The following is a 142,276-nucleotide window of genomic DNA, read 5'->3' on the forward strand; positions in this document are numbered from 1 at the left end:
ATTTAATTACAGTGTGTCTTTGGCTTAGCAATTCGCAACATTCACATGGTCATTACAATGAACACACTGTAGGGACACACGCCAACACTGAGATGTGACCAGGTTGAGCCCAAGGTGGTAGTGGTGCGTGGGGCATCAGGGAAGAGGGAGTGTAAGTGAATGGAAGGCTCATCTTCCACGTCAGAAAAATCAATGCATAACGTCTAAAACTGATTAATCAGGAGCTAGCAATGTAAACATACAATTTGGAATATGAAGGCAAATACCATCTAAGAGTTAAAATTTCTGCCTCTAGGAATTAGAACAAGTTAATTAAATTAAAAAGATAAGGCAAAGTGGGGGCTGTGCCCTGTCTAACTTTAAAATATACTGTAAAGCTATAGTAACCTGAACAGTTTGGTACTGTGCAAATAGACAAATGATCAATGATACATAATAGAGAGACAAGAAGTAGGCATGTGTATGATATGGAAATTTAACACGGGATACAGATAGCACTGCAAAACAATGAGAAATGGGTGAATTATACAATAATTGGTGTTAGGACAACTAGCTATTCACTAAGGAAAAAAATAAAGTTAGATCCCTATGTTACACTCTGCACCAAAATAAATTCCAGGTGGATCAAATATTTTTTTCAAAATATTAAACAAAAAAAGAATCTAAGAGCATGTTTTTATAATTATCTGAAGGAGAGGGTCTTTCTAACTCTGCCCACAAAACCATAAAGGAAAAACAAAATATTTAAATTTCCATATAGCAAAAAAAATCATAAATAGATTTATGAAAAATTTATGAATTGAGAAAATAAATTGTGTTATAGATTTCAAAGACTTGTTAACCTTCATATGTAAACTACATTTATGAGTCAATAAAAAGATACAAGATCCCAAATTTAAAGTGGACAAAGGATGTGATAAGCAATTCACAAAAGAAGCACAAAGATTAATAAACACATGAAACTATGCTGATGTTGCTAACAATATCAGTTTAAATATTGATCTGAAACAGCAATGAGATAGCTCACTTGCACATCAAATTACGGAAGATCGAGCAGATGGATGATGTTCAGCGTAAGGGTTTAGAGAAACAAACAGGCTCACACAAAGCCAATGAGAACTGATATTGGTACAACCTTTCTGGAGGGCGATTTGGCAAAACATTTCAGGATGTGAAGCTGGGCATACATTTTGACCCTGAAACTTCTGGAACTTATTCCAAAGGAATAATGAGAGAAGCACACAAAATATACATCTAAGGGTGTCTACTTCAGTATTTTTATGATAGAAAAATATGAACTACAGATGTCCATTTGTTTACATGTCTTTATGTTGGTCTCCCCAGGGACCCTCTTAGCTCCATGTGGGCAGTGGCTCTTTCTGGTATGTGAGAGGCCTTCAATAAATGTTTTAGGATTGGGTGGACAGATGGGTGAGTTGATGAAAGAAGGGAGGGAAAGAGGGGGAAACAATGTTGGAGGTTGTTTGGAATCATCTAGTCTATTGATTCCCATATTTCTTAATTTCATGCACTAATATCCATTCCAAAATAATTGAGGGAACTATTATACGTTTGTCAACTCTTTATTTTGCCCAGTAAGGTCACTGGGGAAAAATCCCCCACAAAATTACCTCCAACTTGGGCTTCCCTGGTGGCGCAGTGGTTGAGAGTCCGCCTGCCGATGCAGGGGATGCAGGTGCGTGGCCTGGTCCGGGAAGATTCCATATGCCGCAGAGTGGCTGGGCCCGTGAGCCATGGCTGCTGAGCCTGTGCATCCGGAGCCTGTGCTCCGCAATGAGAGAGGCCACAACAGTGAGAGGCCCGCGTACCGCAAAAAAAAAAAAAAAGTTACCTCCAACTTTCATATATGCTATTAACATCCATTCATAGAAGAACATTTAAACACCAAAATAAGAGAGACCACATCAACACTCTGACTAAAAGATAATCCTTCACGTTGAATGGATTTAGCTTTATAAAAACAATCTCTATTACTTTATGGTTTTCATCTTCTCGAGGACCAGGGAAAAGTTCTCTGACAGAGGTGGTTCCATGAACCAGCATGTGGAAATTGGTCCCTCATTTTACAGGTTGCGAGACTGAGGCTCTGAGCCGAGGTAGGACCTGACTGGAGTCCCCCAGAGACCAAATAGTAGGGGGAGCACCAGAACCCACATCTCTTGATTCCTGGCCCAGAGCTCCATCTTCAAGACAGTGCCCACCACCTAACAACATGGCCACACCCTTCCTAGAATCAAGAATACTCCCCTGTGGTAGGGACTTCGGAGCTCACCAAAGCTAACATCTGATCTGGGCATAAATTATCTCGAAAACCCCCCTCCGCCCCACCCCCCTGGCTTACAGACCTCCACTAAAGCAAGCTCACCATTTGCAGCTACAGCCCCTTTTGTTGTCGGCTGGCGGGGGAGGGCTCCATTTCTTAGGCAGTTCTCTTTTTCCCTGGAGCTGAAATGTGTTTTAATGCGGTTCCACCCCACATCCCTGAACCTGCTCCCCTATCTGCATGAGGTCCTGCAGGTTTAGGAATGTGTGGCATTCAGGGGTCTTATCCTAGAGTTTCCTGGAAGTTGAAAACACCCTCTGTAACGCCTCAATCTTCATCCCTCCCTCCTTTCCAATCACTAACGCACAAGAAGAAAAGAACAACGCGTTGAATGCTGATTGAATGAATCCAACATTCCCAACCCAATTTACAGATAACGAGAATGAGACGTAGAGCAGAGATCTGGGGCTAACTGAGGTCCCCTGAAATGGAGGGAGTTGCCCAGACTCTCATGTTTGGAAGCAGAGCTCCAACAACTAGCACTCAGACCAATGTTTCCAACTTTGATTTTACCAGTCTACCAAGGAAGGCCCTGTCTAGGATGCAGAGAAGTTTGCAAGGCAAGCTCTACAGTTGGCACTCACCTGAGAGCTGGGGGTGTCTTTGATCTACTGTCCTGGCTATATATGTGGTTAAGAATTGTGGAGAATAGCTTTGTGATTGTCTACAAGTTACATCATTTCTTAGGTCGTAAATGTTGCAAAGCAATAGAAATTGCTCTGATGATTCTGGTCATTAGCCTCCAAGGTGACCCCCAACAAGCCTTCCTCCTGGTATTCACACCCTTGTGTAGTCCCCCCAACACTGTACCAGGGTTGGTCTGTGTAGCCAATAGAATGTGGCAGAAGGGATAGTATGCCACTCTGAGATTAGGTTATAAAAGACTATGGTTTTCTTCTCCTCTCTCTGTCTCTCTCTGTCTCTCTCTCTGATCATTCACTCCACGGGAGACCAGCTGCCATATCACGAACAGTCCTGCTGACGTGCCCACTTCAAGGTCTAAGCCCTCTTTCCAACAACCACAGGAATAGGGTGACCAACCCACCCTGGTTTGCCTGGAGCCAACCTGGCTTCAAAGCTGAAATTCCCATATCCTGGGAATCCCCCCTCAGTCCCAGGCAAATGGATCATTGGTTGTCCGACATGTGAGGGAGTTTGGAAGTGGATTCACCAGCCCCTGGCAAGCCTTCAGATGACTGTAGCCCCAGCTGACAGCTTGACTGTAACCTCATGAGAGATTCTGATCCAGAACCACCCAGGTAAGCTGCTCCCAGGATTCTTGATTCTCAGAAACTGGGAGAGAATAGATGTTTATTGTCTTTAGCTGCTAAGTTTTGGGGTCATTTGTTATATAGCAATTGATAACTCGTACATTGATTTAAGCAGAAGAGGAACATAGTGAAAGGAGTTCAGGTAGCTCATGACCCTCTGGAAGGTTGGAGAAGCAAGTGTGGGGTGCGCAGGAGCAGAGCCATGGCCAAGACCACACCACAGAACCAGTGCAGTGAGGACACTGCCCGATACTGCCCAGCAGGTACTATAGCTTGCACCACAAGCCCTGCAGCTCTGCTGGACGCAGCTACAGGCACTCCTGCCCCTGAGAACTGACTGTACTGCACCCCTACTCTCACCAGAAAGGACTGTCCATGGTTCATGCCTCTACGTGTCACTAGCTTCCAACTCAAAGGTGGGGGAACTCATCCAATGGGCTGAGTCTCCATCATGTATCTGTGCCTTACCTTTGAGCTACTATATAACAGAGTACCACCGACTGGCAGCTTATAAAAAACAGAAAATTATTTCTCATGGTTCTGGAGGCTGGAAGTCCAAGATCAAGATGCCAGCAGATTGTGTCTGGAGGTAACCAATTCTCTGGTTCATGGACAGCTGTCTTCTCTCTGTGTCCTTCTATGGTGGGAAGGTTGAGTGAGCTCTCTGGAGTCTCTTTGGTAAGGGCACTAATCTCATTCATGAGGGCCCCACTTTCATGACCATTACACCTCCCTAAGTCCTCATCCAAATATTATCATGCTGGGGATTAGGTTTCAACACATGAATTTGGGGGGGGGCGGTGCAGGGGCGGACACAAACATTCAGTCTATAGCACTGGGAAAGGGAATTTATGAGGTTTTCAGATTCTCTAGTGGGGATGGGGGAGGGCACACCCTGCTTCTCCCCAAGGCTTGGAAGGTGGGAATTTCTCCAGTCACTGGAAGGGAAGTCAGTTGCTGGGCAGCCAGAAAAAAGACAAGTCCACATCAACCTCATAATGGGGTGGGGGGTGGGGGGTGTGATAGTTAAATAAGATGGTTTGTGAACATACCTACCCACTTACCTGCCACTAGGTCAATGTTAGTAGCCACATGGCAGCCAAGGTGATTGTGTTGAAACATAAGTCAGGCCCTGAGTCTCCCCAGCTATAAATCATCAGTGGCTTCCACTGATGTTCAAATAAAACCAAACCAAGGAAAAACATGGCCAAGATTCAACCCCTTCTCCTTCTCCTTCTCGTCTCCTTCCCTGTCTCCCTTCCATACTATACTCTGCACACTGGCCATGGGCCACCCCATACAACAAGCCTGGCTAGCTCCTGCTTCAGGGCCTTTGCATGGGCTGTGTCCCCTGCTGAGGGGACTCGACTACTCCACTGTAGGAGAGGGTGACTCCTTTCCATTGATCAAGACTCCCATGAAATGCCATCTCCTCAGAGAGGCCTTCCCTGTCCTAGGTTCTGAAGTTGCTCCTTTACTCCCAACCTCCATCCTAATCACCTCACCTTGCTGGGCACGTGGTAAGCAGCCCATAAGTGGCAGTGGCTTCTTTAGAAAAGAGGAGGCTGTTCCCTGCCAAACCTCAACAGGAGGGACAAATGGGGGATATCTTGGGGGGGGATGGGTAGGGGATAGTGGTCTATGCTTCCTGGGGAGTTGCCAGGAGAGAGGCACGCTATTTGTCAGTAGAACCAAAAAATAGCCATGATGATCTGATGCAGGGCATTTGATCTTAGCCGTCGTCAGCAGCTGAGTGAGGAATCCCTTGGTCTTAAGCCAGTCCCTCCTTCCTTCCAAGAGAGGAATCCCTCAGCTGTTGGGCGAGTGGACAAGACCAGAACAGAACGGTGCCTGGCTTAACACAAGGCCCATGGAATCCAGCTCCCTTCAGCAACTCTTCCAAATGTGGATTTATTTTAAATATTTATTTCTTGCCATTAAAAAGGGGGGGCATCTTTAATAAATGGCAGAGAAAACAAAGCTGAGTCAGTAGGATTAGAAGTGGGAAAGGAGGAATGAGGAGGAAGCAACTGCCAAAGTTGTTGGGAATGGGGGTAGAATTTGGCTCTGAGCTTCCTGGCAGCCTGTGTAAAAAGGGAAACCTGATCAGTTACGGAGCTCTTCTTATTAGCAAGGGAGATGCTTGCCAGTTCCTTGGGGGAAATGCAGTTGGTTTTTAGTTTGTTTTTTCCAGGCACTAAATCCTGAATGAAATTTCTCCCTCAAGGCCTTTGGAAGGGTCATTAATTGATGCAATAAACACTTGTCCTTGTTTTACAGCAAATGTGGAAGTGATCTGGGGGGCATTTAACTTGCAGCTCGTTGTATGTATGTTTTACCTGGGTGTCATTATTATTAGTAGGTGAGAAAGGCCTCAGGTTGACTTTTCCTTCCAAAGAGCTGACCTTCATTCACCTAGAGCATCTAAATATCCTCCCAGGGACCTGCAAGTGACTGGGATTGTTGACACATGTTGTGTAGGGCAGGTCATGAAGTACCTGACCTCACATCACAAAGTTCTGGTCAGCTTCTATTGTGTGATATGCCCAAGGGAGAAACCAGGGAGATATATTTTACAAACCTTTAGGCTGAAAAGTTGCATTATGGAGAAGGACGATAAACCAGAAACCACCAAGAGTGGAAGGCATTGAACGATGGAGTCAGGCAGATGTAGATTTGAACCTTATCCTACCTCTAACTAGCTGTGTGGCCTCGGGCAAGTTTCTTAATCTCTCTGAGCATGGTTTCCCTGTCTGTAAAAATAATGATGATGAGGTCTGCCTTGGATTACTGAGAGAGTCAAATGGTAAGGTCCCTGAAAGTGTGTGTCATGTGCTCTATTCACTTCAATCCCCTTTGTACCACCCCTCCCCGCAACCAACTTGCTCTCAGAGAATCTGTGTGGAGCTCCCACTCCCATCCCTACTTCTGTGTTTCAGGCCCAACTCAGCCCACAGAGGGCAGCTGAGGCACAGCCTCACAAGACCTGCCTTGTCCAGACCACTTGTCTATGGTGATTACCTTCAGGCCCTGGGGCCAGTTGCTGCCCACTGACCCAGAGCACCTGTGCCAGCCCTTGGCTGCCTTGGGCTCCCAGCAACCCTCCCAGCCTTGTTCCAGATTCCTTCCTGAGCTCTGGTCTTGATTATGTGGTTACAGGGCAGCTTCTTGAGGGCAGAATGTAGGACCCCTGGTCCAAACTCTTTGTGTCACACAGGAAGAAGCTGGAGCCCAGACAGGCAGAGTCACGTGCCCCAGGTTTCACGGCATGGAGTGGCAGGCTGGAACTCAGACCTGGGTCTCTGAACCATGCAGTGTCTCTGTGCTCCCCAAGTGTGACGCCAGAAGATTCCCGGCCTGCAATGCCTGAGGACCAGCCCCACTCCAGAGTTGCTGCCTGAAGGCCGATTGTCCCTGGCAAAGAGAAGCTAGACCAGGCCAAATGGATGGGGAGATTTAAATAGAAAACCAGCACCACATGGAAAAATTCCCTCTTTGCCTCACTCACCACCTCCTACTCTTAAAGATCTTTTTGCATTTTGGAGGCTGTGACCATGTTCTCTCTTTATCCACTTGGCTTTCTGGCCTCACCTCTGGTTCCTCTGCCCCACCCACTCTCTATTCCATTCACACCTGGCCACATGTCACACACCCTGGCCACTTTGAGACCTCCATGTCTTTGCCAGTGCTGTTTGCCTTCCTGGAATGCCATCCTAGCACTGGTGGAAATTGCAAACCCCCTCTTAGGGCCCACCTCTGACATCATTTCCTTGGTGAATCCTACTCCTCAAAAGGAACAAATGGCTCCCTCCTCAGTGTCCTTTCCCCTCCCTGCCCAAGCACCTGGCCTCCAGTATAAAGCTTAGCACAGTCGGGTGTGCATTAATTATTGAATCAATTTGAGTTAGCCATGAGTTCCTTCATCTCCTGGCCAGAACAAGACCTCCTGGAAGGACCAGATCTAACTAATCTTGGTACTCCCCAGTACCCAATACTCTGCCTGGCATGGAACAGACAGACACTAGGAAACTTTGATAGTTATATTGAGTCATATAATTATGGTGTTAATTACCATTACTTGAGCATCTACTGTGAGCAATCTGGTGCTACGCTCCTGAAGTACTCTCACGGCTCCTCACGCAGAGCCAGCAGCGTGGGTTACTGGTGTGCCCCACTTTGCAGATAAGGAAACTGAGACTCAGTTACTTACTCAGGATCACACAGCAAGTAAGAGATGGGGGATTCCAAGAAGCTGTGTTTGTGATGCCAAAGTCAAGGGAAACAAACGAAGTGGTGCATGAAGTGCTTCCCCCCACAAGCCCCAACATCCAAACTACGGGAGCACGTCCTGGGGTCTGACCATGGACGCCATCTGGGGTCGAGGCTCCCTGCCGGCCAAGAAATTGACAGGGAACTCCATCCCCGAGAGGAGGTCATCACAGGGAGGTCCCCACCGGAGGCCTCCTGTGCCAGGCCTTTCAGGGCTTCCACGGATGTCTGGGGGGCGCCCCACCGCGGTCCTGGGGATAATTTCTACTGGAGGTTACGCCCCGGTTTTAGAGCCAGAGCAGCGCAGCCTCCCCTGACAGGAGACATCTCGCACTTCGGCCACTCGCAGACACCGCCACCAGAATAAAACGGTTATTTGGGGAATGGTTGTCTCGGTTACGCCATCCCGCGGTGTCCTCTGCTCCATCCTAACCCGTCGGTTTTCTAAGCGCAGGAGAAAGACTTTCAAGCCTTTGAACACTTTGTCTTTATGAAAATTCTGCCCCATCTTTTCCTTGCTACCTTGTTACTCTGTGATGTTAAATCCCATTTCACAGATGGAGAAACTGAGGAACCGAGCAGGCGAGCGCAGTTTAAACATCTTTTCCAAGGCAGCCGGGGACCAGCCCGTCGGGTTCTCAGAATCTCAATCCCGGTGATAAATTTCGATTTGAAGAACACGCTCGGTTCGCGACTTTAAATCCGCAGCCCCACGTAAATAACATTTTAAACGAACTCCCCCCCCCCCCCCACACACACAAAGACCCTTTCCCTCAGCTTTCAGCGGGATGCCCCTGTTTTACAACTTTAGTTTGAATCTCCAAACAGCTGGGCATTCAAAGGGTTAAACTGGATCAGCAGGGGGCCAGCTGCGGGCGGCGAAGCCAAGAAAGGGTTAAAAATATCAACGCATTTATTCCCCAGACTGGTTCAAAAGGGGCAGCAATAGGATCGGGGAGCCAGGGAGCACCCCCCAAGGAATGACTTTTTAAAATTCTAGAACTTTTAATTCCGACCAAAAAAAAAAAAGTGTCCCAGCTCGAAAGTTCTTTTAACCTTTTCATTTTTCATTTATTATTTTTTTTTCTAGATTTCTCCGCGGGCTGGTTTATAAAAGTCGCCCTCTCCTTTTGGGTTCGAGAAGCCAGGTTCCCCCCTCCGGGCAGGGCGCGGGGCGGGGGCCGAGGGGCCCCCGGGAGTTTTCTCCGGGGCCGGGTTGGGACGCGGCTGGTGAGTCCCGGCTCCGGCCCCTGAATTGGGGGGTCCGCGTCTGCCCCAAACGCCGCTTTCTTCCGTTTTCCATGTCATTTCCTGTACTAATAAGATGGTGGTCAAAGCAGGGGAGGAGAGCAGCAGCGAGTCGCCGCCGCCGCCGCCGCGCCGAGGCTGGCGCTGAAACTTTGCCTCGTCGGGGACCAGCGCGCCCGCAGCGCGGCCGCTCCCGCCGCGGGGGCCGCCAGCCCGGGCCGCGCCGCCTCCGCCGAGCCGCCCGCCGGGCCGCCCGCGCCGCCCGGGCCCCGCGGCTGCCGCAGCATTCCCGGGAAGGTGAGTCAGCCCCGGTAGCCAATGTGGCCATTGAAAATGGCTTCGGAAAGCGCTCGGCAGTTTGCCAACGCGCGCGGGGGCCGCCGGTGCAGGGGCTGCGAGCGGCCTCGGGGGTGGCGGGCGGCCGGGGGAGTCATCGCGAGCAGTGCGGGGGGCCCGGGCGGCGCGGGCGCGGACCGGGGGGGCGCCTCGCCCCGGCCCCGAGGTGGGTTAACCCTCGGCAGGTAGGTGCTGCCGCCGCCGCCGCTGCCGCCGCCGCCACCGCCGCCGCCGTGGGATTCGGGGGCCGCCCCTCCGCCTCCTTCCGCCCCGCTAGCTCCTAGCTCGCTCGCCTTGTTACAATGTAGCCTTTTCTCTGCGCCGACGTGCCGCCCGCTGACGGACGTGGCCGCCGACCAATGGGAGCGGCCTCCCGGGCCGAGCTTTCGGAATGAGAACGCGGTGACACGGGCGGGGCGGGGCGGCGAAGGCTGGAGGGCTCGCCGCCGCTGCTGGCCTAGTTCTCGGGGGCACTTTGGGCTCGGCGCCCGGGGGCCGATTTGGGGGGCACGGGTCCTGCCGGGGTGCAGTGGGGCCTCTTCCCACGCGCCGCACGATTTCCCGCTAAACGTGGCCGCGCCGGGGGCTGTTTCTTTAATACATTTTCCATCTTAGTTGCGGTGTAGACTCTTAGGGAAATGTCCGGAGTGTAGCCTCCATCCCCCACTCGCAATCCCCAAGGTGCTCTGCTCTGCAGGCACTTAGCGGCCGATGACCTTTCTCCGGTCAAGGCCAGCACGCCCTAGGCAAGTGACTGCAAGGAGAACACAAATGTCTCGAGCGCTGAGCAGTGCTGGCGGAAAAGTTGCTTGTGTCTTGTATGGGGTTGGGCGATAGGGGCTTAAGATCCCAGGGGTGGGCTGGGACTTCGGGGAGAAGAATGTTAAACCTCTCTTCTTAGACGTTTGCTTCATGTGGAGAAAGGCTGTGGTATATAATTTAGAGTGGTTGAAGGAAACACACCCAGTTCTTTGTCCGTGGGGACAGGAGGCAATAATGAGAGATTGCTCTCCATGCCTGGAAACCCTATAAAATGGGGGTTTTATCTGTGCTGGAGCAAAAGAATTTTCCATGGAGCATGATGCCTCTGGCACCCAAGCTGGCTTTGCCCACATTTCCCCTTGAGAGGAAGGAAGGGGTTAGGGTTGTGAGGTCCATGGGGCAAAAGTAACAGGCTGTGTTTCCTTCCAGGGGGAGCGGGGCATGATTTTCACCCACCAACGCTCCGAGAGGTGGGCAAGCAGATTTCTGTGTGGGCATGTGTCTGGGAATAGAGCCCAGGGCTGTTGCTTTAGTTTAATGAAAAGGGGCTTCTCCATTGGAGTCCTTCCTCCCCTTCATACTAATATGCGACTTTGGACTTGGCACGGTTACTTTTGACCTCTCTGGGCCTTGCTTCTCCATCCCTAAAGTGGGGCTAACATAGCCTGCCTGGCCAGTCAGCTGTGAGATTATATGAGATAGCACAGAGAAAATGCCTAGCCCGGGGGCCACACATGATGTAAGAAGTGTTGTTCTCTCTGCCTGGGATTATTGCAGAGCACTCTCTTGGGAATATCAGGATTGCCCAACAAGCCCCACCTCGGTCCATTCAGTCCCAAACTGACGGGGCCTCCAAGGAGCAGCTGGGGCAGGGTCTACTCTCCCTTCCCTAGTGACATATTCAAAGAGGAGGGGCTCCCCTCACTGGTCCCAGGAGCCCTGATCAGCCATCACAACCATCACTTATATACTACTCTGACCTGAGTTACAGTTCTGTCCTCCAGACCCTTTGGATTGATGTGTTTCATAAATTTGTTCTCCTTGGTGTCAAGTTAAGACTACAATCATCTGAATCTTTCCTCACCTGGACTTAAATTGGGTGGGGGAGGGGAGGGGAGGTTTCCCTGGTTCTAAGTTATTGGCAAGTATGAAGGAAGTAGAGACCACTGAATGAGGAGTCAGGAGTCATTCCTGTTTATTCAGCTGCCTCCTCGGTCTGTTCTCTTGACCATCTCACAGTTATGACCAACACACGGATTCCAAGGCTGTCCCATCATCTTCCTCCCTAAACCTCCTACAGGGCTCTCGTCTTGGCCACGGCTACCACCATTCTGCTAGTCCTTAAGGCAGAAACCTTTGTGTCTCCGTTCCCTCACCGCAATCCACTATGTCTCCAGATCTAGGTAACTTTAACCTATAAATTGAATCCGTACACTCCTCTCCGTCTTCTCTTCCCCAGTGTCTTGGTCAAGCCACCACTGTCTATCCCCAGGACAACAGCACTAGCCTCCCAACTGTCCACCTGTGACCTCCCCTCCACGCCAGTCTTTGGATGGCAGTAAGGGTGATCTGTTCCAAAGAAGATCACAGCAAGCTCCCCATTTTTGTGTAAAGCACTGAGAAGTCTTCCCAGTGCTTTTGGGATAAAGAACCAAATTGTTACCATAACCTAGAAGCCTCTGAGTAATCTGGCCCCTACCCTTTCCTTGGCCTCATCTCCCACCTACTCTAGATCTCTCTGTACTCCGTATTCTCGCCTGCACATGCTGGTCCCTCCTTCTGGAATACTGAAACACTTGTGATCTAATGAATGAGTTAAGGCTGGGGAAGGGCAAGATGGAGTGGGAGAGTGTCTGGTGGTCCTTAATGCTACCCCCTAAATATTTCCAGTTCATCCAAGCACATGTAGGATTGGATCTAGGTCCCCTTGTGTTGGGTGGGGCTGTGTGACTGGCCAGTGAGTTGTGAACTATGGTGACACATGCCACTTCTGGGCCAAAGCATCTAGTTGCTGGTGTGAGACCCTCATGAGTGCTCTTTTCCTGTGGTGTGGAAACTGGCAGAAGGTGGGGTGGTGGCTGCTTCTGCTAGCCTGGGTCCCCGTGTTGCTCCCTGAGTGGAGTCCCTTAGTACCCCATGATGGACATGCAGCATGAGTGATAATTAAGCCTTTGTTGTTTCAAACCACTTAGATTTGGGGGTTGTTTGTTACTGCAGCATAACCTAGCCTGTCCTGACTGATACAGAGAGTAGGGGAGCATTCCAGGCAGAGACAAGTATACACACGCAGGAAAAGCTCATCCTCAGCAGCCAGGGTGAGCTTTTCTGACAAATAAATCTGAGTCTATCAACCTCTGCCTGAAAAACCTTCAGGGACTCCCACTGTATTTAGGAGAAACACAGAAATCCTTAAGTTGCCCTCTAGATGCTATGGGGACACCATCTTGCCTCCCCCTATTTACCATGTTTAGCCTAACATGGTGCTATCCTCATGTTGCCCCTGTGCCCTGACCATGCGTTCCACTCCTCTCGTAGGCCTCCTCCTCATCTTTTAGCTTTAGCATCACCTCTTCAGGGAAGCCCTCCCAGATTAGGTTGAACTCCCTATTACGGCCTTTCATGGCCCCATGTACCTCGTATTTGTAGCACTCGTCTTAGTAGCAGTTTTACATTTATTGTTGTAATGATTGCTTGCAGTCTCACTCTTTCATCAGACCGTAAGCTCTGCGAGGGCAGGGCCTGGGTTGGTGTGTGTGTGTCGCTGCACCTCCAGTGTCTGTGCGTGAGAGCTGCTCACGGAATGCCTTCTGATAAATCCCCGAGCATTGGCTGGGGGCTCACAATGTGCTGGGGGCTAAGGACAGGATTAATAAACGCTGCTTCCTTGGAGTATGGGCAGGTGGGTCCAGCTGCACGGAGGCGTGGGAGGAAAACTGGCCCGTAGAGTTCAGATCCTAAGCTCCCCATACTTACAGGTGTCCATGCCCTAGAAGGACCATGTTTCTAGAGTGTACGAGGGAAAATTCCAGAAAGGCCAAGAGGGTGAGATTTAACAGATCCTTGAGGTCTCTGATCTGTGGAGTATATGATTCAGTGAAGGGACCACACAGTAGGAGATCCAGGGCTGATGAAGATGAAGAGAATGATGATGAAGGCGGCTAATATTTACTGAGGGCTTCTTTTTTTTTTTTTTTTTCGCGGTACGCGGGCCTCTCACTGCCACGGGCGGAGCACAGGCTCCAGACGCGCAAGCCCGGCGGCCACGGCCCACGGGCCCAGCCGCCCCGCGGCATACGGGATCCCCCCAGACCGGGGCACGAACCCGCGCCCCCCGCATCGGCAGGCGGACCCCCAACCACTGCGCCACCAGGGAAGCCCTACTGAGGGCTTCTTGTGTGCCAGGTGTGGTCCTAAGCATGTCACATACCCTACACAGAAAACAAGGTAGGTATTATTATTTCCATTTCACAGATGGGGAAACTGAGGCCCCAAGAGGTGATGGAAGGGAGCCATGGTTACACAGCAGTGTGGCCAGGATTGGAACGCTGGCAGTCCGATGCCATCTCCCTCGGGATGCCCTCTTGGAGTGAGGGCAGGGAACCCCAGACCCACCAAGGAGAAGCCCCTTTGGAAATGTCACATGGCATTATAAAGTTTCCAGGAGGTAACATCCACCTAACATTGAGGTTTGGGAAAAGGGGTTCCTGGCTCAGAGGTGCCTGGTGGTCGGTGCCAGGGCATCTGGTGCCTTTCCACCCCTGTTCTGGCCCAGGAGTCCTTAGAGGCCCCAGAGCTCCATGTTCTTAGAGTGGGGCCTGGGAGGGACTTCCCTGCAGCTGGCCCCGGGGCTGCGCCGGAAAAATAAGCCGTGCAGAAAGAAAAAAAAAACAATGAAGAAAAAAGAAAAATGTGCTGTTATTTTTAAAAAGCCTGTTTCCTATTGCAGATTTGTATCTGCGTTGGAAAGGCCAGTGTTCACAGGGGCAGTCACACGCGTGGCGGTGTCGCTGGGGCTAAGGCTCTTTAAGAGGGAAGGCCTGGGGCATCCTTCAATTCTTCCTTCATTCATCAGGTGGTCAGTGCACACAGCGAGGCACTGTGCTGGGCTTAGGGGTACAGTGTGGAACCCAGTCCTTGCCCCTCCAGAACTCACAGACCAGTGGGAGGAGGTGGGCAGTTAACCAGGCAGTCACAGTTTATAGCAGAAGGATGCAAGGGAGACAGCCATCGACTCTAAGTCAAGGAAAGCATCCCTGAGGAGGAGGCCTTTTAGCTGGGTTTTGAAGGATGAGTAGGAGTTGGAAAGAAAGGGGAGAGGCGTTCCAGCGTGGGACGAAGTTTGTACAAAGGCATGAGCACACGGAATGGCTTGGAGAGGCTTGGGTGGTTCATTTGGCTGGAGAGTGTGGGTAAGGGAGGAGGTGGAGGGAGATGAGGCTAGAAAGAGAATAACAGTGATGATAATAGTAATATGACTAACACACCAGTCCTGATCCTGCCTCAGGACCTTTGCAGTGGTTGTTCCTGCTGCTAGAACACTCTTACCCATTATCTCCATGGCAGGCTCCCTCCTCTCCATCAGGATTTGCTCAAATGTCGCCTTCTTGTGGGCACTTTCTTATTTAAAATGGCAACCCCTGCCCCCTTATCCTCCTCTGCTTGCCTGCTTTTTCTTCTCCTTAGTGCATAGCACATGTAACATGCCCTGTGTTTTACTTATTTATCAATATGTCGTCTTTGGCTGCCTCCTTTAATTATGCTGTGAGTTCCCGGAGAGCGGGGAGTTTTGTCAGCTTTGTTCAGTGCTGCGTGAACAGTGCAGAGCACATAGTAAGGCCTCACATTTGTGGAATGAATGAATGAATTAAGCACTTACTATGTGCAAAGTGCTTCAGAACACATTTTCTATTTCATCTTCCCAGCAGTACCCTGATATTGGTACTATTATTTCCCCATTCTACTGACACTATTATTTCCCTTTGGGAAACCAAAGCTCAGAGAGGTGGAGTAACTTGCCCAGGTCTTCTGGCTCCTGAGCCCTCCCACCTAACCCCGATGCTCTATCCCAGCCAGACTGTGAAAGGTTATGACTGCTATGCTGAGGCGTTTTCACTCTGTCTGTGGGGCCTCTGGGAACCGCAGAGGGTTTTATGACGAGAAAGCTGACACGGAGAGCAGGTTTAGGTCCCAGAAATCAGCAGCAGCAGCAGTTTGGGTGTGAGGCTGGAGGCAGGGAGGCCGATTAGGAGGCTGTTACAGTAGTCAAGGTAGGAGAGGATGAGCATGGGCTTGGTGATGGCCATTCCAAAAGCGAAGGTGGAGGAAAGAGGTGAGGACTTGGTCCTCCACACTGAGGCTCAGTGCAGATGGTTTGGGGCACAGTTCTGGGGGCTGCAGGCTTCCTAGAGTGCGTCTGGCTTCATTTCTGAGTAGCCATGGCACCCCCAGAGAAGACGCAGCAAAGTGCCTTGGGCTGGCCTCTAGGTGGGGGCCACTGAGAGGGAGCGTGTGGGCGGGGACAGCGCTCTGCCCTTGAGGCGGGTGTGGCCTCAGGTTCATTCCTGCCCCTGCGCCTGGCAGCTGGGAGATGTGGGTAAGAGGCTGCCTGTCTGGGGGTTGCCTGTCTCCGCGTCTGCACAGCAGGAGTGATAATGGTGCTGGCCTCGCAGAGCCTCCTGAGGAAGCAGCACCCGAGCACCAGTGTGGCGTGGGGACGGCTCTGGGGCCACCTCCTCGTGTGTGAGGTCATGACCACAGGGGAGGCATGCCCTAGGGCACGGAAATAACCTTGTGCCCCTTTCTGGGGACAGCAGTGCCTGAATGTGAGAGAGTGGATGAGTCATGGGGGGTCTCTACTTGAAGGTGACTGGAACGCACCTTCAGACACTTACCCACCCCCACAGGCTTGTGTTCAAGGCCAACCGTGCTTGGGCCTCAGTCTCCCTTTCTGTACGTGGAGACGGTAATGTCAGCCCTGCATTACCTTCTGTGGAAGAAAACTTTTTCCTCCCTGTTTTCAGGACCACGTGTTAAGAGGAACACGTATTGAGCGTCAGGGCACTTGACGTTGGCCCCGTGAGGTCTCTTCTACATCCATGTCTGGTTGAGGAAACTTGGGTTCAGAGAGGATACGTGACTAGCTTCAGATCCCACAGTCATAATCTAAGCTTTCCAATCACCTGGAGAAGCCCACGTCGACAAAGCAGGCTTTAGGGGTTGCCTCCTTGTGTTACGTAACAATTCCCAGCAGGGCCCCTGGGTGCTTTCAAACCAGGATTTGATTTATAAGCTCTTGGTTTACACAGCCGGCTTCAGGACCCTCTCCCCACCCAGGACCCTCTCCCCACCCAGGGACCTCTCCCCACCCAGGACCCTCTCCCCACCCAGAACCCTCTCCCCACCCAGGGACCTCCCCACCCAGGACCCTCTCCCCACCCAGGACCCTCTCCCCACCCAGGACCCTCTCCCCACCCAGGGACCTCCCCACCCAGGACCCTCTCCCCACCCAGGGACCTCTCCCCACCCAGGGACCTCATGGATCAGGTCTTGCTGGTGCATCCGGACAAACTAAGAGCCTCCTGTGAACTGGCTCTGGGCTGTGAGAGCAGAGGTGGAGAAGGACAGAGGGCTGCTGGCCACCCTGCACCCCAGCATCAGCCTCAGATCAGGGGTGGGTGCTGAGGGTGAGGACCCTGTTTGCAAAGTGAGGCGAACCTGGGCTTCTGGAGCCTTCAGTGCCTTCTAGGGCTTTCCCTTCCACCCCTATTTCTTCCCCACCCCACCTGATCCATAAGGGCAACCCAGGACTCTCTTCTTGACTTCAAACTCCTCCCAAATCCTTTATCATTAGTCTCTGAGGCAAGCAGAACAGCTCTCATGACCCCCATTTTATAGCTGAAAAAACTGAGGTCAGAGATGGGAAGTGACTTGCTGGAGGTCATACAATTTAGGGAGTGACCGAGCTAAAATTCTAACCCCACATCTAGCACTTCTTCTTCCGCACCCCAGGCCTCCACTTCCTGGAATTAGAGCAGGATGGGGACCTCTGAGAGCGTTGGCCTAGTCTTCGTGCCCAGCCCTCCAAAAGGACAGGCTGCCCGGCCACTGCTTGAATACCTGTAGCGGCAGGAGCTCACCCCGTCCTGAGGGGACAGAGGCAGCAACCCTGGGTGATGTGCAGGAAGGAGCTCGGGGTAGGAGGGGCTGGTGACCAGTGGGCTCCTTCTCCTGGGCAGGGCTGGGGGCGAGAGAGATCAGCAGGCAGGATATCAACTTGTCTCGGGCTGGGCTGCAGTGGACGTCACTGAGCAAGTAAATATGGAACCACGCCCACGATGTCAGCTTTCCCAGAGTGGCTTCTCCCACTATCTTGTACTTTCCCCAAGGAAAATTGCTGAGGACCAGGAAGGGATCCTGCTGCCCGATGCCCAGGGGTTGGAGATAGCCAGCTTGAGAGGCTCCAGGATGGCTGAGGGGCGTGGAGAGCAGCCCACCGGACCCTCAGCCCCAGCAGGGAGTGAGCCTCTTGTAGGGACAGCCGACCGGGACCCAGCCGGGGTGGACTCAGCGTTGTCGTGGCCCAAGGTACAGGGCAGGTGGGCTCTGGGTGGGTGAGGGTGGAGTTGCAGGCTGGGGCCCGACCCCACCTCACAGCCTGGCTCTTCACTGCTCTAACCCAACCCAACAGGGGGCATTTCCCGGGATGGTGCAGGGCCCCTCCTCAGACCAGCTGTTCCAGAGGGGGCTGGTATTTGGAGAGGAGGTGAAGAGGATCAGAGGCTAAGGTGTCCCAGGGAGGGGGGCAGGGTGAGAAGGGAGAAGCCCCTTAGCCTGGGGGGGTGGCAGGGCGGTGAGATCACCAAAGGAGATCAGCAAACTCAGCAGCCAGGAAGAATTTACTCCCAAGAGAAGACGTTGGGTCTTTCAGGGAGGGTGAGCAGAAAGGGAAGACCCGGGTCAAGAGTTTCAGGCTGGGTAATCCCAGGTCTTTCATACACGTCAGTAACAGCCAGACCTGAATGGCGCTTATAGGTGTGTGTGGGCTCTGCCTGAAGCAGGGTGCTGCCTGACTCGTGCTATTAGCCTCAGTTTACAGAGGAAAGATGGAGGCCCAGAGAAGTGAAGTGACGTACCCAAGGCCACACAGCTGTGAAAGGCTGAGCCAGGATGTGAACCCAGGTCTGGTCTGATTCCGGAGGCTGAGCTCTTCACCACTGCATGGGGCTCACTGTTACTGCAGTGGGAAATGCTGTCAGGAGCCTGTGCTGGGGGTGGGATGGTGGACTGGAGGGCGTGCAGGTTCCGAAAGTCTGCCCCTGTGATGCTGGGCAGTACAGAGAGGGTACAGTGTGGGCCAGCTTTATTCTGTTGCATGGCAGTGAATTCCACCATTCTGTCTTCCAGCTCACTTATTGGTTCTTCGCCCTCAGTCATTCTGCTATTGATTCCTTCTAGTGTAGTTTTCATTCCAGTTATTGTGTTGTTCATCTCTGTTTGTTCTTCAGTTCTTCTAGGTCTTTGTTAGACATTTCTTGTATCTTCTAGATCTGTCCCTCCATTTTTTTTCTGAGATCTTGGATCATCTTTACTGTCATTACTCTGAATTCTTTTTTGGGTAGATCCAGTGTGGGCCAGCTGTGACATCAGGCCCGTCACCCTCTGTGTGTTTCTACGTGCTCACCTGAGAAATGGGGATGCCTAGCACAGGTAATGCACCTGTTACAGGGTTGCTGGGACCTTGCCATGCAATATTTGAGACAGTAGATGTTCATGGAGCACCCCTTTGGGCTCTGGAGGTCCGAACATAGACATAATTTGATGGGTCCTGCACCAGGAGCCCAGAGCCCTGCCTGTGCCATGGAGAGGGTGGTCTGCAGACTACCGCCCGTCCATGAGCTCTGTGTTACTGGTCTGCAGTGAGACAGGTACAGGCATTAGAGTAAGTGTTGAGAAACTCATATTGCAACTTGACACTGCCACGCCATTTTTTATTGTAATTTACAAAAGCATCAGTGGGCAGCAGATTGGAAAACTTAAAAAAAAAAAAGTTTCTTTACCATAAATAGTTTGAGCAGCTCTGGCCCAGATCCTAACTGTGGTTGAAGGTAGGAAGTGCCCTGCTGCTCAGAGACAGGGTGGGGAAGGGAGCAAGTATTCCGCCTTGGCAGTAGGGGAGGGAGAGCATGGGTAGGCTTCCCAGAAGTGATGTCAAGCTGGACCTTGAAGGAGGAGTAAGAGTTTGCCAGGTGGAGGAAGAGGGAAGGACATTGTCAGCACTGGGAACAGTATGTGCAAAGGCAGGCAACGTGAGGATCCCAGGGTTTAGGGAACGGCAGGTGAGCAGGGTGTTTGGACAAGAGGTGGCTGAATGGCGCTGGAGAGGCAGGTTAGGGCCAGCCCACGAAGGCCCTGAAGGCCAGGCTAAGGAGTTGAGACCTAAAGACTCAGGTGGGAGGTAAGGTCACGCTGAGTAGGTGCTTTAATGGACTGACGGGGCCGTCAGGTGGAGTTTCCTTTTGGTCTTCACCCTTGAGGAAGGCTGCTTCTTGGTACCCAGTGGGGTAGGTTACTAGTAAGCAGACCCCATAGCTCTGCTGGTCCCTGGCTGCCCTGGGAGTCAGCCGTGGCTGGACAGGCAGGCTGTTCTCTGGCGTGAGCAGCGGGCCTTCCCAGGCTGTCCTGGCCAGTGGGGTGGCATCTGGTGGTTGGGTGGCCATGGCTGAACCGTCTTGTCCCCACTGCCCTAAGCTCCCAGCGCTGCGAGCTCACAGGGGCTGTGGCAGCCACCCCCTAGGAGTCAGTGTGGGCCAGAGGAGCGAGGCCTGAGGTCTGCAGCTGAGTTTGGGGGTTGGCCAGGTGCCAGGAGCCTGGTGTGTGATGGCTTGGGTCCGTTTAGGAGGTGAGCAGTGGATGGCAGCCTGAAGTGGCTTCCTGCATGAACACTCTGATGGGCCAGAGCTGAGCTGAGGCCTGCCTTTGAGACCTGAGGGGGTGAACACTTGGTTGAGGTGACGAGGGAGAGTTGATGTCCCCACCTGGGCCAGCTGGCGGCAGCAGACGGCACAGTGTCGGGGCAGCGGAGTTGCTGCTATGGTCCTGAGCTCCGGCCCAGACTCCTGTTCCGAGAGGAGGCCACCTGCCCTGTCCCGGGGCCCCTGGGAACAGACCAACGTGCACCTGGGCCTGCGTGTGGCCACAGGTCCACGGAGAGCGTGGTGGCCTGCCTAGGAGGGAGCTGTGCGGAGCGCCCCTCCCACCAGCCCCACCCACGCCCTCCTCCCTGGGGCCCTGTTCAAGGTGGCCCAGCCTCTGGCTCCCTCCCTGCAGCTCCCGCGGGCTGGCTGCCGTTCAGCGGGGAGTCCAGCTGCCTGGGATCCTGCCCGATGGGGCTGGGGAGGCGTTCGCAGGAGTCATTGGGGTGCTTTGGGGTTTTTTTTTTTGTAGATACTAATCCAACTATATATATATATATATACATATATTTTTTTAACATGTTTATTAGAGTATAATTGCTTTACAATGCTGGGTCAGTTTCTGCTTTATAACAAAGTGAATCAGTTGTACATACACATATGTCCCCATATCCCCTCCCTCGTGTCTCCCTCCCTCCCACCCTCCCTATCCCGCCCCTCCAGGCGGTCACAGAGCACAGAGCTGATCTCCCTGTGCTATGCGGCTGCTTCCCACTAGCTCTCTCTTTTACGTTTGGTGCTTTGGTTTTGACAGTGGCCTTGGTCATGCTTGGAGGCTTCTGTCCTCAGACCTCCCTGGCCCTCTGTGCCGCGGGCTGGGCCCACGCTGGACTCAGTATTGCCACAGCCCTGGGTCTCCCTGAGGCAGGAGGGGACAGCTCTGGGGCAGCTGCACCACCTCAGGCTTCGTCCTGCTGCCCCACCCTCCCCCAGAGCTGGTACTTTTCACTGTGAGTGCGAGGTGGCACCTTCTTGCCTCTCAGCAGCCCCTCTCCTCCCAGGACCCCGAGCCAGTTCTGCGTGGCCCGTACTGCGTTGCCTCCCAGGTGGAATCCTCCAAGGCCGGCCCTTTGCTCGCCCCTTCTGGCAGTGACGGAGCTTTGCTCTTCCTGCCCTTGATTCCCATTGTGGGTCTGTCGCCCGCCCCTGCCCCGGCTCCCTGGGCTAGCGGTGAGGCGAGGACTCGCTGGCCTGGCTCCCAGGAGCCCCTTCCCCCAGTTTCAGGTAGAAACCAGACTCCTCCCTGGCACCTGTCGGTGGCTCCCTGCCCTCCCCGCAAGCACCCTGGCCCTCGGCCCAGGACGGTAGCCAAGAAAGGCTCCCCTGCCCTTTTGGACTCACTGCTGTCTTGCAGCAAGCGTGGCTGCCTTTGGCGATGAGGTGCTGCCACCTCCTTTTCTGTCCGCGGCACGGATGAGGCCGTGTGCTTTGTGGGGGTCCGTATGGTTCACAGAGGGGCTGCACGGATGATATTTCATCTGCACAGCAGGCTTGGGAGGTGGATACTGTGAGCCCATTTTGCGGATGAGGGAGTTGAGGCTCCACAGGTTCAGTGACTGTTAAGGTCTTGTAGGAAGTCAGGGGCCGAGCTGGGACTCAGAGCTGTATCGCCTGACTCTTTTCTTGACGCTGTAGCTGTCTTGAAGGTAAGAGCTTCACTGCTCCTGGCTTGTTATCGTGCCTGACTAGGGCTAGGGGTCTGGCTGGCGCTAGGGATCAGCCTGTTGGGGACTAGGGCTCCTCTTGTGACCTGGGCTGTTGCCTGGGCTCAGTGTCACAGTCAGGGGCGCTCAGCCCTGTAAGCATTTCACATCCACTTCCCCCTTCCTTCCTGAACTCTTGTCCCCAAATGTGAGGTCTTCCCAAAGACATGGCCCCTGCCCTGGGAGTCTGAGGCTGACGCCAGACATGCTGGCCAAGGGCTGGGGGCTGCTGGGACAGAGGGGCCAGGGCTGGATGTTACTGGGAGAAGGGGAGGGGTGGAGCTGGACAGCTGGAGGTGGACTTGGTAGCTGGCCTGTGTGCCTCTGACTGTGTCGCAGTGAGCGTCCACAACTCCTGGCCTCTCCCTCCTCCAAGATCTGGTTCTCTGTGCTTCCTTAAAGGCACTCATGATGCGGGGACAGTAAGGGCTTTGCTCTACTCCCCTGATGAGGCTGTGAGGCCCAGAAGGACTGGACCCACCTATCCTTGTGGTAAATCCCTCCACCCCAATGCACAGGCTTGCTCGCTTCCAGGGACCAGTAGCTCACTGTTTCCAAGACAGCTCGTTGAGTCTTTTTTATGTTGTTTTACTACGTTTTCATTATATTAGGGATATACGGATACATTTTTGCTATAAAAAAATCAAATAATATTTAAAAAGCGAAATATAGTCTCCTTGATAACCGTAGCATTCCAGCCTCCTCTGCAAGGTTAATCATCACTGTTATTACTTTGCTATATATCCATCTAGATCTTTGTCTATGCACTGCACACAGAACCTATAGGAATATGTACCATTATAGCATGTGCGTGTGTGTGTGCATGCATGTGTGTGTTTAAACAAATGGTTTCATTCCTCAAATTGCTTTTCTCACTTAACATTGGATCTAGGAAATCTAGTCATAGTTTTACACAGTGAACTTACCGTATTGTTTTTCTTCTTTTTTTTTTAAACTAATATACAGTAGTATATCAATGGCGAGGATCGTCATTTATTTATCCATTCTCTTACTGCTGGACACTTAGGTTGATTCTGATTTTATTCTTGTGCCTCTTTGGTCATATCTGTAGCAGCTACTGCTGGGTTATAGGAGCCAGTTGCATTTTTTTTTGTTTTTGTTTTTTGCCGTACGCGGGCCTCTCACTGTTGTGGCCTCTCCCGTTGCGGAGCACAGGCTCCGGACGCGCAGGCTCAGCGGCCATGGCTCACGGGCTCAGCTGCTCTGCGGCATGTGGGATCTTCCCAGACTGGGGCACGAACCCGCGTCCCCTGCATCGGCAGGCGGACTCTCAACCACTGTGCCACCAGGGAAGCCTGCCAGTTGCATTTTTAACAAATTATTGTGCAGTATCTAAAAATCTGTCCCCTGAGGCTTTGCACAGAACCAAATGTCTCCCTGTGGGTCTCCCACTATTCCTGAATCCCTTCTTTAGCCAGAGAGAAAATCTGCTCCTGTGCCCTCTGCCAGTCCCCAGAGAGCTGGAAACAATGGCCGTGGCCCCTGGAGTCTTTTCTCTTTCACACTTGGGTTTTTCTACCGTTACTCAAAAGGTGTGTTTTTGAATGACTCCTCTCTCAGGTGGCTGTTGTGATAAGTGAACTTTGGAATCCAGATGCCTTGGTTCAAATCCTGGTGTTTCTGGGAAATTGACTTAACCTCTCGGTGCCTAGTTTCGTCCTTTGTAAAATAGAGCTGACAATAGCGTGCATACCATGGTGCTTCTGTGAGGACCAAGTAAACTAACGTGTATAAGGTGCAAAATGCTCACAAAATCATAATAATATTATTATCCTGGGGTCTCTTGTCTGCGTTAGGTCCAGGCCCACCTTGGTGGGCAGAGGGCCTGTGTTCCCGTGGGCAGCCTGGGATGGCTCCGGTCTTTGCGACAGCTTCATCCCACTGTCCACTGATTTCCCAGAGGAGGCTGCTGCCTGGGAATGCAGTGGGTGATCCGATTTCTGCCTGGCTTGGTCCTGTAGGTTCTGGATCAGGGCCTACTGGGAGGGAAGGAGGTCAGCCTGACCCTTTGCTTAGTGGTGGTGGCCAGGAACCTGGTAACATAACCCCACACCTCGGGCAGATTTACCGACTCTCAATGGGGCCTGTTGTGGCCGGGGATTTGATCTCCCTTGGCCTGCAGGGTGGGCAGGAGAAGAAAGCAGCTTGGGGCCAAGCTCTCCCCTGAGAGCCCCGGGGCCCCTCTGGGCCACACTGGCCGGTCCAGGCCTGGGTTTACCTTTCAGCCCATGGGGCAAATCTCTGCAGGTGACTGTATATTTAGTGCTGGAAAGGATGGCCCCTTTGCTTTTTTCTCACACCTCCATCCCCCCGACCCCCTTTCAGGTTCAAAACCACCTTTATGCCACCAACTAACCAGCTCTGCACAGCCACCCTCTGAACTAGGCAGCCTGGTCAAGGCCATTTCACACATGTGGAATCAGAGGCCCAGAGACGTCAAGTGACTTTCCCAAAGCCACACAGCCGCTGGCAGGGTTGGGAATGTACCCAGGCCGTCTGGCTCCTTGTTCGGTTCTTTTTCACGAGGCCACCCAACGTGAGATCTTGGCGGAAGGTGCCCAGCAGGGCAGCCCTTCTTGACCTCTTGCCCTCTGGTCTGTGGCATGTGTGGTCAATGAGCACAGAGGCTTGGGATTATTTCCTGAGAGGTGAGAAGCACCGTCGGTGGCCCGGGGCCCAGCCCTTCCCCGGCACCAGCCACAAACCCTCTCAGTAGCCAGAGGTGGCAGGGGACAGTGCGGCTGTTTCAGCTGAGGCCACGTGCCCTGCTGGGGAGAAGGCTCGCTCTCTGGGCCTGTCCTGTGGTGTGCAGCAGCAACCCTGGGGACTCTGGGTACTTGCCCAGGGAGGCAGGAGGGCAGCCATCATGGGGTACGTTTTATTCTTGGCCCCAAGCTGCTTTCTTCTCCTGCCCACCCTGCAGGCCAAGACTGGGGGAAGCAAGGCTCAGAAAGGCCCAGGGGCTGCTCTGAGCTGGTGGCTGGCAGAGGGGAAACTTGAACCCACCTTCTGATTCTTACTGTAGCCCCTCACCAGTCATGCTGCTGGGTCACACCTCGGACATTGAGCCGGCCTAGCCTTGAGTTAAGAGCATGGCTGCTGGTGTCAGAGGGAGGTGGGCTTGCGTCCTGGCTCAACAGTAACTGTTCATGTTTATTGAGTGCTTACTAAGTGCCGGGTGCTATTCTAGGTCTTGACCCATAATATTTCACTTAATCTTCAGAATAACCTCATGAGGTAGACACCATTCTTATCCTCCATTTACTGAGGAAGCTGAGGTGCGGAGAGGTGACTTCTCAAGGACATATGGGGGTGAAGCTGGGACTGGAATCCCAGCAGAGTGGCTCGAGGTTGCCCGTGAACACCACAAGGCCTCTCATGGCCAGGAGGGCTACACATGCCTGTCTCATCCTGGCGCCGTGCGTGGCGCACGGTGGGCCTCGGCGTACACCTGTCGAGTGAATAATTGCATGAACGGATGTGAGGCTTTGGACGAGCAACTCAGCCTCTCTGAGTGTCAGTAAAGGGAGGACCCAGCCACCTTTTCTCCAGCGTTGATGGGAAGGGTCCAGTGCGGTGATGTTTGAAAGTGTTGTGCTCAGGGCTGGCCCACGGCAGCTGCGGTCACTCTGGGGAGACGGTGCCTCTGAGCTGCTCTGAACCGCCCTGGGAGTGGGGTGTGGCTCTGAGCTGTCTCACTGGCGTGCAGCTGCCCAGCCCCGGGGACAGAGGCAAGTTCCCTCTGCATGGGTGGCTGTGGGGTGTCACCCGTGGCTGGCCTTGGGCTTCCTCTGGGCAAAGCCGGGGGCCGGGGGGCAGAGGGTGAGCGCCGTGACGGTGCTCGTGTGGGACCCCTGCATTCCTGTGGGATGCTCACAGCCTGCTAGGTGGTTCACACACACATTTTTCTTGTCAGTTCCCCGTGCCCGTCTTTCATCCAGGCTCAGGGAGGCGAGGTGACTCACCCAGGTTCCCACAGGCGTGGAGTCTCACCTACCGCCTTCTGAGGGGCCCTCTCTGGTTCCTCACTGTGGGTTCCAAAACTGGGGGCAGATGCCTGGGGAAGAACCAGATCAAGGGCCCCTGGAGGTCTCGGGTGACTCCCGCCTCAGCTGCCCCTGCATGCTGGGAACCCCATTCAGATTTGCTCACTTTGTGAACAGCTCTGACAGGAGGCTCTCTGCAGTGGGACACAGGAGATGCAGGTCCATCCCATCCTCTGCCATAGATCTCCTGTGTGGCCTTGAGTAAGTTCCTACCCCTCTCTGGGCCTTGGTGTCTGGCCCCATGAAGTGGGACCATGGGGCTCACCGACACCTGCTGTTCTGTCCTTCCCTTTTAGGGGTAGGGGTATGATTCATGGCTCAGGGCCCAGCCTGGCATTTCCTCAACCCCTTTTGAAGATACTAGGATACTGGGGACTCTCCACCTTGCCAGTTGGGACAACTGGGCTTGGAGTCAAGGACCAGGTCCTCGTCCTAAATAGTCCTGAGACTGAGAAGCACAGGGCAGGATGAGGTGGGGCTTGCCAGGGAACCCCACCAGGTCCATTTCCTCGCCCCAACCTGAGAAACTGGGGCTCGGCAGACAGCACCCCGCATGGGGGGAAGCACTGATTCTGGGGTCCATGCGATCTGGGTTTGAATGTGAGCTTTGCCACACACCTTTGGCCACTCACCTGGCCTCTCTGAGCCTCAGTGTCCTCACCTGTGAGACAGGAGGTGAAACTTTCCCCCCAAGGCTGAGGTGAGGGTGAAACGCATGCGCGTCTCCGCAGCCGCCCGCTGACACTCAGCAGGTCCCTAATGTCACGAGCAGATCTGTTGAGGGGGTGGAAGGGATCGGAGAAAGCTCCGGAAGCCTCGCCAACAGCCCTGGAGGCTGAGTCCAGAAATAGAAGACCCCAGAGGCAGAGGCTCCTGATGGCCAGGCTGGTGTCCGCCAGCCCCCAGGAGGCCACACTGAGCTGGCAGCGGGGGCCTTCCCTCCCTCCTGGGGCTGTTGGCTGTATAAATTACTCGGCAGCCTCTGGGCTAATTTTACCTTCTTGGTTTTCATGAATCATTTCCCATCCGGGGGCGTGTGAGAGAAATGGAAACGGCTCTGCCAACTGGATGACCGGGCGCCAGCCGCAGTGAAACGCCTGTGCCGAGAGCCCTGCTTGCGGGCTCAGAAGCAAGCACAGGACACCCTGGGGTCCCTGAAAGGGCCCCCGAGGGCCGGCTCCTTGCGGCTGTGTCCCTGTGCCTTTGGGTTATGATTTGGAATAAATGAGCCACAGCAGGTCCTGGGGCTGAACTTGGCTAAGTCTAAATGAATTTGGAATCAAATGGTTATACCGTGATACCATGATGGACATTCAGGTGTGTTCTGACCTCAGTGGGGGAGCGGTTTAGCAGAGAGACCCCTGGGACCCGCTAGGGTGCTTCTTTGTGGCCCAGCTCTGGGAGTTTGCAGGAATGCTGAATTTTCATAGTCACGGAATACCAGAGCTGGTAAGTTCAAGCCGAAAATCAAATCTAACCGCCTCGGGTAAACTGAGGCTCAGAGAGGGGAAGGCATTTATCTCAGGTCAGCGAATCATGGAAGAAGTCAGTTACTTACTGACTGCTTACCATTTTGCTCACGACAACCCTCTGATTATTATCATCTCCATTTTATGGAGGGGTAACTGAAGGCCCAGAAGGTGAAAATAACTTCCGCAGATGACAGCTATATGTGGTGGAGCCGCAATTTGTGCCCACGCCAGAGCCCACATTGCTCCTGACTTATACGCCAAGGTGCCTCTTGGAGTTGGTTTGTAAGGTCGCTGTGAGGTGGTCCTGGAAGCTCCCAGCTCACACTCTCATTTTCTTCTTCCCTCCACCAAGGGTGCATTGAGCCCCTACCAGGGACCGTTCTGGGCCCTGGGGACTTGGGAGCAGCCAGAGCGGACAGAGGCGGGGGGCCCACCGTGGTCCCTCCCCAGCGCCCTCCTCTCACCTGAGGCTGGGTTCTCAGAGGACAGCGTCTGCACAGCACTCTGGTCTCTGCCATGCAGGCCACACACTCAGCAGCCCAGCCCAGGCAGGGGACGTCCCTGAATGACACGGGCTGGCCGGAGATCTGGAAAGTAAGTGCTTTGCCCATTTGGCCACCGTCACCCAACTCTGGCAAATTATTGCCACGTGAGACCGCCTACCTAGCGTTGCTAGTACTTCTGGTTCTCCAGAAAAGCTGAACATCCATGTTTTTACACGAAATCTTATGTTTCTTTAAAGTTGGCAACTAAAGCCAAAATAAAAACTGGAAAAAAAACACCAGCCACTAGCTTGTAAGCTGTGGATCCTTTCCTCTGCTGCCTCTCTACAGACCTGTCTCTGATTAGAGCAAGTCTTGTTCTAATCATCCCCCAGGGGCCACCTCTCCTAGGAGGTCCCTTCACTCCCTGACATGGAAGACCCTACCTCACACTCAACTGCAGCTTATCTCCCTCTACACTGCCACCTTGGGGTAGTGGAAAGGGCATGGGCTTTGACTTGGAGAGTCTCCAGACAGTTACAGTGCATCCTTATCCAAGCCACTTAACCTCTCTGAGCCTCCGTTTTCTGTCTGAAAAACAAGTAAAGTAAAAGTGTACTCAGTAGATTGTTGAAAGGACTAAATACAATCAGACAGAATTTCAAGTCTAACAGGATTAGGCAAAAGTGGAATTTACGGGCTCCGCAAAGTGAGAAGTCCAGGAGCATCTACGGCTTCAGGCACAGTTGGATCCAGGGCTCACAGAGTGTCGCCAGGACTCGGCCTGTCTATCCTACCCTGCTTTATTCTGTACTGGCTCCACTCACAGGCAGGCTGCCGTGTGTGGTGGCACCGTGGCTGCCAGCCAGCAGATCCGTACTTACATTCTATTTTTTCAGAGTTCCTCTTCCCAGCAGATTCCTCCAAAACCCCCAAACTGCAGCTCATGATTAACCGGGCCCTTTACCCTTCCCTACACCATTCACTAGGATGGACAGATATAAGCCCTGGTGGGTTGGCCTTTGGGCCATCCAGTCAGAGTGAAGCATTTTGAAAAGGGGTCTCCCCAAGGACACCAGGGGGCTTGGTGCCAGAACGGGTAATGGATGCTAGTGGAGAAACCTACAGACATTCTCCCCAGGCTGCAAGCCTCACGAGGTCAGGGACCTAGTTCACCCCAGGTTCCCAGCACCTAGGACAGTACCTGGCACTCCATAGCATGGAAAAGCCAAGAGCGAATAAATGAGTATCCTCCACGGTACGTGTAGAACACCGGGCACAGAGCCTGGCATCAGCCACATCTGTGCCCCTTTTTCCTCCAGGACCAGGATGAAGGTCTTCTGTCCTTGGTCCTTGCCAGGTTCACCCCCCACCCGCCCCAGCACCCACCTACAGAGTGTCACGGTCCCGCAGTGTCTCCTCCGGGCGGAGCTTGTCAGCCCAGCCGGAGAAGCCCCGGGACACTGTTTGTTCGGTCCAGCTTGACACACAATCATTATAATAATTAGTGATCACAGCGCCTCGCATTCACAGGTATCCTCCGAAATCATCTCATTCTTTGTTTACTTCTTTATTGCCTGTGTCCAGATCATTTATGCTTGTTACTGTTTCAGGATTGAGCCGCTGGTAGAGCTTCAGTTTCCTCAAATATAAAACGGGGATAGACTCCACCCTGCAGGTTTGCGAAGAGGATTAAGTGAGATAATAAAAAAGTGGAGCACCTGGCCAAGACCTGGCGCAAAGCAGGTGCTCAAGAAGGACCGGGTTCCCTTTGACTCCCCTCAAATCGAGGTCCTCGTATAAACCCACGTGTGTGAGCCTTTCCATGAGTACGTGGGAAGATAATTAATGCTTCATAAATGGCCACTCCTGGTACCCACACACAGACAGACACACCTCCACACACACACATAGTAGGAAAGAACCCTAATCTGGCGTGGATGCCACATGTGGCCAAGACTCCACGGATCAGCAGGACAGCTTCTTACCCCCAGCACAGGAGGGAGACAGCAGGATCAAGCGCACGGTAGCCCCGGTTACTGTGCCTCCAAGTCCCGTCGGGTGACACGATGGACCCAGATGGTGACACGATGGACCCAGAGCTCTTACATTGCACTGGAAGAGCTCAGGGCAGAGGGCTCGGCACCTTTTGTAGCAAGCGGTAAAGAAGCTGGTTCCCCTTCCCCGGGGAGCGAGCAGTTGTATGGTAGCATTCATGCTGTGGTCACCGTGACCTACTTAGTTACCTATGTGACTAGCTACGGAAATGGCTCACAGTCAGAGGTCAGAGGATGGTGAGGGCTTGCAGTCTGATAAACTCAGCAGGGGACGCTCAGGACCCATGGCGGACCACCCCTTCCATCTCTCTCTCTCTCTCTCTCTCTCTCACACACACTCACACACACACACACCCCTTACTTGTCCGAAGATGGGATGGTGGCCTGGCCGCCTGGTTCCCTGTTGGAGGTGTCAAGCGCGCTCAGTGATGATAGTCACCGCGGCTTCCAGCCTCTTGCAGTTTAGACTAGCGCTTCTCAAACTCAACTCTGCGTACAAATCACTGGGGGAATCTCCTGTTTTAAGGCACGCTCTGATTCAGGGGGTCTGGGGTGGAGCTCGGGACTCTGCATTTCTAACAAGTGCCGTGTGATGGCCCTATTGCTGGTCTGTGGACCACGCCAGAAGAAGCAAAGATTTAGGTGACTTTTGAACTTTCTTTTCATTCTGAGATTCTGGGCAGGACTGGGCGAAAAAACAGCCAGTGAGAACGGCAGGGCCAGATGGAACAAGGAGGGGAGGGAGCTGAAGGAGACTGCAGGAGAGGTGAAGGCTGGCACCAGGCCCACGGGGCCCCCCGAGGGCCCTGCAGCCCCTCCCTGCACAGGCCTTTCCCTCTGGGAGTCATGGTACGGACAGTAGGACCCCTTTCCTTGTGGCCAAAACACCGCGTGGTGTTTCACCAGGGTCCCACCTGGCTAAATAGAGGCTCCAGCTCCGTGGGTGGGTGGGTCGGAAGGACTGTAGAGGCGAGGACGCTAAGAGCGCTGTGGAGAGGGGCAGGGAGAGCGGGGCGGGAGAGGGGCTGCGAGCACAGGCTGGAGGGCGGTGGGTTTGTATCTCCCAGAGTCTTCCTCTGGGAGGCCTTGTGCAAGTCATTGCCTCTGGGCCTCCCGTTTCCTTGTCTAGAGAGGAGGGGCCTGGGTGCGTCCTTCAGCTCTAACAGCCTGTAGGAGGCAGTAAGATGCGAGAGCACACCTTCCCCAGCCCTGCCCCTTAAGAGGCAGATTGCTTAAAGTCACACACTTGCAGGTGTGACTTGGGGGCAGATTGCTTAAAGACTGCGTGCCCTCTGCCTTAGCATCACAGGGGTAAGGAGCGGGGGACACCAGAGGACAAGTCTGGTCTCCCAACAGACCAGACTGCCTGCAAGCAATCAATGCAGGCCGTCTCTGATTGTCCTTCAATGAATGTACACGTCCAGGCCGTTTTCCATCAAGACCTTCCCTTCCTCCCGCTTTGGCGTCTGCAGGCGTGGCCTCCCTGAGCCCCTGGTAGCTCAGCCCAGAGACCCTACGCCACTTGCAGCCTGACCCAGCGCTCCCAGCACAGCCCTTCTCCCCCAGCCTTGTGTGGATGACTTGGTGCTTGGAATCCTGGAGCCGGGTGGGACTCAGGGAATTTGTTTGGACTTCAGGGTCCCTCTCCGTGGGGACAGCAGGTGGCTGGAAGGAGCCCCGACCCCCACCCCTGCCCACCCTCCCTCCATCAGCAGATGCAGTTTTCCCTTCTGTTCCACTCGCTGGCATGCTGGGAGGGGAGGTGGCAGGGTAGCCTGGGACTTCTTTTTTAGACTATTAATACTGATACGTACTCTAAAACTTTTTTACTCTACAAAAAAGATAGAAGAGTATAATAAACTTCCAGGTACCTATCACCCAGCCTCAACAATTGACAACTCCTAGGCATTGCTAATCTATTTTTTAAATTAGAAATGCATGGATCTGGTGTAAAATTCAGTGAGAAGTTTCCTCCCTCAGCTGGCAATCCCAGGAACAGCAGCTGTCGTAGCCGAGAGCTATTCTGTGCACACATGAGCACGTATGCATGTGTATGTCCTTCTAATTTTATTAAAACGGGGTATGTTTATTTTATGTAACACCCATTTATATAGCCTACTCAGCTTGTGTCAGACACCATTCTAGGTAGATAACAAATACTAACTCATTTAATCCTCATAACAGCCTTACCACGTAGGTGCTATGAATATCTCCAGGTACAGAGAGGTTAAGGAACTCCCCCGACAGCACACAGTGGTCGACGCAGTTGGGGGTTGAACGTAGTCAGCCTGGTCTCAGACCGCCATTTTCTGCTGCCTCTCAAATTATACAAAGTCTTCTTTACCAAGATTTTGTTTTCACCACGAATTATGTAATCCATTCAACATGTGTGTATTGTGTGCTTCACTTTGCACCAGGCATTCTTCTAGTGGCAGAGGATACAGCAATGAACAAAACAGATAAATATCTCTGCCTTCCTGGACTTTACATTCTTGTCGGGGAGACAGCCAGCCAGGAATATAAATAAGTACTGCATGTATTTGACAGTGACTAGTGCTCTGGAGGAAAATGAAGTAAGGAAGGAGGGGTAGAAAGCGTGAGGGGGCTGCAATTTTATATAGGTGGCCAGAGAATGTGATATTCAGCAAAGGGCTGAAGGGCGTGAAGGAGTGAGCCCTGTGGGTCCCTGGGGGAAGAGCATTCCAGGCAGAGGGAACAGCCAGTGCAAAGGCTCAAGACGAAGCGTGTCTTGTTGCAGGCTGTGCAAGGCAGCCTCTGGGGCTGTGGTGGGCGTGAAAGGGGAGTAGGAGGAGATGAGTTCCAGAGGGCGTGAGGGCAGACTGGGTCCGGCTGGCACGCCGCTGAAGAGCTTTGCTCTTTGCTCTGCGTGAGGTGGGGCTCTGAGGAGGGTTTTGAGCTGGGGGCCATCTGATCTGACCTAGGTTGTAATGGGTTCACCCTGGCTGTGGGGTGGAGAATGGACAGTAGGGGCAGAGTGGAAGCAGGGGATGGAGTTTGTTCCGTCAGTTCCTTCTTTGAAACAGCTGCCTGTTGTATGGTTATGCTATCAGTTATTTAACCAACCTCCAGATGGACACGCTGGTTGTTCCTTGCGCTTCCAGACAGTGCTGCAATGAATCCCCTTACACATGTGTCTCGGAGAAACTCCTAGAAGTGGAATTGCAGGATCAAAGATTATGTGCATTTTTGAAAGGTTCCCAGTGCCAAACTGCTCTCCCTAGAGGTACCAGGTTTACACTCCCACCAGCAGTGCATGAGAGAGAGAGCTCGGGTTATAGCTGCAGGTCAGATCTTGGGCTTAGGGGAGAGGGGTGGCTGGGGGTGTAATGCTGCAGCCGCTCCCTTTGCCCCTTTGTAGTCCAAGGCACCATCGGGGAGGATGCTTTACAGAGGCACAGCCAGAGTTCCGATCCCAGCCCCAGCGGACCTGCGGGTAGGTGGAGCCTGCACCTTTGGCAGGGTAGGGTACCAGTGAGGATGGCTAGGGCTGCATGTAACAGAGACCCTGTCCTAGTCAGGCTTGAGTAAAAAGAAGTAACAGGAAGTGCAGAAGTAGGACAGATATCAGGACCCGTTGATTTAATGCCTTAACCATGTCATTTAAAGTCCCCGTCTCTGGTGTGTTTTCCAGTACCGAACAAACCACGCTCTGATACTTCGACACCAACTGAAACTAACTACCCAGAATGAGCACAGATCCCACAGGTTGGCGGCCCACTCCCTCAAGATGGTTCCCACTTCAAACACCACTTGCAAGTCCTGGGCCACCCATACTTCTGACCAGCATAAATCAGGGGTTTCCATGTCTCCCTCCCCGGGTTCTATAACTCCCTAGAACAATTCACAGAACTCAGGAAAGTGCTTTACTTACTATTTTTGGTTTATTATAAAGGATACAACTCAGGAACAGCCAGATGGAAGAGATGCATAGGGCAAGGTATGGGGAGAGGGGCGTGGAGCTTCCATGCCCTTTCCAGGCGCGCTACTCTCCCAGCACCCGGACGTGTTCACCAACCACGAAGCTCTCTGAATCTTAAGAATTTTCATAGAGTTCAGTCTTTACCCCCACCCCCAAGTCAGTGGATGGGACTGAAAGTTCTAACTCTAATCTCTTGGTCTTTCTGGTGATCAGCCCCATCTTAGGTCTATCAAGGGGCCCCATCCTAAGTCACTTCATTAGCATCAACTCAGGTGTGACAGCAAGGGGCTCCTTGTGAATAACAGAAGACACTCCTATTGGGAAATGCCAAGGGCTTTAGGAGCTCTGTTCCAGGAGCTGGGGACAAAGACCAGATATATTTATGACTATACCACACCTTTCCGCTGCTCTGCCATGCCAGGTCATCCTAAGCCTGATTCCTGCTGGGGTCTTCCACAGGACGTGGCGGCCATTTGCAGCAAAGGCTGCGTGCTTCCCCCCCGCCGCGAGGGTAGGGCAGTAGGTTCCACAGGACGTGGCGGCCATTTGCAACAAAGGCTGCGTGCTTCCCCCCCACCCCCCCACCCCCCCGCCGCGAAGGTAGGGCAGTAGGTCCGGTGAGGAAGGTGTAGCATCTGAACAGAGTCCAATTCCATTAGTGGGAGGAAAGGCGGAATGGGATCCCGGTAAGCCACTAGCAGCATCCGCTGTAAGAAGCAAACTCATGAAAGAAGGTGGCGTCCTTCGCCAGCTTCTCCATTTGACTCGCGAACCTTTACACTGTTTCTCCCAAGTCCTTATCAAAGTCTTACCATCATGGAGTAAACATATTACCTCTAAAAGGTTCTGCAGGAGGAACCACCTTGGGAGAGTGTGTTCTGCAGGCCTCAGCCAGCTGTACCACCGATGCTCAGTGGAAACTGCCACGCAGGTAAAGGCCTGAAACCAGATCCGCCATGACTGGGGCAGGAGCCTCACCTGGCTGGACCGCAGTTCCCCCAGCTGCAAAATCAAGGGCTGGATGGGGTTGGAGGTCCCGCCACGGGAGTTCCTTGCCCTGAGGGCCCCTGCAGATTTTTTTCTTTGTTATTATTAACATACATATAAAAAATGCACATATTATAAGAGCATGGCTCAATATATTTTCACAAACTTAACACACCCAAGGGGCCAGTACCCAGATCCAGAAACAGAGCATGGCCAGCACCCTAGAACCCCCTTTTCTGCCCATTTCTATAATAATTCTTTGCAAGGATAACCAGTAACACCTGTAACCACCACAGTTTTGCCTATTTTTAACTCTATAAATTAAACCATACGGCATGTACTCTTTGGGGTCTCGTTTCTTTTCTCGGTATTATGACTCATCTATACTACAGCATGCAGTTGTGGTCGTCTCAATTCTGCATAGTATTCTATCCGCCGAGCTATGTTTTGAACATAGAGAAGTGTAATGAAAATCGCACGGCTCCCTGTAACCAGCAGGACACGTGAATGAACGTGCCAGATTTCTTTGCTTTTGCTTAGAATGACAGCAGAGAACCCATGTGTTCACCCTAGTTATCACATAACCTGTGTGTGTTAGAAAAACTAGGAAAATGAATGAATTATCATACAATACATGCAGTATGTCTTTCAAATGGGAATCATAAAAGATTAAAACAGAGTTGTTTCATGGCTGAAATATTGGGGCCCTTATTGCTCAGTTGGTCGACTGATTGATTCCTTCATCCATCCAATGTGCATCAAGGGACAATATGCCTGGTGTTCAGTCTTTGGATCCTCCTTCCTCCCAAATAATTGGTTCGATCTCAGTGTCTAATGACAGGTGGGTAAAGATGGAAGAACCTTAGTTATTATCTTCTCTGGCGATTTCTCAACTAAATGAGTATGAAGAGTTCCTTTAGAAATTTTTTAAGTGACTTATTTTTCTCTTTAGCAAAAAGAAAGCAGAAACTCTCTTTAACGTAAGCCCCGCAACTAACCACTAGTGATATCCCAATACGTATCCTCCCAGATCTGTGTGTGCAAATCCATATAGCTAAATATACATTTTATATGGAATTATTTTGTATCTATCTTTGCAACTCTCGTTTAAAAAATAGACTTTATTATTATTTTTTTAAATAAATAAATTTATTTATTTGCTTTTTGGCTGCGTTTGGTCTTCGTTGCCGCACGCAGGCTTTCTCTCTATTTGCAGCAAGCGGGGGCTCGCTTCGTTGTGGTGTGCGGGCTTATTACGGTGGCTTCTCTTCTTGCAGAGCACGGGCTCTAGGTGCACAGGCTTCAGTAGTTGTGGCACGCGGCCTCAGTAGTTGTGACTCGCAGGCTCTAGAGCTCAGGCTCAGTAGTTGTGGTGCACAGGCTTAGTTGTTCTGCGGTATGTGGGATCTTCCCGGACCAGGGCTCGAACCCGTGTCCCCTGCATTGGCAGGCAGATTCCCAATCACTGCACCACCAGGGAAGTCCCTAGACTTTATTTTTTAGAGCAGTTTTACGTTCACAGGAAAATCGAGCAGAAACTAGAGGGTTTCCCTATGCTTCCTGGCCCCCACCTCCAGAACCTCCCCCACTATGGACAGCAGCATTAGTCTGAGGACTAGCCCAGACTCCAAGAGCCGGAGGTATGCTTGGACCCATCAGTCCTCAGCTATGTGGCCAGTCCGGTGGCCACCCCAGCAGGCATTCAGCTGTTGGTTATACAGTTAAAACCAGAGGCAGGTACATTTGTTCCAAATGCTGAACCTACACTGACATCATTATCATCCCAAGGCCACAGCTTACATTAAGGCTCACTGGTGTTTTACATTCTGAGGGTTTGGACAAATGTATAATGACGTGTATCCACCATTATAGTATCATACAGAGTAGTTTCACTGCCCTAAAAATCCTCTGTGCTCTGCCCATTCACCCTTCCCACCCTCTTACCCCTGGCAACTACTGATCTTTTTACTCTCTCCATAGTTTTGCCTTTTCCAGAATGTCATAGAGTTGGAATCGCACAGGATGTAGCCTTTTCAGATTGGCTTCTTTCACTTCATAACTTTAAGTTTTTCTTTAACAGTATGTTGAGCCTGTTTCCGTGTCAATAAATATTCTTCTAAAGCACTGTTAATTGCTGTGTAATATTTCATTGTGTGTTATGTATTAACTTCTCCCCTGTTTTTGAGGTTTAAGTTGTTTCCTGTTTTTTGCTACTAAAAATAGTGTTGCAGAGGAAAGCCTTGTGGGTAAATCTTTGCACACAACTTAATTATGTCCTTAGGATAAATTCCTAGATTTGGGACTGCTCCTACAAAGGTTTTGCTCATTTTAAGACTTTTCATATGCATTGCCAAATTGCCCTGCAGAAAGATTACACCGATTTCTATTCTAACTAGTAGGGTATGTAGGGTATTTCCCCCACACACTTGCCAACTCTGACTAGTATCAAGATTTTTAATCTTTGCCAGTTTCATAGAGGAGAAATGATATTTATTTGTTTTAACTTATATTTATTTGAGTATTAGCGTTTTGTGATTTTCCATAAAGCAGATTGGCCATTTGTCTCTTTTCTTTTGTAGATTGCTTTTTCACGTTCTTTTCCATTTTATTTTTCCATTGGGATAAGCATCTTTATAGTATAGATTTATTAAAAGTGTTTCTCTATTAAGGGTATTGACTACTCGTGAAGGCCCTCTTTTATTATTATTATTTTTTATAAATTTATTTATTTTGGGCTGCGTTGGGTCTTCGTTGCTGCGCGCGGGCTTTCGCTAGTTGTGGCGAGCGGGGGTTACTCTTCGTTGTGGTGCGCAGGCTGCTCACTGCGGTGGCTTCTCTTGTTGTGGACCACAGGCTCTAGGTGCGCGGGCTTCAGTAGTTGTGGCACGTGGGCTCAGTAGTTGTGGCTGGAGGGCTCTAGAGCGCAGGCTCAGTGGTTGTGGCGCAGGGGCTTAGTTGCTCCGTGGCATGTGGGATCTTCCCGGACCAGGGCTCGAACCCGTGTCCCCTGCACTGGCAGGCGGATTCTTAACCACTGAGCCACCAGGGAAGCCCAAGGCCCTCTTCTAATGTCAAAAAAATTTCACCAACAGGCTCACCTGATGTGTGCTACACGTTTAAAATAATAAATAAAATGGACGATAAGAAGAACTAATATCTATAGAGTACCTATTATATGCCAGGCACTGTGCTCTGTAAAGCAGCCCTAGGAGGCAGGATCTGATATCTGTCCCATTGGACAGATGAGGAAACCGAGGTGGAGCAGATAGTGAATTTTCTCAAGGTTACACAGCTTATTGAGTGGCTGTGCTGGTATCAGTTGGTTAACAAAACACATGGTGCCGTAGGGCTTCTATGAATCAATAACACTGTTAAATAAATTTACCTTTAGTTCATCGCAGAAGTATCTACACACATTTGCAAGTCTGTCTTATGCATGAGTTCAAGGCATATAATCTGTTCTTTCCATAGGCAGAGCTTGCTGGACATATAAATCCAACAACTCCCTGTAATAATTCCATGCTTTCCCCCAATTATCCCCATGGTTTACTGTTAAGAACCACGTTGGAACTTTCATTTTTCAGGAAGGGGAAACTGAGGCTCAGGGCCAGGCAGGAGCTTGCTCAGGATCACCTAAAAAGTTTATGGCACAGGGCCTTTCCTGGTGGCGCAGTGGTTAAGAATCTGCCTGCCAATGCAGGGGACACGGGTTCGAGCCCTGGTCCGGGAAGATCCCACATGCGGCCGAACAACCAAGCCCGTGAGCCACAACTACTGAGCCTGCGCTCTAGAGCCCGGGACCCATAGCTGCTGAAGTCCGTGCGCCTAGAGCCCGTGATCCGCAACGGGGGAGAGGCCACCGCCATGAGAAGCCCGCACACCGCAAGGAAGAGTAGCCCCCGCTCGCTGCAACTAGAGAAAAGCCTGCACGCAGCAACGAAGACCCAACGCAGCCATGAATAAGTAAATAAATAAAAGTTTATGGCACAGTCAGGACTGAGAGCCAAGGCTTGGGATACCCAGCCCAGGTCACTGTGTAACTCGGGCCAGCCCCCTCACTGCGTGTCCCTTTGTCATCGGGGAGACAACACAGAATGCTGTGGGGGTACAAGAGCAGGCCTGCCAGGTTCTCCTGGCGCTAGCCTCTAGGGTACCCAAGTGGGTACAGGCCCCTGGTCCTCTGGCCACACTGGCTGCCGGGCATTCCAGGACCCTGGCAACCTGCCAAGAGTGAAAACAGAGCTGCAGGCTCCTGAGCCGCGTTCTGCCCCCTCCTCTTGGGTCTGCATCTCATTGCTGGGTTTGCAACATGCCTAATCTCTGCGGGTGCAGACTCAGAGGAGCCAGCTGAGAGGGAGCATTGCCAGCAGCTTGGAGTCCTCTACGAGGCCTGCTGACCCCCACCCCCACCCCGCCCTCCCCTAAGCCCCTCTCTGGGCAAGCAGGGCCAGAGCAGTCTGCGGAAGCAGTTGCCGGAGCTTCACCTGGCTGGGGCCTTACCGTGCCCACTGAGCTGGACCTAATGAAGGACACAAGCCCGTGTTCTTCCTCTCTTCCCAAATGGAAGTTCATTCAGTCCTGCCACATCCCATCTTCTCCCTCCCTGCCCCCATGGCCTTCACTACAGACACAGAAAGGAGTTGTAATACACACCAGTTATGTAAGTGAGAGTTGATTCTGGTTCTCCAGGCAGCTGGACCCCTCCAAGAATGAAAAGAACTTAATTGTGCAGCCAGTCAATAAATAGGTATCAAATAATGAGCACTTTGTAACCCATCGTGTTTCCCTTTTTGCCTTAGCTGCCAGGAGGCTCAGAACTGAATGGAAAGCTAGATCACTAAACATCTTACCACAGATTCTGTGTATAATTGGCATCACTCCTCTCCATGAGGTCTCTGGTTGTTCAACTGTCCTGCTGAGTATGAGTTTATGTTATAAATCGTCACAATTTTTTTAATGGGATGAAGGTGGGATGTAAATGAAAAATAAGACATGAAAGTACGTGGCCCACAGACATCTCTACTTTGAGATTCAAATGAATGCTTTTTTTTATAAGGGGATGTTTTCCCCAGGACCATTTAAGACTTAGAAAAATGTCTGTGTGCCTCTTCCCTCTGTCTCTCTGAGTCTCCCTCTCCCTTTCCACCTTTTTTCTCCGATTTTCTCTCCTCTCCCTCTTCCCCTCCAGCCTTTATTCCCATACTATTGCCTACTTCTCCCTCCTTTCCTTCCCCCCGGTCTCTCTTCCCTCCATCCCCCCTCTCCTTTCTCTTCCTGCTCACCCCCTTGCCTCTGGCAGCCAGTTTAGAGCCAGTAAGGGATTAATATCCCTTACAAACCCTTAGCACTTGGCTCTTTCCAAGACCTTGACCCAGCCTTTGTCTCAGTGATTTCTCTGGGGCAATTTTGATTATTTCCATTTTACCAAGGAAGACACTAAGGCCTAGAGAGTTGAAGTCATATGCCCATGGTTGCACAGCTTATACTTTACACTTATTATCAAATTCAGGCTCCAGGCCTCAGGAGTCTAATCCCATCACACTCTCACTGTCCCTCACTGCCTCTCGATGCCAGCCTCCCCCACCTTGCCTGGCAGAGGTCACGAGAAAGTACCCCATGAAGAGGGTTCAAAACAATAACCCACCCACCCTATCTCCCCCTCTGAGGTCTCTTACAGAGTTGAGATACTCAAAGGGGCCAGAAGAACATATTGGTGGGAGACAGTGAGTTATGACGGGTCATTGGGTCATGAATTAACTTGGCAAACATTTATTGAGAATATGCTATGTGATAGGCAAGGCTGAGACCCGGGTAAGGCAAGCAAGGCACCTAGGGGTGCACAATTGAAGGAGGCACTCAGTCTCGGGTGCCAGCCCTGCAAGCGCATGACCCTGAGAATGGGTGCCTCCTTAAAGTTCATGCCCTAGCATACGGCTTGCCTTTCACTTGTTCTGCCCTGACGTCAGGCACTCACTGTTACAAGTGCTGGCCATTCAGTGGTGAGCAAAAAGGCCTGCCCTCTGCCCTTGGGGAGCTTCTAATCTATTATGGGAAACAGGTATTCATCAAATAATCATACTGACAGAAGACTGCTCTAAGAGTGACAAGTGTCATGAGGAAAGGGACATGGGGCTAGAGAGGGTATTATGGATGGGGGGGCAGTGAGGGCTGAAGAAGAGGTAGGAGCTTTCCAGGTGTGTTCCAGGTGGAATACACAGCAAGTTCACAGGCCCCCCTGGCAGGGTGGAGCATGGCATACAGGTGAAGCCGGGGGAGGGCAGAGGGGCTAGAACAGGAGAGCTCAATGCAAAATGGTCCCGAGCGGTCAGTTCCTATGATAGTGGCAGAGTCTGCAAATGACTGACTTAAAATAAATCCAATCCAAAGGAGAGAATTCAAAGCCACTCCTTAATGATGTCACACATACCCATCTTCCTGATGAGCTTTACTCAGTGGATGTATAGAGACGGTGCCTAGCTCCCTAGCTCCCTCCAAACACGTCTCTGTCTGTTTAATACAGCAACGTCTGTGATAGAATCTAATATTTGACACATTTTCCCGATGAAGAAATGGAAGCACAGAGAAGTTAGACAGCCTGCTGCCCAGGTCAGCTCGGGCTGTCATAACAAAATGCCATAAACTGGGTGGCTTACACACCAGACACTTATTTCTTACAGTTCAGGAGACTGGGAAGTCCAAGATCAAGGTGCTGGCTAATTTGGTTCCTGGTGAAGGCTCTCTTCCTGGCTTGCAGACTGTTGCCTTCCTACTGTCCTCACCTGGTGGAGAGAGAGGGGGTGCTCTGGTGTCTCTTCCCCTTCTTTAAGGGCACCAGCCTTATTAGATTAGGGCCCCATCCTTGTGACCTCATTTAACCTTTATCACCCCCTCGCAGGCCCTGTCTCCAAATACAGGCACACTGCGGGTTAGGGCATCCAACATAGGGATTATGGATTTTTTTTTTTTTTTTTTCTGAGGGGGCACATACAAACATTCAGTCCTTAACACCTGCCCAGGGTCACAGAGCCAATAGCTGGCATTTGAACACAAGCAGTGGGCTCTAGGAGCAAGGCTCCTAAACTCTAGACCAGCTGCCTCAGGATGTGTTGCGTGTAAATGTTGTCCATGCGGTTGAGAAGTGCTCCTTAGGGCAGGGGTGTTGTGACTGTTTATAAATCCACTGGGTCCTGCCCCCACCTGGCAGCTGCACCTATGGGCTGAGTCCTGCACCCACCCCAGGGTGATTCGGGTGATACTTCTAGAAGAAGACTGGACTGAGGGTGTGGCGTGAAAGTGAACCAGTCCTGAAACAAAACGCTTACATTTCGGGGTCCTGCTGTTTCCCATTTACTCAGAGGAGGCCCTAGGCTCCAGTGCAGACTTCGCCAGGAACGGGCTGCGTGACCTTGGGCGAGTCACTGGACGTCTTCCAGCTCTAGGTTCCTGCCTCGCTGACTCCCAACCCCTGCCCACCTCACGGGTGGCTTGGGGGCCATTTCGTGGGCTATGAGGTCAGCCAAGCACCAACCTTGGGGCCCCTCGCAGACGCCGGTCCCCACCCTAGGCCGCGCAGGTGGGGAAGGGGCGGGCTTGCGGTGCGTGGCCGGCGACTTGGGTGTCGCTGCCGCTCTGGCCGCGCCGCAGGCCGCGCTGCCGCCGTGCCGAGTGGGCTGCGGAGGCTGGGAGGGCGCGCGGTGGGCCGCGGGGCCCAGCCTCCCCGGCGCTATCATCCTCACCAGACGCCCGCGAGGCGCCCCCCGGCCCGCGTGGGGGCCGAGGCCCGCGGGAGGGGCTGGAATTCCTCCCAGGCGGGGCCCCCTCCCGGGCGCCCGCTTCCTTTCGCTCCCCGCGCGCCCCCCTCCCGGCCGCCAGCCAACTGCGTGCCCCCGGGGCCGGCAAGAAGCCACATGCCCCCGCAAGGAATGCCGGGCCTGGCGGGCGGGGGGCGGGCGCTGGGCAGGGCCGGGCTGGGCAGGGAGCGCCCCGCCGGGAAGGTTGGTGAGAGGGAGAGAGCGAGCCCGCGCCCTCCCCGGCCCCCCGCGCCGCCCCTGCTCCCGGCCGGTGCGCAGTGCCGGCCGGATCTCGGGATCTCACACTTTCCCAGCCGGACACGCAGCCGGGATGACCCGCGGGCTTCAGGAGCTGGGGGGTCCCAGGGGGGGCGGTGGGGGGCTGGGGCGGGGCTTCTCGGCCCGGCCCGGGCCTCCCCCGCCCCCCTCCGCGCGCCCCCAGTCCCCGCCGGCTCGGAGAAGGGGGCAGGCCGTCACGTTTCCCCACACCCCTCCCGCTGCCGGCGGCTTTGGGGCCCCGGTGGGGAGCAGGGGGCTGATTAGCCGAGGAGCAGGGGTGTGGCCAGCGGGGCCCCGGGTAGTGAGTCACACACGCTGCTCGCCCAGTCCGGGGGCCGAGCGCGCTCCCAGCCCGAGCTGAGCGCTGTTCTGGCCAGAAGAGTGTCCCCGGGCTTGGCATGAGGACCCTGGGGTGCCAAGGGAGGGGCTGAAGCCCAGCGCGGTGGTGGAGGAGGGCGGTAAGCTGCGGGCTAGGGAGACTCCCCTAGAGAGAGCTGGGTGGGGCTTGGAGTCAGGGCCGGCCCACACGGGGACCCCCAGGCCCCGCCTGTACCTGCTCTGAGCTGGCGAAGCGAGCCTGGCTGCATTCCCTGGAAGCCCCTGGGTGAGGGGCTGTGCAGCCAGGCGCTCGGGGCCCATTTCATCTGCCTGCCCCCTTTGGCCCCAGCTGGACTTGAGTCGATCCCTCCCCTGCTCCCCATTGCAGGGTTTTGTGCAGAGGCTCCTGTGGGTCCCTCGTACCCTTTGCCCTTTGGTCTTGGGGTACAGGCTGTGCTTCTCAGCCCTGCCTCCTGGCCTGAGCTACTCCCGGCCCCTGACCCCATGGGGCTGGTGGCTCCAGTCGTCCCCAGGACCAGCCCGGGATAGAAATGGCATTTCCTCTTGGCTGGGCTACAGCTGTTTTTGTTGTCTGTGTTCTCAAGCGCTTCCTCTGGGGATGGCAGGGAGGGTAACCAGACTCCAGGAGACCCCCGCTTGCCCTCTCTGCCACTCACCCCTCTTCCCCTGTCTCTTTGATCCTCTTCCTGTGGTGGTCCCGCCTTCGCGTCCCCAGGACAGAATGACTGAGAACATGAAGGAGTGCTTGGCGCAGACCAAGGCAGCCGTGGGGGAGATGGTGACGGTGGTGAAGACAGAGGTCTGCTCACCGCTCCGCGACCAGGAGTATGGCCAACCCTGGTGAGGCCCCAATGTGGGGACAGGCGAGGGAGAAGGGGGGGAGCATTGCTGGGCTGGGTTGATGGGAGACCCTGGGAAGACATCCCATGCTTTACTCATCTTCCATACTCTGCTCTGGGCAACTCCTAGGACCAGGGGTGAGCACAGGCTCTAGAAAAACCCAAGTAGTGGCCCAAGAAAGCCTGAACCCAGGTCTCAGGACTCCTACCTTTCCACTACCCACTGCACTGAACAAGCAGGTGGGCTGGGGTTCCTCCACCTGCCTCACATCCGGTCACGTCCTCAGTTTCCCTGCCCAGCAGCCTCTCACTCTGATTGCTTTGTGCTTTCTCTACTGGCCCCTGTCCTGGCCAGCTCTAGGAGACCAGACCCCTCCGCCATGGAAGTGGAGCCCAGGAAACTGAAGGGGAAGCGTGACCTCATCATGCCCAAAAGCTTCCAGCAAGTGGACTTCTGGTGTAAGTGGAGCTTGGGGCTACTCTTGGCCACTCTGCGTGCCCTTCACCGCCCCCCCACCCCCCCTCCATCCCATCTCTGCTTAGGGAATTTGCAGTGAGAATACTGAAGATAGACACTCACCTATTATGTACCAGACACAGGTCCAGGCCTCAGTTAATCCTCACCGTTAGCCACTGAGGTGTCCATTATTTGGTCCCATTTTCCAGGGGAGGACACTGAGACTGGGTGAGGGTTAAGTACCACCTGCGTCAGGTCCCACAGCTCACAGATGCACAGCTGCAATTCAAACCCAGACCTATTTGACTCCAGTCATGATCTTTCTTCTATTTTTTCAAACTGGCTTCCTTGATGTTGGTGGGTGTGTCCTTTGAGTCCCCAGGGAGGGGAGTGAGTTATCACTACTGAAGACTCAGGGGCCTGTGACTGGCTGGGGTGGAGCCAGGGCTGGGACTCCCGAGTCCCAGGCTGTGTACTTTCCACTGGCTCACGCTGTCCTCAGGGTGGGCCTCCCATCAGCCCCTCAGCCACCTCCATGGGGGTCCTACCTCCCAACTGAGGCTCTCTTTCCTCTTTCCATCCCTCCAGTCTGCGAGTCCTGCCAGGAGTACTTTGTGGATGAGTGCCCGAACCATGGTCCCCCGGTGTTTGTGTCCGACACGCCGGTGCCTGTGGGCATCCCAGACCGGGCGGCCCTCACCATCCCCCAGGGCATGGAGGTGGTCAAGGAAGCCAGTGGGGAGAATGACGTGCGTTGCATAAATGAGGTCATCCCCAAGGGCCACATCTTCGGCCCCTATGAGGGGCAGATCTCCACCCAGGACAAATCAGCTGGCTTCTTCTCGTGGCTGGTGAGTGTCTCCTGGGCTGTGCCTCGGAAAAGGGTGCCACGAACATGGAAGGAAACCAGCAGGGGGAGCCATACGCTGGCCCAGCCTGGCCCAGAGCTTTTCTGCCATCACTCCTGGACACGTGGATGATGGATCTTGCTGTCCCCTTGCCCCTGTGACCCTTGGTAGCCAAGGGCCATGCGGAGGAGCCCCATCTGGCAGTAGTCAGCGGAATCAGTGGTGGGGCAATTTCTCCATGAATCCTCGTGCGTGTGTCTGGCGGGCCATTCTATGACATTTATGAAGGGTTTACCCCAGCCCTCCTCTGGAGTGGGTGACCTGGAGCATAGCATGACGTTCAGCTAAAAAAGCAGTGATATCCGATGCTAGAGGGAAAGCTTCCAACAAGACAGGCACGGCCCCTGCCTTCTGGGAGTGGACAGTCTGGTGGGGAGCACAGGCAGTGAACAAATACATGCGCTTGTGACAAATTGCTACTGAAGGGGGAATACAGGACGCTCTGGGTACACAGGGAGATGGCAGCGTTCACAGAGCTCTGGGATTTGGGGCCTGGAGCCTGAGTTCATCATGTCAGCCAGGTTTGCTAATTACTATCTAATGTGACCTTGGATGAGTCATTGAACCTCTCTGTGCCAGGATAATCATAGCTGATGGTGAAGATGAAATGAGTTAATGCTGCAAAGTTCTTAGAATCGTGCTTGCCTTTAGTAAGCACGCAGTGACTGTCAGCTATTATTGTTGTTCTTGGCCTACTTGAGGGGTTTGGTCAAGACTTCCTCTGGTCTGAGACTTGAAGAATGAGTAGCAGTTAGTAGAAGGGGGATGGAAAAATGCTCCATGTAGGTAGAACAGCTGAGAGAGAGGAACCTAAGAAGTCCGGTGGGGCAGCAGCAGTGAGCCTGAGAGGCAGAGCGGCGAGAATTGGCAGGAGAGGGAGGTGGGAGCCAGATCATGCTGTGTTTCATAGGCCGTGACAAGTGCATCCTTCATCCTGTGGGTCAGGGGAAGCCATCGGAACGTTTCAAGCAGAGGTGTGACGTGGTAGGTTGCAGAATGGAGAATTGGGATTCTAGGTGAAAGGCTGGAGTGGGAGTTCGCATCTGGAAAGATGGTGGCTTAAACTCAAGTGCTAAAGGTGGGCACGTTTGAGAGATTTAGGGGGGAGAATCCCCAAGATTCGTTGATAGACAGGATGTGAAGGTGAGGAAGAGGGATTTTCAGATTGGAAAATTATCAATGATGACTTTCAGGCACCAAACTTGACCACAGATAGGGGGACATGGGACAGTAGAGAGAGGCAGGCTGGGGGTAGGAAGATGATTCATTTATCTTTAAATAAACACCTCTTGAAGGTCTGCTTTGTGTCAAGCACTGGGCTGGCTCTAGGGACGCAATGGTGGACCAGATCAGACATCATCCTGCCCTCATAGAATTTACTGTGGGGAAGATGGAAGAAATTAAAGAATAAGATAAGCATCAATAAATGTAACATTATGGGGCTTCCCTGGTGGCGCAGTGGTTGAGGGTCCACCTGCAGATGCAGGGGACGCGGGTTCGTGCCCCGGTCCGGGAAGATCCCATGTGCTGCGGAGCGGCTGGGCCCGTGAGCCATGGCCGCTGAGCCTGCGCGTCCGGAGCCTGTGCTCCGCAAAGGGAGAGGCCACAACAGTGAGAGGCCCGCGTACCGCACAAATAAATAAATAAATAAATAAAAATAAATGTAACATTATGGCTCTGAAAGGTAATGGAGAGACAGTGGGGCTAGGAGAAAAGTGCTCAACCAAGGGATTTGATGGGGCCAGGAGTCGGGGAAGGCTTGCTAACAGTTGAGCTGTGATTGAAGGAGGAGAATTCCCACCGGGTGATGCTTGGTGAGGGGCATCAAGATGGATGGAGCACCATGAGCAAAGGTCCTGTGGCAGAAGAGAGCACGTTTGAGCAACTGGGCGGTCAGTGTGCCTGGAGTGCAGCAAACACGGGCCTGGAAGAGACAGCGGCTGGGTCACGTAGGGCCCAGTGGGCCAGACTGGGACTTCCGTTCTCCATTTTAAGAACAGCGAAAAGCTCTCATTTATGTTTTGAAAGGGTGACTTTGGCTGCAGGCTGGAGAACTGATGGGGTGGAGGCATTGGTCAAGAATGGACGTCTGCACCCCAGTCGGAGGACTGTGTTCGTTCTTGAAGTCGGTGACGGTGGAGGGTTGAGCTAGGGTGGGGCAGAGACATGGAGACAAGTGAACTGGTTTGTGAACTACTTCAGAGATGAAAGAGATTTGACTTGGGAAGAGACCTATTGGCCCAAGTAAGGGAGAGGGAAGTGTCATGAACAACTCCTGCAGCGTTCCTCTCCCTACAGGTCAGGAATGGTGAATTTCTGTGAGAAATGGGGAACGCCAGAAGGGGACTGGGTTGAGGGGAAGATCCTGATTTTGGTTTGGGGCTTGTTGAGTTTGGAGTGATGCCTTGGATATCTTGTTGAGTGATGCCAAGATATCCAAGTAGTGATATCAACTAGGCAGCTTTATATATATGGGTTCAGAGCTTGGAAAGGACGACTGGAGATGTTACTTCATGAGTCACCTGTGCATAGGTGATCCGTGGGGCCAGAGGGCTGGAGGGCAGCCCCCAGGGAGAACAGGCTGAGCGAGAGGTGCAGCAGCCTAAGGGCTAAGCTTTGAGGAACTTCAACGGTGAGCGGTACAGCAGGGGAGCTCGATCCTGCAGGGGAGCCAGAGCAAGAGTGGCCTGGGGTGGGAAGGCCAGAGTGTCCAGCAATGTCCAGCTCTGCTGAGAAGCCAAGCAAGAGAAGGGCTCGAAAGCATTTACTGGATTTAGTGCCAGGGAAGTCACTGGTGACTTTAGCAAGAGCTGTTACTATAAGCCAGTGGTTGTCAACCTGGGGCAATTTATACCCCCCGCCCCCTTTCTGGGGTAGTTGGAAATGTCTGGATGGTTTTTTTTTTTTTTGCCATCACAACTTAAGATGGAGACATGCTACTGGCATCTAGAAGTAGGAGGCCAGGGATGCTGCTAAACCTTTTATAATACATAGGACAACCTCCTACAACAAAGAATGATCTGGCCTCAGTTGTCAACAGTACCAGGGCTGAGAAATCCTGCAGAAGAGTAATGAGATGGAAACCTCATTAGAATGGAAGTGACTGGTGTAGTCACTTCTCAGAAGTTTGATTAGAAATACGTGGAGGAGAGAGACAGGAAGGGTGATGGCTGAGGGAAGACTGGGGTCAAGGGAGTTTGTTAATGAGACATTAACTTCCTTAAAAAACCCAGTGGAGGGAGTCCTGCTGAAGAAATGATTGAATATACAGTAGAGATAAGGCGTGATGGGTAAGCTTTTATATTACCTAAGAAGGTTCACATGGAGACACTGGCTGTAGAAAGGAGGTGGGCCAACATTTTGTCTGTCCCTGGAGGGATATCCTGGAGATTTGGAGCAGGTGAAGGGAGGTGACTATAGTAGGCCAAACAATGGCTCTCCAAAGATGGCCATGTCCAGATCCCTGGAACTTGTGAATGTGTTATCTTACATGGTAAAAGGAACTTTGCACACGTGATCAAGTTAAGGACCTTGAGATGGAGAAATTATCTTGGCTTATGGGGTGGGCCCACTGCAGTTACAAGCATCTTTATGAGAGGGAGGCAGGAGAGTTAGAGTCAGAGAGAAAAGATTGGAAGACCCTATGCTGTTGGCCTTGAAGATGGAGAAGGAGCTAAGGCCTGCAGAGTCTACAAAAGGCCAGGAAGCAGATTCTTCCCTCAAGCCACCTGAAAAAACCTCAGGCCTGCCAACACCTTGATTTTAGGCTTCCTTACTTCCAGAAAAGGAAGACAATAAATTTGTGTTGTTTTCAGCCACCGTGTTTGTGGCCGTTTGTTACAGCCGTAGTAGGGCACTAATCCGGTGGGCTTGTGTTTGGGGGGACGTCTGCTAAAATGTGCAGAGAGGTGGCAGCCTGAGACTGAGGAGAAGGCGAGTTCAGGTTGGGATGGGTAGAGATGGAGATGCCCTCGAGATGCCCAGGTGGCGCTGTCCCGAGGCACGTCGGTGTGTGTGGGTCAGCAGCCGAGGGCAGATGCCTGCGTATGGAGGGAAAACCAAGCATATAAATATATGCAGCGGAAGCCCTGGGAAGGGTTGAGCAGTGGGGTCAGTGCTGCAGAGGGCGAGAAGCTTGAGGATCGAGAGCCTATTGGCTCACAGGTCTTGGTGTCCTCGGCAGGGGAAGTTTCACGGGTGGAAGCCACATTGCCGTGGATCGAGATGTGAGTGGGAGGTGAGGAGGGGGAGCCAGCAAGGGTGATTGGCTTGTTTTCAAAGTCTGGCTGCTCATTGAGCAATTATTATATGCCAGGTGTATACCACATTCTCCCTCAAAACAGTCCCACAGGTGGAGGTGGCTGGCTGCCCTTCTCGTTCAGATAAGGGAACCCGGGACTGAAGAGGTCAAGCAAGCAGCCCCAACTCCCGTAGCTGGTACCTGGCAGACCTTGGGTTCCTTCAAAGACAGCATCCCTCCATGATGCCTGGGGCTTTAAGGAGTTCCATCATGGGGAGACATGCCTAAGGAGGGGGAGCAGTGAATGTGGTTATGTGTCCAAATTCAATCTGTCCTCACAGACACACAGCAACTCCCATGCACTGGGCACTGAGCAGGAAGTTCTGGAGGTAACACAAATACAAGAAGTTTGCTCTCTGTTTTTTGGTTTTTTTTTTTTTGCGGTACGCGGGCCTCTCCCCGCCGTGGCCTCTCCCCGCCGTGGCCTCTCCCGTTGCGGAGCACAGGCTCTGGACACGCAGGCTCAGCGGCCATGGCTCACGGGCCCAGCATGTGGGATCCTCCCGGACCAGGGCACGAACCCTCATCCCCTGCATCGGCAGGCGGACTCTCAACCACTGCGCCACCAGGGAAGCCCTGCTCTCTGTTTTTACAGAGGCTTTGGTTCAGCCACAGGGAGCGGGGACTGAGGTAGACGGGAAGGCAGGAGGCCTATTCCCGACCCAGAGTTTTACTGGTGATTGTGGTGCTGCAGTAGGCTGTAGGGGTAGGCAGAAGGGGAGTTGGTTTTGGCTGGGCAAATTGGGGATGGGTTTTGAAGGATGGCTAGGAGTTCAGCAGAGGAGGCTGATGCCTTCTCAGCCTGCAGGAAAATCTCAGGGGAGAAAAATCTAGCGTCATGCCCAGGGAAGGGCTAGTAGGGTCCCCTTCTTTCCCATCAGAGTCTACCCTTTGGGACAGCCCAGCCGGGAAAGGTTGGAGTCTCTAAAGCAGATAGCTTCCCCAGGTTCGTGGCCTGGCATGGGTCCGGGTCCAGAGAAAAGGGATAATAGGAAGCTCTGGAGTTTGCAGCGTGATCATAGACCAGCTCCATCTGTTCGTGGCCTGTTGTTCAGGGGCAGGGCCAGAGGCAGCAATGTTGCTTCCTTGGAGGTTCCTTCCATGGGCCTCTGAGCTGCGGCATACGCATGGGTGCAGGGACAATATGGCTGGAGGTCGCAGGACCACGTGGAGGCTTTGACCTTTGTGATGCAGAGAAGTGAGAGGCGTTGAAGCCTGTGTGTGTGTCTGTGTGTCTGTCCTCAGTTGCGGCCTCAGCTGGGGAAAAGCAGGAATGAGGAACAGCTCTGCCTGCTCAGACGATGGGTTGGCTGAATGGTGCGAGGGGGGGAAAGGTGGGCTGAACCACGGCCCTGACTTTGGACCAGGATCCGGAAACTCCACATCCTAAATAAACTGCATTCATCTGTCAAATCCTGTCCCAAAGCTATACTTGTCTGTTCTTGACCTTCTGCCTGCCTTCCAAAGCTCTGGCCTCCATCCAACACAACACATTTCCTTCCATAACTCAGTATATAGAGTCCCCTCCAGCAGAAACGACGGTGGTGCTGTAAGGATAAGCATAGCCGTTAATGTTTATTGAGCGCCTACGACGTGTCTGGGTCTGTACTCAGCACTTCACAGGATGGTCTCATTTGGTCCTAGCGATGCCCCTGTGAAGCAGGTATTGTTCTATCCATTGCACAGCTGAGAAGACTGAGGCCTGGAGAGGATGAGTCATTCTGCACAAAGCTAAACGGCTAGTGAGTAGCTGAGCTGGGGTTCAAACCTGGGCAGTGTGCCTCCAGAACCCAGCTTCCCATTCGGCCTCCTGGTCCTCTCCACCTGCCTTACTTGTCGGGCCTATGCCTACATCCTGGCCTTGGTCGACTCTGTTCCACTCATCCTTCCTGCCCAGTACAAGGTCCCTCTCCATCTCCCCTCAACCTGGAGGAAAGCTGGTCCCACTGCGTACAGTGTGCTGCAGGGACAGGGCCCGGGTTTAGATGAACCAAATGGCCATTTCCACTTTGCATCTCTCCTTCATGGCCTGGCCTCCTTGGAAGGAGTTTTGCTCTCACTTCTGACTGTTTAGAAAAGAAATTCCACTTCCTCTGCTTACTCATCTCACTGGAAATCACAGACTCCATAAGTCATTGCCAAGGTTGCCAGGCTGCCCTCAGGCGCTGCAGGCCAGAGACGATGCTGCAGGCATGAGATGCTTAGGGAGCGCCAGGCAGCCATATGGTTTGGTAAGAGGCAGAGAAAGAGGAGGCCAGCACAGGGTTTCTGTTTCAGCTTTTCACTGAGACCCAGTCTGGTTCCAGAAGGGATTTAGGGCAGCCTAGCAGCATATATCAAATATAACATGATAGCATATTAAAACTGAGAGAGAGAGAAGAAAGAAAAACAAGGGTGGAGACCCTAAATGGAGCCAGGAATGAGACTAAAAATGCATACCATAATGACCTGTGCGTGCACTTTTAGCTATAGAAGGTCCCAGTCCGGCAGCCACTGGGAAAAGGCAAGCCTGCTTAGCTACCAGTACTTTCTGGCCATAACTCGAGAAGTCCCAGGTAGCTCCCGAGGAGGTCTCCTTTTCTGGGTAGAGACTGGATGGGAGATTTCCCAGGCCTCCTTATAGAGAGGACACTGTGTGGTGGGATTGTTCCCCCGCAGTCAGCCAGCCTCTCTGCCTGCCAGGCTCCTACTGTTCTGGGGAGAAGCAGACGTGAAATGGGGTTTCAGTGTTTTCCATTTCAGCTTCCATCGTAAAAATGGAGATTTATTTTAAAACTTGAAATTGGATGTGCAAAAGCTCATGACGCCCTCCAGAACAGAGTCTGAGAAATCCCGAGTAGCTGGGATAGATGAAGTGTTGAGCAGACAGTTGCAACAGTGCAAGATGTCAGCGGGAGCAGGGGGTGGGGTGGGGCTCAGAGAAGGGAAGAACAAGGGGCGGGTCCAGGAAGAAAAGAAGGCCCATTTGAAACAGGTTGGGCTTCTGTGTGTGTGTGAGAGTCTGAGCAAGTGAGTTTCGCGCTGATTTGTTAATTTCTATTAACTCTTTATTCTGAAAATTTCAAACTCTACAGAAGTATGAGAATAGTATGATCAACAGCCACACACCCTGCATCTAGATTCGCCCGCTGCTAACATTTTATAACAATTGCTTCAGTCTCTCTCCATATATCTACCTATAGGCACGTGCACGCACGCGCGCGCGCACACACATTCTTTTTCGTTTGGTTTTTCTGAACTGTTTGAGACGTAGTTCCAGACATCAGGCTTCACGGGCTATGCAGTGTCTGTCACCGCTACCCAGCTCTGCCTTTGTACCATGAAAGCAGCCGTAGACAGCACATGAATGAATGAGCGTTGCTGGGTTCCAATAAAACTTTATTTGTAAGCACTGACATGTGAATTTCATGTAAGTTCAAATGAAATTCGAGTTTCACAAGTTTTGAAAATCAAACAAATGAAATTATACGAAAAAAATTTTTTTTCAATTATTAAAAAAACAACAAGCAAAACCACACTTAGCTCACAGGCTGTATAAAAATAGATGAGGAGCTGGATTTGACCTGCCGGCAGTAGTCTGCTGACCCCTGTCCTGTATAATCACAATATAATTATTATATTCAGGAAATTTAACCATGGATACAGTACTGTCTCAACTACAATCCATCTTCAGATTTTCCCAATTGCCTTGCGTAACGGCCTTGGTAGTTTTCCCTCCATTCAGGACCCGCTCAAGCATCACACGTTGCATTTACTTGTCATGTCTCATTAGTCTCCTTTATTCTAGAACAGTTTCCCTGCATTGTGTTTTCTCTTTCACGATATCGCTGCTTTGGAAGAGTTCAGGACAGTTGTTTGTAGAACGTTCCACAGTTTAGATTTGTCTGATTGTTTCCTCATGATAGGTTCAGATTATAGATTTTTTGGCACAGAGGGTGTTTTGTCTTTCGCACTGCAGATAGCAGGAACACGTGACGTCCGTTTGTCTTCTCTTTAACCCAGTGCTTTTAGCAACTATTGATGATTCTTGCCTGTATCAATTATTTTTCATGGTTCAAAATGATTTGTAACCACTCCTTCTACACTTATGACTTGACATTCTTCTGTTAGGAAAAAAAGTGCTCAACTTTCTCCCCCACCCCATTCCTTAAAGTTATTTTTAGTAGCAGTATGGACTCAAGGATTCTTTTTTTTCTTCAGTGTGTTCTAGTCCATTCCCGTCATTATTCATTTTGAGCTTTAAATTGCCCTAGATGTGGCCAACAGGAACCCGTTCAGACTGGCTTCTTGTCCTTCTTTTAGTATTTCCTTACTTCCTGTGCAAAGAAGGTCTTTTTTTTTTTTTTCCATGGCACGTGGCATGCAGGTTCTTTAGTTCCCTGACCAGAGATCAAACCCGTGCCTCCTGCAGTGGAAGCTCAGAGTCTTAACCACTGGACTGCCAGGGAAGTCCCAAAGAAGATGTTCTAGCCATCTCTCTTAGGAGCTCTAATTTGCTTTAGTGAGAAATGGTATTTAGAATTCAAATCTCTGGGCACTAGGTGTGTGCATTGCTCCTGGGGTGTCCTTGCTTCTAAGCCTGAACTAGGTTTTGAGGGATGTGTTGAAGTGAGTGGCCAACAGAGTCAGGAAATGAGGGAACACGGGGCACATGTGTAAGTTGAGGTGTGGAATGGTAATGGGGTATAGCAGAGGTACAGGATGTGCTTAGAAGGAAAAGTGGAAGATGATGCTAGAATAAAGTTGCTTTTCTCATGTTCTAAGATGTTATGGATCTTAAAACACTATTGATTCAATATCAGCTTTTCCAGGAATAAAAATATGTACCTCAACCCTAAGATTCCTCTTAATATCAGAAGCATTAAGTGGCTTGGCTTGTATAACTTTTATAAATGCTGGTAGTTTGGTTACTGAATCATGAACCAAACCAAAGATATCCCCCCCCAACCCCAAATATAATATGCTAGTGAACTAGTTTTGGCTGGAACTGAGTCTTTAATTCTCAAACTCTATTATATGGAACAAAAATAAAGCATGAAAAACTATTCTGAACTCTTCTGAATTTTCACTATAAGCCGGCTTCTAACTTGACCTTCAACATTCCTTGTCTCCGCAGCACTTGCACTGCAGTTGTGTTTCGCACTTCTGTTATATTGAGGCCGCTTTTTAAAATATATGTATATATTTTACTATAGTTACCGTGCTGTACATCACATACCCAGGAGTAATTTATTTTGACCACCCTTCCTGCATTTTGACAACACCCCACCTCCCGCCTCTGGCAATCACCCGTTTTCTGTATCTATGAGTTCAGGGTTTGTTTGCTTGTTGTTTTAGATTCCACATATAAGTGCGATCATACGGCATTTGTCTTGATCTCACTTGTCTTAGCACAATGCCTTCAAGGCCCATCCATGCCATTGCACGTGGCAGGATTTCCTTCCTTTTTATGGCTGAAAAATATTCCCTTGTATATCTATCCACATATTCTTTATCCGTTCATCCGTTGATGGGCACTTAGGTTGTTTCCATTTCTTGGCTGTTATACATAATGGTGCAGTGAACATGGGGGTGTAGATACCTTTTTGTGTTAAGTTTCCATCGATGAAATACCCAGAAGTGGAATTAGTGGATCATATGGCAGTTCTATTTTTCATTTTTTAAGGAACCTCCATACTGGTTTCCATACTGGCTGCACCAATTTACATTCCCAAAACAGTGCTCAAGGGTTCCCTTTTCCCCACATCCTCGTCAACACTTGTTATTTCTTGTCTTTTTGGTGAAAGCCATTCTGAGAGGTGTGAACTGGTGTCTCGTTGTGGTTTTAATTGCATTTCCCTGATGACTGGTGATGTTGAGCATCTTTTCATGGGCACTTTGGTCAGGTGTCTGACTTTTATTCTTTATGGGGTCCCAGTGTTACATTAATTTTATTCTAAAGTTACTTTAAAAGGTTTAAACATAAAAAACTAGATAAACACATTTCTTATAGCTTTTAAACAACTATAAACCCGAGACAGACTTAAAAATATAAAATGAACAGAACTATACAAACCAACATAATTCAAATGAACAAAATCAATGTCCTGTGTTGGATAATGTGTTACTGAAACTAACGTGCTGTTTATAGGGTGAATACTACTTAGACACGGCTTCTTCCGCATTGGGCATGCCTGTGCTTTTGTGTGCCACGTGACACTTTTCTTTGTTTGTCTCTGTTTAAAACACCGGGAAATCTTTTTTTTTTTTTTTTTTTTTTTTTTTTTTGCGATACACGGGCCTCTCACTGTTGTGGCCTCTCCCGCTGCGGAGCACAGGCTCCGGACGCACAGGATCAGCGGCCATGGCTCACGGGCCCAGCCGCTCCGCGGCATGTGGGATCCTCCCGGACCAGGGCACGAACCCGTGTCCCCCGCATCGGCAGGCGGACTCCCAACCACTGCGCCACCAGGGAAGCCCCCGGGAAATCTTTCATTAATGCAACTGCCACGATGTGTCTTAGTCTTTGCCAGAATGCATCATTTCCATATTAAACTTGGTATCTGTTCTTTTTTCATCGGCTCATGGCAAGTAGTCATAATTGGTGTTGTACAGTCAGCTGTTATGATGGGACAAGCAGTGGAATAGAATGGAGCTCTGTAAACTTTTTGTGTTAAGGGACCAGATAGTAAGTATTTTAGGCTTTGTGGCCCATACCGTGTCTGTCACACTACTCAATCCTGCCATTGCGGTGTGAGAGCAGCCGGAGGTGTGTGCGTTCTAGTAAGACTTTGTTTATGGAGACCGAAATGTGAATTCCGCGTAATTTTCACATGATGAAATAGTCTTCTTTTGATTTATTTTCAACCATTTAGAAATGTACAAACCATTCTTAGCTGGTGGGCTGTACAAAACAATTGGGGGGTGCTGGATTAAGCCTGCAGGCCCTGGTTTGCTGACCCCTGGCGTATAGAACAACAATCATTTAGCCCTGCTCGGGTATCTGCTGGCTGATTGCAGATCCTCATTGATTCTGGTGTGTCCACTGGTTCCCTGCGGTTGGGCTGATTTAGTTGGGCTTGGCTGCTCACCGAGGCCCAAGGCTGCTCCAAGTGTGTCTGTTCTGGGCCCAGACTGAAGAGGCGGAGGCTCCCTGGGGAAGCTCTTCTCATCCCGGAGGCAAGCCCACCCTCACAAGCACGTTTCAAGCCCGTGTCCGCATCGTGCGTGTTAACACCCCATTGGCCAAATAAGTCACGTGGCTGAACCCAAGGTCAAGGAGTGAAGAAGTATGGGCCACCTGTAAGACAGAGTCTAGTGCGGAGTCACACGGCCAGGGTGATAGGGAGGGGCGAGAGCTGCGCCAAGAATTCAACCTACCACGGGTGCCAACTCAGTCACAAGCACAATACTCTTTTTTAATTTTTTTTTTGGCTGCGCGATAGGGCTTGCGGGATCTTCATTCCCAGATCAGGGATCTAACCCAGGCCCCCTGCAGTGGAAGCATGGAGTTTTAACCACTGGACCACCAGGGAGTTTCCACAAGCACAGTACTCTTGTGGGGCAGAAATCTCATGGGGATTCCCATGTATTGATTTTTTTTTTTTTAAGGAAAACATTGAATTAAACATTCTTAGAACTTTTGGATCTTGAGAACATATCCAAAGACCCGACTTTGAGAAACACTCATCTCTAGTGAACTTTCTGGCTTTAACAATAGGGGTTTGGGGGTTTCCTGGTGTTTGAAAATTCCTCCAGGAGAAGTCTTGTCTGATTTATACCCTCAGAGCCAAATTCAGTACCACTTAAACCCCGGTGGGTCCTCAGCAAATGCTAGTTAGGGTTGGTGGGCAAGCATCATAATAATAGCAACAACAATTGCTGTTGTTCGTTGGGCACTGAAGGATTTGTGTGGCTTAATTCTTGTATCCTCACAACCGTTCTATGGGATAGGTGTTATCATTCCCCTCTTACAGATTGGGAAACTGGGGCTTAAAGGGCCAGGTTACTTGTCTGAGGCCATGCAGTGTGGAAGCAGGTCTCCGAACCAAAGCTTGAGCTCCTAATCTCCAACCCCAAATGTGACTGTCTAGATGCCCACGTGACGTCTGTCGGTCTTCCCACTGCCACGGACACACCCTTTTCTCTGGGGAAGGCTTTTCAAGCCAGTGACGTAAGGTCGTTTCCTTTTCCTTGTCTGATGGCTGCTGAAGGTTTGGCAGGTATTTTAAACTGCTTTATTGAGATGGAAGTCATGTACCACACGATTCACCCATTTAAAGTATCGTTCAATGGTCTTCAGTGTATTCCCAGATATGTGCAGCATCACCACAGTCAGTTTCAGTACATTTTCATCACCTCAGGAAGTAACTCCATCCTTTAGCTGTTACCCGCCTCTTCCCTTCTTTCCCTTCCAGCCCTAGGCATCCACTACTCTACTCTTTGTCTCTATCAATTTCCCTATTCTGGACTTTTCATGTGAACAGAATCAATCATATACTGTGTGGTCTTCTGTGACCAGCTTCTTTCACGTGGCTTAATGTTTTCAAGGTGTGTGTCCGCGTTGTAACAGGTATCGTTCCTTTTTATGGCCGAATAATATTCTACTGTGTGGATATACCACGTTTTGTTTATCTGTGCATTCTTGCACGGACAGTTAGGTTGTCTCCACCTTTTGGCTATTATGAATAATGCTACTGTAAACACTTGTGTACAGGTTTCTGTGTAGACATATGTTTTCCCATCTCTTGTGTCTGTGCTTCAGAATGGAACTGTTGGGTCATATGGTAACTCTATGTTTAATTGTTTGAGGAGCTGCCAGACTGTTTCCGGAGTGACTGGACCGTTTTACATTCCCACCGACAGTATATGAGGGCTCTGATTTCTCTCTTCTGATTTCCAACATTTACTGATACCTGTCTTTTTGATTCTAACCATCCTAGTAGGTGTGAAGCGATATCTCCTTGTGGGCCTTTGGGTTTTTCTCTGCTTTTTTCTGTCTCTTGTCCATTTCACTGGTTATTAGGGAGAGTTGCCCATGATGGGTGTGCAGGTTGTGTTCTGAATAACCCCACGGGGTGAGTTTCACACCTGTCCTGTCACCACCTCCCTCTGCCTCTGTCACCACCTCCCTCTGCCTTGTTAACCAGGAAGACCTTTCAGGTCTGTAGCATGATGTATAAAGTTTGTTGCTCGCTAATTTCTGTCTGACAGCATGCCCATTCTTATTTGCATTTTTGCTGCCTCCCAGATGGGCACATTCTCCTGGCTATCTCCCCCACCCTTGCCCCAAGACCCTCATGTCAGGCATAATGAAGAGACAGGATTCAGGCCAGTTTCCTGACCCCGCTCCTCAAGTCCTGGTCCAAGGGCTCATCTCATCAGTTTCACCAACAGCCAGATTTATTACCAAGGAGAGTGAGGCTGAGTGTGTTCAGGGTAGAGGGTGGTCGTTTCTGTGGGTGCCTTTTCCAGACAGAGCAGAGGGACTTGGGAAAGGAAGAGCTGTCTGCATTGGTGACGGGGCTCTGGACTCGCATTCCTCCCACTTGAAAGAAGCGTGTTTTGGGGCTGGTCACCGTTTACTCTGAGCTCTAGTTCTCTTATCCATCAGATGGGGATGCACAATCTAATGGAACGTACCCCATGAGTTGCTATTATTCATGCTTGTCGCGTGCCTGGTGTGTAGTAGGTGATGGGCACGTTGCAGCTGTATTATCTCCAGTCAGCTTCACGTGGGTTTCAGGACCGGCTGGGGGGGATGACTGAAATTACAGTTGCAAAACCTGGATGTGGAATTTGGGATTGTATGTAAACATGCCTCATTTACCAGGTCTCCAGGGCCTTTTTGAAATTTGATAAATAGAATAATGAAAGGAAGTACGTACAGTTGTTCCTCAGAATCGGCGGGGATTGGTTCCAGGGGCCTCCATGGATACCCAAATCCATGGGTGCGCAAGTCCCTTCTCTAAAATGGTGCAGTGTTTGCATATGACCTACACATATCCTCCTGTGTATTTTAAATCATCTCTAGAATACTTATAATACCTAATACAATGTAAATGCTATGTAAATTATTGTAAATGCTATGTAAATAGTTTCTGGTGTGTGGCAAATTTAAATTTTGCTTTTTGGAACTTCTGGAAAAAAGTTTTAAAAATAGTTTTGATCCTTGGTTGGTTGACTCCGTGGGTGTGGAACCCGCAGATACCTAGCGCTGACTGTACTAATTCCATCATCGGTTAAATGGTGGTGCGGGAGGTGTGGGGCTGGGTTAGATCATGGTTCTTGAGCCTTCTTGAGTCACCTAGGGGGTTATACTCATATGCTCGTATACCTAGGGGGTTATACTCATGTATATTCATAAAATGCTATGCACATTTTAAGGGACTGCCCCCCATTCTCCTGGCCAAAGTCCATCCATAGACACCAAGTTAGGAACCCACGCCCTGAATAATCTCAGAGGCCCCCTTTCAATTTAAGCGTTCTTCATTCCGTGTTTCTGGGCATAGCAGGAGCCAGCGTTCAAGTTCAAGTTCAGGCCGGCCTCTTTATCTCTCTACGTTTCAGCTAGCCAGCCTCGGAAGTGGCCAGGGACTGAGGTGATGCCGCCTGCCTCCTGGGCTTCTGGGAGGAGCATCTGAGACATGTGAAAGAGCTTTGGCAACTGTCAGTGGCTTCACAAATCGTTTTTGTAACCGCTTTGCTCTAAGAGGAGTTGCAGAGCTGAAAATCAGAACGTTTTATGGATTCGTTGGGTTCCTGGAAAGTGGCAGGCAAATCAGGTTTTTAAAAATCCAGTCTTGCCAGCACCTGGTTATTGAGAGGAGTCCAACAGTGAATCCTCGATTGTGGCAGACGTTCTGCCGCAAAGCAGAATGTTCCTCCCTGTTAAAATGCCGACCTTCGCATCAGTATGCGAAAGATAATGATTTGCTCAAACCAGCAGCAAAGCTGGAAGTCCACCGGAGAGGGCCCCAGGACACGATCCTGGTTGATTCTGATGAGGTCATTCGGGGGAGCCTGGGGTGACATCCATCACTCTGCAGAGCGCTTAAGAGCAAGGGCTGTACCTGCAGAGCCTAAACTCTAGCTGCCCCACACATTTCCTTTGTGGCCTCAGGCAAGTTGCCTACTGGGTCTGAACCTCAGTTTCCTAGTCTGTAAAATGGAGATAATAGTTGTAGCTACCTTCATAGAGTTGTGAGAATTCATGAGATCAGAGTACTTGGCACAGTAAAATCGCTCCATCAATGGCAGCGGGTGACGTTTTATTATTGATGTCTCTGTTAATTATTACCATGGTCAGAAATAGTGTTCTAGTCCACATGGACCCATGCTTGACCCAGGGAGCCAAACTTTATGTTTTTTTATATTATTTTCTGAGGATCTGTCCACATAGCATCATAAAATTCTTAGACAGAATTTTATACGTCATTTAGGACAGACTTCCACTCAGTGGGGAAATTCTTTCTTCCGCTTCCCTGACAACGAGTCATCCTGCTGCTGCTGAAATACTTCCAGTAACAAGAAACTCACCACCTCACAAGGCTTCTTGTTCCATTGCAGGACGGTTTTGCATGTTAGAACGTGTATCTTAGGACCGTTCTGCATGCATATTCCTCACGCCGAGTTCAGGCCTGTGTCCTCTAAGTGGTCCTGGTTTTGCCTGCCCTCCCCCACATTGTGGTCCTTCCCACATTTGATGACGGCTCTGCTTTCTCTAGCCTCTTCTTCTCCAGTCTAAGGGACCCTCTTACCATGCAGGTCGTCCTTCTCTGGTCAGGCCCAGGTTATCAAAGTCCTTCTCACATCACAGTGTTCAGAGTCTGGGCTGGTCCAGGAAGTGCTGGGTTCAGAAGGCCAAGGAATCGACCTTGAAGGATGAGGCAAAGGAGGATGCTGGGAAACCAGTGTTCTTGGGCTTGGTCCCGAGCATCTGGCCCTGACCGGGCCTTCGTGGACCATCTCAGTCGCAGGACTTGAGGCCCACAGCCCGCTGTCTACTCGGATGGCAGGGCTAATCAGTAACATGCGATGTGCTCTAAATACCCTCCGTGATCCTGCGCGCCCCTGCTTCCTCCACCTAGAACCCCCTCGCCCTCTTCTTCTCCAAGACGGCAGCTTAGATTCCACACCCTCCGAGAAGTCCTCCACTGACCACCAGGTACAGGGCTCCAGCTCTGCGCTCCCGTGTTCCACAGAATTCCCCACCACACTGCTGACCACGGGACAGCACAGTGGCCTCTCTTCTGCATCCCCTGGACTGTGAGTTTTGTGAGAGCAAAGACATTGTCTTCCCAGATCACCATTTTATCCCCAGAGCCTGTCACTGTAGCTGCTCCCTTGGTGATATTTGCTGAATGAATGAATGCTCGATTGGAGAAAATCCTGACTGACAGGGACGATAAACCAAGAAACATCCCTCAGCAAACCTGGAGATCTTAGGGGGATCTGAAGCCAGCAACAGAGACCTCAGGCAGCTCCTGTGTCCCTCACGGCTCCCACTCAGGCCTCTCGGCCCAGCTGAAGCTGCAAAAAGTCTGATTACAACTACTGTTGACCCCTACCACCCAGAATTAATCAGAACGAACATTTGGTCCCTTTAATAATCACCATTACGATCACGGTGCTAACAGCGACCTCTTATGGAGCGCCTCCAAATCAGTCATTATGGCAGTGCCGCAAGGTCGGTTTTTACCCCTTTTTACAGGGGAGGAAACTGAAGCCTGACCAGGGAAGTCACTTGCCTAAGACCACTCAGCTCGTCGGTGGTGACGCTGAGGCTCTAGCCGATTCCTCGGGCTCCGCGACTCTCACTACCCACTAGGTGCTCTTGCTACTGGCTGCGGGACCTACAGATGCTTCTGTTTTCCCCGCAGAGAGAAAGGAGCAATCTGAAAATGATAATGAAGGGTGGTTAGTATTATGATAAAGTACAGGGTTCCCTGAGATTCCAGGGGAAGGTCCCTGTAGACTGGGGTGTCATCTGGGGAGATTGCCAGGGGAGGGGAAGCCTGAGCTGCATGTTTTCTCTTTTTTGTCTGAGAGTTTTAAGCCACGGAGACAGTATAGTCTTGTAGCTAGACAAACAGAGCAAAAGCTTCATCCTCCTTCCCTCTGCCCTCCCCTCTAGAGGTAACCAGAGGTGAGAGTTTGAAACGCATCTCGCAGACTGTCTAAGCACATACAAACATATGGTGTGATGTGCTAGCAAATATTTAGCAACCTGCTGCCTGCTGATGGTTGTACTGCAGGATACATGTGCCAGTTTTCTTGATGTCAAGGCTCCCAGCATGGCTGGTTTCAAGCTGCCAACATGAAGGCATGAAATGAGTAGCTGGGAAGAGATATATCGTGACAGTTATTCTATAGTATCTCTACCATGCGGATACGGTAGATGCCAGTACCCTCGAGAACACTGATATCGTAAAATATAGTAAAATCATTAGGAAGCTTTGGGTATATATTACCTTCGTAAAAATAGAATGTATTGAATTGTAAGTTTATGTAATTTAATTTTTAATGCTGGCTGTGTTTCATAACTGGTTCATGAGATTCTGGAAAATTTCGCAGTCAGCTCTCGTTAGCCAGTACGAGCCAGCTCCAGCACGCCACTCGTTTCCTTTATACTCAAGTATTAACAGTATATACTTTGGCTCTTCATCCAATCCTTCATTCATTCAACCAGTATTCTACCGTGTGCCGTGCCCCGTGGTAGGAACCGGGGCCAGGCCACTGTCATGAGCAGATAGCCATGCACTTGGCCGTCACCAGCTTATGGTCTAAAGAGAAGGCAGTCAGTTACCACATTGGCAAGCAGACAAACCCTGCAATTGGGTCTCTAAAAGGAAGCAACAGGACAGTGTTATAGAGATAATACTGAGAGAGGCATGTGGAGGTCAGGGTGTGGAAGGGGAGAACCTACCTGAGGCTCAGGTCAAGAAAACCTTCTTCTGAGGAAGTGACAGAAGCCGAGACCCAAAAGATAGGAAGGGACCAGCCGTGCGAAACTTAGAAAACGTTGCCAAAGTGATAATACCTTCACTTGGGTGCCATTTCTGTAAACTGTACAAACATGCAAAATGGTTCTGTACGTTGTTTTTAGAAGAAATCCTTGTATAGTAAAATTGAGAAGGTTCCCTTCCAGCTTCAGGTCGGAGGGAGGGTGGGAAAGAGAATGAATTGGAGGCAGAGATGGTCTTCAACAGCAGCTATGTATCTTCCTGAAGCAAGAGGAGACAGAGGTCCGGGACAGAAATGCTGGTGGTCATTTTTTTTGGCTCTCACTGATGGGTACAAGGTGGTCAGTTACATTACTCTTTATAATTTCTGAATGCTTGAGATATTTCATGAATATCATTTTTTTTAAGAGTGGGGAAAAGAGGTGGCAGGCAGCGTGAAGTCTCACTCTTACAGCATTGTGGCTGCAGAAAAGTAAAGGGGGAGAGAGAGGCCTGAGAGAAGTTGGGAGGTAGGCAGGGACCAGGTCGTACAAGCCTTCAAGGCAGTGAACCTAAGTATGAATTTTATTGTAAGTACAGTGTATGCCTTCTTGAGCTGGTGGGTGACATGATCTAATTTACATTAATAGATTCCTCCGGCTGCTTTGAGGAGAATCAGTGGAGAGTTAAGAATGGCATCAGGGAGGTTAGTAGGGACCTCTTGTAGTTGTCTGGAGGAGAGCTGATGATGGCAGGAAGCAGTGGAGACAGGAGCAGTTTTGAAATTTGGTTTGGAGGACTTGCTGAGGGATTAGATATGTGGGGATCAAGAGAGAGGGGCATGACCCCTATGTTCACTGCAGCACTGTTTGCAATAGCCAAGACATGGAAGCAACATAAATGTTCATCGACAGATGAATGGAGAGAGAAGATGTGGTGCATGTGCACAGTGGAACATTACTCAGCCATGAAAAAGAATGAAATAATGCTATTTGCAGCAAAATGGATGGAGATTATGATACTAAAGTAAGTCAGAAAGAGAAAGACAAATACCATATGGTATCACTTGTATGTGGAATCTAAAAAAACGACACAAACGAACATACCTACAAAACAAAAACAGACTCACAGCTGTAGAGAACAGACTTGTGGTTGCCAAGGGGGAGGGGAGGTGGGGGAGGGAAGGACTGGGAGTTTGGGATTAGCAGAGGCAGACTATTATATGTAGGATGGATAAACAACAAGGTCCTACTGTATATTACAGGGAACTATATTCAGTCTCCTGTGATAAACCATAATGGAAAAGAATATGAAAAAGAATATATGTATGTATAACCGAATCACTTTGCTGTACAGCAGAAACTAACACAACATTGTAAATCAACTATACTTCAATAAAATTTAAAAAAGAGGGAGGCATGAAGGATGACTTTCCTTTTTTTTTTTTAGCAGCTCTATGGAGATATAATTCACATACTGTACAGTTCATTCATTTAAAGTGTTACAATTCACTGGGGTTTGGTAGGGATGACTTTCTTTCTGAAACCTGAGTGGATGGTGGTTTCAAATACTGTGATGGGGAAAATGAGAGGAACAGGCTTGGGGGTGGAGCCTGAGGTGAGTTTGAGCAGCCAGTGAGATATCCAAGGGGGCGTGTCACATGGGAAATCAGATATTCACACCTGGGGCTTGAGATGAAAATCTGTGAGTAATGAACAGATTGAGAGTGTGGAAATGGATGCGAATGTCCAGAGAAAGAGTATAGGTAAAGAAGATGTGTGTGGAGGGGGCACGAGGGCTTGCAATTCAGATGGACTGAGGGTTCACACTTTGAGCCCCAGCCAAAAAAAAAAGAGAAGAAAAAGAAAAAAAATGAGAGAGAGAGAGAAGGAGAGAAACATGAAGTGATCACAGAACTGAAAACAAAGGCCCGTAGGGCTCTAGTCTAGTGCAATCAGTTTTAGCTCCTGTAGGGTACTATGAAATAGAAGTGCCCCAGGTGAGGTGGAGAGGGGAGCCAGGTTGACTGCTTCAAATGAGAAAAAGCAAGAGGTAGGCAGACAAACTCCTACTCAAGATGAGCCTCTGGACCAAACCTCCAGAACTAATGAAGAACACTAATGTTACAAAGACAGCCTTCAAAAACAATGACAAATGATTTCACTCTAATTAAAATAAAAATAGTAGCACATTCTGAAAATGAGTTTAAAATAACTAGGATCTGAATCAGGAGTAGGTTTGACTGTGAGTCACTGAGATTCAAAATAACAGTGGCTCAAGCAAAACAGGAATTAAGTTTTCTTCTATGAATACCTTCTGAGCCTGTATTAAGTCCTCAGGAACCAAGCTTGATCCAGCTAATCACTGTTTCAATGCTTGGATTATAGCCTCATAGTCCAAGTTGATAGCTAGAGCTCCAGCCATTACATCTGCATTCCAGGCAGCAGGATAGTAGAAGCGCATATATCAGCTGTATTTTTTTTTTAAAGGAATTTTGCCTTTTTAAAAAAAATTTTATTTATTTATTTATTTATTTATGGCTGTGTTGGGTCTTCGTTTCTGTGCCAGGGCTTTCTCTAGTTGCGGCAGGTGGGGGCCACTCCTCATTGCGGTGCGCGGGCCTCTCACTATCGCGGCCTCTCTTGTTGCGGAGCACAGGCTCCAGACGCGCAGGCTCGGTAATTGTGGCTCACGGGGCTAGTCGCTCCGCAGCATGCGGGATCTTCCCAGACCAGGGCTCGAACCTGTGTCCCCTGCATTGGCAGGCAGACTCTCAACCACTGCGCCACCAGGGAAGCCCTATCAGCTGTATTTTAAAGAAGTTTTCAGGAAGATGACACATGACACTTCCACCTACATTCTATTGGCCAGAACTTAGCCAGAGGAGAAGCCAAGAAATGTATTCTGTTATTACAGGTAGCCAGGTATTCGGTTATAATCCAGGGGTTCTGTTACTGTGGATGAAAGGGATAACAGATAATTAACACTCACAGCCTTAGGATCTTCAAAGAAATAAAGTAAGGATAACATCCATTAGGAAGAAAAAGACAGTGAGTTTTTATTTGTTTGTTTGAATTTAAAGCCTCTGCTCTTAGAAGGACACCACCAAAAGAGTGAATAAACAAGCCATAGACTAGGAGAAAATATTTGTAAGACATATGCCTGATAAAGGACTTGTATCCAAAATATATTTTTTAAAAACTCCCAAAACTCAACAATAAGAAAAAGCCCCACTATTTAAAAAATGGGCCAAAGATTTGAACAGACCCTTCACCAGAGAAGACAATGCAGCTGACAAATGAGTGCACAAAAAGATATTCAGTATCATTAGTCATCAGAGAAATGCACATTAAAACCACAATGAGATACTGCTTCATACCTATCAAAATGGCTAAAATGAAAAAGCCTGTTCATACCAAGTATTGGCAAGGATGTGAGTCAACTGGAAATCCCGCACACAGCTGGTGGGCATGTAAAATGGTGCAACCACTTTGGAAAACAGTTTAGCAGTTTCTTAAAAGTTAGACCTATTCTTACCATGTGTCCCAGCAGTTCCACTACTAATTATTTGCCCAAGAGCAATTAAAGCATATGTGTCTATACAAAGATTTATTAGTGATGTCTCTTAGCAGCTTTATTTGTAATGGCCCAAAACTAGACACAACCCAAATGTCCATCAATAAGGAGATTAAAAAAAAAAAAATAGTGGCACATCAAAACAGTGGAATACTACTCACCAATACAGAGAAATAAACTCTGATACACACATCAGTAGGAACAAATCTCAAAATAATTGTGCTGAGTGAAGGAAGGCAGACATGCCTTCCATTTGATTCTACTTGTGTAAAGTCTTGAAAACTGCAAAGTAATTTATGGTGACAGAAAGTAGCTTACTATTTGCCTGTGGACTGGGAAAGGGAGACGTGGAGAGAAGCAGGAGGGAGGGATTACAGGGGCCCTGAAGAAGTTCTTAGGGGTGATGGATATGTTTGTTATCTTGATTGTGATATATACATTTGTCAAAATTTATCAAATGGTATATTATATGTTAATTATACTTCAATAAAGCTGTTAGAAGAAGAAGGAACACAACATTATGAAACAAAAAAGAGGCAGAATAAGAAAAAATGGGTATGAAAAAGAACCGATCAAAAATCCTGGGAATGAAAAATATTCACTGCATTAAAAGTAGTCATTTAAAATGGAAGGAAAAAATAAAATAAAAAGGAAGGCCAGAAAGAAAGGAAAAACCTCAGCAGACAGATAAACTCTGGACCAGACAAAGTCAAAGAGAGAATGAGTGAATTGGAAGAGAGTTCTGAGAAATTTTCTGAGAGCATCACCCAGAAAGATAAAGAGGGAAAATTATGAAAGGGTAGTTGTAAGACATGGAGAATAGATTGGGCTCCTACCATATCTGTTTAATAGAAATTCTGCTGGAAGAGACTGGAGAAAATGACTGAGAAGCTGTACTCAAAAGCACAATAGCTCAGAATTTCCCAGAATTGAAATAAGTCCTTATCAAGTAATGTGCTTGACCAGTAATGAGGAGAATTTTAAAAAGTAAATCTCCATTTCAAAACCACATAGTGAAACTGCAGAAAATCAAGAATACAGGGGAAGTCTTAAAATTTACTATAGACAGATTATGCGTGAAAGAACAACACTAGACTGACAGTAGGTTGCTTAAGCGCCTATGGCAGCCTTTTTGGCAGTCTTTATTTGTTGGAAGAAAATAAAGTTCATCTGTCTAGAATTCCATATCCAGCTGAACTCTGATTCGAAAGTGATGATGAAATAAAGACAATTTTATAGAAGATGAAGGGACCCATTGCAAACCCTGAGGCTCTTGAACATTTGGAGACTGGGGAGAGGAGAAGCCCTCCGAAATCACATATGCCCAGTCACTCAGTGCCAGCCTCTGTCTCCCACAGAAACCATAGAGAGAGGGGAAGGACTGAATTTAGCTGGCGGTGCAACGTGATGCTATTGGAAATGCCGCTTGTTGGCCATGTTGCTGGGTATTCCATCAAGATAGAGGAGGGAGATGGGATTCCTGCCCCAGCTCAGGGGTGAGTCCTGCAGCAGTGGGAGAGCTCGGGAAGGTTCCTTGGGCCCTGGTCTGGAGAGGAGTCCAGAGACACGAGAGCACCCTCGAGGATGCCCATTCGAGACTCTCTCTCTGTCTTCCAGATTGTGGACAAGAACAACCGCTACAAGTCCATTGATGGGTCAGATGAGACTAAAGCCAACTGGATGAGGTGAGTCCTGCTGTCTGCTGATTTCCCGGGAGCCTTGCCCGAACTCTGCCAAGGGAGCATGTTGGGCCTTTAGGGTCTCCAGTGCTAGAGGTCCCTGAAGGCCCCGGGACTGCTCTTTGCAGGGACGTGTCTAGCTCTGGGGGACCAACCCTCCAGCTCCCACAGGCTTCCCTCAGGGGGCTCTGGAGGAGGCCTGTGGCCAGACCAGTCATTTACTGGGACACCCTTGTCAGTGTTTCTGGAAGCCCTAGGCCCCAGGCTCCTGACAGCATTCCCAAGTCGGGGGCGGGAGGGGGGTGGGGAGGCGTGTCCTTGCCACAGGACTGTGACACCTCTCACAGGCAGAGTCCGGCTGGAGGGGTGCAGGAATCATCCCAGTGCAGCCCTCAGCCATTGTTTAAAAGCCCCCCAGAGAAAAGGGCACAGTCTCTAGCTCAGTTTTCGATTGCTAGACTGGTTTTGTCCATTGCTTGGGACAGAGGTTTGCGCCAGAAGGATCCTTCACGGCCAGCCAGAGAGAGCAGGGGACGGGTCCAGGGTCACCCAGAGGCGGCCGAGCTGAGCTCGGGACCGAGGGCACTCCTCTGGGTTCTGTGCTGCTGGCCTGTGTGGTGTGCTGGGGGGCCCTGCCTGGTGGGGTCAGCCAGCAGTGTGGGAGGCCGGGCTTGCCTCATCGTCTCCTTGGTGGCCTCTCTCTGGGATTCAGGAGCTGTGACGGGGGTTAGGAGCTGGGTTGGGAGGGAAGGGAGGCCTCAGAGGGCTGGACCCAGGGGCAGAACCGTGCCGTGGATCAGGCCCACTGTCGGTGTTTGTGCAGTTCTGTGCCCCGTGGGGCTGGGGGCTGGGGGCTGGGAGGTTGAGGAGATTGTGCTTGGAGGGAGGGCAGTTAGGGCCTCGCTAAGAGGGAGATTGCTGGATTTAAACCCTGAGACGTGCCAAGCAAATGAGGAGAAATGGGTTTGAGGTGGGGAGGCCATGGTAAGCTCTCCAGCCCCCTTCCCCGGCGCCCCACTGCCCACATGGGCTCCCACCTGAGGCCCGCTGGTGTGTGGCCTGCAGTTTGCACTGTCCGGGGCACTTAAGGATTCACCCTCTTATTTGTCGGGGCCACTGTCCTCATCGTCATTTAACAGGTGCAGAAGCAGAGGCACCGAGGGACAGGCGGGCCCCAGCCTTGTGCTGTGGGGACAGGCACCCCCTCCCCAGCCCCCTTTCACAGCATCAGGTCAGCCATGCCCTGAAAGTGGCTCCAAGAAGGTGGACGGGCACCTCTGCTCTCTTCTTCTCCGCGACCGCCGGGTGCAGGTCAGCTTAGCACATGCAACTCACCACCCATTCCTGAGCACCTGTGGCGAGTCAGAGCCTGTACTGGGCGCCCTAGATGGGTGGGCCCAGCCCTGCCCCCCTGGCCCTCCCAGGACTCACACCTTCCGCCGTGGAAATTGCTTTTTCTAATAAGGCTGTTTGATGGAGGCATGGACAATGCGCTGGGAGGGCTCAGATGAAAGCAGGGGTGGGGAGGGCCTTTGAGCTGGGCCTTCAAAGGGGCTGGGCTTTCATTTGAGGACATTGTGAGCAAAGACTCAGAAGTGGGAAGTGGGGGCCAGGTGTCGGGCAGGTCGTCAGATGGGCTGCATGGCCCAGACCCCTGGCCTGTAGCTCCGGTGTGGCTCTAGGCAAGCAAAGGAGAGTGTGTTTGAGTGAAGTCTGGGTCAGACCTTTCTGCACTGAAGCTTTGGCCGGGACAGGGCTTTACGGTAACCGCAAAGAAGGGGTTTCATCATCTGTACGAACTGAGTGGACATCTAGCACCCAGCGATTCTGACTTAATCAGGCTGGGGCTGAGCCCAGGACATTGGTCATTTTTAAAGCTCTCCAGAGTGATTACGATGCGCCGCTGGTGTTGAGAACCACTGCTCTGTTCTGATCTCCATGCTACAGTGCTAAACTGAGGCCCAGAGCAGGGCAGGGTCTTACTCAAGATCATGCAGTCAGTCAGTAGCAGAACATCTCTGAGCGTCTAGGCCGGTGTTGCTTCTGCTTGTACACAAGGGACCAGGCACAGCATGGCTTCCTGGGCCTTGTGTGGGGTGGCTTCAGCTACTGCTATCTTGCTGGCCTGGGATCTATCCTGTTCCTGCTCTAAGACCCATTCTGATCCAGGGTGGCGCCAGGGTTGTCGCAGATGGTGGGCCCTCGTCTCATTGGAGATTCAAGGAGTAGGTTGGGTTTGGGTGTATGGTTTGTTGCCAGGGAGATGGCCTTCTGGTGGTAGTTGGAGTGAGGGGGAAGCCAGTTCATCCTGGGAACCCTCCTTTCCCCTTCAGGTAAGGCTTCCATTTGTACAGCTCCTCCTAACTTTCAGACACTTTCACTAGCACTGTCACAGCGTAGGCTCTCGCAGATGATCGAATGGAGTTGGTTAACCTCCTCAAACCCGAAGCGGTAGGCCAGGCAGAGAACGGGCGCCCGCGTGATGAGCGTGGGTGCTCTGCCTTCATGAAATCAGTGGCCAACAGCCACAGGCTCTCTTGTCCCCGGGAGGCATTGGCAGCGCCTTGAGACATTTTTGGTTGTCACACCTCTGCAGGTAGATGCTTCTGGTTTCTGTCGAGCAGAAGCCAAGGATGCTGATGAAGATCCTGCATTGTCCAGGATGCCCCCTCCCCCACCAACAAAGAATTTCCTGATCCCACATGGTGAGATTAGGAAGCCCTTCCTGGCAGGTCTTGGAGGTGGTACTGGGGGAAATGGGGTTTGCACAGGAGACTCAGCCTCTCATCCAAAGTCTGTCTGAGTGCAAGGCCCAGGCCCCAGCCCCGGGCCCTGCCACTGTCTTGGCCAGGTGACAGAGTCTCGGACTCCTTCTCCTGCCTCCTGGGCTGTGATATTCTGGGGGGGAGGTGAAGGCTGAAGGATCTCTGTGCCCTTGCGTCTTGCTGTGGCTTCGGCACCTGCCAGAGGAGTGAACCAGGCTCCCTCCATAGCCTAGGTTCTTCTCTTGGATGGACCTTTGGGACCTTGGGCATGAGTTAAAGAGTGGACAGAACCACACTGTGGAGATACGGAGCTGCAGAGCCAACGTAGGTGCCAGGCCAGAGGGGTCAGGGCTGTGCTGTGCCCATGCCCGGGGCCCCTGGCTGCTCTGTGCAGATGGAAGCCGAGGTCATTCCTGGTCTCCATCAAAGTGGAACCTGTCTCCCGATGGGTGCTCATGGGGTCCTCACATTCTACCCATGAGCTGCCCAAAAGCACAGCAGCCCGCCCCCAGAGGAGCTGCTGCCAGCCAGCGCTCCAGTGGGAGGGGAGCCTGTACACACCCAGAGGTGGGGGCTGGGGAGCCTGGGAAGGGGAAGAGCCGCAGGACAGAACAGGCTTTCTGTGGCCACGCCCTAATCATGGGCATCACCAGCGAGGCCACACCCCATGGAAGCCCACTGTAAATAGTCTCACTGCGTAAAGGTCTTCCTCCAAGCCACCGGGGTCTATGGCGCTAGGTAAAGATCGCTTTGTAGAGGCAATGGCCTCACCCTAACCCCAGTAAGGATCCTTTATTCCCGTTCAGGGCTTTAAAGCTCTTTCACATCGCTGTGCTTTTGCCTCCTTAGTAACAAGCCCCTAGGTTGGTGCAGTTGTTACTCGGGTTCCGGATGGAGTGAGTGGGACCAGGAGAGGCTGCTGAGCGGCCATGGCTCTCACAGCTAGTCAGAGGCGAGGCAGGGCCTGAAACTGAAGGCGTCCGGCTCCGTCCAGCACTCCCATCGAGTACGCCGCATCTCCTCCTGCCCTCCAAGGAGCAGTGGAAGGGGCCTGTCGCTAGGAAGAGGGTGTGGTGGTGGTGAGCGGGCGAGGGCGCCCAGGTGCCTCCTGGCTCCCCGGCTGGGGGCCGGCAATTAGGAAGGAGGAGGCCTTCCGCGTTGACGGTCATTTACCCAATTGTGCTTTGTGGGATATTCAACCCAAGGAACGTGGTGCCCCTGGCTGAGCGTAAGAGGAAGCCCAAGTTCTCCAAGGAGGAGCTGGACATTCTGGTCACGGAGGTGACCCACCACGAAGCGGTTCTCTTTGGGAGGGAGACCATGCGGCTGTCCCATGCCGACAGGGACAAGATTTGGGAAGGCATAGCTCGGAAAATCACCTCCGTCAGCCAGGTCCCCCGCTCCGTCAAGGACATTAAGCACAGATGGGATGACATGAAACGGAGGACCAAGGACAAGCTGGCCTTCATGCAGAAGTCCCTGTCGGGCCCAGGGGCCGGGGGCCGGGCCCCCGCCATCGTGCTCACTGCCCACGAGAGGGCCATCGAGTCAGCGCTGCTCACAGCCCGGTCCGGGCGCGGCTTCCCCAGGGTGGAACTGGATGGTACCGACAGCCCTTCGACCAGCTGTGAGTACCACCCGCCTCCCCTCCCCGGGCTGCCCCTGCCTGTTCCCCACCCACTCCTGGCGGAGTCCCCTGCACCCGCCTTCTTTCTCCTGTCCCTCTGCCTCGCCCAGTCTTTCCGTCCTTCCCTCCCTCCCCCACTTCTGTCCTCTCTACCTCTTTCCCTTCACTCATTCGAGAATATTTCCTGAACACCATGCCGGGAGTTGCGCTGGGAGCCGGGAAGACAGAGATGGGCATAAAACCTACCCTAGGGCTTCCCTGGTGGCGCAGTGGTTGAGAGTCCGCCTGCCGATGCAGGGGACACGGGTTCGTGCCCCGGTCCGGGAAGATCCCACATGCCGCAGAGCGGCTGGGCCCGTGAGCCATGGCCGCTGGGCCTGCGTGTCTGGAGCCTGTGCTCCGCAACGGGAGAGGCCACAGCAGTGAGAGGCCCGCGTACCGCAAAAAAAAAACAACAAACCTACCCTGCCCCTGCTCTTGGGACGTTCCTTAAACTCGTGAGAATAAACACACTTTAATTAAATAATTGCGCAAGGAAATTTGAAAGAAGGCATGAAGGACAAATACAGGAGGTACTGAGAGCAGGGCTGACTACTTGGGTGTGCGGCCCGTCGCTCTCAAGGCCGGAGCTGGGCTGACTGCTCCTCGGTTGCCTTCCTGAAACTCAGACTAGTTTCTGAACGAGGCGCCCGCATTTTCGTGTTGCATTCGACCCTGCAGATTATGTAGCGGCCCGTCTGAGCGCAGGAGCGGTGGACTGGCCATCCACCGAGGCTGGGGAAGGCTCCCGGGAATGACAGTTGAACTGAGACCAAGGGTGAGGAAGAGTTAAGCCTGCCGGTACGCGTGGGCCGTGGGGCGCAGCGCAGGGGAGGGGAGGGCCTCGCAGGCAGAACAGCATGTACGAGGCCCCGAGGCCCTGCATCAGGAAGGCGCTTGGCACGTTCCAGGAACAGAGAGGAGCCAGGGAAGCCCCGTGTAGCAGGCGAGGGGGAGGGGCGCGAGAGGAAGCCAGCCAAGTCCCAGGCCCCGAAAGCTCAGTCCTTTCTGTCTGTGTATTCCGAGTGTCTTTATTTCTGTGTTATTTCCACACTCCCCTCCGCGGTGCCACTCTGCCTTCTCTCCTCTCTGCACTCTGCCTCTTTCTTCCCACCAACGCCCCCCACAAACCCCCGCCCCAGGGCTCTTACTAGGACCCCCTCTCTGTGCTCTGGGTCCCCTCTGCATGGCCCCCTCCACCCCTCTGCTCCCCAGCACTCGTCTCCCTCTTTCCCCTCTGCTTCCTGTGTCTCAGGATGAACTTGGATGCCAAGGGTTGGGGGGTGTGGAATCTCCTGGCCTACACGGGGCGTCCTTTGGGGCTGTAGTGCTTATCGGGGCTCACCAGAAGGGGGAGCACTCGAGGCCCTTCCCTGCTGGGGCTGCACCCCCTTCAGCTGTGCTTCTGCACAGACCTGCCCCCCACTCGCAGCCCGCGGTCCCAGCTGGAGGCTGTCTGGCTTGTGAGAGACCAGTGGGGCAGCAGGGCTCCAGGAACACCAGCCCTCGGGAAGATGGTTCACAAAGACCCAGCCTCCCCTCCCCAGGCCCCTTGCCGCAGGGAGCTTGCTAATTTCCTGTCTGGCCGGGGCTCCTGACAGGTGGCCGTTCGGAGTCAGATATTGAGAACTAGGAAAGAAGGAGGAGATCATCCGGTCCTTCCATGTTGTCCAGATGAGGTAGTTAAGCTCCAGACACAGAGGTGGTCTCAGAGCCTGATTCAGAATGAGGACTTGAACCTGGGTCTGCCAGCTCCCGCTGAATCAGTGTATCCGGGAGTTTCAGGATGATGCTACCTAATTATGAGAAAAGGGAGAAGGCTAGCATCTGGTGAAGTCTGTTCCTTAAATTCTGTCTTGCTCATCCTTCCGTCTCCCCGAGACCACAGGTAATGAGGTTACCAAATGTGACCTGAACTGGGTAGGGGGCCCAGGACCCCTCCACCGCAGGCTGGTCCAGGCCTCCTTTTCCCAGCTGCTACGGCACTTGGCTAGGGGCTGGGTAGAATGAGGCCCTGAAAGGGAGGGAGCAGCATCACGGCAGCCCGTCCCACTTCTTTCAACCCTGCCCTTCCAGAATGGGTGTCTGCCAAGTGGGGGTCATGAGGCACTAGGCTCTCTTGCTGTGCTGGCCCAAGTGAGATGCCGGGACCCTTCGGAGGCATGCGGCTCAGGGCAACGGGAATCTGTCTGTCTTCCTGTCACCTCCCCTGGGGTGGTTCTGAATTCAGCCCCCCAGGTACAGGCAGGGAGGTGTGCCTGTCAGGAGGGTCAGCCTGTATACTTTTCGCTCTTGCTGTGGGAACCAGCTCACGAGAGAGCCGCCGAGACCCGCGTGTGCAGGGCTGGGCCCCTCCCTGTAGCAGTCTGTCTGATGGTCCCTGTGTGCCGTCAGGTGCTCCAGGTAGAAGGGGTGTGTCTGCTCGGGTAGCCTGCCTTGGGGCGCTGAGAGGACGGCAGGGCTGGTCGCCCAGGTAGATCTGCTCTGCATCATCTGGGCTTGTCTGTCCCAGAGCCATCCCTTCCCTTCCTTCTCCAGCCTGTCAGCTTCCCCCTCTATGACCTAAAGCTGCAGATTCCAGCAGGCCCACAAGGTGGCCCCAAGCAGCTCAGAAATGGCCGCATGGAGGCGGGAACTCAGGGCGGCCAAGAGCATCATAGTACCTTTTGGCAGGTGTCGCTCTTCGAGCTTCGCAGAGTGCCTTTCTGTCTGTCCTCCTGTGTAGTCTTAACAACCCTGCTAGGTGGGCAAGTGGTCGGGGAGGTAGGCAGAGCAGTTGTTACCTTTGCTTTGCAGAAACTGAGCCGCAGAGAGAGGAAGTGAGCCCTTGGGTCGACGTGCCATCCCTGGGGCTGGGGTCCCACTAGAAAGTTGCTGTTCCTGTACAAGGAAGGGGACCTGGGGACCTGGGCACTGTTCATGCTCACCTGTCTCCCCAGGCGTGCCTGGCCCAAGCACCTCAGGGATCTAGGGAGCAGGTGCTTCTCTACGGGTTGGGGGGGGGGCAGGTGCCGAACGAGGCTGAGGGGTAGCAGGGTGGGGGGAGGCTAGGTAACTTTGGGGGGTGCGTCCGAGCCCAGGGCTGCCTTCTTTCTCGCAGTTGTAATCAATTGCCCTTCTTTGTTTTTTTGTCCCCCAAGATGATGAAGATGAGGAGACGCCCGGGCCCTCGAGGCAGCCCCTCCGGGGGCCCCTGCAGCCGTCGCCAGAGGAAGAGGCCTGCCTGGCCAGGCCCGCCCTGCTCCTCTCTTCTTCCTCCTCTGACCAGTCCGAGACAGTGGGCCGCAAGCCCGAGGCCCTGCCCCGGCCCTCGCCTCAGGCCCAGGCCACCTGCAGGGCCCCTCGGCCACACACCGGCCCACCCAGCACAGGCCTAGACTGGCAGCTGTTCCACACCCACACCCAGCAGACTGAGGTGTTTCGGCAGTTCTGCCAGGAGCTGGTGACCGTGCACCGGGACATGGCAAGTGGCATGCAGGCCATCGGCCAGGCCATGGCCGAGCTGACCAGCCGTGTCAGCCAGATGTGCCAGACGCTGACAGAGATCCGGGATGGGGTCCAGGCATCTCAGCGGGGGCCTGACGGGGCAGCGCCCGCAGGCTCCACCCCCCGGGCCGAGGCTCCCCCAGCGGAGCCCCCAGAGGCGCCCCCAGCGCCGGCCCACGCACGGACTACCAGGTCTCGGAAGAGGAAGCACAGTTTGTAAGCCGGCCAGTCTGCGCTGGGAGGAAGAGAGATGGAGGAGGGGTGTCTGGCCCTGAGACAGGGGCCAGTCTCTTGTGTCCAGGATCGAAGACCCTTGTAGGGTGTTGGGGGGACTGTCATCTCCTCACTGCGTACAGGTTGGCTGCCCTGGGCTCAGCCCTACTCCCTCATCTTTGGCAGGTGCTCAAGATGCAGGAGAAGCTGCCTGCCTGATGCTTGCTTGGCCTGAGGGTCGGCCTCCTCCTGGTCTGCACCCCACAGCAGCAGGCCTTGCAGGGAAAGGGGGAGCGAGAGTGGGGGGCATCCAAATGGAATCCCGCTCTCCGTCCTCAGGGCTGCCGCATCAGCCTCCCCGGCCCTGAGGCTGCTGCTTTCGAGGAGGGTGAGGCCTGAGAATGGGCAAGCAGAGCTCAGCCCTTCCAGGAGGGCTCTGTCCTCCCCTCCCCCAGGGCTCTGAGCCCCGGCGGGTGGCGCCCCAGCCTTGGCCTTCCGCTTGCCCTCGCTCGTGTGCTCAGCTGCCATGCTTGCCTTTTGTGGGGCCGGGAGAAGAGGGGGGTGGCGTCGGAGGAAGGGGAAGACTACCTGGCATTCTCAGAGCACTGTATGTTTCTCCCTGCGCTCGCAGACGTGTGATCTCAGTGGGTCCTCAGGACAGTGCGCGAGGCAGCCGCGTCGGGTACTGTGATCAACTTTATCACCATCGTCATCTGCATTTCATACACATGAAACAGTAGTCGGTCGCGGGGCCAGGACTGGAAGCCAGGTCTGTGGACTTTTCCAGCTCCCCTGTCAGAGACCAGATGTGGGACTTGGGAGGGGGGTTGCTCCTGCCCCTGCCCAGCTCTTCGGGGTTTCAGTGGGAGGCCACAGCAGCGTTCAGGGCGCGAGTCCACCCCACCCCGCCCCGGCACGAAGGCTGGCAGCCAGTGGCTGGGGAGAAGTAGGGCCTAGGTCTCGGGATCCAGAAGGCGACCCCTCCTCTGGCCCCTCCCAAGCCCAGCAGGGCTCCTGTCCCGTTCCAGGTCCCAGCATGCCTTGCCTCTGCTTGCTTGGGCTGCGTATGCATTAGCTACACACATCTCGAAGCTTCGTGTTTGGGTTTGGAGTGTGGGGAGAGAGCCCGGTTCTTAGAGTTAGGGCGGGAGGCGGGGAGTGGCGGATGCAAGCTCAGCTCTGACGTGGGTGCAGCTCAGCTGTGTGTCCTCTTTGCTCCCTGGCCTGAGGCTGACTCATATCCCAACCCTCCATCCTGCCACACCTGCCCCCTAGAGCCAGAGTTGGGTGGGGGCTGGGAGGACTGCTATGCCCAGGGCCTGCTGCCGCCATTCCTGGAGTCCTGCTTCTCACCCCAGCCCAAGCTTAGCCCCGTGGCGGGAGAATGGAGGGCAACTGCAACGTCCCTGTGTCCTGGGCTCCTTCTCCCAGCCTGTGGTTCTCTGGGGGTTCCTGCTCCCCCTGTCCGACAGCCCGATGGCTTGACTATTGCCTGGCATTGCCTTGCCCTCCGATGCTGGAATCAAAGATTGCCTTCCCAAGTATTTTTGTTAAGATGGCAATAAAAAGAAATTGATCTCACACTTGGAACACACCCGGTCTCCAGGATCTTTCTTTGGTGTATATTCTCTTTCTTCGCTTCCTGTGGAAACCTCGAGGCCCCCGAAGCAGGGGTTAGATGACCGAGGAGAAGTGTGTTGCTGAGGGAGACTCAAGTGCCCCTGGTACTTCCCAGATCTCATCAGCTCTCAGATGCCCTGTGTTCAGCACCCTTAGAGGAAAGGAAAGGAAAGGAACTGATGGGCCGAGGTGGACAAAGCATCCACGTATGAAACCGTTTCACTATATTTAATTTCTCTGCAAATCGAAAGTGAGATGTCGCTCAATGAATTCTACCTTTTTTTCCCTAAAGGTATGTCAGGGGTCCTGGGGAAAAACCCCACCATTTCTGGCAGGAGACTGCAGAAGGGTCAGGGGCTGTCCACTTGCCAGGGTACTTCAGGGACCACCCTGAGGCACTCACTTTTTTTTTGGTCACCTCCCCCACTGATCTGGGTATCTGACTGTCACAGGTAAGGCCCTGCCCACCTAGAGTTGAGGCTTCTCAAAGTAATTGAAATGGCTTCCTCTGGCTCCCCTTGAGAGTCTCCTCAGCAGGAAAGGGACCCCTGATCCGTGCATTGCCCTGGCTTGCTTCCAGTCACAGGGAGAGGTTCTCCCAGGCAGGAAATACCCATGTCCTGACCAGGGATCCATCCACTTTCTGGAAGATTCCAGCCTGCTTTAACCAGACCTGGGAATCCAGGTCATCCTCTGCCATTCTTGACCAAAAAGCATGGTCGTGGAAATCAAGATTTTCCAATCTCCAGGAGATACAGAGGTTCTGTGAAACCGGGCCTAGGGTCTTTCCCACCAAGGTCAGGGTACTAAGCAGTGACTGGCTGGCCTCTCCCTCTGGTCCTGGGGAGGGAAAGGGGCCAAGTTGAAAGCAAAGGGGACAGAGAGATGAAGAGACTTGTCAACTTCAGATGGAAAAGATTTCAGTTTCTTTTTCTTGGCTTCAGTGGGGCTAGCACGTCAAACAGGAAGGTGAAACTGGAGCCGGTGGATGGAAATGCATGGGCAGCCAATTTCAGCTTAAGATGGGGACATCCGCCACTAAGAGTCTGAGGCCTCCAGCCATGCCAAGGGCTGGCTGCGTGGTGTTCTGTTAGAGTCCGGGTGACCGTCTAGTGGGTGGATGCATGACCCAAAGACCTTCCCAGCCCAGAGACCTCAATGCATGTGAAAATACAGAGCCCAGCCTCTTCTTGGTCAGTCTTTCCTCATCTCTGCCTCAGTGACTGGGGCAGCTTCCTTTCCATCGGAGGCATAGCCACTGAGTGAGGGTGTCTGAGCCCGGCCTTTGTCTATCCCTTCCAACAAAACGGACGCCCCTTGGGTTATTTTCCTCTCTTGAGTTGGAACTGATAGCCATTTCCTGGCCCAGCTAGAAAATATGGTGCACTGGATAAGACACAGTGGATGAGGTCTGAAAAGTGTTGTCTTCGTGCTTATCTAGCCAATACCCAAAGTCAGCAAAGAGTTTGGAATAAAAACAATCCATTATCATCGTGAAAGTTTCAGTCCAGAGCCGCCCCTCCACCGCCACTCCCCGCCCACCCCCTCGATTGCTTCAAAGGATCTGATTCGAAAAGCTATCAAATAAGCACCAGTGTTTACAGACCAGCCTGTGCTATGCATCTTCCATCCCCCTTCTGACATACTCTGTGCCTTCCCTCCAATGAAGTAGTGACCTGGAAACTACTTCAAATAGAAAGATTTTTCACTCCCTGGAAGCCTTCTGTTCCGGGAAGGGCTCTTGTTCACCCGCAGCCGTGTAATGGGACAGGCAGGCCTCCTCATACAGGGACTGTTGTGTGGGAACAGGATTCTTGGAGTGGATCAAGCCATTGGGTGTTACTGCAAAATACTTACAATGGGGAGACCTGACTAGAAGTAATTGGGGTTGGGACGTAGCTGGCTCCATTTAGCTTTACCTCAAAAATGATGTAGCGTAAACATCTTCTCAGGGAGAGCGGATTGTTACGATTCACTGAGAGTTGCCATATGTATCTTATTGCAAATGCCAACTTGCAGAACAACCCAGTACAACTGGATGCTGAACCAGTTTTGATCTTTGAAGATACTTCGTGATCCATACAAAGATTTGGAGCTCTCTTCCTAAATATTTCTAAAAATTTTATTGAAGTCTAGTTGATTTATAGTGTTGTGTTCATTTCTGCTGTACAGCAAAAGTGATTCAGTTATACAGATATACATTCTTTTTCATATTCTTTTCCATTACCGTTTATCACAGGATATTGAATATAGTTCCCTGTGCTCTACAGGAGGACCTCTATTCCTAAATATTGATTCTTGCTGGGTAGGAAAACACCAGAAGTTGGAAGGGGAGATTGACTTGAATCTTTCTAAACCTTCTGACGTCCTCACCAAGTTGCTCTTTGGAATACATCCCTGATAGTTACGTGTTTCTCATCTACCTTTTCTCTCTTTAAGTTGAGTGCCAGAGAAAACAATTCTAGCTTTTAGAGCCTGACAGCTGTTTAGAGACTGAAAAAAGAAAAGACTGTATTCTTCTTTCCTTGTGCTCTATGATTTAAGTGATTCTTGTTAGAAAAAACATGAGTGATGGTTTGCCTTCTGTGTCTGGGAATAGCAAAGTTTGGATCTAACTCAGTTCCATGCTGTGCTCACCACTAGGTCAATTCCCAGACTCTTGCTGAACTGGGGACTAGAAAATAGTTTGCACATTCAGAAGAAATCTCACGTATGAAGAAAAGGCAGACTTCCGCCGTTGGAGAGTTGAGATTGTATGTGAGGGGCACTATGCCTGGGGTACCACAAATGTAGATTCCCAATGCTGCTGGCCACCACGACCGTCACCACTGCTACCCTGTACTGCAATTGGCGTTGGTGTATGTCTTTTCCTTTTTTAGGGGGTGAGGGAGAGGGAGTAACAGTAATAATTGCTTATGAGGAAGACTTGGAAAGTACAGAAAATTACAAAGAAGTAGAACCATGTATAATGGATAATCACTGTTAAAACAGTGGTGTGTTTCCTTCAAGCAGTTTACCCAGGCTTGTTTGTAAAGCATGATTAGAACCATAATATAAATAGCTTTGAGTCCTGTTGTTCCCACTCTGCCTTATATCAGGACCATTTTTCCATGTCATGAAAGATTCTTTGAAAACATTTTTCTGTAGATGGGTAACATTCCTTTGTACAAATATACCATGGTTTATTCAGTTGTTTCTCTAGTATCAGAAGTTTAGATGTTCTAGCTTTTGCTGCATTATAAACAGTGGAACAGTCAGCGTGGCGGTATGCATTTTGCATTCTTGTTCCACACCTTAACGTTCTGGTGTTCTTTTTTAAATTCTACAAATATTGTGGAAAAACCCAAATGAAATAAAATTTACCATTTTAACCATTTTTAAGTGTAAAGTTCAGTGGTATTCAGTACATTCACACTGTTGGGCAACCATGACCATTATCCCTCCCCATAACCCTTTCCATCTTCCCCAACTGAAGCTCTGTTCCCATTCAACGCTAGCTCCCTATTCCCCCCTCCCCCATCCCCTGGCAACCACCATCCTACTTTCTGTCTCTGTGAATTTGACTACTCATATAAGTGGGATCCTGTAGTATTTGTTGTTTTATGACTGGCTTATTTCACTTGGTATGTGTCGTCAAGGATCATTCATGTTGTAGCGTGGGTCAGAGTTTCCTTCCTATTTATGGCTGACTAATATCCCATTGGGTGTATATTACCACATCTTATTTATCCATTCATCCATCAGTTGACACTTGGGTTGCTTCCACCTTTGACTATTGTGAATAATGCTGCTGTGAACGTGAATGAACAAATACTTGTTCGAGTCCCTGTTGCCAAGTCGTTTCCCAAAGTGTCGTGCCAGCTTATGCTCCACCCTTAGTATGGGAGACCCTAGTCTTGCCACCTTTACCAATACAGAGCTTGCAATGTAAAAAAGTTCTCTGTGCCAACAAGACAATGTGCTGCTTTGTGCCTCTTTTCTTATTAGTGATGCTGAATCCTTTCATTTGTTCATTATCCATTTGGATTTATTTCTGTGAATTATTGTTTCCCTTGGACTGCTCCAAGTACAGTTCTTTGGGCTGTGCCAGTCGCACAGACTTTGATTTCTTCCCTGGCTTTTGAGACAAATCATAGCATAAGGAAAAGAAGTTTGTTTTTGACTACAAATTTCCTAGGCACTTGGATACCACAGAACCCTAAAACTCCAAATAATTTCCTCTTGCCTGTTTGATCTGTACATCTCCACCTCTCTACAGATATTGCATCATCTCACCTTTTGGAGGCGAGTGAGGTGGCAGGTTGGATATGGGAAATGTCATTTCAGGGAGGATGGGTGAGGTCCATAGATTCTGAGGGTCTGACAGAACTTTAAAGGTTATCTGGGCATTGCTGAGTTGGTGCTTTACATGCCCACATAGGAGCTGTGAGTTCTAGTGAGAAAAACATGGACCTCAATGCTCAATCTCCCATTTATTAGCTGTGTGACCTTAGGCAAGTCACTTAGCCTCTCTGAGCCTCAGTTTCCTTACCTTCAAATGACCTGGATTAACCTGTGGTTGCTCACATCTCCTTGCCTTTCCCTACCTCCCCTGTCCCCACTGGACCCTCTATTTGTAAAGATTTTGGTCTTCAGCATTTGTTAATTGATCTCGTGGGCACCCTTTTCACATAGGCTTTGTGACATTCTGAGGACAGTTCAAGGATCTCGCCCTTACCACCATCAGAGGCCTGCGGGTATCTGGGGATGCCTGCGGTTAAAAGTTAGGGAAGAACGGTTTTCCAATCACCTGTATATCTGGTATTGAACCTCGTATTTACCAGAACCTAGGAGGTAGGAAGGGCAGGTGTCATTTCCAGTCCCAGAAAACAGAGATTCTTAGAGGTTCAAAGGCTTGCTTGAAGTCCACAGAACAGTGAGACAAGGGACTGGCTCCAGCTGGAGTGCCTTTCCTCGGCAGGGAAGCCGCTCTGTAGACTTTTGCAGATACTCACACGCTCATAGGCGGCTAGCCGCTAGCACCTGCCCGGCACCGCGCCTGGTACCGGCAGGCACTCGCCGAAGAGTGGCCCGCGCGTTCTTACCTGTCCCCCTCGCCCCCAGGTACGTGGTCATCTCCCGGGAGGAGAGGGAGCAGAACCTGCTGGCGTTCCAGCACAGCGAGTGCATCTACTTTCGGGCGTGCCGGGACATCCGGCCCGGGGAGCGGCTGCGGGTCTGGTACAGCGAAGACTACATGAAGCGCCTGCACAGCATGTCCCAAGAGACCATCCACCGCAACCTGGCCAGAGGTGAGTGCCCACACCCAAGGGAGGGCCACGCCCACTGCCAAGCCCCAGGGGAGGCCAGAAATGCTTCTCTAGGAGCTTCCTAGGAAAACCGATGGGAAATACAGTACACCAGCAATGGGGAGACCCAGAGGGACTCAGGGGAACTGATGGGCTAGGTAGGAGCAGCCGCTCTTGCACCGCTCGTGGCCACCCGGTGTGTCCCCTCCCTCAGACATGGTCAGAAGCCCTTTAATAAACGTTTCAGAGGATCAGGGAGAGAGACAATTCTCCAATGCCAAGCATATAAGTTTAATCAAAATTGATTCTGTTTCCCCGACTCAAATTGATGGAAGGATGTTGTGAACTGCCACTGGCTCAATAATAGGTGACATTTGCTAAGTACTTAGTACGTGCTAAGCAGGTTTTCTATGGTGTCCCGTGTAATCGCTCTAGTAGCACCTGCCCGATAAGTGCCCAGTGAGAGTTAGATGGTCATCTACGTAACACATTAGAACGTCTGTCTTGACCATCGTAAGCCCTCAGCTGTGAACTTTAATACTAATGATAGCATGTGGGTTATTGTCCCCACCTTACAAATGTAGAAACCGAGCATCAGATAAATACAGTGACTCCCCCAGAATCCCATGGCGAGCAGGGGCAGAGCTAGGTTCCCAACCCACATCTGTCTGAGTCCAGGGTCTAAGCTCTAACCTACAGTGTTAGAAGGCCTCCCAGACAAAACTAGTTTCTTCCCTGCTTCCTCCTGGTCTCATTCCTGGCAGTCCTAATGATATGCCGTGAAAGAACAATCTCTGTTAGGAGAAGAAGATTGGAGGGAGGTGGGTGGTGGCCTGGTGGGTGGGTATCCATCCAGGCTCCATTTAACTGAGTCATTTGAAAGTGGTTTAAAATACTCCCCAGCTCCTAGGCCTTTCTTACCTCTTTACTCCATCCTCAGCCATGCCAGGGCAAACGGGTGAGCCCAAGGTCCTTTTTCCAGCAGGACCTTCCTTACACTAAAACCACATATCCAAAGACCCAGAGTCCATCTGGTCCCGGGAACCAAGCCTATACCCAAGCCCCACCATATCATGTTTCTGACCAATCTACGTATTGGAAGTAAAGCTTCATTTAGAGCATGAGGGGAAGAGATGAAAAGGGGGTAAGAGTGACCCATTGGAAGTAAGCTGTCTTCAAAACCAAAACAGAGCAAAGCGAATTGTGGACATTGAGTGCACAACTGCTGCCTGACTTGGTAAAAGGTATCTGGTGATTGGATGAGCAGTGAAAGGAGACCCAATAGATACCCTCATCTCTTGTTTTCTTTGGAGCTGGGTGTTAGGCACGTACATGCCGATTATACTTGGGAAGGCATGTGTCTGTGACATGATTGCCGTGGTTTCCACTTGACTTCTGGAGATGCCACGTAAAAAAGTGTCTGATGCATAGTACATCCTCCATAAATCTTGGTTGAATGGATAAAAGAAGAAATGAATGAAGACCACCAAGAAATCTCCAAAAGAAGCATATCACCAGAAGAAGAGAAAACCAAGAGAAGTCATATCCGAGGACATGGGTTCCATCCCTTGGCCATGATCTTCTTGAATTCTTCTGGATTTGTAATGTCCTTTCTTCCTCGTGTCTACTCCAGAGCACCTCAAGCTGCTTCATCCTCAGAGAGCCCTGAGACCCAAGGGGAGTGCTCAGAGAAGGGCATCAGCTTTCGGGGGTGGTTCAAAGGAGCGTGGCAGACAGACTTGAAATGAGATAAACCAAGATGTGTGAAGATACAGGAGGAAGGAGTGTCTATTCCTGGCCAGGCTGAGAAGTAGGAAACACGAAGGAAACTGGAAGCCACCCATGGGGCAGGGCCAGAGCAGAGGGTGGACTTGGCCGTAAAGCCCTTGGGAAGCAGCCGTGGAGCTCAGTGGCCTTTAGACGTGTGTCCCTGTAGCCTGTAGCTTCGGCAGGCTCTGACACGGTTAGTGGTGGCTTAGATCTGTGTGCCAGTTCTGCTCTGTAGGGGGCGCTCCCCACGCTCAACCACTCAAGGTCTTACGTGGGAGGAGGCTTCTTTGGAATTGGAGGCTGGAGCCTTGGTGAAGTCCAGAGCATGACTTATGAGCTCTTATTAAGTAGAGACATTGATTGGAGCCCAGAACTGCTTCCTGAAGAGTATAAATTATTCCTCTGTGGTTATCTTTTAAGGATAGGATGCATCTAATACATGTATTCAAAGAATTTACGTTTTTTGTCTACTTTGGGTCATTGATTTTCTTTGTGGTGTTTCCCTCATGTTTTATGGAGGCTTTAGAATCAACTTCATAATGCTTAAAGATTTTTTTTGACCCATAGATTTTTCCGGGAGCCTTGAGCCCAAAGAAATCGCCTGCTCATCCTAGGAAATTTGAATAACCTTGTCCTTGAGTACAGATGCATGAGGAATCCCCGGTGATGCGTATCCTGGACCTCCTGAGATCCTCAGCTACTTGCTGCCTGATTGGTCCATGAGAAAGTGAAAGGGTGGCCTTTCACTTTCAGAGATTCTGATGGGCAAGTGTCTGATCTGTAAGGCGAACGAGTTGCATCTTTGAAAAGTTCTCTTCACCTCCACCCTCAGATGTTATAGAAACAAGGCTGCGGGGAGCCGCCTGAGCTCAAGAGCCTTGGAGCCTTCAGGAGATAAGGTCGTTCCTTAGGTGTTCGTGTGAGGACAGAAAAGGACCATCCTGAATAGGCTGCTCCCTTCTGTGCTGTGACCTGTGGGAAACCTGGAGTCATACACGGGCCAGGGTCCATCACCCTATGCCAGCTGTGGGATGCCAAGGCTTGGTCACAGCACGGGACATCTGGATTGCACATGGAGAGCCCTTGGCCTTCACTCGGAGGCCTTGAGCAAACGCAGCTCTCAGAAGCCTAATGACAACATATATTCAGGTCAAGACGTTGGTCAGAGTCACATCTCCCAGGGCCCCGCCCCTGATCTAGGAAGCCTTTGAGAGTTCTAGCTCCATAGACGGCTGTCAGGACCTTCTGAGGGTCCCTCTTAGCATCTGTCGCCCCAGGCAGCATCTATACATCTATAGCAATTTATGCAACTGTGTTGGCCATTTTGAAAAATCAGGCTAACATTTGCTGGGGTGTTCACCAAGGTCTTTGACGTCATTTACATGATAGAAATAGAAAAGGAAATGTCCTTAGAATTGTCAGGTAAGGACACACAGCTACTGTAGTTTGAGCGTGTGTTGGGTCCGCGTGGGCGTGTCGTGCTTTATCGTGCTGGGGGGCTGCCATCTTGGAGCTCACAGCCGCTGTTGGTATGCCCGACTTCCCTTTTCTTCCTGCCTCGGTCATCCGTGAGAGCCACAGAGGTTCAGGCCGTGCTTCCTCACATAATCCAAGGCTTCCGGTTCCTGGGAGAATTAGAAAGGACGGTTGCTATAAGGCAGACTTTGCCCTAACAGGGCTGTCTCCCAGGAGTCAGGGAGGAGGGAGGAGTGGGCCTCAGTGTTTCGTGTGTACCTTTTACCAAGTCAAAGCAGCCATCTTCCGATTGCTGGGACTGGAGGAGCAGCCTGGAGGGGTGGGGACTCCACATGCACTTAGCTGAGCTATGGTACCACCCACCTGGCTAATCACGTGGGATACCATCTTCTAGGACGACAGGATGGCCAGTTCCTTAACTTTCAACTCCCTGCCCCTATAGCGTTTGCTCAACTTATAAACATAGAGCTTCTACACATAAAGCTCCATGGAAACAGTCTCTTTAAAAAGAGTTCTTCCCACTTTTTCGGGTCCTTTGACTCTAGACCCCGCGGTCCATTGAGTAACCCACCTCCCTTTTTGCCACATCTGCTCCATTAGGCCAGACCCAGAGGGATGTGTCAAGCGACTTCCTGAGAGGAGCGCTTCGTTTTCTGTTGGTTTCTCCTCTTTGGGGCTTTTCCCCACTTCCTCACACCCTGGTTTTCCTTCCTAGGAGAGAAGAAGTTGCAGAGGGAGAAGTCTGAGCAGGCTCTGGATAACCCAGAAGACCTGAGGGGTCCCCTGCAGCTCCCTGTGTTGAGACAGGGCAAAAGTCCCTACAAGCGTGGCTTTGATGAGGGGGACGTGCACCCCCAGGCCAAGAAGAAGAAAATCGACCTCATTTTCAAGGATGTGTTGGAGGCCTCACTGGAATCTGCAAAGGTAGAAGCCCACCAGCTGGCACTGAGCACCTCGCTGGTCATCAGGAAGGTCCCCAAGTACCAGAACGACGCCTACAGTCAGTGTGCAATGACTGTGTCACATGGCGTGCAAAATGTCACCCGGACCCAGGGAGAAGGAGACTGGAAGATCCCCCAAGGGGTTTCCAAGGAGGCAGGCCCACTGGAGGATGAAGAGGAGGAGCCTTCGTCGTTCAAGGCCGACAGTCCCGCCGAGGCCTCCCTTGCATCCGACCCTCACGAGCTGCCCACCACCTCCTTTTGCCCTAACTGTATTCGCCTAAAGAAGAAGGTCCGGGAACTCCAGGCCGAACTAGACATGCTTAAGTCTGGCACGCTTCCTGAGCCCCCCACCTTGCCAGCACAGGTACTGGAGCTCCCCGAATTCTCAGACCCCGCAGGTAAGTTGGTGTGGATGAGACTGTTGTCAGAGGGAAGAGCACGTGGTGGGCAGTGTGGAGGGGGGCCTGGCGCTCCCCAGGGGAGCCACCTTTGGGGAGACCTGGGGCGTGGAGCTCGGAGATGGGTACCGGCCGCAGCGCACGCCCTCGGGTGCCTCCGACGGGCCGCCTTACAGCTCGGGTGGGGCTTTGGGTCTTGCCCTTGTATCCTCCTCGTCAATAAAGGAAGTTCTGCTGCAGGAGGGGTGTGTGCTGTGTTCTTGACCCCTTGCCTTTCTCCAGTGTCTTACCCCAAAGCCCAACTTCCAAACCCAATCTTCCTCTCTCCCAGTCTCAGGCAGGCTGTCCCGTGGGGGAGAGCCCCCGGCCTTACCGACGGGGATACAGGGCATTTAGTTGCCTTCGCTGCTTTCTGTTGGCTGCCTGCATCTTTTAGGGATGCTCAACCACAAGGAGGTTTTCTCAGTACGCACCTGCAGCTGAGTTAGAGAGTTACCTAGCACTTCCTATTTTAACCGCACCCCCTAGCTCAGAATGAGGTGTTTCAGATGTTCAAAGCACGCATCTTAACTACACTGCATTCTGATCCCGAAATCACTTGGGGCCCGAGCTCCCTTCATTTGAGGGCAGCGCGCCTTCCCCTGGCCGCCTTGGTGGTGGGACGCGTCCCACGTCCTGTCCTTGCTGTGTACCACTATGGAACCTCTGACGTGCTCTGTTGCGCCAGCAGCTCTGCCCTCCTAGTTGTGCTGTTCGGCTGATACAGAACATTTAAGTTCCTTGAGCACCTACTCGTGGAAGGTGAGGGCAGGCAGCCTGGAGCGCGGTGGCCCCCGGGGCTAATGCACAGAGAGGGTGAGACATGCATGGACGACAGGAGTGCTTCTAAATGAATTCCAGGTTGGGATTCAGTCTGTCATAGGGATCGGCTCCTGTTTCACAGAATGCGACACCTACCTTTTGGGCCCTATCTCCTTCATTTTGGAAATGTCCGTGTTCTTTCCAGCAGGTGTAACTGTTTCTTTCCCATTTGTCTTCCAGCCTCAGAGAGCATGGTCTCCGGCCCTGCCATCATGGAGGACGACGACCAGGAGGTCGATTCGGCAGACGAATCCGTCTCCAACGATATGATGACGGCCACCGATGAGCCCTCCAAGATGTCGTCGGCCACCGGGCGCCGAATCCGGCGCTTCAAGCAGGAGTGGCTGAAGAAATTCTGGTTCCTGCGGTACTCCCCGACCCTCAACGAGATGTGGTGTCACGTCTGCCGCCAGTACACGGTGCAGTCCTCCCGCACCTCGGCCTTCATCATCGGCTCCAAGCAGTTCAAGATTCACACCATCAAGCTGCACAGCCAGAGCAACCTGCACAAGAAGTGTCTGCAGCTCTACAAGCTCCGCATGCACCCCGAGAAGACGGAGGAGATGTGTCGCAACATGACCCTGCTCTTCAACACCGCCTACCACCTGGCCCTGGAGGGCAGGCCCTACCTGGACTTCCGGCCCCTGGCCGAGCTGCTGCGGAAGTGCGAGCTCAAGGTGGTGGACCAGTACATGAACGAGGGAGACTGTCAGATCCTCATCCACCACATCGCCCGGGCGCTGCGCGAAGACCTGGTGGAGCGCATCCGCCAGTCCCCCTGCCTCAGCATCATCCTGGACGGACAGAGCGACGACCTGCTGGCTGACACGGTGGCGGTCTACGTCCAATACACCAGCAGCGACGGGCCCCCGGCCACGGAGTTCCTGTCCCTGCAGGAGCTGGGGTTCTCCAGCACAGAGAGCTATCTGCAGGCGCTTGACCGGGCCTTTTCCGCCTTGGGCATTCGGCTGCAGGATGAGAAGCCCACCGTGGGCTTGGGCATAGACGGGGCCAACGTCACGGCCAGCCTGCGGGCCAGCATGTTCATGACGATACGCAAGACGCTGCCCTGGCTGCTGTGCCTGCCCTTCATGGTACACCGGCCCCACCTGGAGATCCTGGATGCCATCAGTGGGAAGGAGCTCCCCTGCCTGGAGGAGCTGGAGAACAACCTGAAGCAGCTGCTGAGCTTCTACCGTTACTCGCCACGCCTCCTGTGCGAGCTGCGGTCCACGGCGTCCACCCTCTGCGAGGAGACGGAGTTCCTGGGGGACATCCGGGCTGTGAGGTGGATCATCGGAGAGCAGAACGTCCTCAATGCCCTCATCAAGGACTACCTGGAGGTGGTGGCCCACCTCAAGGATGTCAGCAGCCAGACCCAGAGGGCAGACGCCTCGGCCATCGCACTGGCCCTGCTGCAGTTCCTCATGGACTACCAGTCCATCAAGCTCGTCTACTTCCTCCTGGACGTGATCGCCGTGCTGTCGCGCCTGGCCTACGTCTTCCAGGGCGAGTACCTCCTGGTGTCCCAGGTGGACGACAAGCTCGAGGAGGCCATCCAGGAGATCAGCCGGCTGGCCGACTCTCCGGGGGAGTACCTGCAGGAGTTCGAGGAGAACTTCCGGGAGAGCTTCAACGGGATCTCCGTGAAGAACCTCAGGGTGGCCGAAGCCAAGTTCCAGTCCATCCGGGAGAAGATCTGCCAGAAGACCCAAGTGATCCTGGCTCAGCGGTTCGATTCCCGCAGCCGGATCTTCGTGAAGGCCTGCCAGGTGTTTGACCTGGCCGCCTGGCCCAGGAACAGCGAGGAGCTCATGAGCTACGGCAAGGAGGACATGGTGCAGATCTTTGATCACCTGGAGGCCATCCCCACCTTTTCCCGGGATGTCTGCAGGGAAGGGCTGGACCCCCGGGGGAGTCTGCTGATGGAGTGGCGGGAACTCAAGGCTGATTACTACACCAAAAACGGCTTCAAGGACCTGATCGGCCACATCTGCAAATACAAGCAGAGGTTTCCACTCTTGAACAAGATCATCCAGGTCATCAAAGTCCTCCCCACCTCCACCGCTTGCTGCGAGAAAGGCCGAAACGCCCTGCAGCGAGTCCGCAAAAACCACCGCTCCCGCCTGACCCTGGAGCAGCTCAGCGACCTGTTGACCATCGCTGTCAACGGCCCCCCGATCGCCAACTTTGATGCCAAGCGAGCCCTGGACAGCTGGTTCGAGGAGAAGTCTGGCAACAGTTACACACTGTCGGCCGAGGTCCTCAGCAGGATGTCTGCGCTGGAACAGAAGCCAGTGCTTCAGACCGTGGACCATGGGTCAGAGTTTTACCCGGATATTTAGGGAGCCGGATCGCAGAGTTCACTAAGCTGTTGAATATTTTTTTAACCTATACTCATAAGCTTTGATACATTATATAAATATATATTATATTATATATATATATATACATATATATATATATATATATATAAACCCACACTGAAAAAATGTTAAAAACCAAGGTGACACGTCCACCAGAAGCTACTGGGAAAGGAATAATGTCAGAAACTGACTCTCGTCTACAAAATTTGGCAGCTGCAACACACGTGGAAACTCATTTTCTCTCACAGAAGCATGTGCTGGGGCCACACGTGCTCCCACCTCACAGTCAACCAACCGCATAAGCTAAAATGACGGGTCTGTCATCACCTTAGGTAGCTCATTCTGTTTCTGTTCTCGTTCGGGGGTTGAGGGGTTTGGGTTTGGGTGTATGTTCTTGCCTTCTTTTTTTTCTTGTTTGGTTTCATGAGGGGGGTTTCTTGGCCTCTTCATTGACCGGCTGGTCCAGCTGAATCCGATCTCTCATTTGGGAGAGGGTGGGCTGTGTATCTGGATCGGGGTATTTGACTTTTCCCTCTCCCACCCAACTTCAGCTTGAGAGATTTTCATTCATTTCCTGACCAGCGTTCCTTCACTGTCTCGAAACAAAAGCGTCGGTCAGACTGTGACACCCACCACTCCCTACCCGTGTCGCTTGTCCTGTCCCTTGTCTGTTGAATCCCTCCTTCCAGACCCCTGGATCCTAAACATTTTCCCTGTTATACTGAAGGCAAAATCGCCTTACACCGAGCTTGAAATCCCGGGGACGGGGTGGGGGTGGGGCGTGAGCGCCTTGCCTTCCTGTTTGACCTGGTGTGGGATAACATAATATAATTCCATTCAGATCCAGGGACTATGGGGGGAATGAAGAGCCAAAAAGTCTATACCCCAGCAGGGCAGCAATTTTTGGCTAAAAACAAGTAAAATGAAAAGTATGTAATCAATTTACATGAATTATTTATACTCTGTCTTTATAATCATATAATGTGTTTGGGGGTATTTTATTTTCCCTTTAATAATCAAGAAATGCCTGCTAGAGTTCGGTGGCAGGAGATGTCAATGCAAGTTGTGCCCTGGGTTATGCGTAACTCCGATGAGAGTCTCTAGAGATTGGGTCCTTTTGCAGTAAGGCTGATGACGAGCCCTGCAGCCTGGCAGGAAGGTAGTGGGAAAGTAGGTAATGCATCTATGCCGGCGAACGCTTCCTTTTTTGAACAGGGTAGAGACGTCCTAAAAGAAAGGAATACACAAGAGGTAAGACAGGACTCTCAAGGCATCAGCCTACACACACACACGCACACGCACACGCACACACACACACACACCCCCCCCGAGATATAAGCTTTAGAAATAGCCACTCGCCTACTCCCTGAGGCAAGTAGTGGTTTAATCTAGAGGAGTCTTGATCAATGCTCTTTTGTTCATTTAATTACCAGTATACCTCGCAAGGGAGTTTTTTAAAAAATGTGCGTGAGCTGTTAAAAACTTCTGTCCATGTTTCCACATCTGATGTATGCATATCTGATATGCAGAGATCCTGCATCGTGGGTGCAGGTTATACTGGGGGGAGAGAGGAAGAGCTGCATTGTCTGTGGTCTGTCGGGAGCCATCCCTCTCAGTTGGCAGAGGGTGGGCAAAGGACGGTGTGATCTGGCCACAGGCATGGCTCCAGCGTCCCCCACCTGCTCGGCTCAGACGTTAGGAAACTGTGGTGGCTTCCTTCCTTCTTGGTTTATCTTGTCTCCGAGGGCTCATGCCACCGTTGAGAACCGGAGTGGAACTGTCATCAACACTGAACATGTCACCCCCTCCTTCCTTGTCCTGCCAGACCTTCACCCCCTCCAGATCCCTTCCCCCCCACCCCATGGTCTTGGTGCTAAGATAACTTTAGAGTCATTGCTGCTAGTCGATAGCTTTTCATTATATAAATATATTATATATATTATATATTATTTTTGAAACTTTTTTGTTTGTTTTCAACAGTGATGTAGCATGTTAAAAAAACAAAAAACCAACTGGTTTTCTCCGACTGTCCCACTGCCAGGCCTCATATGCTGCCTTCTTCAACAAATCAATGCACCCCTGCCTGGTGACATTCACCCCTCACCCCCCTCCCCAGTCGCACGTACTTTCCCACCCTCCTCTGAACAAGGAGAGAGTTAGCAGGAACTTGCAAGGAAAGACCCAGAGCCCTTCCTTGTGCTTTGAAGTTCCCAGCTTCATCCGCTTCTCCACTTTAGGCCGATGTCTTCTCTCCCCATCTGCCTCCTCCCATCAGAGTCAGTAACTGTGGTCAAGTGCAAAGCACAAGGGTCCACCTTTCCCTCCCCAACTTCCTCTCCACCACACACCCAAACCACCGTGTCTGTGGGAGCTTCGTTTGAACATCGCACAGACTGAGATGCGTTGAGGGCAGAGATGGCTGGCAAGGTGGGCCTCCGTAGGGGTCAGAAACAGTAGTCAGGATCCTTTCTTCTAGCCAACAGTTGCCTTACGCCTCCTCCTGCCCCCCTCTGCACCTCCCCACCCACTATGTCAGGAGATAGGGAGTCCTCCCCTAGACCACTCATTTGGAAACCAGGAGGAGAGAATCGCCCATGGCTGCCTGAGTACCGCAGCAGGGCTGCGACTGTTTCCTCTCAGGAGGCCGTGGCCAAAATCAGCTCAAATTTTTATCCAGAGGGGAAAAAATCCTTTGGGCCAATGCCAGTGTCTACCTTGTCTTTTTAGAGGGGCAGGAGCTGGCCGCCTGCCTCTGGGCCAGAAGCCTGAGCAGCTGCTGGCAGCACGAGGCTGCTCGCCATCACCTGCCCAGCTAGACTCCAGACCCCAGAGGGGATGAGCTCTCTGGCAGGTCCTGAAGTTGGGGAAGGCCTCCCTAAAACTCCAGTTGCCCATGACACTCTGAAGGCCACTTTGCCTTGGGACAGGGAGCAATTTGGGTGACACACCACTGCAATTGACACAGAGTCTTTACCCCTTGGAGGCTCCAGTGTTTCTATCCTGTGAATGCTGCATGCAATTACCCATGATTTCCATCCCTGGCGTTTCCACTCTTCTGCGTCCTTGAGAAGGACTCTTGGACTGTGGGGACCCTCGGGGTTTGGCCCAGGGAACCGCACGCTTGGGCAGTCTAACCTCCCTTTGATAAGTACAAAAAGCTGTGGCTAGGCGGTCCTTGCATCCTCGTCCCTTCGGACGAGACAGAGCCCTTAAACTCAGCCCCTGGCTTAGGAGTGACGACCATTGGCTTAGAATGAAAGGTCTGTGTCTCTAGAATTGAAACTTGTCCTCATTGGGTTGGCTGATCAGTGACTTTCTTCGGTTCATGGAGGGGGCGGGAAGTGAGATCAGGTTCGTGGCCAATTGTGCCAAAGAGACATCGCAGAGCTCGGGAGCCAGAAGCCCTTGTGATTAAAATGGTCTGCTTTTCCTCAGTGGAGGAAAAAAAAGACCCATTGCCATTTTGTACCTATCTGTGAGACCCGAGGACAGCCCAGCCCTGTCTGTAACTCTTGCCATGTCCCAATTTCCGAGTTTCGCCTGCCTGGTTGAATGTGAGAATCCGGGCATCCACGACACCAGCTTTTTTTTTTTTTTTTTTTTTTTTTCCTTCCATGGCTGCGGGCAGCATCCTGTGGTGCTGGGCAGACCCTCATTTCCTCATCCTCACGGGAGGATGAGACCAGGCTCGACGTCCTGGATCCCTGGCTGGTCGCGTTCGGTGCTGGGCCCTGAATCTAGGGCAGCTGGAGGTCTCCAGCCCGCCCCTGCTACCCGTTTCCATGCTGAGCTGTCTTGCTGAGGCCCCTCTCCTTGACTTGCTTATGTTGACGCTTTGATTTGGAGAAAGGAGCTTGTAATTATTTAAGATGATGTTTAAATATTTTCCAGTTGTTTAGAAGTGTTATCAAGAAGGAGAAAACAGGCGAAAGCATGTAGAGTGCTGAAAATGATCGTGGAGAGACTGAAATGGATCAGACGTGGCCCAGCTTGGGCTGTGGGGCGGGCATCGTTTTAGCCGTTCACCTGGAGCCTCATGGGGCCCAGGAAGTGGCTTGGGGGTTGAAAGAGAACTTCTAGATTCCTCCCCGCTTTGTTTGTTCTCCCACCCCCCTAGGAACAGGAATTCTGTATCTAGAGCTGGTTGTGGTTTCCGGTCTGGGTGGATTTCCAAGTCGAATTTGTGTTCTGTCTTGGTCCCTACACCCAGTTTGGGTAGAAGGTTCTGGATCCCCTCGCCCGTTCAAGCAGCAGGCCCAGCCAGGCCAGCCTGGGACAGCCAAAGTGGGGAGTGCCTCTTCCTTAGACAAGAAAGGCATGTTCAGAGGGCAGGTGAGCTTGGGACAGTCCCATTGCAGATGCCGGCCTCCTGGGGAACGTGGGTCATGGGTTCTAGGCTGGCTCCCTCCTCCAACTTCGAGGAGGGAAGATTATGTCCAGAGATACACAGGGCCCTTCTCCTGCTCGGAGGAAGGCCTCTCTCTACTATCTGTGGACATGGTGCTTTAGGTGAGTGGATGGAGCTGTGATATTTTAAGAAGACTTTGAGGTGATCTTTGTGTGTTAGCCAGAGGGAGGAAAAGTGCCCTTTTGGGAGGAAAATGGTACGGCCCTCCTCTTCGGTCTGGCTCTCCCCATCCCCCCATCCCTTCAAGTGGTATCGCCCTGGAAATACCTATGCAATCCAGTCTCCCTAGGAGAGCGCATGGAAGCAGGGGTATGTGCAGTGTATGATACAAATGCTACAGCATATATATTGTATATATGGACATATGCAGTACGTATACACACAAAGTAAGAGATTAAATCCCGTCTATATATCTATGAATAATATCCTATATATTTATACATTTCTATGTTTAAATAGATATAAAAATAGAGTCTATAGAGAGCTGGGAGAGCAGCGGGAAAGCCTGTCGCTTGAGAAGAGGGAGGAGGCAGAGCCTTTGCGGGGGGGCCGGGGAAGCTGAGCAGGCAGGGTTTGCTGGGAACGGGGGCCTCCGAGACCCGGAGTGTTGAAGAGGAGGGGAGCCGGGCCCTGACCCTCTCCGTGCACTTTCTCTTCTTTCCCGCAGGCTTGGTCTGAGGTTGGAAGGAGATACTCAGCCCCTGAGCTCCCCGTGGAGTGCCCCCTTAGTCCCTGCCCCCCACAAGCCTACGCTTGGGTGGTCACTGCTGCTTGGCAGTAGGATGTGGTCTCTGACCCCTGGTGGAGGGACCACTGCACAGTTTCCCCAAATACCCTCCCCCTCACAGGAATAAGCAGCATTTGTGGCCATAGGAAAGGTGCAAATTGGACCAAGAGAGGTCCAGGAAAGATGCCACCCGCTCCCCCTTTAGATGCTTTTTGCTGCCCCTAGAGGCCAAACCTCTGAACTACAGCCGTCCTGGCCTCCCTCACCTACTCCATCGCTGTCTGCCAGGGCAGCATGGCCAGCCAGCGCTGCCCACCATCCAGAGGCTTTCTGGCCAGGGCAGGGGGCATCAGCTAACGGGGAAGGGTGAGAGAGACATATCCGCACACTCATAAATTCAGTAGCAACTCAAGTTCAGAAGGAGGGCTTTGGCCCAGCCCACTTTGCACAGCTGCTGCTGGCTGTACTCAGGTCAACGCTCTTCCCTCTCTTGCACGGAGGCCCAGCGACCCCTCACCCCACCGACACCGTAACAGGCAGGTTTAGTTCACGTACACTGTTCTGATTCTGTGACTCGAGGCAGAGGCTAAGCCGGATGCCCCAAGCTCATTCACTTCCTCCGGGGAGGGCGCCTCCCTCAGTTTGTCCCTGCTCCCACCCCTAGATGGCAGGGATGTCTGGGGGCCTGAGGGGGCACTGGTGCCACTGGCAGCATGACGAAGGGCTTGTGCAGCCCTGACAGAATCAGAAACCCGTTTCACTTCCAGGTTTCTCTCGATCGTTTCCCCGGGAGGTAGGGAGGTAGGGGCTGATGGGGCTACAGATGATGGGAGACGGAGGGCAGTGGCATCCTCTGTTCTCTAGACCAGCCTCTGCCTTTCGGCCTTCATAGGCGCTTATCTCCCATCTCCGAGCCTCCCCTGACCTCTGTCCTACTCTTCCCTCCCATCTTACCAACGTACCTCAGTCCCCAGCAGACATCCCCATACCTACAGTCCGGGGAGGGTCTGTTCTGACAGTGCCCACCTCTTCTCCCCTCCACGTCCACCTGGGTCTCCTTGAGCCACAGCTAGCTGCCAACCGGGCCTCCAAACACCCTCCAGTGCCTGGCTCAAGAGAGACCAGGCCCGGCCCGAGCCTTCCTCCCTCTGCGGTGGACCAGACCCGTGGCCAGGGGATGGGCATCCCCAGGTAGCAATCCCACAATGCACTGTACCTCAGAGAGAGAGCATACCATGGGGCATCAAGGGCGCCGGGCCCTCCCTCCAGAGGAGGACAGCCGGTTACAATACTGCTCACAAAAAGACAAGGGCCAGGCTGCCCTCGGGGCACCCTCAGTCTTCACTTTAGTCTCTCCGGAAGAGCCAGCAGTCTGATTCCGTCTTTTTCAGCCCCGTCTCTCTCCTTCTCTCCACCCCCCCCACGCTGCTGAACCATTTCATTTCAATCACAAAGGAAAAACACAGTGGGGGTGGGGGGAATACCTAGGAGTCTATTATCACATACATATTAATATGTTAATACTTTCTTTCTTAAAAAAAACAACTCTTGATGTTATTACTTTGCAGACTACGCTTTATAGTACCTGTGTGACGGGACCTAGAACACTGGATACAAATAGAGCTATGTTGGTTTATCATAATATGTACGCAGAAACTTTCCTTTTGTCATATTATCCTTGTAATGTAAGAAGATTGTTAATAAAAGCATTTAAATTTACCCACGGAGGTCGAATCTCTGCCTTCTTGCCTCTCTCCCAGCCTGTGCTCAGGGCGATTCAGAATGAGTCCCATGCTTGGGTGTCAGGTGAGATGCCTACTGCCTGCCAGGTGGGAAGGAACAGGAAGAGGTCTTCCAAGTCCCTTCCTGCTGTTCTCACTTTTCCCCCATTCAAGTGCACTTCCACCAGGTAACTTACATGCCTCACCCACCCGTCAGGCCAAAAAGAGGTGTCACCAAAACCATTTAAAATAAATCTCTCTGCCCTCACACACATTTAGCCCACAAAAATCTCAGATTTTATTGCAGGTAAACAGTGTTCTAATTCTCCCTCCAACTACCTCGCCTGATTCTCCACTGGCAGACTCAGTCCCCAGGGAGGGGTCCTTCCCCAGTAGTTTGCTAATGGCACTGGTCTGGGGGTGGGTGATAAGTGATGTTTTGTTATTGTTGTTTTAATTTTTTAAAAAATTTTAAATTAATTAATTTATTTTTGGCTGCATTGGGTCTTTGTTGGTGCGCGCGGGCTTCTCATTGCGGTGGCTTCTCTTGTTGCAGAGCACGGGCTCTAGACGCGCAGGCTTCAGTAGTTGTGGCTCGCGGGCTCTAGAGTGCAGGCTCAGTAGTTGTGGCGCACGGGCTTAGTTGCTCCACGGCATGCGGGATCTTCCCAGACCAGGGCTCGAACCCATGTCCCCTGCATTGGCAGGCGGATTCTTAACCGCTGCGCCACCAGGGAAGTCCCGATAAGTGATGTTTTCCCCAAATTGTTTTAGAAAGAAGATGGGCATACATTCAAGAAAAATATAGAAAAGTGGTTGTATTGTTTCCTCCCGGATGCTGAACCCTCCTGCTCTCAGCCCCTTCTCACCCCAGCCCAGCTTCCTGTCAGGGGCCTTCCCTCTCCCTTTTTCTGAACCTCCGCCTTCTCAGTTCCCGCCATCTTCCTCCCAGCCTGTGTCCCTTCCAGCCCCTAGGTCACCCAGAGGCTTCCTGTTGTGAAGGCCTTTCCACAGTCTCCATAGAATGTTGGGGTTCTCTTCTTTTCCCAGGGGAGGGGGAGTGGGAAGGAAGGAGCAGAGGGGCACAGCTGTCCATGTCTAACCAGCTCCGGTGAACCAGGGTCAGCCCCGCCCCACTGCTGGCCATCGGATTTGACCCACATTTGCAGCTGGGAAGCAAGGAAAAGAAAGATATTCCATCTGCACTTGGCTGTGAGCTCGGTCTCCCCAAAGTGGGGCTTGGAGTATGTGGCAAGTGGGGAGGTCTAGTCCACTCCCTCCCCTCCCTCTTCTCCCCAGCTGCCCCAGCTTCCCTCTCCAAGCTTCAAAAGACAAGTTCACCCCAGAAAGAAGACTCAGGAGGCTGGCCTGAAGACCCAAAGGTCTGCTATGTGACCATTTCTACAGTGATCTTGTGAGAACACAGATCTAGTCTGGTATCCTCTCTGCTTAGAAACCTCTGTTTCCCATTGCTCTTAGAGTTCAATCCAAAGTCCTGAGTGTGCCCCATCAGCTCTGCATTGTCCAGCCCCTGCCTACCTCCTGGGCTCCTGTGCCCTCCTCTGCCCATGCCCCCTGGCCTCCTCTCTGTTCCTCAAGCTCACTGGGCTCTTTCCCACCACAGGACCTCCCAGTACCCTGTGCGCCCTGCCTGGGATGGTTTCCCCAGGATGGTAGCTCTTCTCATCTTTTAAGTGTCAGCTAAAACACTTCCTTCTGAGGGGTCTTTCCTGACCATGTCCTCTAAATAGTCACCCTCAAGGCACTATTCACTGCTCCTCCTGAGATTTCCATTCATAACACTTACCTCACTTTGGAACTGTGTAATTATCGTGTGTGTGTGTGTGTGTGTGTGTGTGTGTGTGTGTGTGTGTGTGTGTGTTCTGTGTCTGGTCTTCCTCCTCTGTATTGTAATGCCCATAAGGGAAAAGTAGAGACTTTTTAATACCACTGTGTGCAGTTCCTGCCACATAGTAGGCACCTAATCAGTGTTTATCGAAGGGATGAATGAAAGAATGTAAATTTCATTTGCCTGATAAAAGTGCAATCTCAGCAATGTTGTATTGGTCACAGTAGAAATCCCAGATGCTTCCACGTTGCCTCTCTCTGTCTCAGTTTCCTCATTTGACTAGGATGCCCCAGCACTTACACCCGGCTACACCTGGCCTTGACCCAGCCCCTTCTCTACAAAGTGGAGGCGGCCCCTGAGGTGCTTACTTGAGTTCTCCTCCACTCCAACCTGCTCTTGTCCTTTGGAGAATGTTCCACCCCACCCAGGCAGGTATTCCGAGTTCCCCCAGGGAAGAGAACTTTTCCAGCTCCTTCCAGAGTGGCAATTCTGAGTCCACGGTTCCAGGTAGCACTGGGAAACTACTGCCTACGCATCTGTTATGTTTCCGATAAAAACCCTTGGCCACTGGCTCTAAGTCAGAGCCTGAACTTTAGGGTTAGAGTGGTACCAGATTCAAGTCCCCCCTCTGCCTCTTACAAGTTGTGAGACCTTGGACAAGTCATTTATCTGAGTCTGCATCTGCAGGGCTCAGTACAGAGCAGAGGCTTAACAACATGGTGACCAGGGTCATTATCATCGTTACTGTTACCTCTAACATCAGGTTGAAGTAGATGCTAGGAAGTTTAGGGTTCCCTTCTTTCACCCTGAATCCCAGGGTCTACCCTGGATGAGGGGTTGCCTGTGACTTTTAATACAGAGCTACCAATACCTATGCCACAGCTGACTTGGAGACCTCTGCCTGACTCACCTTTTCCTTCTCAGCCTGGAGAGAGAGCCTCAGGGCACCTTCTTCTGGTCAACAGCTCAACTCCCTGGCTCTCGAGGGAAAGGGGACTGCAAAGAGGGTTGGTTTGTTTGTTTTTGGCTGGAAGAACAGATCTCTCCTCATCTGTCCCTGGTTTGAATCCTGAGTTTCTGAAACAGGATTTCTGCCATCACCCACTTGCCCTGAGCCACCAAGAAGGAGTGCTGGGAAATTGGGATGGGAAACCGGGCTCCAGCAGAGTCTGCCTTGAGAAGAGACCTCACCTGGCCGAGGACAAGCCACCAGTAGACTGGTTTCTATGGTAACATCTGGCTTCCGGTCCTAAGACAGGCTTCCTCCCACCTCCTCCCAGGTAGGCACCTGCCCCCATCTCTGGCTTTGGGAAGCTGCCAGGGTCCCCGCCAGGGACCATCTGTGCTGGCTCACCTGCAGGAGATGAGGGAGGGGCACAGGGGGCCTTCTCCAAGGCTGGTACCAAGAAAACACCCCACCCCCTAAATCCATCCACAGCCACATCGCACGGCTCTGTCCTTGCCAGGCATCTGCCCAGGGAGGGAGACAGAACAGATGCCAGGGTTCCAAGCTCTTGAAATGTTGGGCTTCTAACCGGCTCTGAAAAAATAGAAACTCTTGGGTGGAAAATTACCACCGGCTCCATTAGCAATTAAGCAAATGAGAAGAGGCTGACTCAGAGCCTCAGGTAACATCACATACTGTCTGGAGGAGCGGGTGGCTGTCAGGACACCAGGCCCGGGGCAGGGAAGGCAGGTACACGTGTACGTGGGTTTAGTCCATTTTATGCATGAGATTGGAGGCCAGAGATACATGTGAAAAGTCTCAATTCCCAAATCACAAAATGTTCAAACTTGAAGAGTGATCATTTTGTCCACATTTATTTTACAGATGCAGGCACAAGCCCAGGGGCAAGTGACGTGACCAGGGCCATGAAGATGGCAGTGACAAAGCCCGGCTGGGTTGCAGGTTCTCAGCTCCTAAATGCAGTGCTCTAGATTTGAGTTATTTCATAGACAGGAGCAGGCGGTTCAGGGGGAAGCCCCGTATAAAACGATTCCTGAACACTTCTTGCCTCTTCCGTTTCTCTTTTATATAAACCCAGACTCTCAAATATTAGTTTTGGGCTCCAGGAGCCATATTCGTAGTTGCCTGTGAAACATAGTCTACACAGTATTGAGCTACGTGGGATAAAACCCACTTCTATTTAATTATGGAAATTTAAATCCTGGCTGTAATTAAAAGGTAACAAATATGTATATGATATAAAATAAGGAATTACATGCACAGACTTGAAAAGCAAAGCCTTTCTTTACGGCTCATTTATCCTCTTTAAGAGCCTTTGGTTTTAATTCCATGTGACCTGGCTGATTGCCTACTGACTTGAAAATTCAGGCCCTTCCCCTGGCTTAGTGCCTGAGCCCCTTCCGGAAGCCAGGGCTGCAGCAGCCACCAGGAGGGCCTAAGATGACAGGATTCTGGAAGTTCCCTTGTCCCTGCCCACCACCTGGAGCACAGGTGAACCCCAAGCCACTGCCCTGACTCTTCCAGTGATGGGAGTACCACTTCGGGGGATGTTAGAGAAGGTCTCTAGTTTCCACCTGATTTTTCTTCTCAAGAATAAAGCTAAATTCCCAAGAGGCCTTGCCCAAGAATGTTCACAGCAGCATTTCCTGTAACGGAAAAAAAAAGAAAAGAAATATCTAAACATACGTCAACAGGAGAATGGGACTGTGATATATTCACGCAATGGAAAATAACACAGCAGCAAAAAAAATAAAGGAACTAGAGCTAAATAAATATGCATGGATAAAGCTCAACATTTTAATGTAGAGCAAAAATAATGTGATGCGATTTAAAATAAAAAACACGAAATATTCTGGAGTGCTCACGGTTTACAGGTACAGGTAGTAAAAAGATAAAGAAAGGTTTGAGGTGAGAAACCCAAAATTCAGGACGGTGGTCTTCTGAGTGAAAGGCTGAGCGGATTTCAACTGTATTTGTCAAGTTTTATAAAACGTGGCAGGGGCTCACGAGTGTTTATCAAATGATTTTTTCTACATTTTATATGTCTAAAATATTAAGTAAAAGGGAACAAAAAACACCAGGCAGCGACCCTGTTGGAAATTATTTATTTACCACTGCAAGATTTTTGCTCCAAAGTGTGACACCAGACATGTGACTACAATATCTCATGCGTCTTTTTGTGCTTCGGTTCATGATTACAAAACAGACACACACTTAGAATCGACAACAGGAACACGGGCAGCAAAAACAAATCCCAAGGACTAGGTCTCTCTTTTGGTGGTCCTCACCTCCATTTGACTTAAGCTGCCCAGGAGTCCTTTACATCCCAAAGGAATTGCCCCTGAAGAACTGCTCTCCCAAACTGTTCTCTCTACGTAGCTTTGTTTGGGGTGATTTGCCATTGAATCCACACCAAGAGTCACATCTCAGATTGGACAGATGTGTGCAAGGTCTTGATCAATAGGCACTCAACAAATATATACTGATTTGAGGCAAGGAGTGAGTTGCAGGTTAATGAGATTCGACTCCCAATTCACCTCTGATTCATGCACTTCTTAGAAAATGCTTCCTGGCAAAGGACAAGGTGTTCCTTTCAAAAAAAAAAACCACCAGATGCATTCACACAGACTCGATTACTCTAACGTGGTAGTATATTGCAAGTGTCTCTCGTACAAGGTAAGCTGATGCAAAGATTAGTGAAGTTTTTTCATCTGGCAGTCTGATATCTCTGGGTAATTTAAAATTCACTGAGCTGGAGTTTTGGTGGAAAAGCACAGCTTTTATAATCTCGTCTATCGTTAATTACATTTACATAGTGAGCTATAAATTGTCATTAGGTGAACGGTAATACTCAATGTCACGAATTTCTAGGCCAACTGCTGAGGTGTCTGATGACTTTACCATTGAGAACTCAGCTAGGACTCTGATTTTTATGCCGTTTACATAAAAATGTGTCTTTCCTGCCTACTCCCCTATCCAGTCTTCATTCATCAATTCATTCAACAAATATTTATTGAGGGTGCATGAGCCAGTTCTATTCTAGGCATTTGGAATATACCAGTGAACACAACAGGCAAAAACCCCTGCAAAATCTCCCTCATTTCTATACAACCTTGTTAAGTGAGGTGATGGCTGACACCTAACATGTTAAGCAGTGACATTTGACTCCCATCACTAAACCTTTGAGATCCAAAGAAATGAATGCCTCATGATAGGATGACTGTGGGTGGAGTTGGTATTCTGGGATTAGGGGCCCCATTAACTCACCTCAAACATCCTTTGGTGTGACTGTAAGGCAGGTGAATGGACTTAAAAGGAAGTAGAACCCGTGTCTCCTGAATTTAAGTCTAGAATCCAGACTTTTTTAGATCGGAGTAGAAGATATTACCAAGAAGAGAGTACTGGTCAGCTTACATAGGGAATGTTTTGTTCTGTTTCAGCATGCCAACCAAAAAAGGGAGACCAGAATGGTGAGGGGGTTCTCAAAAACATGTCGTAGGAAACCACTAACAAATGCCTTGTCTAAAAATACTTGGCAGACGGTGGTCAGCCTTAATGGGAGAGATTTCCAGTTACGTGAAAGAATTTCCCATTTGAGAGGGATTAGATATTTTTCTGTTTCTTCAGGGGATAGGTGGAAATTATTTCTAAATGCTTTTCTACTTTTGTCCAGAAAGGAAAAATAACGACAAAACGTTGATATGTCTCTACTCAGATTCTTAGGGAGAGACCAAGAATGATTTGACTTGTTAAAGGACTGAAGGAAAGGAATTCATTTTTAGGTCAGGGGCCTGGGTGACATCTGAAGGAGTTTAGATGTCAGTATTAAAGAGTCCAAATGTAGAATCCATGGTTCTGGAAATGCCTGGGATGATTCTGGCGCTTTCCGGGCATGGTCAGTTGCCAACATGAAGCTTAAAGATGATCTGCTGGCAGCCTCGGAGTTTGTTTCTAGCCAGGGATGCCTATAGCTCTCAAGCACAATTTCATCTATCACATCATTCACAGAGACAGAGCTGCCACGTCACTAGTCCTATTTTATGGATGGTCAACAACAGAACCCAAGAATCCTGGTTCCCAGGCAAAGATTATAACCACTCAGCAAGGCTCATAATATGATTAATGATGTGCAAGGCTATTTGGAATAATCAGGTAGTGATTTGAAACCTAGCTGCTCATTACTTACTAATGAAAGTGATAGGTTCTAAAAACAGAGGGACAGGGGCACATTTGCAAAAGACCTCCTTTCCTTCTCTACCTCCACAGAGCCAGACTAAATTATGTGCCCCAAACTGAATTTCTTCTCAAGTGGCTGGTATACTGAGAAGGGATGCGTTTGACTCAGAGGGTCACTTCGGTGATGCTGGTGGACATGACAACCAGCACCCAATAACTAACGGGGGATCCCACCTATTCCTGGTCAGGGAAGGTCTCCCCAAGTATAATATAAATTGATTTTGAGATGAAACAATACAATTATTCAATAGAAAGCACAAAATTCAGTCCAAGAGCAGGATCTGAAAAGCACAGATGAAAACATTAAGAATTCAAATGATGACATTAAAAACGGAGGCTCCTATATTTTACACCAACAGTTAGGATGTCCAGCATCGACACTGGCAGCCCCAGGGTGTTGGGGGCCTGACGAGGACTGTGAAATCCTGCCTGGGATGTTGTAAAAGGGATCTCTCCAAGTGTGGTGCTCCAACCTTGGCATGCAAACTACTCTGTGTTTGTTAAAAATGCAGCCTCCTGGGGTGCAGCCAGGATTACGGATTCGGAATGTCTAGAACAGGGCCTGGGAATCTGCTGGTGATTCTTCACGCACTAAGGTTTGAGAACTGCTGGGTTAGTTAGTGCCTGGGGTCGGTAGCACGATTTCATGCTGGCTAAGATTCCATCTGCCCTGACAATCTCTAATTCTTATGAGATGATCCAGGACACATCATTTCTGTCACCCTTTTTGACACACTTATTTTTAAAAAGCCACATTCCTTGCATCCATTATTCCCCAGATTAAGCATTCCCTGCATCTGGCCTGACCCCCGCTGCAAAACCTGCACACAGACCATATACGATAAGCGTCTCTTCAATCACACAGGTAAGCAAAACGCATTCCTCCTGACCCAAATGTCCCGTCTCCGCCCTGCCCGGCCTTGCTTGTTTTTAAGAAACAGGAGTGTGATGGGAGAGGAAGAGGGTCCTGGTCTTCACACACACATCTGTCTTCTGGTGTCAGAATGCGAAGGGGGCACAAGAGGAGGTCGTGGAGGACAGTGGGGCTGGGAGCGGGCTGCGCCCGAGGAGGGTGGCGGCCTGGGCGGCTGGCTACGGGCGCAGCTGGTGCCACATGGCGATCTGCCGGCGCGGGTTCTTCAGCATCTCCTCCCAGTGGCTGCGCTCGGAGCCCGAGGCGTGCAGGCCCAGGCTGCAGCGCCCAAGCGGGCAGCTCTGCCCCTCGGCGCCCTGGCCCAGCACGTCCAGCTCCACACTGGAGGCCCGCAGCAGGTCATCCGGCAGCTCAAACATGATCATCTCGTTCCACACGGGGTTGATCTTGTGCTTGGCGCGTTTCGTCTGCTTCTTCTTCAGCTTCCGAGCCTGGTGCTTCAAGGTCACCTTGACAGAGACATCTGGGGAGAGACAGGGGGACAGAGACAGAGAAGGGCCGAGAGTGAGCTTCTGGGGCATGGTGGGGCCTGGGACGATATTCCCTCTTGGGGATGGAGAGACAGGCTCTCTGGCTCAAGATCTGCACTGAGGCACCCTCTCTACCACCCCTCCCCCACCTCATGGGCCATGTATTCACTCAACAGCTATTAAATGCCCACCATACGGCAGACACTGATCTAGACATGGGGATACGGCAGAAGCTCCTGCCTCAAGTGTGGAGAACAGACCATAGCACAATATATATGGCTGGTCATCAGGCGGCCCATGACTGGGTCACGCTAAGGTACAGCCAGGAAGGTTCGTCATGAGCCCTTCCGAGCGCCTTCACGTCCCACATCAAACCAGGCCCAGGATGATGGCTCAGACGTCCTGCAGCTTCATTTTTTTTTTTTTTTTTTTTTTTGCGGTACGCGGGCCTCTCACTGTTGTGGCCTCTCCCGTTGCGGAGCACAGGCTCCGGACGCGCAGGCTCAGCGGCCATGGCTCACGGGTCCAGCCGCTCCGCGGCCTGTGGGATCTTCCCGGACCGGGACATGAACCCGCGTCCCCTGCATCGGCAGGCGGACTCTCAACCACTGTGCCACCAGGGAAGCCCCTGCAGCTTGATTTTAAACTCAGACCGGAAACACTAAGCCATCCGTATGTCTTCATCCCCTCGGTTCTCCGTCCAGGCGTTGTTGTCTGTTCCTAGGATAGCAGGTCTCCTGTTGGTTGGTTGAGCTCTTCTCGTCTGTGCTTCTGCAAGTTTTACTTGAGGATCCCGACCTCATGCGGAGGGTGAGGGCAGCCTGCCTTGACCCCCAGGAGAGCTCTGCACCCCAGGAGACTGGCCGACAGGCCACTAGACAAGCTTTCTCGTAACATCACGAGGCTTAGGACTCAGACTGCGTTTTCATGAGTCAGGGTTTCCGAAGCCAATGTGAGCGTAATTGTTACCCTGTATTTATTGCTATAATTATCACCCCCAGGTGGTTAGTTTGTTATTTCAGCAGAGATATTTGAGAGATAAAGTGTTGAGCTGTAATTGTCCTGACAGGAGCTATAAAAATTTAAAAAAAAAAAACGGAGGAGGAGGCAAAGTATTGTCTGGAAGGGATGAGGAAATTGCAATGAATTCTGACCTTTGGCACAGGAATCTGTCAGCCAGACCAACTCTTCTGACTTCATTCGCCAAAAATCTCTTGCTCAAAGGTTCTGAATGCAGAGGCAATTCTTTATTTGTTTGCTGCTATAAATATCTATTTATTTATATCCTGCTCTGAGCACTTGGCTCCGGGTCCAGGTATCCTAGGGCTGACCAACGTTGCTTTTCTGCTCTGACAAGAGAGGCTGTTTGGTCCTTAAGACTTGGGGCCTGTGCTGGGGTGTCCAGAGGGAGAAGCCAAGGCTTCCAGAGTGCTGAAGAGATGTTTATTGGGGTACACCCACAGACGCCACCTTAGCCTGTGCACCCACACGCCGTCTGCTGTCACCCACACTCAGCTGGTGTGGGGATGGCAGGCTGGCAAAGGCTGGGGAGAGAGGGGAGCCTAGGGTGGGTGTGGGGAGTAGAGTGATGGCTAGCTGAAACTGGGGAGGGAGAACCCTGGCTTCCCGACACCGGCCCGGAAGGTGGGTCCAGCCAGGTCCGGTTGATGAGCGCTGGCCTAAGTTTTCCCTACAGCCCAGACACCCCACTCCCTGGCTGCAGTCTGATTCTTGGCTTCCTATGACCCATGGGTAAGGCTGATTCTTCTTGTGATGGATCCGCAACATAGGGAGCCCCAGGTAGCTCATTCCTGGGCCCCAGTGGGTGGGATTGGCGCAGGAGTGAATGCATGTGACTTTAGAGAAGTGAGTGTGTCCTTCCAAATTGGTTTGTATGTTTGGGGTGGAGGACACAGCTGAGGCTGACTCCACAAACGCACTCATGTTCCACATCCCTGCTCACCTGTGCCCACTGCCTCCCAGGTGCCACCCCCCCCCCCGCAGTGGGAGGGGCCCTAGCTCCCCTCTCACACCTCACTCACCCTTCCCCAGGAGTTCCTTGGACTGATTAGCATGGAGGTTCTTGGCCTTAATCAGCACCAGTAGGAGGCGGTTGGCAGCCGGGAGGTAGCTGATGGAGAGAAGGACCTCTCCCGTTCCTGCAGACGGCTCCTGAAACAGAAGAGGGGATGCAGGAGGTGAGTCTCATTTAGGGATGCCTTCTGACTCCCTCACCATCGCTGAGGCTGGGATCACACTAGCCTTGTATCCAACGGGCATCCTGGAAAGAATTTACCCATCAGCACTGCTTTCTCCACCCTCGCAGAAGGGAGGAAGGTACAGAGTTCTGTGTAGCGTGTGTTTCAATACAAGTTTTTTTCATTTGCCACAAAACGTGATTTTCCAAACAGTTTATATTCAAATCCAACATATAAAACAGATCAAAGAGATGCCATTCAGGATGTGGCAGGGCCAGAGGGCCTGGACCCCCTCTCACCTCCAGCACCCCCGCCCCCGGCTCCTGGGGCGTCTGTATAGAGCCCTAGGGTTCTAGGGAACAGAGTTTGAGAACCACTGCATTGACTGATCAGGTCCCTGGGGCAGCGGGCTGCTGTAAGACATTACTCTGCTTGAAAAAATAATCCCTTCCAGGCCCTGCAGGCCTGAGAGAGTCAATAATGCGATGTACTAATGCTGAATAGGGCCTGGCTTGGTCAACAGCATGGCCAACCGTGTCAACAAAAGGCCGGGCCTGTGAGGGGAGGTACCACACCAGAGACACTGGCAGTAACTGATTTGCAGGAGGTGTTGATGCCTCCGGCAAGCGTCCAGCATGTCCATCCCCCACCGGCAGCTTTACAGAGTGTCTCCACTGAAATTCCTACAAGAGTTTGCTTGGAATTTCAACAAATCCATTGAGGGACGAAAACGAGTGAAAGAGACACCACAGGAGGCAGGTCACAGCCCAAGGGGAGTGCTAAGAGTATAGACGCTAGAATTGCTTGTCTGGTCTCAGTTCCAATCATACCATTTACTAGCTGTGTGACCTTAGGCAAGTTATTTCTCTTTCCAAAACTTCCATTTCCTCATCTGTAAAATGGGAACAATAATATCTCCACCCAATGGGGTTGTGAAAATTAAATGAGTAATTATTTAACGGCTTAGAACAGTGCCTGGCACACACGACAGCATCTGTCCCCGTGCTTTGACGATTACCATTAGTTATCAAGAAAGGACAATGACTACTTCTTGAGTTGATTAAGTGGGAACATTGTTTCTGGGTGAATGGGAGCCAGTCTGTGCTCAGGGAGTGAAGCTGGATGGAGTAGCTGGCCAGCCCTCTGCCGGGGTCACACCTTTCATCCAGGAAACATGTCTTCAATAGGACCGGAATGATTCAACTAGCCCTAAGTGGCTAGTTATGTGATGGAATGATTCTGGGAGATGCCAGGAATTTGGTAATGGCATTAAGGGTAGCAGCTAACATGACACACTCTGTGCTGGGTGCAATTACAGTATCTATCCCCCAAGCCTTCATCTCCGCAAAGCCATCCCCAGCACCCAGCACACAGCTGACGCACAATACATATTTGTGAGAAGGAAGGGTGAGACATCCCATTTAATCTTGACAACAAGAGTAAGAGGGATACTGACCTCGTTCCCATTTTAAGCATAAGACCCTGATGCTCAGAGAGGGCCCTTCACTGCCTGAGGTCATGTAGCCAGTAAGTAGCAAAACTGAGCCTTGAATGGGGGTCTGGTTTAATAGCAAAGCCCCAGTCCTAAACCCGTGGTCCTCCAGCATCCTCGGCGGACAGACCTCTCATTTCACAGTAAAGGAACTGAGTTCAGGCATGTGTACTGAGGGGTGGCAGCTGAACTGGGATGGGCACCAGCCTCCTGATTCAAGATCACTTATTGGAGGTCCACAGTTGTTGGCCTGGGCTGTGGCCACAGGGTGACCAAGTGAGAGCAGCCTGGGCCCATCAGCCCGTGAAGGGCTCATCACCTCTGTGTAGGGAGCCGCGAGCCCCAGATGAGCCCAGCTGGCTGTGCCGCAGCTGGAGAATTTGAACAGCATCTGCCCCCTCGGCTCTGCTGTTTAAAGTACCTGCTGACAAAAATAACCCGCTTTCTTTCTCCATCTTTTCTCTGTTTTTTCCCGCACCCACCACCCCTGCGTCTTTCTCTTGGGTTCTCAATGAATCATTCCAGCCGCCCTTGGAGTGGGTCACTCTGTGGTCCCTGGTGACGCACATGCCACTTTTGGCTGAGTGTCTTCCGGTGAGAACTGGGGCACCACTGGCACCTCCTTTAACCCATTCTGACCGAGAGAAGAAAACCACGTGGGCTCCAGCAACTGATGGCTCCGCCCACTTTGTTCAAATCGGCCCGCACCCTCCAGCTAGTGGGGGCAAGGGGCTCCCTAGCCTGGCCTTGGGGCTCTCATACACCGAGAGCCCCATCTCAGACTTCTGACTCCACGCCGCCCTCTGAGATTGTTCACACTTGCGGCAAGCAGGCCAGCGGTCCAAGTGGATGTGCGAGTATATTTGCGGAACAGTGACGGCTACGATGAGTGTAACGATCATTAGGATGGATGAGCCGTGAGGGCAGGTCTTTTGTCTTCATCACTGCTGTGTCCCCAGCTCCCAGCACTGTACCTGGCACATGGTGGGAACCGGGCAAAGTATTTGTGGAATGAATGAATCACTTTTGTTCTTCTAGGGGAAAGGATGGAAACAGGTTAGGTGCCTGGGATTTCTGCCCAGATAGGCTGCATTTCTACGATTGGGAAGCAGCACCAGACTCTCCAAAGCCCTGGGGTGGAGGCCCTCCATCTCCTGAGGAAGCTGGTTTACCAGCTGAACAAACCAAAGTGTCGGGTTCCTCTTCCCCGGGGGGCCCAGGCTGTGCTTCCACACAAGTCCCAAATCACACACTAATTAGAGCGTGTGCTCGGGAACAGCCGGAGTCCAGCTGACAGTGGCTGTCAGTGTTTATCAATTTGCTGAGGCTGGGAAATAGAGGAAGATAAGGCGAAGAAGATATCATAGCCAGAAGTGGAGCAGGTGGGGCGTGAAAGCGTACTCTCCCCTCCCTCGGGGCTCATCAGGAAAGGCGCCGCTGACTGCTGTCTCGGGCATTGTCGGGCACTTACATCCCACAGCGGCAGGAGGACGACCCGGGATTTCCAACCAGACTGACCTGGCCTCAAGGCCGAGCTTGCCAGGTCCCAGGTGGGTGACCCCACGCGGGTCACTGAGCTACTCTAAGCCTCAGTTCTCTTGCCTGTAAATGCCACAGTCCTGGTGTCACTTCCGCCTGGTTGATTAGGGACAGAACTTTGGCAAAGTTCGAAGCATAGCAACGGATAGATGGCAAAAGCTCAAAAAGTAGTGTCGTTGTTAGTATTTTTATTACTCCAGCGTGGGAGTCAGCAAACTTTTGCTGACCAGATAGTAACTATCGTAGGCTTGGTAGGCTATACAGTCTCCAGATAAGGCACTGACCAGCTGGTTGAGAGACTGGTCATCCAGAAGGTTCCCTCTAGGCACCATCACGGCAGAGCCTTGGACCTGGGGCCCTAAATAGCCACACACTGTCCTGCAGCCCTGACCTTCCTCGACACCCCCCGCCACTGTCCTAGCCTGTGGGGAATGATGGTTTGCTCTCCAAGGAGCCTCTCTCTGAACAGCGAGGCATCTCAGCAGACGCTTGTTTCCCACTCATGGCTTCTGCAGCAGCAGAGGGGTGGGGAGAACCGTCCCAGGCTACAACCAACACCCCCTAGGCCTGGTCAGTCCTTCAAAGCCCAGCACAAGCACCACTGCACACCAGGCCTTTTAGAACTCCCCGTCTGAGCGCTTCAGTTAGGCCCCTCTTAGATGCCTTATGTCAGATGTCATCAGCATCATAGCCATCATCACCGTCATCGTCATCTGTTCCAACTTCTCCCTCAGGCCTGTACTTTCTACGAGTAGAGGGGCTCTGCCCGGCGCTCCTCTCCCCTGCACTGCCTGGCTCACACTAGGTGCGTGGGGAGTATGAGTGGTTGTAAATGGGATAATATTGTTAGCACCAGAGCCAACTCACTCACAGTGCGATGTTTTCCATGATGGCGAGGTCAGGGGTGGGTGTGTGCGTGGCAAGCTAGAAGCAAAACTAGACACCAGGAATCCCCAGTCCTGAGCTATCAGTCTGCTCCAGCCCCCCACCCTATTCAAGACTCCACCTCACTTTGATAACCCGCCTCCCTCTCCAGACCCCCGCCCCTAGCCTGGGAAGTTCTCCGAAGTTTGTTCCATGAGCACCGGCCCAGTCCTGCATCCCATGTGCCACTAACAGGTTTTACCTCTCCCGGGGAGAGGCAACCCTACCTTAACTGAAGTCTTCAGCTCGCCCCACTGGGCGGACCCCAGAGGCACCGACACCCCATCCAGGCCCAGGCGCAGCTCCCCGGCCACACTGTGGCGAGAGAAGCGGTCGCAGGTCCTCAGGGTCAGTGTCAGGGTCGCTGTGGGGAGCTCCCCCTCTGCCAGGGGGAGCACGAGGCCTTCCTCCCACGTGGTGTGCAGCTGCCGCTTCTTCAGGGCCGTCTGGGCCTCCACGGAGCCCATCGTGTTGGCCACGCTGCCCTGGATATAGCAGTCACAGCCTCCGTCATGGTCACTGGTCACAGCTGCAGCCGGGGAGAAAGCAGCCAGATGTAGGGCTTATGAGGACCAGGGGAAGGGAGAAGCAGGGCCCTGCTGTGAGCTGCAGAATCCGCCTTAGTCGTCATGACCTCGGGCGTCTGAAAGACCCCGCCGGGGCTGACGACACTGGCTTCGTGGAATCGCCTTTCAGTAAGACATTTAGAAATGGGAGATCTTCCTCATGACTCTGAGATTTCCCCAAGGCGCCAGGGCCCACAAACTGCTGATGATTTTCATTCGTCTTGCTGCTGATTCCATAATTCGTTTGCTCTCTACATTAAATACTTACCACACAACTACCTGTGATATAAATCGCTTGGCCGCTACCTCATGACTGCTGTCTTGCATCTGAACTTTGGGGTTTTTAAGGCTTCCCCGTGTGGAAATTTGCACCTGTGGAGCTTTTATGACTGGTTCCTCAGTGATCATTTGAGAAGTGGTAGCCGGCGTTACCCAGGCGGAGAAGATGAAGAACTGAGGCCATGTGTCCTAATAGAAAGAGCCCTGCACTGAGCTTCAGGGGAACTGGGCTTAGTCCTGGCCCTGGCACCAGTTAGCTGGAGTGACCTTAGACAAGTCACCTGACGTTGCTAGACTTCAGTTTCCGAACTGTAAAATGGGACTACTGTGCAGCCCAAATGTAAGAAAGTATATGAAACACTAAAAAAAATCTTAAAAGAAGTAAAAACGAAAAACACACCCTCAAAAAAATAAAATTAAGTACAAAAGTCCAATTCATCCTGTCCCCAGCTTCCAGCTTCCAGGGGCCCCAGAATAGTGCATTTTTAGCCCCGATTCCTTTGCAAAGTCTTAGCTTTGTTTGCTGATGGTAAAGTGAATTGTCAGGGTAGGGAGACCAGGGACATCCTGACCCTGTAGGAAAGACTACCTGGTTCTAGGACTACAAAAGCTTTGCTGACCATTCAGAATACCCTCTGTGTCTAGCACAGGCCCTGTCCAATGTCAAAGGCATCTATGGCAGAGACAACTAGCTGTTCACCAAAACCCATTCCCTTCTTTTAACTGGGCACCTGCTAGGCCACATTTCCCAACGTCCTTTGCAGTCAGTGGTCATGTGACCAAGTTCCAGCCAATGGGAAGTGAGCAGGCGTGATGCATACCTTACGTAGGATACAGCTTTTAAGGAACAGTTGTGCGCTCTCCCTGTTCTCCCCATCCTTCCACCTGCTAGATACAGATGACAAGGAGGCCTCAGTGGAAGGAGCCCAGTCCCTGAATCACTATTTGGAGGAAAGATGTCCACCAACCAGGAATCTCCACTTTGGACTGGTATATGAGAGAGAGGAAAAACCCCTGTGTGTCTGAGCATCACACACATCAGGGTCTTGTTTGTTACAGAGTGAAAATCTAGTACCCAGTGCTACCTCCTGCCACAGATGCTCTGGGGAGACAAGCACACAGAAGGCCGTGAAAGTCAGCTAAGAACATACCTTCCAGGTGAGTCACAAATAGTTCCGCCTTTTGCCTGTCGTAGTCCAGACAGTAGTGAAGTTTGGGAGCTTGGTTCCATCTGGCAGCCTTCTCTGGGTTCCAAGTCTCCATGACACAGACATCCTCCACCACACCTGTTAAGAAGGTAAAGCCATTACTCCCACCCACGCTGGGGTCCTGTTTTCCAGATCATACCTTTTCCATCTCTGCCACAAATCCAAACCCATAGCTTCCTAACCAGGTGCAAAACCATGGTGGCTGCACCAGGGGACCACCTGTGGTCCCGGGCATTACCATTCAAGGGACCATCACAGCCCAGTGGGCAAGACATGGGCTTTGGCGTCAGACATGAGCTGTTACATAATAGTTATGTGACCCTGGACAAGTTACTTGACTTCTTTGAACCTCAGTTTCCTCATCTTTACAATGGGAATGATAGCGGTTCCCTCTTCCTGGAGTTCCTGTGAGCATTAAATGAAATAAAGTGAGAAAAGTACTTAGCCCAGGGCCTGGCCCCTGGTGAGCTTTCAGCAGGGGAAACTGTCACAGACTGTGTGGTCCTGATCATCCTGTTTCAAGCAAATCATTCCCCAGCCCATCTCCAGCTCCATCTCTCTCACAGAGTCTAATCCCTGCTCCCCAGGAGTTCATGGCTGGAAGTAAATGTCAGAGAATTAGTCAGGCAGGAGTAGATACTGGAGGGCAAGATAGTGGATTTGACTCTAGAGCGTGCTCAGTAAATACTTGCTGAACGAATGAATTTAATTCAGAAGTTCTGAAAACTACAAATATTGCTCACTCTGCCCCTCACTTGGACAGGAGCCAAACATCTAAGATTCTCATTAGTCAAGCATAATGAGAATGAAATGATCCAGCAGCTGAGGAGACTCCACTTGTAGCAAATTGGAATTTAATTTTTTTTTTGCTTTTCAGGACTAATTTAAAGGGCAGAAATATAAAAGAGTATTTAATTTCCAAAATGGTTCATTATTGGGTTCCTGCAAGTAGTGAAGATTCTCCCTGGTGTGTCTAAGCAAGGAATGGGCTGACCAGGATGTGAGCACAATGTGTAAAGCCAAACGAACACCCACCCAGGCCCCGGGTGGCTTCCAAGGGCAGCACATGGACAGTGTCAGAGGGGGCTTGCCTGGCACCCAGAGCTCTCGGGTCTCAGACTGCTTCAGCCTTCAAAATCAAAACCAAACCGAGACCAAACCAAACCCAGCACCCCTGGGAAATGCAGAACAGCTTCAGCTTCAAAAACCAGGGCCCCGTATATGTATAACTGAGTCACTGTGCTGTACAGCAGGAAGTAACACAACATTGTAAATCAACTATACTTCAATAAAAATTAAAAAAAAAAAGAATCGGACCCTGAGCTCTAAAAGGGGCTGATGAGAATCATTGATGGTGGGAGTAGACTGAGTTGCGCACATCATGGGGACAGTGTCTAATCGGGCGTCCTCTCCCTCTGCACACCCTGGCCTCTGGTCAGTATTTGCTGAACCAAACAGCTCTTAGATTTCAGTGGAATCAGAACTTGGTTGTTGCCTTCTGTGGTGGGGAAAGGAATGAGGAACCAGAAAGAGAAAACAAATGGATGTGTTGTGAATTCTTCAAAGTTTCAGACTCTGAAGTACTCTGCTGCTGTCCTTGGTGGAGAGTGGCCAAGCCTGGCTTCATCCCAGCCTCGAGAAGTCTGGGGCTCCCAAGGAGCCCTCCTGTGATTCTGCTTCTGATTCTGATTACCACTCCCAAGGGTCCTCATGCAAATTGTTCCCCACCCTCCAAGCTTAAGCTCTCAAGGCCTCAATGGGTTTATTTTCATTTAAAATGTGAGCTGGCAAACCTGGAGGCTAAAAGCCAACCAGGATTCACTCCTGCCACCAGCACTACCTGTATTTGTTCTTGAAGAAATGCCAGCGTAATCACTGTAGTTCTGGGCTGGGTTGGTGGGGGGGCACCTGTTCACTGGCCAGCGTGGTGCTCGCCCCAGGCCAGAAGATGCCTTAGCCAGTTACGCTGCTCCTGTTTGCACCATCTCCCTCTCCAACCACACAAACCATGTAACGATCCATTCTCCTGGCTGGATTTTTTGTCTCCTTATGAAAGTCTGCATGCTCCCTTGGGTTAGGCGCTGTCTCTGCCTTCATATCTGCCCCAGTGTCCAGCATAGCGCTGTACACAGAAAGGTGTGACATTCTTGATGTTGATGGTGATGAGAAGGAGAATAGAAACAATACTAATGATGATGTTTTGATTACATCCTTGGGCCAGGCTCTGAGTTAAACACTTTCTATGCATTATTATGTTTATACTTTACAACAACCCTACTGGGCAGGTGATAGTATGATCCCATTTTATATACGAGGAAATTGAGGCCCCCAAAAGATTAGCAACGTGACCAGGGTCACACAATGGGTATATAAAAGGGGAGAGATTAAACCCATGACTCTGAAGCCTGTAGTTTGACCGCAGCTCTTTATCCCCTCTCTATAGTGGTGCCCATGTCTAGAAAGGGACTCTCCATTTCCCAGTGGAAAGTTGGAGGCCTTGGGGAGATGCAATGTGGGAACATGCAGGGAATAAAGGGCTAAAGGACTGTAACTCCAAGGTGCTGTGCCCACTGCTTGCCCAGTGTCCAATGCCACGGACACTGGGGCTGGCCATGCCCACCATCTACAGAGATGCTTTCACCCCTCGCTGAGTACTGCCCATGGAAGAGTGAGGGGCAGAGATCCCTACCATTCTGAGGAAGGACGAACAGCTCCTCTGTGACCTGCCTCTTGAGGCGGCTGTCATTCGGGGCCTGGGGGCTGGCAGGTGCAGCGGGCTCCGCTGTGGTCCTCAGCGTGTAGTCAGCGTAGTTGATGACCTCGGGAGCCGTCACAGCTGGCCTGGGGCCGTAGATATCTGGGAACTTGAGGAGGGCTCGGGGCTGAACGGGCTCTGTGGACTTTTTGACGTTGAACTGCACACACAAATCACTCTGATTAGTCCACGAGAGGATCTCCTGCCGTTCCCACCCCCAGAAATGACAGTAGATGACCTGAGCTTTCAGGGGAGGCAGAGGGAGGGCTGTGGCTCCTTTCTGCTCTGAGGACCATGACTTGGGAAGGCAAAATGTCACCTCCAAGTGCAGCAGAACCTCCAACATCATGAATCACGCCGGGGCCTGCTGAGATGTCAGCCCTGTTCGTCCATCCCCCCTGCATCCATCCCCCATGCACCCTACAGCTGTGCCCCAGGCCTATCACGGTGGCCTTCCCTCCACTGCTCTCATCTGTGCCACCTGCCTCTTTGTTTTCCCTCCTCCTAGTTTTTTTCTCTTATTCCTCCTCCCCCTCCGCTTCTCCACCCAATGGCTCAGAAATGTCTGTGGCCCCACAGACATTTGCAAGACATCCAAACTCCTTGCAGTGACCGATAAGTGCTTGCCCAGCCTGGCCCTGCTCATCTTTCTGACATTGCCCCCAAACCCCTTTCCAGCCACTGAGCAACCTGCTTCTCAAACAGGCTGAACTCTTTCTGAGTTTGGCTTCTGGCCCCCAACTCCTCCCCGCAAACCACTCACCCCCACCTCCACCAGCTTTAAATTAAGTCCCTCCTCCAAGCCTGTCCCTCCTTATCACCACATCCAGCTTTGCTTTACAGCATCTCTCTCACCCTGTATTGTTTTCACCATAGCCTGACCTGTTTGTGGTCAGTCTCTCCCACTAGTATGTGAGCTCCACAAGCACAGGGATTATGTCTTGTCTTGTTCCTGCAGTGTCGGCTCACGGGGAGCACACAATACATACTTGTGGCTAGGGCTGCCATGTTCAGTTGTGTGCTCTGTGCACTGCACAAAGATGTCTGGATGCGGAGCAAGTGGGGGCTGAAATGCAATTTGTGCGCCCCTCGCCCAGCTATGTGCCCTGGGGTAGGGCTGAGTCCACCTGGGGGAAAGTCCATCTTTTCTTTACACAAAGACCCACCTGCTTGTCAAGTCTTAGGTGAGCAAGGCTGCCTCATACAGGAGTGGAATCTCCTATCTTTGCCTCCACTGGGGACTGAGATGTCTCCTACTTGAGGGATTCAAAGTTATTTAACAGGCAGCAATACCGAGGACCCGTCCAGTCCCCAGGAAATTGAGGGTGGACCAGCAGATCTAGAGCTTGAGTTGCTGACGCACTGGGTGGGCAGCCCACAAAACGGCCCTCAGCTTGAGGCGGGTAACAACCCACAGCAGAGCCCCCAAGGAGCTGCCTGCCCTCCATGCTGTCCTCCTGCCCCCGCCCCCCGCCGGCTCTGCCGCTGTTGGAGGGGCTGGCCAGACGTCAAGGCTGCTCTACCCAGTGGCAGGAGTGACTGAGAGGCTGGGAGGAGTGTGCAGTCCTGGAGGGGGGCAGTGGTTACACTGTTTCAAAGTTCAGGTTTAGTGTGTTTGCGCTCTGTACATTTCACTGCCCCAGGACAACTCCTGGACATTCTTCCCTGGTTGAGACTCTGTCCCCAACCGCTCCTGAAGGAGGCTGGAACTTGATGACGGGAGCATTCCTAACTATCCTCATTGACTGGACAATGGACGGAGAGTCCATGAGAAGGTGCGAAAGGGGTGAGAAGCACGAGCCAGCCTCTCCTGAGCACCCACTTCCTGCGGGCACCCTGAGGGCTGCAGCCCCTGCATTGCCTCATGTATCCTTCAGAACTCCCTAAGGGGCTTAGGGAGGACAAAACCCTTCATTCCCCGCTTGGAAACACTGCCCAGTAGGCTATAATGCAGCCCAAGCTAGGACACCTCTATCCTGATCTCTGCTGAGCGCATCTGGCACGCATGAGCTCGAAAAGCACTTCCGACTTCAATGGACCAAGGTTGCCCTGGACCAGACAGTGCGGGCAGTGACAAGATCAAGCCTAGACCAGCCTGGCCCCAAAGCCCACTGCCCCAGGGGCCCCCAACCTTTCTTCTGCCTTCAAGCCTTTGCCAGGCAGCACCCACCCTTCAGAGACGCTTGTCATTGTTACACATTTCGACTAGGCACCCTGGGAGGAGCTGTATGATTTGTAAAGTCAGGCCCCCCTTTGCACCTCCACCACATTGAGAGTGTCACTGGGCATCCAGGGGCCTGGCTTCTAGTACTGACCCAACCGTCTGAGCTTGAGGAACTTTTGGCAGGCCATTTCACCTCTGAGTTATCGCTCAAGAGGCAACGTGATTTCAAGGCTTGTTTCACTCCCACAAGCCAGGCTACAAAGAGGTGGGAGACTCTGTTCTTTATTTGCCGGTACAGGTGAGTTGGGGAGACAATCACAAACAGGAGAGTAAATAAGAGTATATTCGGGGCTTCCCTGGTGGCGCAGTGGTTGCGAGTCCGCCTGCCGATGCAGGGGACGCGGGTTCGTGCCCCGGTCCGGGAAGATCCCACATGCCGCGGAGCGGCTGGGCCCGTGAGCCACGGCCGCTGAGCCTGTGCGTCTGGAGCCTGTGCTCCGCAACGGCAGAGGCCACAACAGTGAGAGGCCCGCGTACCGCAAAAAAAAAAAAAAAAAAAAAAGAGTATATTTGACAGTTTGGGACTGCCGTACAGAAGCAGGTGGCAGACAGCCTGTGTAAATAACAGGTGGGAGAGAGCAGAGGACACCTGCAGGGGGCAGGCAGAGGAGTCCTGGAGGTCAGGGAGGAGCCAGGGCGTGAGCTAGACCTTGAAGGACAGGGGGTCTGGAAGGCAGAGGGAGGGCTGGGGAGGAAGGCTGGACCCCGGGAGGAGACACACAGAGCAATGGCCGATGTCCCCATGTCTTTTTGTCCTCCACAAAGTGTTGCCTGCCTCTAACATTTCATCCGAGTTATGCTAATTATACTATTTCACAATAAAACGGAGAATGGAGGAAGTTCAAGGTCATACCACTGATGCGCAGTCTATAACCAAGCCTCCAGACAGTTCTCACTTCCAATTTGTGTCATTTCCACTGCCTTGCAGCTGTTTTTCAAAAAAATAAGTCCTTATTTGTTTTGGATGCTGGATTCTAAGTGGCAACTGCAGCATCACGGGGTTCGGGCTGCCAAGACTCCCTCCTGTGCGGCAGCTTCCCACGGCTTCCCGCAGGCCACTGGACCGCATCGTCTTCTCAGAGTCACCCTGTTCTGTCACTTCTGTGGCCAGAACGGAGGCTCTTGGGCTGGTCTAGGGAACACTTTTACATTTACACTCGGTTTCATCTCAGTTCAATCATTTTAGAAAAGGGCTATGTTGATTAATTCCCAGTTAGATCCAATTTGGCTGACTTTGCATTTTTAATGGGGAAATAATCACTGGGCTCAGTTTTGAGTGAGGTCCAGTCTGTGTCACCTCAAGTCTCTGCAGAGCCTGAGTTCGAATTCCTCCCTACACAGTGGGTCTCACTTTGTGTGCCCCTGAGAACCTCAGGAGCCTGTAACGGGCTAGGCTTTTCTTGGGTGTCCGTCAGTATCCATTCCCTGCTCCCTCTACCTTCCCTCCAGGTCACCAGGTTTTCCGGGTCCCACCCCAGCTCCGGGGCAAGGGTGGGGAGAGGGGTTCTCTTTGGTCTGATTCCAATCGTTCTTGGCATCATCTTGGGAACTGTTTCTGCCCTGGGGAAGCCACCCCAGACAGAATGAAAGGACTTGCTTTGCACGGCACCAGAAGAGTTTCTCTCCCCTGCTGAATACGAGGTATGTGGCCCTGCCTCGCGACAGCAAGGTGAGCCGGTCTTAGAACAGAGCTGACAAGGTGGACCACAGAGTAGAGAGACAGAAGGAAGCTATGTCTTTGATGACAGTGTCATTAAACCACCGACTCAACTGAGCCTGAAAGCTGTCCTACCTTTGTACTTCTGGTTACATGAATAAGGTTGTTCTTATTGTTGAAGCCTGTTTGGATTGGGGTCTTTGTGAATTGCAGCCCAAAGCATCCTGAACTGATGCAATGCATTTTTTATTGAGCATCACAGGAGATCATGACCTTGGTGTAGAGAAACTCTACCTAGGCTCAAACATCTCCCTGAGACCCTCTGCATCCAGCCAAACGCATCCTCTTTTACTGTTTATCCTCGTCCTGCCTTGGTAAGATCCTGTATGGCAATGGCTGCCTTTAGTGGAGAATGATTTATAGCCCTTGACCAGGCGAGAAGCAGCGTCTGCTGACCACTACATGAACCTCTCCAAGTAGTGAAAGCAGCAGCTGATTACCTATCTTGTTCCCTTGTACAATCTTCTTTGTTATGTTTCAAAACCCTGGTTCCACCCCATCTTTCAAATGCATTTATGTTTCCACTTAAATAGCTTAAACTTCAAAGCCCGAGAAGCAGAAAAGAGGTTTGGGACTTGAGGGAGGGAGCCTGGGAAGGGATTATGGTTGGAGCGGATGAGTGCCTGGGAGGAAGGAGGTGCTCAGCAGGGCAAAGCCCATGGGAGGACCTGAGTTCAAGCCTTACACCGCCAGTGTAGGAGCGGCAAGATTTCAAAGTGGGATTCTCTTTCTAAATGCCCTTTGAACCCAGAAAAGACGGTCTGGAAATAGAGATGCAGGATGAATCAGGGAAGGTTTCCAGTGGAGGCGAGTGTTCAACGATTAGGGAATGCCCAGCTGTGCTTGGCATGGCAGGTACAGAGATGCGAGAGACACCCTCACTGGAGCATCAGCCCCTTCTGATTCGTATCCTTGGCTCCTCCCTCCTCACCTGTCTCCGGGGCCATGAGCCACTTGCTTCTCCCCACGTGGCCAGCTCTGCGTGGACACCGACCAGCTTCACATAGGCACAGCCCCAAAGTGTCTTATGTCACACCCGTGCCACACTCCTCTTGCACCTGCCCTGGACTTCTTAGTGGCTGCTGAGGTGTGAGACACCCAGGGGCACTCTGGGTCCACTCAAGGGCAACCCGGATGTGTCAGGAGTTAAAACTCCGTGGGGGAAATTCGACCACTGGGGGCTCCTCCCTCTTCCTCGCTATTCCTCCCAAACAGTTCAGTGACATTTCAGAAGATGACACCTCGAGATCCAGCAGTCGCCCTGGACACCAGCTGGTGGCCGGCTCAGTAACGCTCCCTGTGTGCGCCCCGCCCACCCCCCCCCCCTGCATCCCTGGATGTCACTTGCTGATGAAGAAAAGCCCGGAGGCCTCTGGCAGGCTCAGCTTTCCTGTCATCCAGGCTAAGACAGATGGCATGGGTGGGGAGGGACAAACCTTCATTTAATGAACAAGTATTTATTGATGCCCTACGACAGGCCAGATCCTACGCTAAGTGTTAGGAACATCGAAGTGAATGAGACAGATGCTGTCCTTTTTTTATGGGGCTTATGTTGATAAAAAGGAAATTAATTATGTAGTTAATGATCTGTAAACAAATGTTTAACCTTACTAGAGATGTTAGGTGACCCCTTTTGTGACATGATTAGTTTTTTCACCTAAAGGCTGTTTATTAATTCGGGTTTTCACTCTGGGGCATCCACATTAAAGCATCACAGCAACCAGAAGTTACGGGTGGGGGAAACAGTCCCAACTGGAAATGGAAACGGATGGCTTTGCCCTTTATACTTGAACTTTAAAGAAAGAGATGGCAGAGTAAGAGAGAGATGAATATAGAGTTTTCAGACGACACCAAACATGGGCCATTGTGGCTGGGGTCTGAGGCTCAGCACAGCAAAGTCCCCTTCAGAGGGGAGCTGGGTCAGAGGACAGGGACCTGATAGTCTCTGTCACTCTGGGCTCTGATACCGGCAATTATGCATACTAACATGTGTACAAGAGTTTGAAATACAGCCTTGTGGTCAGAGTTCATGCTCTAAAACAAGACAGCTTGGTTGGAGTCCAGGCTCTGCCAGCTACTCGCTGTGTGATCTTGGGTCTGATTAATTAACCTCTCTGTGCCCCCGGTTTCTTCATCTATAAAAGGGAGTGTTCATAATAGTACCTATCTCCTGAGGTTGGATTGAGGAGTAGAAAAGACAACTGGGTGTAAGCTCTTAGCACAGAGGCTGGCATGGCAAGCCCTTGGCCAATGTTGGAAATACTTATTTGACCCTGGAGTCTATGTAAAGTTTTTGATTTATGCATTGGGACCAGTATCTATATTCTTTTTCATATTGTTTAGCACAAAAGAATATATATATTCGTTTTCATATTCTTCCCATTATGGTTTATTATAGGATATTGAATATAGTTCCCTGTGCTATACAGTAGAAACGTGTTGTTTATCTATTTTATATATAGTAGTTTGCATCTGCTAATTCCCAACTCCCAATTTATCTCTCCCCCAACCCCCTTTCCCCTTTGGTAACCATAAATTTGTTTTCTATGTCTGTGAGTCTGTTTCTGTTTTGTAAAAAGTTCATTTGTATCATATTTTAGATTCCACATATACGTGATATCATATGGTACTTGTCTTTCTCTGTCTGACTTCACTTAGTATGATAATCTCTAGGTCCATCCATGTTGCTGCAAATGGCATTACTTCATTCTTTTTTATGGCTGAGTAGTATCCCATTGTATATATGCACCACATCTTCTTTATCTGTTCATCTGTTGATGGACATTTAGGTTGCTTCCATGTCTTAGCCATGGTAAATAACAACCGGTAGTTTCTTAAAAGTTAAACATATATCTACCCTATGACCCAACAATTCCACTCCTAGGTATTTTTCCAAAGAAGATGAAAATATATGTTGACAGAAAGACTTATACGTGAATACTGATAGTAACTTTAGTCATACTAGCCCAAAACAGAAAGCAGCCCAAGTGCCCATCAACAGGAGAACGGGCAGGTACGTCGTGGCGTATTCTTACAATGGTATAGACTCCTTAACAGTAAAGGAAGGAATTGTGAATATACTCAACAACAGGGTAAGTTGCAAAAACATGGTCAAAAAAAGAAGGCATAATACATAAGCATCTATACTGTGTGATTCCATTTATATCAGAGTTTCTCAACTCAGGGGACATTTGCGATGTCTGGAGACATTCTTGGTTGTCACGGTTAGAGGTGGAGGCTGCTATCGGGTAGAGGCCAGAATGCTGCTAGCCATCATCCTACAATGCACAGGACCGCCCCCCACAACAAAGAATCATCTCACCCCAATGTAAATAGCGCCAGGATTGAGAAACACTGATGGAAATGAAGTTCTAGGACAGGTGAAACTAATGAATGGTGATAGAAATCAGAACCGTGGTTCTGATGGCTACTGGGGAGAACTGAGTGGTAAGAGGCATGGTAGAAGTGTGGGTTAGAGCCTAGAGGACAGATTTGTCAAAACTGATCAAACTAGTGGCTTGGGATGTGTGCATTTCACTATATGACAACAGTACCTCAATAAAATTTAGATAGAGACACACACACACACACACACACACACACATGCCTCTTGCCCACCTGCTGAATTAGGCTTTCTGGGGTGGGCATAAGAATCTGAATGTTGAGTGAGTGTCCCAAGTGATTCCTACACATGGCCAGCCCAGAACCTGTCTGTGGACCTGTAGTTAGGATCCACTCGTCTCTGGGTCAGTGTTTCTCAAACTTTCCTTCCAAAGCAACACCAGAGGCAGACGAAGGTAACACGTACTCCAGAGAATTGGAAGTCTTCTGGCGTAATTGGGATTCTTTCTTGAAATCTCCAGTTCTATCTTAAAGTTCATGTGACTTTTTGTATTTGACTCCATATTATTGTTTTAGTATTAAAATGTTTTAAATTACCATCAGGACAGAAAATTTTCGCTTATTTATTTTGTGACTTGGGATATTTCACAGGACACTGGCTAGTACCACATTCCCTCTGCTCCCCAACACACACACACACACACACACACATACACACACACACACACACACACACACATGCGTGCTCTAGTGGAGAAGCAGGACTCTTTCTTCCTATGTTGGACAATATGCAATAAATCAAGCTAGAAGTTAACTGAGAAAAACAGTCATTTTTCTTCCAGGGAAGGACCAACTCCTAGAGTCTGTGTGAACAACCATCTGTCCAAATTTTCATTCCAACTGTATAGATAACTCCTCTAAAGAGAATTTGAAGTGCAGCTATAGAAGCTCTTAACAGCCCAAAGCCTTGATCCTCTCTGCCCATTCCCTCTGTGGAGCATCCTTGCACGCACCTACAACTGATTGAACCTTCTTGGCTAGCAGGACACTTGTTCATGACCTTGTATTAGTCAGGGAAGACCACCTGCTTTGTAACAAACAACCCCCAACTTCAGTAGCTGAACACAATAAAAGCTGATTTCTCTCAGTCTTAAAGGGTCTGCTGGCTGTTCTCCAAACTCAGAGTCCTCCCAGCCTCTTCCATCTTGTGGTTCTGCCCACCTGTGCCCTGTACTGTTCCAATATGAGCTCACTGGATCCTCATAATAACCCTAGCAGGAAGTACTGCTATGATCAATCCCATTTTACAGGTCAGGATGCACAGCCAGCTAGTGAGTAGTAGAGGCAAGGTTCAAACCCGGGCTGGCTCTCTCCAGAGTCCTCTGTTTACCCACTCTGTCGTGCTTCCAGCCCTTTCCCACCTCCTCATATTTGTAGTCATCCTTTACTGTTCACCCATGATTTGTGCCCCTTAGACTGTTGCTTGGGCCACTGCCTGGCCCCGCCACCCCTTACTCTGCCCCTGCGTGCCCTTTAGTCAGAGGAAGAGAGTTGAAGTGCTGGTTCCACACTTTGACATATAGAAATTTCACCTGGGAGAATGTAAAAATCAGCTTCCCAAGTGCCTCCCCTGCCTTGACTCAGAGGTCTTGGTGGATCCTAAAGAATCTGTGTGTCTAAGAAGCTCCCTAGGGTGACTGTGACACAGGTGGTCCCTGAGACTCATGCGGGAACGCCCTGGTTTTGGGGAGGTCCTAGAATGCCAGGCAGGGTAGATGGAGAAACGTCCTCTTGTGTGGTGAGCTGCTCACAGGCACGACCTCCTTCTGTCACGTCCTCTCAGCTCCCCACAGACAGTTCAATGATGATTGATGGAATCAATGCATGGATGGCTGGTGAAGGAGGGTGGGTGGTGGGGCGATTAGTGTAATAATAATCAATATGATGGAGACCAGCGAAACACGAGACAGAGTGCGTAGAAGCACACCAAACTTTGCCCGGGGAAGGGACAGGGTGGGGTGGGGTGTATAATGGGAGGAGAATTTCATAACGGTTCAGAGACTCTGACTTTTGGTTGCTGCCCCCCAGCCCCGCCCCGAAGCCCGGGCAGCAGTTTGACAGGTGCAGAAGTGGGGGAAGGGCTTTCTGGGTCAAGGCAGCCACATGAAAGTCTGCAGTGTATTCAGAGAACAGCGGGTACCACCAAAGCTTAAAGCCCTACGAGAGAAGGAGGGGCGATGAGTGTGGCCATTATCCCCATTCTTCTGGAAGACACAGAATTCAAACACAGATTTTAAAAACTATAATTCCACAGGGCTGGAAACCACACAATGGCAAGATCCCACCCAGAGAATCTTGTAGGTGGTGCTGCATTGACTCCATCAGTTACATCACAAAGTCTGAAAGGGCAATATGGCCACCATCTCTCTACCACTTCCTCTGCACCCGACGCTCTGCAAAGCGCAACAGACTTTACTGCATTTGATCCTCACACAACCCTAGAGATAAGTGCCCACTGTTTTCTCTTTTCTATACCCTAGTGTTAATAAATAAAAATAACTTAATTCCTTTCTGTACAGAGGAGGAAGTTGAGACTCAGAGACATTGAAACTTGTCCAGGATCCCACAGCTAATGTATGAGAGCTCTAGGCGTGGACCACGAGTCCACCACGAAGCCAGTGCTGCTAAATGACATGGTTCCCTGCGGACTATGTCTCTGGATACCAGCCATAAACTGGTAAAAATGGAAACGTCCAGATCATTGCACTTGACGTGCTGTCACATCTCACATCATTAGATTGATGACCCCATGCCCCTCCCCACCTGGTAGTGGTGTAATGACCTGCCTGGGTGTTTGGGCATCAGCTCTGTTCCTGCTCTCAGTTCTGAATCTGGATTTGACATTCCTTGTGCAGAAAATGTGTTTCACTTGTGACCTGAGCTACGATACAGCCCTGTATCATCATCAGTTTGGATAAGATGGGAACACACATGCTTACTTGGTATTCGTCTCATGGTCTTAAGCAACAGTGTCCATTTGGATACTTTAGAATTTTTTTCTCAGTTTCTGATTTATGGGAGCCATGTTTTTAATGTAAGACAGGCAGTTTGGTATTAAAGGTTGGAAAATATGGTTATATACCCTTTTGACATTGAATTCAGGATCTTGTTTCGGAATAGTTACAGGATTTCTTGATTCTATGATGCTTGGATAATTGATGAAACCATTGACAAAAGCAACAATTTCCAACCTTGTTATTATGTCAGTGTACTACATATGATGGCTGAAGTACTGATATTTGATAGTTTTTGACTCATTTAAAAATTGATTAGAGCACATTCAGGGTTTCTCTTATAACAATACCTCTTTCACACATTTGTGTTCTAATACACTTTTCTGAGTGGGAGAGAAAGGAGATGAATTCTGCAGAACCCGTCAAGTATGTGAACAGCACCCATCAAAGGTGATTCAGCTCAGAAAAAACGTGCAGAAAACCACTAATTGAAGACTTCCTTCCACTCATGTGTAGACACTTGGAAAGCACATCAATTTCTAACCAGTGGTATAAAAAACTGCCAAGTTGTAAAACGAGCCTTCAAAACAGGACAGTGATTGTTTAACTAGATTCTCCTTATATTTTGGTTTTAAGCCAAAACCCTCCAATTAACCAACGTTCAGATTTCTGCCCAAACAGAAATCAGCACACACTTGTTGCCTGCTAACTATGTAGTCAACCACCGTACGTACCACGGAATAATTCTCTGCCCTTGGGAAGTTTACCATCCAATGGTGGAGGTGAGATAGTCCATAAATGGAATTATGAGGCTCTGATGCTACAACTCTTCTACCCTCTGCCCATGGCAGACATGACTAATCGATCAAAGTGTTCTTTCCTGCTGTGATCAGACACAGCTTGTTCAGCTCAGGGATCCAGGAAGCCACTACCAATTAATAAGAATTGATATGCAAGATGAAAGCTATTTGCTCCTCCTGATGCATACTTTACAAAAGGGAAATAAGTAAAGAAGGTAGAATTAAAAGGCCAAAGGTCTGGACTCTGTGCTACAGAAGACCTAAAGAGGAGTTCCTCAAAGTCAGTGAGATCAGAGAAGGCTTCCTTCTCTGATCAGACAAGCAGCTTCAGCCCAACATTCAAGGATAACTATGGAGAGGAGAGGCAGAGGTATCTCAAATGGAGAGAAAGGCAGCAGCCTGGGTACAGAGGGGAGCATGCTCAGGGTGTGGTGGGTCTGGCAAACCAGCTGAAGAGAAAAGTTGGGGCTGAGGGATGGATTTGCAAAGGAATGGTGAGACCAGGCTGTGAAGGGCCTCCAGTGCTGAAGACTTCTCCCAGGTAGTAGAGTTGACAATGCTTAGGGGTGGAGCGACGTGTAGGGAGAAGGAAGAATCCAAGAGAGCTGCATCAATGAAAAGTACCTCCATTATTACCTCTCGGGTCTCTTTCTTTTTCCAAAAAAAACAATCCCTGAGTGTCATTGGATGTCTACAGTCACAGCAATGTTTGGGCAACAGATTGGTTCTTCCATGTGATTTTCTTTCTTTTTTTTTTTAATTGAAATAGAGTTAATTTACAATGTTGTGTTAATTTCTCTGTAAAGCAACATGATTCAGTTATGTATATACTTTTTTCTTTTTTTTTTTTTTAATTCTTTACCATGGGAATTTCATGGAGATTTCAAGGAAGGGACAGCCACTAGGGGGCTTCTTCTAATATTCTCTTCCCAGCTGTCACTTTGGCTGACTCGAAGCTGGTGAGTATCATCCCTAGATGTAGCTGTTCCTTCTCTTAAATGGGATCCAAATCTATTGGATTTCCCTTCTGCGTGACAAGGGCCAACATTCGAGCAGTCTACACAATGTTGTCACAAAATACGATTAGATCATGGAAGGTCCATAATATCAGAATATTTGGCTCCCATTTACTATAAAGGTCAAATATTTTTCCTCAGCTCATTTCAAGCTTCAAGCCCTGAGCTTCCAACCCACAGGTGTGTCTGTTTGGCAAGCACGTATTAAAAACTTCGAGAGGGGCAAAGCACCATACTGGATGCTGGATCAAATGAGAAAATGGGCCATGATGTCAACAATACCCTCCCTTGCCTCCCCATCCTTTCCCTGATGTCACGTGGTGAAACTCCAGTGGTGGATGAGCCCCACTAAACCATGATGCTGCATCAAATAGCCCTGTGCTGCAAGACAGGGCTAGACAGGGTGGATGGTTCCAGGATAAATTCATGGTCTCCAACCTTAAACTCAGTCCTCTCCGGAAATCCTGCTATTTCCCTAACTCCTCCCTCAAGTCCACATTCTGGAATTTCTCTCTCTCCTCTGACTTCCTTCATAGAGAAAAAGGCAACCAAGAGAACGGAAGCCCCTTAGCGTCCTGTTAAGACACAGCGACCTGCCCTTCTTCTCCAGACAGATGCTATGCGCGTCCCTGTTCTGTGACGCTGCAGGAGGTGTCTCCCACTCTCCCTCCCTCCAGGACCAGTCCTTCCATCAGAGCCTTGCGCCCCATCTGCCCATGTGGGGGCCTTACACTAGCTGTTTCTTTTTTTTTAATCTCTCTCTCCCTCTCTCGTGAATGTTCATCCTCTCTTTCAACTGGCTCTTTCCCATCAGCTTTCAACTGTGCTCAATATTCCTTTGACCTCTTTTCCCCTGCTCAGCCCCAGCCCTAGCCCTCTCCACCCCTTTGCAGTCATGCATCTCAAAAGAACTGCCTATACTCAATGCTCTTCTCATTCCTCACTTTCCAGCCACTCTACAACACTTTCCCAGAGGCCCCGTCAGCCCACTGAAGGTCACTGTTGGTCTCCAAGGTCACTGGTAACCTTCACTGTCTCATTCCTATGGGTTTTTTCAGTCTTACCTTATATGAGTTCTCAGTGATTCCCTTCCTCTTCAAAAGTTTTTCTCTTGTTACTGTTATTATTTTGATATCACATTCTCCAGGTTTTTCTCCTTCCTCTCTGGCCACCCCTCCTTGTCTCATGAAATGTTGGCGTCCTCGGTACTTGTTCTTAGGCCCTCTTCTCTCTCATTCTGCACTCTTCCCAGGCGGTCTCAGCCATACTCATGGCTGTGGTCGCTATTCCCCAATATATATCACAGCCAGACTGTGAGCTCCAGACCTGTGGAACCACCAGCACAATTGACATCTCCATGGAGATAGCTTGAAGGCTCCTCACACTTGCCCTGCACAAAGGTGAACTCATGACTTAAAATCCATGGCCTCATCCTTGTTTCATTGATTGCAACCACCATCCTAAGTGAAACACTTAGTGTTGTCCCTAACTGCTCTCTCTTCCTGAAGCCCACACCCAAGCATCTCTCCAAACTACTGCCGCCATCATAGTGCCTCAAGCCATCATGGTCTCTTTCCAGGGTTTCCTTGGTATCTGCATTTCTACTCTTTCCCCACCCAAAAGGATGTTTTCACGGCCTAAATCTGACCACGTCGCATCTCACTTAAGACCTCTCAGTAGCTTCCATTGCTCTTGGGATAAATATCCAAATATTAATGGTGTCCCAGAAGGTCCTGTGTGGTGCTCTCTGGCCTGACCCACCTCGCCTGCTTGCAGTCGCTCCCTCTTGTGCCCTCTGTGCTCTACCCTCTTTGACCTGCTTTCAGTCCCTCCTAAGTGATATTTCTTCTTTCCACAGGGCCTTTGCACGTGCCCTATGCCTAGAAGACTTCAAACGCTCATCCCCAATACCTTTACCTAGTAAATGGCACTAACTGTATGCTACAGGGGTGTGTAAGACAGTCCATCTGGTGTATGGAAGAAAATTACAGAATCTCATTTTATAATTTATTTTTGCATTATTGTTTTAAAAGGGCCATGTTTGTGCATGTTTTATGATGGACACAATATATTAGTAGAGCAATATGTATACATAATATGAAGCCTACATATGCTTCACAAAGAATTAAGTATACATGTATAAGGGGCACAAGCTCAAAATGTTTTTACTGAAGGGAGTCTCCAAATATGTTAAGATTGGAGCACTAATGAGTTTTCACTTCTTGAGAGAACTCTTGCTTCCCTTACCACACCTAATACAGTTAGATTTATATTCATTTGTACGATGGTGTAATGAAGATCTCTACCTGTAGAACATGAGCTGCAGGAGGTCAGGGATGTTGTCTGCCCAGTCACTGTGGTGTCCCTATTGCTAACTCAGTGTCTTGCACATAATAGGTCATCAAGAAATATTTTTTGAATGAATGAATATCCTAGAAGTGTAATGTTCATGCCCACCCTTCCCATCCCAACAGAGGGCTTTCGTTTTTCACATCTGGAATGCTTTTTATGAACTCTCTCTTTCCTATGCAATGAACATACAGACAAGTCATTGCTTTGGTAAAGGATAAATGAGAAAAGGATTCAGAGATGCCTAAAATATACTCTGAGTACTGACTGGTGCTGACAGTGTTGGGTGCTTTCAAAAGCGTTATCTCAATTAGTCTTTAATACTACCATAGAGAATCTTATTGTTATCACCTCTGTTTTGTCGATGAGGAAAGTGGGATTTGGAATGGTCAAGGTCATTTAGCTGGAGGTTGAATTCACATTCAGGTTTGGGGTCTAAGTCTAATTTGCTTCCTGTTATATCTCAGTGGCTTGATCCTGAAATGAACATTTTCATTCTAAGAGGTAATTTCTTCTTTTGAGTCGTCTCAAAAAACTAGATTGTTCTTACCTAAAACTAATACTGGTGGGTATCCAAAAAGAAACACAAGTCTACCATGTAATGGTTACCAATGGGATACCTATGCTCCTGTTCATTCCTTTCCGTCCTTTGTCTCTGCAAGTTTTGTAATGAGGTTGTCACACAAAGGGCAACAGTCCTGTTGCTACTTGAAGGATCCGTCCCCCTTGCAAGGTAAGAGACGGGCTTATTAGATGATGCATTTGCAGGGAATGTGTCAAAATGCCCTGAGACCACGTTGACATTTTCCCACGGAGTTTCGTCTCTTGACTACCATCACTGCCTTCACTGTATGTACGTCTCTCCGGTATCGTTGCTCTTTCTTTGTGAACAGATGGTGCTGGAAATAAAAACACATTCTAAGATGCTTGGGGAGTGCACTGTGAGAGGAGGTGGAGGGGAGGCGGGATCTGAAACACGGAATGAGCTTAGAGCTCTCTGAAGTTATTCTAAGCTTCATTCTGCAGCTGTTTCCAGCAAGTCTTCTAGTTGCCCAACTAAACTGCTCTTCCCCAACCCTCTCTTCATCTTCAAATGCATTCCTCTCCAAAACATCATTCTTTTTTCTTTTTTTGGCCGCACTGCATGGGATCTCAGTTCCCCGACCAGGGATTGAACCCACGCATGGTGGTGACATTGCTGAATCCTAACCACTAGACCATCAGGGAACTCACCAAAACATCATTCTTAATTCTGTTTGAAAAGCAAAGTCTTCACTCTCCTGCCTCAGTAACTTACATCCCTCTCATCAGGCCACTCTTAACAGCAAGTCCAAAACTACGTGGTTTATAATGATTTTCCAAGTAAAACGTGGTCCCCCCAGGGTATTATCTCATTGGTCTTTGCAACGGGAGAGTTTTTAAACTGTCTCCAATGTCAGCTGCAGGAACAGAGGCTTGAAGGGAGGGAAACCAATACAAAGTGAAGCCACCACGCCCTCCAGGCTTGTCTTGATCCCATGCGGTGTCACTGAAGGTGAGCACAGGGATTCTTCCACAAGCTCAGCACCTTCCCCTGCATTTCTGTGCTTGTGATTTTTATTCTGCAAGCAGAGGCGGTGGCCCCATGAATCTCCTCCCCATTCATCTATCCATCCGTCCAATGACTCATGCAGTCATTCAACATTTCTCCTCACTTCTCTTGCTCTCTGCAAAGCCTGCTCAGTTTTTCTATGAAGGAAAAGTATGTCTTGGATTTAATGAGTGGAGGGTGGAGGGAGTCAGTGAAATATGTCAAGGTACCCTAGGGTCTCTGCCAGATGGACTGACTCAGTTTCACAGATTTTCCATGGGCTGCGCCTCCCCTTTCTCTCATTCATATATGCATATGTGCAAATTCACATTTACACATGCATATGCACATAGTCAAACATGCAACCACCCCTCATTATTTGACTCTAATCTGCTCATGGAAACATGCTGGCTAGTGAATTTCAGAGAGCAGTCACTTGTATTCCACTATTTTAAATGGAGAAAATTACAATGCATTCCAAGTCCACCCAAAACCTCAATCAGCTTCCCAAAATACCACTGTGTATTGCTGCAATGCCCTTAAACACCATGTAAAACTCTCCCAGGAATGTTCTATAATATGAATCAATTAAAACACCCTTTGTTTAATTAGCACTTAGGGAACTCCTTGGTGGGAAAGTTTGTGTGTGTGGAGTGAATGCATACGGTAGGGGACCAAGGCTCCTCCTCCTGGCATCACACTGCCCTGATGATGCCAACATGAGGAAATGATGTTGAAAGGTAGTAAATAGCACTCCAATTGGACCTGGGTTTGTAGGGCCCCCAGGAACCTAGGTGAAGCAGATCGGGACCCATGAGGGACTAAAGCTTGGGGCAAAGAATGAGGAAGGTGACAGTGATAACATGCCCCATATTTAAAGAATGGAGTAGCAGGTGCAAATTTGCTGGGAGAGCAGGGGAGCCAGCACCGCTGCACACTCCACTCCTCTTGTGAGGCTCAGGAGCCATGACATGATTTCACGGGTGTGCCCATGTGGATTCTCTGTAACTGGCATTCAATACAGAGCAGAAATGCTCATTGAAAACGTGCAAGATACTGATGAAGATTTTAAAAATCAGAGTTTGGATTTTTTTTAAAAATTAAAAGCCTAGAAAGTACTTCACACCCACTAGGATGGCTATAATAAATAACAAAAAATAACAACAAAAAATGGCAAAATAATAAATGTTGGCAAAGATGTGAAGAAACTGGAACTCTCACGCCTTGCTGGTGGGAATGTAAAAGCTGCAGGTGCTGCGGAAAGCAACCGGAGGTTCCTCAAAAAGTTAAACACAGAATTATCATAGGACCCAGCAATTCCACTCCTAAGTATATACTTGAAACCATTGCAAACAGGTACGCAAACAAATACTTGTACAGGAATGTACATGGCAGCCCTATTCCCATAACCAAAAAGGCGGAATCAACCCAAATGTTCATCAACAAACGGACGGATAAGCAAAGTGAGGCCTGTCCATATAATGGGTTATTATTCAGCCATAACGAGAAATAAGCTCCTCATACACGCGACAACATGGGTGAATCTTGAAAACACTACGCTGAGTGAAAGAAGCCAGGCTCGAAACGTCACCGATTTTAAAATTCCAAATACATGAAACGTCCAGAAGAGGCAAATCCGTAAAGACAGAACACAGACTGGTGGTTTCCAGAGACTGAAGGCAGAGAGAGAGAGGAACAGCGTCTGCTTCATGGGGATGGAGTTTTCTTCAGGGGGAATAAAAATGTCTTAGAACTAGATGGAGGTAGTGACTGTACAACATTGTGAATGTACTAGATGCTACAGATTCGTACACTTTAAAATGGTTGACTTTATGTGAATTTCACCTTAACTTTAAAAAGCTTTGAAAGTAACTGTAGCCTTCGCACTGTCAGTACACAGGTCAGTGTCCCTCACGTAGGCCTTAATAAATGTTTGACACATAAATGAATAAAGCAATGGAGGAACCTGCCCATGGTCTGCAATACCCTGCTTGCCCAGGCTCCTGTCCACCTCCCAGCCTCATCATACACTGGGCATCCTTTCTCTCTGCCCTCCAGGCACACTGACTTTTCCCTGGGCCCTCCTAAGTGCTAGGCTGCCTCCTGTCCCAGGACCTTTGCACGGCCTCCTTCCTATCTGAAACCCCTCACACCCCTCCCCATTGCCCTGGTTAACTTCCCCTCCTACGCCAGCTCTCAGCTTGGCCATCACTCCCTCCAGGAAAGCCTTCCCTGACCTGTACGCCTGTATCACTTCCACCTTACCCTCTCATAGCACCAGAATTTTCTCTTTAGGTCACTTGCCACCATCACACATTTTCATTGATCTGTGTTCTTCTTCTGCTAACTCTGGTTTGCCTCATTACAATGTAAGTTTCATGAAGGCTGAGAAAGTTCACTGTGTCATTGAGGAGGGGACGGTTCCTGCATCCCCAGCCCCAGCACCGTACCCGGCACAGGTCTGCGCTCAATAAACATAATTGAGAGAGATGGGAGGAAGGAATAGATCTAGCTTTTTCATCTGTTTTCCTTTAGAAATCTCCTAACTCATGATTTCTTAACAAATTGGCTATAGGGGGCCCTTTGTATGCACGTGTGTGTTGATTCAGACACGTACATTCAGAATCCCTCAGTTCTCTTTTTTTTAATTAAAGCTTTTTTAAAAAACTATTTTATTTTATTTTATTTATTTTTGGCTGTGTTGGGTCTTCGTTGCTGCGCGCGGGCTTTCTCTAGTTGCAGCGAGCGGGGGCTACTCTTCGTTGCCGTGTGCAGACTTCTCATAGCTGTGGCTTCTCTTGTTGCGGAGCATGGGCTCTAGGCACGCAGGCCTTAGTAGTTGTGGTTTGCTGGCTCAGTAGTTGTGGCTCACGGCCTCTAGAGAGCAGCCTCTGTAGTTGTGGCACATGGGCTTAGTTGCTCCGCGGCATGTGGGATCTTCCCGGACCAGGGCTTGAACCCGTGCCCCCTGCATTGGCAGGCGGATTCTTAACTACTGTGCCACCAGGGAAGTCCGAGAATCTCTTAGTTCTTAAAACCTGTTTCTGTGAAGGTCTTCTCCTCCATCCTCAAAGTGGGGTTTCCCGATGTGTGTTAGCAGAAATAAGCTCCGGACGTAGTGAATGCAGTAATATCGAGGAACAAGTCGGACATGAGCTGTTACTGATTTGGGGGAAATTGTAGGTCAACAGCGTGGACGGGGCAGGGATCATCCACACATATTCTGATTCCTCCCTCTGGCGTCTGACTCCGGGACAGTCAGTCACTCTTTAACTTGTCTCTTCTTCTTTGTCTTCTGGGTCTGCTGCTTCTCCATCCTGCCAGTCTCTCCCCTTCCTTCTGCCTTCAACTTAAGCCCCTCTGATTTCTCATCCAGGTGTTTCTTCCATTGTGTTCTGATGGGCTCTCTGCTCCTCTTCTTGTACCCCAGATAATCCGGGCTAGTACCTGAAAATCTAAAAATGTCAAAAGATGCAGCAGTGGGGCTTCCCTGGTGTCGCAGTGGTTGAGAGTCCGCCTGCCGATGCAGGGGACACAGGTTCGTGCCCCGGTCCGGGAAGATCCCACATGCCGTGGAGCGGCTGGGCCCGTGAGCCATGGCCGCTGAGCCTGCGCGTCCGGAGCCTGTGCTCCGCAACGGGAGAGGCCACAGCAGTGAGAGGCCCGCGTACCGCAAAAAAAAAAAAAAAAAAAAAAAAAAAAAAAAAAAGATGCAGCAGTGCTTTCTGCTGGAATTAACAAAAGGTGCTAGTGAACCGTCAATCACATGAAGAGAAGAGCCATGAACATGAATTATCTACATGCTGAACCAGAGGAGAAACTAGACAGGGAAAAAGATGTGACGGGTTTTGGACCTGCCACCAGGAAGGGATTGATGGACACAGACCAAAAGTCCACATTATGTATGTTTCAAAGGGCCAAGGGTTTCCGATGGGTGTGCACTCATCTCCTTGAAGTAATCTATGCTAATTTCTTGATGCAAAATTCATACTGTCTTCCCTGTTGCTAAGCGACCAGCCCAAACATGTTTACTGTGTAAATTTCTCTGGAGGGCCCGGGACTGCACCCAGTGCTGGAAGCATGGTGGAAGCAAGAGGCAGCAAAGACATCCAAAGCTTTGGGAAAGGTTTCTGCAGATCTTTGACCTGCAAAGATTCGTACATTGTAGACACTTTTATTTCATATCTGGGGAAACGCAGTGGCTCAAGTAAAATTTTGACTAGTTTTTTCTGCTAATCTTCAGCCTAGTGGTCAGACGTGTGGGCTCTGGAAGCAGAATTCCTAAATTTGATTCCCAGCTCTGCCGCTAAGTTACTTAAGCACTCTGTGTTTTACTTTTCCCATGTGTAAAACGTAAGTAATAATTGTGCCTATTTCATAGGGCTATCGTGAGGATAAAATTAATATGGTTAAAGAGCTTAGAACAGTGGCTGGCACACATAAAGAGCTCAATAAATGTTAGCTATGCTATCACTATTCTTTATTATTCTGTGGAAACGGGTCTATTTTTTGTTTGTTTGTTTGTTTGTTTATATGAACAGGAAAGTTTACCAGCCAGGAGATCAGCTGAGAAATCAATTATTTAAAAGGACTGAGAATCCAAGGAGGTCAGACCTTACGGCAGTCCAGAGTCAAATCAGTTCCAGGAGTGGGGTTAGCAATTCATGTTGGCCTCCTGCGATCACTGATGTAGAGGGGAGACCTTGTCAGAATAGCCAAAGAGAACTGGAGAAAGTTCTACTTTGGACCCATGGCCCCCCATACCTCGCCTTTCATGGTAGCTTCACGCTTCACGTGAAGTAACACGCTTCACGACAACTGCTGGCTTTACTGTCTACCTCCCCACTTGCAAGGAACAGCATGCACCTGTCTTTTTATTGCTGCATCCCAGTGCCTAGCATGTGTTCATTAACCTTTAGTGAATGAGCTTATTAGCTGATGAAATGCAGATTGGGGCTCTGATCCATCCTCACTCTGACAAGTCTGCATTCAGACAAGTGATCTGAGAGGATGTTGCTCCAGTGTTCCAAGGAAGAGGAAAACAGGTGGGAGAGTTAATCAGGCCACGTTGATGTTCTCCAGTCCCTAGTCTGAAGGAGGAGGTGGCCACAGGAGTAGCAGAAGAAGGCAGACAGGGCCAGGGAGGTGATGCATAATGGACCACAAAAAGGAGGGCCACGTCTCTTGATTATAGTCCCCAAATCATCCTGGTATTAAAAATACTGGCTTGACGGGGAGGTGGAAGGGTAAGCTGGGACAAAGTGAGAGAGTGGCATAGACATATATACACTACCAAATGTAAAATAGATAGCTAGTGGGAAGCAGCCACATAGCACAGGGAGATCAGCTCGGTGCTTTGTGTCCACCTAGAGGGGTGGGATAGGGAGGGTGGGAGGGAGGCTCAAGAGGGAGGGGATATGGGGATGTATGTATACATATAGCTGATTCACTTTGTTATAGAGCAGAAACTAACACAACATTGTAAAGCAATTATACCCCAATAAAGATGTTAAAAAAAAAATACTAGCTTGATACTAAATCAGCGTTCACAAACATTCCATCACAACTTGACAAATAATAAAAACTTTACTGAGTTATAACTACATACAGAAAAGTACACAAATCATAAATGTAGAGCTGGATAAATTTTCTTTCATAAAGTGGACACAGCTGTGTAACCAGCGCCACATCAAGAGGCAGAGCTTATAAACAAAAGCTGGGAAGCTCCCCGACTCTGCCCCAGTCATTACCTGCCCCCAGCAGAAACCCCAGACATAAATGGGCTTGAATTCAAATCTTGTGGAAATGGAAGCTTAACCACGTGCATTCTTTTGCATCTTCACTCTCTTATTCAGTGTTATGTCACGATATGATGATTTAACTCAAAATATACATTGAAGGGTTATCATGTGCCCGTTATCACACCGGCTATAGTCAGGGATACAAGGAAAATGAAATACACTCCTTGATCTTGGGGGTGTGGGGGAGGACTCCACTGTACATATGTTGTTTGATAAAAATACAGCATATGTTTAAATTATTTCTTAAAAACTTTGAATCTATTAGTGTTTGCTGTAGTCTGAATGTTTGTGCCCCCTTAAATCAAAGATGACACAAACAGATGGAGAGATGTACCACATTCCTGGATTGGAAGAATCAATATTGTGAAAATGTTAGGAGGTGGGGCTTTAATCCATTTTGAGTTTATTTTCGTGTATGGTGTAAGGGAGTGTTCTAATTTCATTCTTTTACATGTAGCTGTCCAGTTTTCCCAGCACCACTTATTGAAGGGACTGTCTTTTCTCCATTGTATATCCTTACCTCCTTTGTCATAGATTAGGTGGGGCTTTTGGGAGTGAGTAGGCCATGAGGGTGGAGCCTTCATAAGTACGATTAGTGCCCTTATAAAAGTGGAAGGAGAGAGCTCCCTTGCCCCTTCCATCAGGTGAGGTTACATCCAAAAGTCTAGGAAGCAGGTCCTCATCAGACACTGGATTGGCCAGAACTTTGATCTTGGACTTCCCAGCTTCTAGCTCTAAGAGAAATAAATTTTTGTTTATAAGCTACCCACTCTGTGGTATTTTCTTATAACAGCCTGAATGACTAACATCGTGTTCCATCAAAAGCCACTTCCCTTCTCAACTCTGCTGGAAGGAGGGTAGGATTTTATAGTTTGGTAGTAAGTAACATTGGGAGCTAGGAGCTTTTGACCACATAACTTCAAGGGGACAGCAGCAGGGTTACTCTGAGACTCATTTGAGAAGATTCATGTAAGCAAGGTAAGCACCAGATGGGAAGAAAAATCAGACCTGAAACGAAAGCTTTCTGAGAACAGGACTGCAACTCGTGCTAAAGTGTCAGGGCACTGAGCCGTAGGGAAGGGCAGTTCCCCTTACTTGCTCTGTAGTTATTTAGGTTCGTCGAAAGGAGGGCTTCCTCTGCAAGGACCCAGAAATGCTGTGAGTGACATCCTGTGCAGACGAGCATGAAAAGGAAATTCTGGGGGAAGGAACCAATGGGTCTGGCTGCCTCTTGCTAAGAGATGCGGCAGCAGCGGTGAAGCGAAGATGCTTACACACACACACACACACACACACACACACACACACACACCCCGTGTCTGCCTTTCTGCTCTGTCTCCTGGCTCAAGCATCCAATAATCACTGCATAATAACCGAGCTTTGAAAGATGGGCTGACCACAGGGAGGGAGGTCCCAGGTGATGCTGCCAGGTCACAAGGACAGCGTAGTGAAACTGAATCCCTCTCCTCCCTGGAAAGGCTGCACGCAGGTGAGGCTGAGGGATTGTGTAAGAAGGCAGGATAAAGGGTTCACAGTGTATATTTCAGAAAAACCAAGAAAAATAATGAACTGAAGCTAGCTGGAGGCATGAACAGCGGTGACTGAGGGTTTGCACCCTCTGCCACCTCCCACATGGTGGAGATGCTGGATGGATCCCTTCAGCTGTCTGGAGAAGAATGTCTGAAAAGCAGCAAATAAAAGACACAGGACTACGACAGTACATCTAATAAAATCAGTCAGGGAAATGGTTATCTGTGTGCCTCTTTATTCTTTCATTAGATAATAGGATCTAGCGGGGGATTTAATAAGTATATAATTTAGAATTAGAGGCGAGCGTAAATGGTATCGTAAGGCATCTGCAACAGCTGTGATGTGCTCTGGAACTATCTGTGATTTCCCTTGAGGACCTAGTCACAGATATGGCCAATATTCCTGTGGTGTGTTGTTTATACTCCTACTTACAGAAAATGCTAAGTTTCATGTAGAAGTTAATGAAAAGAAAGATACAATTTTTTCCTCTCCAAGACCAAGAACCCCTTACAGTCTAGCTACAGACTCCTTGTTGGGGTCTGTGGACCTCAGGTTAAGAACCCTCAGGGAAAGCTTCAAAGTTCTTTTCAAAATCACTACAATTCATGACCAGAAATTGGACTCCCAGGCATGGCCAACAAATCCAAGGAATTTTTCCAGCAACCACAATCAGCGACTTATAGAGACACGGGCGGTCACTCTATATCCCAGAGAAATCCCAGTGGCTACAGGAATCTAGAACCCTCTTCCCCAGCCCCCATGCCCTCTCTGTTTAAGGAACATCTTCAG

The 142,276-nt window shown here is 50.7% G+C and overlaps 2 protein-coding genes across 3 annotated transcripts in view; one reads left to right on the forward strand and one right to left on the reverse strand.

The window, feature by feature from the left end:
• The first annotated feature begins 9,208 nt into the window (after nucleotides 1-9,208).
• On the forward strand, nucleotides 9,209-91,830 carry PRDM11 (PR/SET domain 11). Of its 2 annotated transcripts, XM_060018762.1 has the most exons (8): nucleotides 9,209-9,429; nucleotides 44,033-44,157; nucleotides 44,512-44,615; nucleotides 45,202-45,464; nucleotides 68,937-69,004; nucleotides 83,852-84,039; nucleotides 87,998-88,624; nucleotides 89,666-91,830. In XM_060018762.1, exons 2-8 carry the CDS (start codon nucleotides 44,039-44,041, stop codon nucleotides 91,828-91,830), a joined length of 3,534 nt encoding a protein of 1,177 aa, XP_059874745.1. In that variant the 5' UTR covers nucleotides 9,209-9,429; nucleotides 44,033-44,038. The 2 variants fall into 2 exon arrangements, with proteins under 2 accessions (XP_059874745.1, XP_059874746.1); XM_060018763.1 differs by lacking the exons at nucleotides 83,852-84,039; nucleotides 87,998-88,624; nucleotides 89,666-91,830 and adding exons at nucleotides 72,969-73,390; nucleotides 76,570-78,755 and having other exon boundaries at nucleotides 9,377-9,429.
• An 11,787-nt stretch (nucleotides 91,831-103,617) lies between these two features.
• The window catches only part of SYT13 (synaptotagmin 13), a 41,556-nt gene continuing 2,897 nt past the window's right edge, over nucleotides 103,618-142,276 (reverse strand). Inside the window, exons 2-6 of the mRNA XM_060017388.1 lie at nucleotides 118,059-118,284; nucleotides 115,313-115,447; nucleotides 113,544-113,845; nucleotides 109,206-109,335; nucleotides 103,618-107,156 (exon numbers count right to left, since the gene is read on the reverse strand). Coding sequence (XP_059873371.1) covers nucleotides 106,852-107,156; nucleotides 109,206-109,335; nucleotides 113,544-113,845; nucleotides 115,313-115,447; nucleotides 118,059-118,284 — 1,098 coding nt within the window. The 3' untranslated portion in view covers nucleotides 103,618-106,851. The remainder of the gene's footprint in view (nucleotides 107,157-109,205; nucleotides 109,336-113,543; nucleotides 113,846-115,312; nucleotides 115,448-118,058; nucleotides 118,285-142,276) is intronic.

Source organism: Delphinus delphis, chromosome 8 (genome assembly GCF_949987515.2).
Source record: "Delphinus delphis chromosome 8, mDelDel1.2, whole genome shotgun sequence".
Classification (NCBI taxonomy): Eukaryota; Metazoa; Chordata; class Mammalia; order Artiodactyla; family Delphinidae; genus Delphinus; species Delphinus delphis.

What these genes read in the sequence shown, in the direction of transcription:
- PRDM11 (XM_060018762.1), top strand. Translation starts at nt 44,039, where the DNA reads ATGACTGAGAACATGAAGGAGTGCTTGGCGCAGACCAAGGCAGCCGTG. An exon ending in ACTAAAGCCAACTGGATGAG is followed by an intron (nt 69,005 to 83,851) that starts GTGAGTCCTGCT and finishes CCTCGCCCCCAG; the next exon opens with GTACGTGGTCATCTCCCGGG. An exon ending in CCACCGCAACCTGGCCAGAG is followed by an intron (nt 84,040 to 87,997) that starts GTGAGTGCCCAC and finishes TTTCCTTCCTAG; the next exon opens with GAGAGAAGAAGTTGCAGAGG.